Source organism: Vicia villosa, unplaced genomic scaffold, assembly GCF_029867415.1.
Source record: "Vicia villosa cultivar HV-30 ecotype Madison, WI unplaced genomic scaffold, Vvil1.0 ctg.001359F_1_1, whole genome shotgun sequence".
NCBI classification, from domain to species: domain Eukaryota; kingdom Viridiplantae; phylum Streptophyta; class Magnoliopsida; order Fabales; family Fabaceae; genus Vicia; species Vicia villosa.
In genome coordinates this window covers 2,118-146,296 of record NW_026705589.1, presented here as the reverse complement: position 1 = coordinate 146,296, position 144,179 = coordinate 2,118, and the positions used below count along the sequence as shown (strand labels likewise).

The window sequence follows — 144,179 nt, the reverse complement described above, 5'->3', positions numbered from 1 at the left end:
CCTAAAAAAAAAGTAATGGTAACTTGTGCCTTTAGCGCATGAGTTGAAAATTAATTGAAGAAATTTTGTTTTGGAAAGTACATATTAATTTTAATGAAAATAAAAAATTAAATTTGTTATTGTTTTTTTAAAACAAAATTTCTACAAGTGAATTTTTTAACATGTATCTTTGCCCAAAAAGAAATTACTCCCTCCGCCCCAAAATAAATGTCATAGTTGACACTTTCACACAGATTAAGAAAATGTAATAAATGAAAGAGAGAATGACAATTTTACCAAATTATCCTTATTTGTTATTGGTGTATTATTATCATCATTAATGTAATGTGAGAAAAATAGTAAATGAAGAGTATTAATTAGAGGGTACAATTGGAAGATAAAAACTAAAATTGTATTGGGAACTAAAAGTGACACTTATTTTGGAACAAATAATTTTTACAAATGTGACATTTATTTTGGGACTGAGAAAGTACAATTTTAAGTTTTCAACTAAAGGTTACCGGTAACATTATTAAAATAGATTTGGCCTAAATTATAAATAATAATTACAATTAATGATATTAATTTGAGAAATAATAATAAATGATATTAATATTATATTAAAATTGTAAATTATTTATAATTTAGGCCAAATATATTTTAATAATAATTACAGTTTTAAGTTTTCACCCCATTTTACAGCACTCCTGAATACAAATCTCCAAACTCGAAACCAAGAACCCGCCTAAAACCGCTCAAACACCCAACCACGCAAAGTCCTCTTTCCAAACCAACTAAGAAAATGAACACTTCAGAAACAGGTGATCACTAGATTCTACCTCTTCCAAACAAAAAACACAGAGAAGATCATTGGATCGAGAGATAATACCTCTACGATTCAACAATTCCCTCGAAGGCAAACGAATATGCACACTTCTCCAACTAAAAGCTTTTACTCTAAAAGGCACGGGAGCTTTCCAAAATACTTCAAAGCTAAAAGAAATTGAGACGTTCAGATATGCTCCCATAACGGAAGGGGAGTAACACGTTATACCTGCTCTTAGTCAAATACACTGCTTCCGCATCCGGTTGCCACACGAAAACATCCAACTTAGCAGCGTTCAGACTGGAAAAATCCAAAAGCCAATGAAGAGCCTGCATTACTAACAGTAACTCAAGCATCGAAGGATTAACCCCAAAGCTACCCCAATTCCAAGTGGTTGCAAACCACCATCTCACACTGCCAACATTACCTTCCTTCTTCGAGCTAGCCTGAAACAATTTGGGAAACAACTCAAGCAGTATTCCTTCTGCCTTCCAACACCCACTCCAGAACAGGATTTTCGTTCCAAATCCCAACAAGAACAGACAGTTTCGAGACAATACAAGATAATCAAATTTTGATTCCAATGCCACCAAATTAGTCCACCAAACAAACTTCGGTTTTCGAACATCCAAGCTACCTCCCAGCAAAATCTGATGCCTCGAGTTCTCATATCTAGTCATAAGAATGTTCAACCAAAGAGACTTTGTGCCTTGCAAAATCTTCCAATGCCACTTAAGCAATAATGCAGAATTGAACTTTTTGAAGCTCTTAAAACCCAACCCCCCTTTCTTAAACGGTAAACAGAGGGACTCCCACCGAAACCAATTAATCTTCCTTTTCTCCACACTACTACCCCATAAAAAAATATTTTGAATTTTCTCAATATCTTTATAAACCTTCACCGGCGCTTTGAAGGAAGATAACTGAAAGATTGACAAACTAGATAGAACCGATCTGATCAAAGTAATTCTTCCTCCCAAGGAAAGGAATTTTCTTTCCACGAAGCAGGGCGATCCTTACTTTTTGATAACAACGAATAATTTATGATCGACAGAGTATTTGATTAACAAAGTCAGAAAATCTAAACCTATACTTTTTATGTAAATATTTTTTATTGTAGTTTTTTTATTATTTATTACATAAATATCTTAGGTCTACAATGAAAAAGTAGAAGAATATCTAAAATATTGAATTTAAGTTGAGTGGTGAAATTGATAAGACTTAAATATTATGTTGAAGAAGAACATCATTTGATATTGTTTTGTAGATGAGATACACAGTTGGCATGTTTTTTTTAAACAAAGAAATTAATTATATATTTCTAAAAAAAGACTTTGTTAAATTTTTGTTAGGTTTAGTAAGCCTAATGTGGTTTTTTTTCTTACATAATGGCCTTTTGGGCCTAACTATGAGCATGCTCATTAACCTTTCAGATGTGTTCAATAGATCCATTAGCCAAGTTATATAGGGTTTTACGGATACTTTTCATTTGTTTGGATATGGGTGTAACAGTTCAGTTTGGATTGATTTCGATGAAATTTAGGTTCATTCAGTTTGATTTAATTTGGTTGATTCGATTTGAATGAAATATTTCTTTTTTCAAAAATGCATTCATTTGATAACAATTCTATTTAGTGTTATCATTTTTTTCAAACAAATTATTCCACACTTTCAATTTTCCAAACAACTTTAAATTAAATTAAATAAGTTCATACAATATACTCAAAAGTTAATAAATTTATACAACATACTCAAAATGATTATAATTTACCATCAAATACAAATACATTAATTCTGAAATTAAATAAATTCATATAACATATTGAAAATATTGATAGTTTACAGGGAGGAAGAGCTTCAACAAAGTATCATGTGCATCTTTGACCACTTGAAATGATTTTTTGTCTTTAAAGTCAAGTTTCATCTCTATGAGTTGTTATTAAAGTCAGGTTGATCTTTACAAGTTTTCATTAAGAATGAGTTGTCATCATCAAAACCATGATAAACATGACTTGCTTAGCTTTGATTATAATTGATTAAACTTGCAAGCACATATTTCCACGAGATCCACATAGTATATTCAGGTTAATCTTAGGTGTGTAGGCTTTGTCTTGAACAAAAAGTCTTTTAGTAAGCTTAGACAAATATTTTTGTAGAGGTTAGAGAAATTAAAGAATGATGCATTCAAATAGGAAGATTTGAAAATGTTTTGTTCTGGAACTAGAAATGAGAGGAGGAACGACAATGATGGCAGATGGCTCCTTCTGATGCAGTGAAGTGAGGGGATCTGCAAGGTTAGTATTCCAACACTCAATTCAGTGTGTGAAGAAGAAGTGGGAGATGAAATTGAATTTGAAACCTATTACCTCAATTTGGCGTCTTCTCTCTCTCTCTCTCTCTCTCTCTCTCTCTCTCTCTATATATATATATATATATATATATATATATATATATATATATATATATATATATATATATATATATATATATATATATAAGGGAAAGGGAGAATTATGATTAAGAACTATTTTGTACGAGATTATTTTGTCGGTTTCTGCGTTAAAATACTGAATTCAGCCGTAATGATCAGACTCTATTATGGATTTTTGATTACATTCTCCATAGGACCGTCTTATCTCTTCCTTATTTGAACCTGGGTTTTGGAGGAGGGTTACGAGACGAAAATATCAGCAACAACTGGGTTTATTACGGGACAGCTCATGATGTTCATCTCTCTCTCTATGTATGTATATATATATATATAGAGAGAGAGAGAGAAGGGGAAATAGTGAACTAGCTACTTGTTAGTCGTGAAATTTGGAGAACCGTTGGATGCACTTGCAGTTGAGATCTCTAGTGATCATTCGGATGATAATCATCATGTACTAAGAAGATTCTGGAAAGAGTAAGACCCCTTTCTGGCGGTTGGTCGGTGTTGTGTGGCTAACCCAAAACAATCCCCCCCAAGCCCTTGCTGATATATAGGTAGGCAAGTGCTTGATAAATTAACCACATATATCAACTATCCCTTTATCACCTTATGACAGGTGAAGGAGGAGCGTGTCAGTTTCTTTAGATAATGATGCATTTAATGCACCATACTTTAACGTATTTTCGGAGTTATCATCATTACAACTCTTGGGAATTGAAAATCTTAAGTGTTGTGTGCGATTAATTAGATGTGTTTGGTAAAGCCTATTTGTATGCTAGAATATAGTATCTTCTAGAAGGATAAGTGTCATTTTCTTCTAAGTCATTCTTTTCAAGTCTAGCAGATACATTCTTCTTTAGCATTTCATTTTCCTGCAACTGTAAAGTTAGTGCAATATGAGCAATAAATCACATAAAAGTGTTCATAAGTTCCAAAAGGATGCTCCATCTTCATGGTGGGACCCTGTATATTCTTCCACTATTTCTACTTTTGCTAAAGCAAGCGATCTTGACGACACTTTTACGGAAGTTAGTCCATCTTTTGATTAGGGAATCTTAAGTCCTTCTCAAGATGAAAAAATACGAGACAAGTATAGTGCTTGCGTCATTCATTTGTATGAACGAGATTTTTTTTACTATGGGCCTCCGTTTTCCCTTCCCTTTTTGAGATAGAGGTTATGAAACATTTAAATATGGATCATTCGCAACTACAACATACATGCTAGGCATACATGAAAGTTTACTAGTATTGGTGTGCACATTTGAACGGAGATCCTTCTGAGCTCCTCTTCTTCCATCTATTTAGGTTCTGCCGCTACCCGGATGAGGGTTAGTGGACTAATCTACCAAGAACCAACTATTTATGGCTTTGGGCCTCTTCCGAAGCTCCGGTCCTTTGAGGACCAGTTCTTTTTTATAACCCCCTTCAGCCCTAAGCTCATGTTACAGTTTCCAACATCGCTGACAGAGCGGATGATAGATGTGACAATTTGTTCTTCAAGTATTGGATTGAGGGTCACTTTCTACTAGGGAATTGTCTTTACGTATATAGGGAAAAGGATCTTCCTAATGAGGCTCGATATCAGAAAGGTCTGTTATTGAATTTTATCAACTATATGGGATATACCAGAGGAGGTGTTCCTGTAGAGGCGATCAAACAGAAATGCTTAAAATGCCAAAATAATGTCTGATTGTTAATAAGAGCCCGCTCTCAGGAAGAGAGAAAAAAATCATCTTTTATAAGATCTGGGACCTTTGGGGCTTACGACTTTTTTGATCTATATATCTTTGATGTATTTACTTTAAAAATAATTGTATACATAATAGGGTTAAATGGCTTCCACCCCCCTGTAATAGTAGCGAGATTTGGTTTTCCCCCCTATTAAAATTTTTTTTTGTCCTGGCCCCTTAACAAACAAAGATTCCAAAATGAAAAACCTTATGGAGCCAGATTCTCTCAATTTAGCATACGTGGACAGAATGTTCATGTTGATGTGGCATGGGGTGACACGCTGGCACTTTGCATTTTATAATTAGGGCCAATTGCAAATCCCCCCTTAGAAAGTTAGGGTTTTCCATTCTGAAAAAATTGCAATGGGGAAGAAGAAGCGTGCTTCTAAGAAGGTGCCGCCACCGTCAAAGCCGTCGGAGAAGTTGTCAAAGACGAAGCTAGGGAGGAAAACGAAGAAGGAGAAGGATGCAGAGAAGCAAACAGAAGATGGAACATCCGTTCACATTGTTTAGGTATGTTTAGTTAGGTTATGGTACCTCCCCTGATGATTAGGTTTAAAGACTTGGTTTTTAATGTGTTTTCATATGATTTCAGTCAAATGATATGTTCAATGATGTATTCCAATATGGTGGTGAGTTTGTGCTTCTGAACAACGGTGATACGATTTACAGAGGGGGTGTGTCGTCGTTAGTTTCTGAACTCCGTTTAGAAGAGTTTACAATGGATAGTGTACATAGGTAGGTGAAGGACAGGTTGAAGGGCAAGCTGAAGGACAGGTTGAAGGGCAGGCTGAAGGGCAGGTTGAAGGGCAGGCTGAAGGGCAGGTACAGGCTAAACCACAAACTGAACATGTACAAGACACTGCAGATAATGGCTCAACACAAGTCAACACTGGTTTTTTTGGAGACATCACTGATGAACTGCTATCAAGCCTTCCAGAGATTAACTCTACCCAATGTTCTTCTGTGAATGGCAATGCACAAAGGAAAGGTAAGGCAAAGATGTCACCTAAGAAGCATATCAAAAGGAGGACAAGTGAGAGACAGAAATTGTTCTGGTTTAAGAAACCAATCATAGGGCCAGGTGCTAATCCAGATCAGCCAATGACTATAACTGATGAAGACAACAACGATGATGACTCAAAGCGTGGAAAGAAGAAATTAAAGAAGAAGTGTTAAGTTTTTAGATGCTGATATGTCCTAGTTATGTAATTAGCTAGTGAACATTTGTTTTTTACTTATGTTTTGTGTTGGTACAATGGTTATGTTTTATGTTGGTACAATGATTAAGTTTTTTGGATGTACTGAATTATGAATTTGGTTGATGTTGGAACAATGGTTATTTTGATATGTAAGACCTGTTAAACTAAATCTTGTTAACAAATTTCTGTTATTTTGGAACAATGGAACAATGATTATGTCTCCTATGTTATACTGAAATATGGCAGACACATTTTAAACAAAACTTTTCACCAAAATATAAGACCTTTTATCATTGATTGAGCAAACACATCAGTACACATCATTACAAATCATTACAAATCATTACACATAATTTGGAACAACACACATTACATTACATATAAGTGTACAGTACACCCATTACAATCCAAGACATAACCAACATCACTTTCAGTTGGGAAATTCTTCTCTTCAAATGAGCCTGCTTCACCTTGGATTTTTCCAGCATTGCTTCTACTAACTCATTCTTCATTTTTGCCAACTCACAATGTTTGCATACTTGTTCTGAAGGTGTGATTTCATCATCCCAAACAAAAAGGTCACAACTATTGTCCATCTGCAACGACAATACAATACGATTACGACTTAAATAACAAAAAAATTCTTCTCTCCAGCTTACGACTTAAACCCAGCAAATACAATACATACGATTTATACATTACGACTTACCCCTGCATTTCTGCACTTCCAGAATTTCCGGTTGCGATTTTTGACGGTGTTAGCTACCCACATCTTCATAGGACGACTACATCCACATGTGGGAACATTCGAATGGTAGGAGTTGCAGCTAACGACACTTTTGCTAGAAGACATTTGGTACGAAGAAGATGATGCAATGGGGGAAGAAGTTTGAAGAAGATGATGCAACAGATGCAGAAGCGTGAAGAAGATGGTGATATGGAGGTACAAATCTGGAAGAATCGTGATTTGGGGATATGGTGATATGGAGGTAGCTTATGAAGAAGACGGTGATTTGAGGATTTGCTGCAATTGGCCCTAATTATAAAATGCAAAGTGCCAGCGTATCACCCCATGCCACATCAACATGAACATTCTGTCCACGTATGCTAAATTGAGAGAATCTGGCTCCATAAGGTTTTTCATTTTGGAATCTTTGTTTGTTAAGGGGCCAGGACAAAAAAAAATTTTAATAGGGGGGAAAACCAAATCTCGCTACTATTACAGGGGGTGGAAGCCATTTAACCCTACATAATATATGGATAATTAAGTGCAGTTTCACCTTCTAAGGTGGAGAATACAGCGAATCACGAGTGACGTTGTTGTGGAGGCCTTATTGGCTTTATTGAAGGTCCTAGGTATCGCGCCGCAAAAAATACCTGAGTCTAAGGAATGTTCGAAATAAATACTGAGTCGTTACCAAACTTTATTTATTCCAAAGAAAAGAGAAAATATTGATAATTCACGTGTGACGCTATTCCATATGTTTACTTTACGTGTGTGTTACGATTTGTTTGCTTTCTTAATATGATTACGATGAATGCGTCATATGTGTGCTAGTTGTTATTATTGGGTATGCATGTTGACTTTCTTCCTAGCGGTTATTGCGTGTTTGTCTACCGATTTTCGTTACAATTCGTACATTGCCTTACGTTTCGATATTGTTGCACCATTGTTGAAGCGGTAAAGCGGCAAGCAACAAAAGTTTTGGAAGTATTTAGCCGGGATTTATCGTGTCCGTAGAGGTTGGTGAGAAAAACTGCCGTTCGACTATCTCGCGTTCTAAGTTTCATGATTGGGTTACGGAAAGTAAATGCGGGAAAAGTAAATAAAAACAAATAAACAATCTTAATAGTCTAAGAGAAATAGTTATGGAATTGCATTTCCTTCTACCCGTCGAATACTTAAACCTGAAAATCTTATCGCAACACACTCACAATACGCATCAAAATCACCAGGCATCAATCGAGACGCCACATCAATGTCCATGTCTGAAACACCGACAAAAGCTCAACCGTACTATTCACATCAGCGATGTCTCAATCGACACAAACAACACAGAGGCATTAAATTCGATACCCATTATGGTTATTAGCCCTAAATCCATTTCTGAAATCTAGAAACTAACAGCTATCATTCCTAATCAAGATCTATGATGTCTATTTTTAAAACAACACAAATCCAGAGCATTTAAGCAAAAAGATCAAGAATAACAACAACGATGATTTATAAAGAAAATATATAAAAACGATCCCAAGATCAACAAATGTACATACAATAAGAGTAGAAATATACATACAAAACCCACCATTGGAATGAAACATAGGGAAGAAAGGAGATGAACCGAAAACTCTCACCGTATCAAGGAAATCGAGACAAATCCATAGCCAATCCACATGATGTAGCACCCAATGGTGTTTCTTAAACCTCTAAACCATCAAGAAAGGATCAGAGCTCAACTTGTCAAAGAAGAGATGATAAAACCTAACAAAATTTGATTTTACAACATATATACAATTCTGAACTCGCAGACCTCACTAAGCCACACAGATCTCGCTAAGGAGCTTCCACTAATCCGTACACTATTTACAGATATTTTACACTAAACGACAAAAATTGATCTGGCTAAGCGAGCTATTTCTGGCTAAGCGAGTTTATCTGGCTAAGCGAGAAAAAGCTGGCTAAGCGAACTTGCAAAGCAAAAGTTACTGCCAGAGGAACACAAAAAGGGCCATAACACGCTAGAATTTGCACTTAGCGAGTTTGACAGAACTTTGGCTCTTTATTTCTTCAAAACGCGCATCCGGAGTCGTGCCTTCGACACTTTATTACTCGAGACTCCAAACATGCAAGAATACCTACAAAAAGACATTAAAACTATCAAACGGTACACAATTACAATAAAATACAATAATCCCTAAAGTAAACGTATTTACAACAAAACGACGTTTATTCAAACGATATTGTCAAAAAGAATAGATAAGTGCAACAAAACCTATACACAAAAACAGATACAATTTGCACTTATCAAACTCTCACCAACTTATTTCGTTGTTTGTCCTCAAACAATGGTCACTCAAACAATGAAGAAACAAAACAAAAATTAAAGAATCATGAATCAACAAGTTTTGAAAACAATTGTACGGATCAAAATTGAGAAACGTACCAGTCGAAGAATTTACTTACCACTATCCTACAACGATAACATAATCACAAAACAAAGACTAAATACAAAAATTATGCCAAACATTCTAAAACAACACAAGTTCACCCATGAATCACACCTAGCAAAACAATCATCGGTAGATGAAAAACACACAAAATAAGGTACTTTCACTCACACACAATCTTGTAAACAAAAGATAAAATTATGCATTCATCCAAAAATCATGTTGAAAACACAAAGGCAAGAATCAGAAGGACTTTGAGGGTTGTAATGTGGCTTGGTTAACAAACAAGGGATAAGTTCTAAAGCTAATCGAAACAAAAACTTGCCTAAACCTAAGGGAGTAATTACTTCCACAAAGTTTGAAACAATGAAATTTCAATCAAACTTCTTCATCAACCCAAAATTTCTCAAACCAATCACATAACTTATTAGCACAACATTATTCCATGCTTCTTTTTGTTTCCTTTCTCAAGGATTTTATTTTTCTATTTTTTTCTTTTCTTTTCTTTTTCTTTTTCAAATTTCTTTTCTTCTTTTCTTTTCTTTTTCTTAGCCTCAACCTCGTAACAATCAAACAGATAAGTGCACAACCATTCTCTCCCCAACTTGAATTCAACCACATCATAATATGAATACTCCCTACTTTCTAAGGCAAGGTAAAAATTCATACAACAACACAAAGTTGAGGGTTCAAGAAAAAAGAAATCAACATCCATACAAAAAGAAAAACCAAACACTCATAGACAAGCATTAAGTTCAAAAATAACATGGATGTGGACAAAAAGATCAAAGGGGTTAACAAATGCTCACACACTCACAGGGTAAATTGAACTATTTGGCCAAGGTAGTTGTGCTCAAAATGAAATAAAATTGCCTTGATCACTTTCATACATTTATACAATCAACACAAACAAAAGATTAAACATAATAAAATCCAGTTAAAACAAGAATTGTGGTCTCCAGCATATGTAAACAATGGAAAGCTACCTCACAAAAAATGGTAGGAACTAAAGTGATTCACAAATGAACAGGTATACAAAAGAATGAACGACCTAAAATTTATAAAAAGCCTAAGTTTCGTGGACATGTCACGCGATAAACTCATACCTCGACAATGCACAAAACTCTCAATTAATCATTACCGTACAAATGCATGTTGAAACACTCATCTCCAAAATTTCTCCATGCTTCCTCAACTTGAAGCAAACCACAACATGATCACAAACAACAAACAAAAGTACTACACATATACAAAAGAATAAGTATAAAAGAATAGGAACAAAAGAATTGGGCAAGAATGGCTTGGAGAGAGAAGGAAGAATTCTGGTGCAGGCAACCTCGCTAAGCGAGCTCTGCTACCGCTTAGCAAGACAGCTTCAACAACAATTCTTCCAGCAAGAAACAGATGAAATCCAAGCCTCCCTCACCACTTATTGACCTATAAAACAGCAAAACAAAAAGTAAAAATGTAGGGGTGCCTCCCTCAAGCGCTTGTTTTACGTCGTTAGCTCGACGCCTATAATGGTTTCGTGAATGGCAAGTAACTTCCTCGCGACACGCCAATGCTTCCGCCTCAACGCAAACTAAAGAAATCGCCCTGACCAAACACTTAACAAACGAATCAAAAGAAAAAGTATATACACGTATGCGTAAAAACACAAATATACATAAAACACAATATTTTACAAAATCCTTAAATGGCTAAATAAATTGAAAAGTGAAGATTTAACGAGTTCAATTCGTTTAGCCAACTTCACCTTGCTAAATAGAAAAAGTAAAGAGGAACAAAATCAAACACACAAAATGTACAAGTATGAAAACATAAACATGTATAAATATACAAAAATGCACAAGTATAAGAATATGCACAAAATATACGATATGAACATATTTACGAAACTTAAAAAACGAAACAATCACAATGCGATTAATCTCAAAACCAATTCCCGGCAACGGCGCCATTTTGTTGAATCGGTAAAGCGGCAAGCAACAAAAGTTTTGGAAGTATTTATCCGGGATTTATCGTGTCCACAGAGATTGGAGAGAAAAACAGTCGTTCGACTATCTCGTGTTCTAAGTTTCATGATTGGGTTACGTAAAGTAAATGCGGGAAAAGTAAATAAAAAAACAAATAAACAATCTTAATAGTCTAAGAGAAATAGTTATGGAATTACATTTTGTTCTACCCGTCGAATACTTAAACCTGAAGATCTTATCGCAACTCACTCACAATACGCATCAAAATCACCAGGCATCAATTGAGACGCCACATAAGTGTCCATGTCTGAAACACAGACGAAAGCTCAACCGTACTATTCACATCAGCGATGTCTCAACCGACACAAACAACATAGAGGCATTAAATTCGATACCCATTACGGTTATTAGCCCTAAATCCATTTCTGAAATCTAGAAACTAACAGCTATCATTCCTAATAAAGATCTATGATGTCTATTTCTAAAACAACACAAATCCGGAGCATTTAAGCAAAAAGATCAAGAACAACAACAATGATGATTTATAAAGCAAATATATAAAAACGATCCCAAGATCAACAAATGTACATACAATAAGAGTAGAAATATACATACAAAACCCACCAATGGAATGAAACATAGGGAAGAAAGGAGATGAACCGGAAAGTTTCACCGTATCAAGGCAGTCGAGACAAATCCATAGCCAATCCACATGACGTAGCACCCAATGGTGTTTCCTAAACCTCTAAACCATCAAGAAAGGATCAGAGCTCAACTTGTCAAAGAAGAGATGATAAAACCTAACAAAATCTGATTTTACAACATATATACAATTCTGAACTCTCAGACCTCGCTAAGCCACACAGATCTCGCTAAGCGAGCTTCCATTAATCCGTACACTATTTACAGATATTTTACACTAAACGACAAAAATTGATCTGGCTAAGCGAGCTATTTCTAGCTAAGCGAGCTTATCTGGCTAAGCGAGAAAAAGCTGGCTAAGCGAGCTTGCGAAGCAAAAGTCACTGCCAGTGGAACACAAAAAGGGCCATGGCGCACTAGAATTTGCGCTTAGCGAGTTTGACAGAACTTTGGCTCTTTATTTCTTCAAAACACGCATCCGGAGCCGTGCCTTCGACACTTTATTACTCGAGACTCCAAACATGCAAGAATACCTACAAAAAGACATTAAAACTATCAAACGGTACACAATTACAATAAAATACAATAATCCGTAAAGTAAACGTATTTACAACTAAACGACGTTTATTCAAACGATATTGTCAAAATTAATAGATAAGTGCAACAAAACTTATACACAAAAACAGATACAATTTACACTTATCAACCATTTCATCAAGTTTACTTCCATGATTAAAATAGGCCTTTCTTAAGCAGATTAAAACTAACATTTTTCTAATTTAAAACCCTTGATCAACATCAAATACATTTTTAAAAACATACCTAAACCTTTGTAAATAAAGTTAATATTCAACATACATTCACCTTCGCGAATAAAATCAATCTTTGATTCAAATTTTTTTTATTTAATCTAAATCATGCACAAATCAAATACTTAGTCAACACCAATTTCTTTTCCCTTTTAATCAAAAGCATCAATATATTTTCATAATAAATCGCATGAAAAAGGGAGTGATTGGGCGTATGCCTCTTCCTTCTCTGAGAACTTGGATATTGCTGTAGAGCTCACTATTCAAGTACTCTTCTTCCAAAACAAAAACACAATAACTAACCAAGTTTAATTCATTCTTTCGCGGATGAAAAATGATTGATTGGGCGTAGGCCTCTTCCTTCCTTGAGTATTTGGATATTGCTACAGAGCTCACTATTTGAATACTAGTTTTTCGCTAAAGAATCGTGACTCTACTTACCTCGCATACTTTTCAATAAAATTGGGTGAGAGAATGATTGATTGGGCGTAGGCCTCTTCTTTTCTCGAGTATTTAGATACTAGTTGTAGAGATTAATGTTCGAATATTCGTCATTTACATAAAATAATCTAACCAATCAAACTATATTTTTCGCCTTAGCACAACTTCGAAAACCTTTTTATAAACAAGTAAGTTTTATCCATTTGACGCAAAACAAACAAACGCTTCAGCCTCCAAGCGCGAGCAACAAGCAATATTTAACCGCTCAATGCGACCTAATCATCACTCCCTAAAATCAATCAACATATATGTGGTTTTTCTACTAAGAACTACATAGTCTTGAGTTTCCCATCGCACCTGGGAATATGTAGGAGCAAGATTCAACGTCTCGTCAGACACCATAATAAAACTCTTTCGTAAAACTAACTAAATTGGTCCCATTGAGTACAACATATGTGAGAGGTACTAATATCTTCCCCTTGCATAATGGACTTCCAAACCCGCTTTTTGTTGCGACAACTTTTTCTTTTTAGGGTTTTATCGATATTTTTCCTTTTCTTTTGGAATAAATAAAGTTCAGTGATGACTCTGTGTTGTATTTCAAGCGTTCTTACGCTTGGCTATTTTTTGCGTCGCGACAATACTATGCCTCTATGTAAATGACTTGTTGATCACAAGTAGCTGTTGCAAGAAAGAATTAGAGATTTTAAATTGAACCCGATGAAGGAATTTGAGAAGACTGGTCTTGGCAACATCTCATATTTCCTTGGTATTGAGTTGTACAAATATGGTAGAGGATTGATGATGCACCAAAGAAGATATGCTAGTGAGATACTCAAGAGATTTGAGATGGAACATCGTAATTCTGCATCAACGCCAATTGAACCAAGGCTGTAATTGACAAAGAACTCAAATGAGGGTGACATTGATCCAACTCAATATAGAAGACTCATTGGATCACTGAGGTACCTTTGTCACACAAGGTCTGATCTTGCATATAGTGTAGGAATGGTGAGTAGGTTCATACAAAAACCAAAATTGTCACATATTGCAGCCGCCACAAAGAGGATAGACTAAGGTATCTTAGAGGCACATTGGACTATGGAATTTTATTTCCAACGGTAGATAAAGGAATGGAGTGAAGGCTTATTGGATACACTAATTCTAGTTGGTGAGGTGATGCTGATGATCAAAAATCTATAACAGGATATGTGTTTATGCTAGGTCGTGTACCAGTTGCTTAAAACTCAAGAAAGTAACACGTGGGTGCTTTATCATCATGTAAAGTAGAGTGCTTTGCAGCCTCACTTTGTGCTCGTCAAGTTGTATGGTTGGTGAACTTTATTGATGAAATTGAAGACAAGGACCATGGAGCTATGACTATAAAGATTGATAATATATCAGCCATCAATTTAGTCAAAAATCATGTTGCACATGGAAGGAGTAAGTACATGGAGATGAGGTTTCACTACCTTAGGTAGCAAGTAAGCAATGGAAGGCTATGTTTGTAACACAATAGAACTAAAGATCAAATAGCTGATATCGTGACCAAAGTAGTGCAGGTTAAATTGTTCAAGAAGTTTAGGAGCATGATGGATGTAGAAAACTTAAACACAATGAATTAGGTGGTGTGCTAAAGATGTATAATTCCTAGTGTTAGGAGGTTACTTAGTAGAAGTTGTTTTGTGAGAAAATTCTATCTCCATCTTCTCTCAGTTCTCTTAAGTGCAAAGTGTGTGAGTGAAAGAACAAAGCTTGAACAAATATGTTTGTGTATCACTAGAGTGAAGAGTGATTGTGTTTTTGCTCTTATTCAAGAGAACACCTAAAAATAAAGAACTAAGCTTAATGAGACGTCATTTAAAGATAATCAAAGAAAAATCCTCATAATTGATAAAAATATCTTTTATTAATGATCAAAATATATCATTATGTCCTTGCCAAAAAAAAAAAAAAAAACCATTATGTCTAATATGATTGACAGCTTAAAGCAGAGTCAAAATTCAATTCCATCCCAAATAAAAATATATAATAGATTCTGATCAGTTGTATGATGCTTCCCATCTCAAACTGCTTTTGGGAATCCACCGGAAACAATGTCAAACAGGCTTCATGAGCAATAGATCTGCAATTGATTCTGATCCATACCTCTTAACTAGCTCTTCCTGCTCCACCATCAAATCACAATCAAATTAGTAGTAATCTTTGAAAATAGAGCATTGAGAAGCACAATAATGAAAACTAACTTCTTTATAAACCAACATCAAAAGCTTTGAATAAATACTAGTCATTTAAGAAAATGAACATGAACATATTCGGCTTAGGTAACTTCCTTAGACAATTGTTGCACTAGCTTGGTTAGAAGGATCAGTGGTTATAAGGAATAGGAAGGAGAGATTAAAGAGGCTTTTTTTTTGTGTTTTAGAAAAGAACTTAGAATGGGATAAATCCAGTAATAATGCAAAGAGTTTTCTATCAATTAAAACAATTTTTTCTGTATTTAGAATCAATTTGTATTGATTGCGCTCCCGTGGTTAATGAACTCCACTTAAGAACAAATTGTTTGGGAGAACCCGAGTTCGAATTCGGGCGAAACAAATTTTGGCCGGATTTTATCGCAAAATTTAGTGGCAATGGGTGGAAAAAGAAAAGTTGCATAGAAAAACAAGAGAATTAAAATGACGGACCTCAATGGAATTGTTTTCATTGGTGAGCTCCAGACATTCCTCAGAAAGTGTAACGAGCCTTTGCGTAAGGACGGAATTTTCATCCTTAAGAGTGTCTATCTTTTTACACAGCTCTTCACATTCTTGCTGCCAAGGCATAAACAATGAGAACATCAAAAGAAATACAAATTTCAAGAAAATTATAAAGGTTTATATAGAGGAAACTGTGTCTAACTCAGAAGAGATGTAAAACAAAGTCAATGAGAAGAACAAGTAAAATTTGCTACTTCCACAATGGTAATCAAAGAGACTGTTAAGCTTTTTGGCAAGGCAAGATCCTATGATGATACACCATTAATAACAACAAATTTTTCTTCCTTTTCCATTAGGTGGGTTCATTTACATGGATCAATCGATGTCATAAAGGCCACCATGTTTAATCATAACCACATACGTACAATCATGTTCCGAAGAAAGGGAAAGGTTGTCGAGAATGCGCCATAAGTTCATAATAAGGAAACTTGTAGCTTACGTCTTTTATAAATTAGATTATTAATATAAGCATGTCTATGAGACTGGTCATCAATGAAGGAGATGTATCCTTTTGATCAACCTAGCTGGCCATGTGGCATAACCAACCAAGTTAAAACACTGTTTCTTTGATATTTAGAAATCTAGCTCTCAATAATTACCAGAATATATATCTTTAGTGTCTAAAATGCAGCTTAGCTGGCAGAGTTCTGTCATGGCTTTAATAAATAAGTGGTTATAAAATTCCAAATTAGTCCAAGTATCTTGGGTAAGCATGTGGTTCGTTTTGTAATTGTCGCTGCCATTTGAATGCATGTTTAGGACATCAGGTCACAGGAAACAGCAAAGGAAAATAGAAACAAGAAAGTAATAAAATGCAAAGTAGAAAAAATTGGACAGCATTGACTAACTAATTGTTTTATGTTCTCAGAACTATTTAATTAGATCACTACTTCATAATTTATTAAATAAAAAAGTAGAATAAGGACTTGAAAAAACATTTGGACTAAAAGATGAGATGCAAAATTGGAAACGAACCCAAAACATTTTTTACATTGTGAATCATATCCAACCATTATCGATTTCATAGATATTTTAATATTTTCTGTAATTATAAGGATACATATTTATATCGGAAAAAAAAACCCGGCTGCATTGCACCAGTCATGGTCTAGTGTGTACCTGTTTTCGCATCCTTGATCTCTTAGCTGATTCCCTGTTTGACTGTCTTTTCCTTTCTTTTCTTACATCATCATCACCTTCCTGTCAAAAGAAATGCGGAAAAATATTTAAGAACCAAATTTGGCCACCTTAAGAAGGAGTTTACTTTCTGAAATATATTCAACCGACAGGAATGTGATGGTAGCATTTCACATGAAAGGCTCATAAATGACAGGAATAAAATGTAGAAAGAAAAAAAATGCAAACTAGAGAAATTTTTTAGACATGTTAAAAATGCAACTTCTTACAAGATCAGTGGCCTGCAAAAAAAAAAATACTATAACTATTGCCAATTCGACATGGCAATGACCATATTGATTTCTTATAGGACTAGGAAGACAGAGAAACTATGGCAGCCAACAAACTTAAGCATAACTAACAAGATTCGAGATAGAAAACCAACAATTTAAATATCAATACATACAACGTGTCAATGGGGCATCTAATGTTTGTAACTTAATAGCTTATGCTTTTTTGAGGAGAATCAAGCCTTGATAGAAAATTTCACAAAAAAGTAGAGTTTTTTTTTTACAGCCTTGTCTTCCTAAATCTATGTTACACTGACACTATAGACCGAAGGCTTGTCCGAGTGTCCGACATTTATCAGAGTCCAACACCCATACAAAACAGATATGTGAATTTACATTTAATCACGATCCCTTTCATTTTCTCATATTATTATATATCTCTAGTCTCTACATGTCAGTGATGTGTTCATATCCATATCAGGTTTCATAGTTTTAAATAAAGTTATGTTCTACCAAATAGTTTGAACTTATTGGAAAAGATCCAAGCCCTATATTGACTACAATTAGGGCGTAATAAGTGCTTATACACCTTAGACATTCCTCACTTTATGAAGTTAATTCCAATATCTAAGAGAACCTGTATGCATAGCCCATACTTCAAGCCAAAAAGGGCTCTTGTATGAGGGAACATGTTAAAGAGGGAGAATGAGCTATAGACCATAAAACACATGTTATAACCAACACATGTTATAACCAACACCATTAAAAAAAATCTTATGTTATAATCAACATTGCAATATTTTTTTCCTATGTATTTTTTTCCATGGTAATTATAAATGGCTTTATGTAGATTGCAGAGAGAAGGTACTTTTAAGGAATTTATAAGATATATCTAAAGATATATAAAGGAGGAGCTAGTCAATGTCATCTCTTGTTTCTTTAGGTTGCTTTCGTACTATATTTCAACATTGACTATGCAGTTGATTATTAGCATTAAATGCTGTAAAATTTAAGATACAAAAGTCCAAACTTACAGCGACATCGAATGTGTGTTTATCACAAAGATTCAAAAGAGATTTTATGAGTTATCTTAGTAAAAATTAATTGTTCTTATATTTTAGCTAACACAAAAATTTACGGCTTTAGGTTGCAGGTATGAAAAGGTTTTAGTACCAGAATTTTCAGTTGAGTATCAGCATTTTCATCAGCATCAGATTCCTTGACCAAAGTCTCTAAATTCTGAGTCAGCCCAGATGGATTTTCTACAAGGAAAGAAGCAAGACTGTTAGTTGCAAGAACTGCAATACAATTTCTGTTACTTGTCGCCATCTGATCATTCAAATTTTAAATAATAAAACATGAATTTACATTACTCAGTTGATCAAAAGATAAATTCATAATCTTACCATCCCCAATAATCATGTTAGGTTTCAGTGTCATGCTTAAAGGTAAAACCTGCCACAAAAAGGATACAGTTAGACTTTTATGCAGAAGATTTTAAGCATATGACCTGTACTAAAGAATAAGTTTAAGCATCTATAAAAATCTAATTTCTAAAATGTTCTAACTTCTAAATATAACAGTGACAGAACGTGTATTAAATTCATGAACCACATATTTATATAAAAATTTAATAGATCAACATACATTGTTAGTGCCCTCTTGTTCTTCGCCTGGTGATCTCTTGCTTCCAGTTGGTACACTGTGAACAGTTTTTTAGTCAGGCCAGGAAAAATGTTATCAACATGCTTACCAAAATAACAAGAACAAAATGTACCTCATTGAGGTTCCATCCCTATCATTTTTCGGTGCTGAAGATGGGTTTCCATATTCTCTTGAATCCCCAGTTATTAAACTTAGTGAGTTTCCGATGAATAATTTGTTGAAGTCCGAGTTTCCTTCTCCGACATTCCTTCGAGCCGTTCCTGAAAAGGCCAGTGCAGGATCCTGACCAAAATGCAGAAACATTTGTATATGAATATACAAACTCGTACATAATTAATTATGGAAGTTTCTCTAGGATGAACAAACATTCATTGAATCCATCCACTAGTAATTACTAAACCCAACCCCGCCCCTAAAGAAATACGAAAATTCTACTAAATATATACTAACTATAAAATGAATTCTATAGCAATTATGCGAGAATAAAATACATTAATGAAGTGCAACAAATACATTTATTGAAAGGTTAGGTTCACCTTAGCTACGTGAGGTTTATTGGAGAGCCTTGCAGGATCATTTAGGGCATCACGATGAAATAGTGCATTGTTTGCCTGCACCAAACAATAAAGAATTTGAAAATGCAGCAGGTGGCTTCTCTAAGAAAGAAATTGTCATACGATGCAGTAATATGTATATCATTACCTGATTTTGCCACATGTACTGCTGATACATGTAAGGGCTAGCTGCAAGTGGATTATAAAAGGGATTTGAAGTAGACCCAGAATTGTAATAAGCCTATTTAAAATTTAAAAGAAGATAAATGAGTCAGTTTTCTCCCTTTCCGTACGAGACGCAGGTTACATGGCCAAAATACGATCACAAATTAGATCAGAACAGAAAATGTTTTACACCTGCATATTTGTAGACCAATGAGGGGGCATAGACTGGTTTGGAGTTTGCTGTTAGAAAGAAATATCAAAATAATATAAAGCATATCAGCTATAACCATAAGCAGACTGTACATTCAGAAAATTAGTTAAGATAGCCATAACACGATTTACTAACATCTTGAGGCGCAATAAAATTGTAAGGTCTCCCAAATGGATTGAAATCTTCTTTCCCCATCAAGCTCGAGAAACTTGCGAATCCAGCAGCTTCCTAAATAAATAATTGCTTATAAATCAAAACACATTATGATAACGTAAATAATGTCAAAAAACAATCCTAGACCCTTCAAGTGTTTTTTCACAGAAGGATAGTTGCGTAAGACGTTCATCGACTACTTGACCAAACATTCAAGATATAGTTGATCAGGTCTGATAGGATCAAACCTTGAAGAAACAGGGAGATTATATATATGTACCTTATAAATAAAAGCGAACTATTTATGTTCAATCAATACAGAATTGAAAAATCTTGACCCCGATTTTATTTCCTTCAATTGAATACTAGCCAATGTGGTCAATCCCAGATCGCAAAAGATAGCGGTGTATTCAAGGTCTGCTATGCAACCTGTTATAGTGCCACTATTTGACAATATTTTGTACTGAATAGCGTTTTGCGGAATAATAGGTACTAAATAGCTTTTCGCGGAATAATAGGTGCTAAATAGCGTTTCGCGGAATAATGGAAAATTTGTTCAAATGCTGCTATAGCCTTTATTTAACAACACTAATAGTGACAGTCATTAATCTCATAGTCTGTTTGGTCCAAAGAGGTGAGTGATTTTAATGTAGGAGAGAGAAAAACTTAATGACAATTTGATTGTATGGAGAGAAATGGAAAATAACACTTTTCTTACTTGAATCACAAGTAAAGTAGAAGATATTAATGGAGAGATAATGCTAATTTATTTTTTTACACCCATAAAATTTAGAGAAAAATTTACACTGATAACCAATCAACGACTTATATTCTTCAAAATCACGCATATATATTAAAATTATTTTGATGACATGGCAGACAAATGATTCTTTATTACAAGCAACTGCATCTCCATTAAATTATAAAATTTACTGTCATAATATTTCATGTAAAAATATTTCAGTAATTAATACATCTGAAATCTAAAACTTTAGTCCTCTCGGTTCAAATCCACCAATATTGGAAAACAATCAAAATCAAATAGACACCTAAAAATTATCTCTCTACTATCCTTTCCTTCATCTTCCATCAAACACACAATCCATATATTCAGTTACAAAATCCACCATCAAGAAAACCTAAAAAAAAATCATAATCCTACACCAATCAAAACAGACATTTTTTAAATTAAAAAAAAAAAACACTTAGTAATTACTGCATTGTCAGAAATTCAAAAATAAAATAAAATAATCGCATCGAATCTTATTCCTTTTACGTATTAAACATCGATTCGCCGCAAATTCTTCGCGAAAAGGACACAATTCAATAGAGTAAAGTCTAATTAAGAATTATTTCGATAAAACAGTAAACAAAATCCAACGAATAATTGTTCAAGTCCGAAATCAAACTACACTTAACAAAATTGAAGATAAAAATAAACGAGAATAAACATGATTGAATCACTAAACTAACACTAACAAAAACAAAAATTAACAACAAAAATATTTAAAAAGATAACAATTGAAAACGAGAGAATAAAAAAAATAAAAAAAGGTTCAAATTTTACCAGAAACTGAAACCGAAGTTTCAACGAAACGGTGATGAATGTTAATGGAGAAGAGAAGAGAAATCGTTGTGGCGCGAAAGACAAGTTTGTGTAATGTTATGAAAGATGAAAGACACTGTTTTATTTATTTATCTTCAAACTTGAAAATTTGGAATTTTTTTCTACAGTCGCACTTTTTGATCTGGTGAATCTTGATCGTTAGATTGATTTTGCCTTTGTTAAAGCGTTTATATCAACGGTTGAAAGTTCTTCACTGTGTCTAGTTTTATGCAGGAGATTTTGGTCCTGTGTATGTTACTCTTTCTTTATAAATTTGGATAGTTATTAATTACTTGGATATTATTTTTCCGAATAAAGAAGATTTTTATTACTTTCGTTTTATGCAATAAAATATTTCTTGTAAGAAAAAATTTTCGAACGTTATCAAACTGATACTTTATTTGACTTGTTTTCAAAAAGAAAAATACATTATTTGACGTGTGTAGTTCTTTCTTTCAATTTTTTATTTTTTGTTTAATATTTTTATTTATTATTTTCTATTTTTAATTTATCTAGATGAATAAATTTAATTTTAAAGTTCGAATTGAATTGATTTGAATGGTTAGGTTAATGTACACAAATCAAATCCAAATTATATATCACTATATATAAATGGAATACCAAGTTTAGATATATGTTTTTCTTTTAATTTTACCTTTCATTGAATAAATTTAATTCATAGTCTTACTTTATTCTTTAAATAATTGAATAATTGAAGTTTATCTTAATTTAAAATAATTTAATTCTAATTTAAATATTTAAATAAATTTTAATATAGAACCCTTAAATCAAATCAAACAAATTAGATCTAAATTCATAACAACTTTGAATTAAAAATTAATAATAAAAATAACATAACTAAATGGTATAATTTTTGTTATTATAGAAGAAAAAAGGAAGGAATTAGAAGTTATAATACTTCAAAGTATCGCAAGTCAACTATAAATAGCGAGCCCGATCAAAATATCGCTTTTCGTGCGCAAGACGTTAACTATAAATAGCGAGCTCGATCAAAATATCGTTTTTCGTGCGCAAGACGTCAAGTTGAACCCCTGAAATTACCTTACTTTTATTTCCAATTTTGTGTATGTTCCATGATCTATGGTTTTAGCCAATTTATACTTTTGATTCATAATTCATACTTTTCAATTTTCAATTTATATCTTTTTAATTTTTTTTTTTAGTGTTAGAGATCTTGCCAAATGATTTTTTTTTGTAAGCAATTTTATATTCAACTCGGAGTACTAGGGGTACTCAAACCCGAATACAAAAAAAAACATACAATCAAAAAACAACCGCCTACTCAAATATAATTCAGAGGATATTTAGACCACTCATAGAAATTACAATTAAGATTCTTTGCTTCTATTTGAGTCCACCACCATGAATACATCTTGATCTTGAAAATAGTTTCATCCACATCCCCAATCTCATTATTGAATATCATGCCATTTCTAGCTTTCCATAAGCACCAAGTTACAGCAGGCCAAATTGATGCCTCCCTCCCCTTGGCTACATTCCCCTTCAAGTTATGATAGACGTCCCACAAATGTACATGGCTATCCATCAAAGAGTCAAGGTTTCCCTGCAAATTAAGCCATAAATAAACAGCCTGCCTCACTTTCTTAGTAAACTCACAGTTAAACATCAAATGCGGTATATCATCAAGACTACTAGTCGAACTGCACAGGTTGCATTGTTTTTCGCTAGCAGAAAATTCTATGCCACGCCTTGCAAGTTGTATTTTGGTTGGGAGCCGATTATGAAGCAAACGCCAAGCAAAAACTTTTACTTTATGCGGGACTTTCGCCATCCATACAATCTTCAGAGATGATGCAATGCTCTCATTTACAACATCCTCATCATTAAGTAGCAACAACCGGTCATAGAAAGATTTAACAGAAAAACCATTCCCACCACCAAATGGCCAAATCATGACATCTTCTTCTAACCGAACCAGACTAACCTCGATAAGAATTTATGCCAGTAACGTAGCTTCTGCGACCAATTCAACATTATACGGATCCCAATTCCACTCTATATTCCAATTCCATCTCTCACCAATCCAACAACCATTATCCTCTACCGACGCATTCCTTCTTGTAACAATGGCGTACAGGTTTGGACACACGCTCCTCAGTGTAGTCCCCAACTATCCATTTCGAATTCCAAAATGGGATAGCACCCCCACCACCAAGCCTCCAAGTCACCCATTGAGTGAACCCAGGTTTGAGGATCGATCCCTTAATTGACATAAGGTCTCTCCACCATAGCGAATCTTTAGAGTTTAGTAAGTTCTCATCATCCCTCCGCAGCCTATTAAAAACATTTCCATACCTTTGGTGTAGAAGTTTCATCCAAAATTGCATTACGGTCCGCTCCAAATCTCCACAACCATTTGTTGAGCAACGCCTTATTGAATGGAGATACATCTGTAATGCCAAGACCACCATCAGCTTTAGATCTACATAAGGACTTCCAACTTTGCCACACAATTCCTGTTATGTCAACCGACCTTGCCATAGGAAGTTTCGTTGAATGCAGACGATTTCCTTAACAACCTTGGACGAAACTTTAAAGAAGGACAGATAACATTCGATAACATTCGACCCTTCCATTTTGATAATTTTGCCCGCAAGCTGCTATTTATCGGTTTCCAGAACTCAACTCTTCTATGGTTTCCTCCTACCATTATTCCAAGGAACTTGAATGGTATGGAATCAATTTTACATGATAAAAATTACGTCGCAGCCACCAAAAAAAACTGATCCACACTAACACCGTATAATTTTCTTTTAGACATGTTAATTCTCAATCCATAAACCATTTCGAATTCGCGCAGTATTGCCTTCTGACTCCAGATATTCTTCCACGAAGCCTCTCCCACAATAATCGTGTCGTCAGCAAATTGCAAGAAACTATAAGCATCAGTATCATTAATCTTAAACTCCTAGAACAACCCCCTACTCACAGCTTGATTTACAATTCTTGTCAATCCCTCCGCCGCAATTGCGAATAAGAATGGTGATAACGGATCCCCCTGCCTCAGCCCTCTCATGACTGAGAATTCATCTGTAGGGCTTCTGTTAACCAACACTGACATCCTACTTGAAAAAATTCCAGCTTCCAACCAACTCAACCATTTTTGACCAAACCGCATTTTGTTCATGATTCCACACAAATATTTCCAATCGACACAGTCATATGCTTGAGCAAAGTCAACTTTAAACATTATACAATTCCTTCTTTCCCTTCTAGCAAAATCAATCAGCTCATTAGTTGCCAAGACACCATCGAGAATTTGCCTGCCTGGGATGAAAGCAGTTTGATTTTCAGATATAATCTTCCCAATCACATGCCTAAGTCTTGCTGCCAGAATCTTTGAGACGACTTTATACATACTCCCTATCAAGCATATGGGACGATACTCGTCTAACCCTTGAGGGTTCTCCACCTTAGGAATCAACGCAAAAAAAGAAGAGGTCATTGCCTTTGGCAACTTTGATAACCTATGAAACTCTTGGATGAATTCAATTATATCTCTTCCCAAAATTCTCCAACACTTCTTAATAAATTTCATGTTAAATCCATCAGGTCCAGAACTTTTATCCCCATCACATTCAAAGATAACATCTTCAATCTCTTCTTTAGAAAAGTAAGCCTCAAATATCATGGTTTATAAATTTAGTTGGTTGAATTCTTTCTTCTCAAGTAAGTTGTTATTCCATGTTTCACCAATTGGTTTATAAATTAATTTAAGATTATAATTATAATCCTATATATTTCTTTAGTATAGTTATTTTCTCATATTGTAGTGGCCTACTATTTATGTAAAAAATCCACCTTGCAAAAAACCTTTAACCTTTATTAAAGATGAAAACAATTTCAGTTGAATTATGTGTATATTGATAAATTGTAACAAATAGAGAATATCTTATTTCTCATGTTTTTTAAGTTTTCTATCAAAGAAATAATCTATTTAGACAATTTCTTTATAGACCCCCTGTGGGGATAATCCTTGCTGAAAACCCCAAAATACCCCTGTGGTGGTCGTTTTCTTTACCTCCCCGTTTCACTTGGGAGGACGGCACGCTAAACCCTTCACGCGAAATTTGGAAGGAGAATGCGCCCGTGGTGGGATGAATTTTATTTCAGTTCTTCCTACGATATCACACGAACTTTCTTATTTGTCCTACGAGTAGGAAAGGGGAAAAAAGATCTCAACTAAACCCTAGGAGTTTGCTAAGTGTGGGGATTTACACCTAGACTAGAAATTCTGGAGTCCGGGAGGTCGGTTATACATAGGGAAGTGTTTAAACACCCTACATATCTGTAGTACTCTACAGGAACCTTCTCTGTGTCATTGTGTTTGTGTTTATTGCTAATGATTGGGAAAGTTTCTCCTTTGTATTAGGAGAGAGAATTGAATTGATTTTAAAAGACAGACAGACAGACAAACTGACTATTTTTGGTATTTTATTAGCTCGCTGAGATTCCTTGTGAACCTCATGCCTACATATCCCTAGTGGAAGTCAGAGCTTAATGTAGTTCGGGGAACTAACTAGGGAAATTAATTGTTTTTGGTGCCTTGCTTGAAGCTCAAGGTTGAAGCTTGGAATTAAATCTCTGTTTACAGTAAGGAGACATGAAATTATCTCTACAGAGAGGTATTTGTACTATTCTACCACAAACATTTAAAGGAGTGACAGAATAACTGAATTCATTTCATTCAAGAGGGGGACCTTACTTGTGTATGTGCAAGTATACCAGTCAAATGCCTCTTAAATGAAAGAAAGATGCTCATCCAAATTAGGGAAAGTTACCACATGTCTGGGTTTTACTGCCAGCTCATGCCTTTCAAAATCCTAAATGGGAGACTTGATTGAAATTGAAATTGAAATTGAAATGTTTGTTTGTTTGAATGTGGTAGAGTAGTAAAAATATCTCTCTATAGAGATAAGCTATGTCTATCTACTGTATAAAAGATTTGACTTTAGCTGGCTTGTATGAGGCCCAAGCTTGAGGCTTTTTTTGATTGATTAATTAATATTATTGACTCTGGGAGATGACTCCACTGGGGATTAATTACAGGGTATTTTTGTGTTCTGTACAAAGCCCAGAATTGAGGCTGACTCTACTTAGGGAGACTCTATTTGTGTGCCTTGTACAAAGCCCAAGGTTGTGGCTGACTGTTGCTAGGGAAAACATTATTTTCTGCCTTGTACAGAGCCCAAGGTTGTGGCGGACTCTTAAATGAATTAAGTATGGATGACTGTACGGGGAAAGATCCTAAGTGTTAGAAATCTTTGACACATGAAAGATATGGTTTATCTGCCTTGTACAAAGCCCAAGGTTGTGGCTACTGAGTGATGAAGAACTCACTGGGGAGACTCTATTATCTGCCTTGTACAATGCCTAAGGTTGAGGCGGACTCTTGACAGGGGAGTTTTATTGTTTGGGTGCCTTGTATGAAGCCCAAGGTTGAGGCTAACTGTTTTTGTTGGTTTTGACTCTACTGAGGAGGTTTTATCTATTAAAAGACTATTTTTCTTTGGAAGCTAACCCTTTCCAGGGATTTTGACTCAGCTGGTGAATTTGTCTGTTAAAAGACTGACTTTATCATGTTTTTTGGAGGCTGACCCTTTCCAGGGATTTTGACTCTTTTGGGGAAATTATCTCCTAAGAGAAATGAATCTATTTATTAATTAATTTTGGAGGCTAACCCTTTCCAGGGGTTTTTATTAAAATGAAGGAATGTGTGGAAGCTAACCCTTTCCAGGGATTTTGACATTTTAGACAAATGTTGGAGGCTAACCCTTTCCAGGGGTTTTTATTAAAATGAAGGAATGTGTGGAAGCTAACCCTTTCCAGGGATTTTGACATTTTAGACAAATGTTGGAGGCTAACCCTTTCCAGGGGTTTAAAATGAAGGAATGTGTGGAAGCTATCCCTTTCCAGGGATTTTGACATTTTTTATTAATTGACTTTGGAGGCTAACCCTTTCCAGGGGTTTTTATTAAAATGAATGGCAGAAAGATTATCTAATGGAGACTTCTTGTTTAAAGCCCAAGATGAAGGCTGACTCAATGCTGAGGATGACCAAACATGGATCCTAGACTCTGCTAAGGAAGATTGATGGAGATAAGGGTGACAGAGACTGTCCATGTCTCTCATTCCAAAAATGTACTCAATGTGAAATTGAGACAAACTTAGCTTGTTTAAAGTCTGGTTTAAATTAGAAGAAACTCACCAGGGTAGGCTAAAAGGTGACTAAAGACCTGTTCCTATGTTTATAAGAAACCTGATGGGTCCTTGTATACAAGCTCAAGAGGAAGCTGGAAATGCTTTTAAGAAGCCTGTGGGTCCTTGTACAAAGCCCAAGAGGAGGCTAATCGAGGGTCCTTGTTATAGCACAAGAGAAAGCTATGTAGTTTTGAACTTATTTTGGCTCTAAGCAAATGGGTAAGAGGTTTCACCGGGAATAATTCCTCTTTGGGTGGATGTGTCCTATTATTTGGATTCTAAGGTTTTTGCCAAGATGTTTCACCGGGAATAATTCATCTTGGGGGTTTGAACTACAGATCTCTAATTAGGAAAGAGCCTTCACCGGGAAGACATTCTCAATCCTAGGCCATATTCCTATAATATATATATAGTTTAACTGTCCTAAGGTTTACACTCAGACGTAGTTCTAAACAAATATATGCACAGTTTATATTTGACAGTAATTTAAACAAAGACTGTAAATTGAAAGCTTGTAAAGCCTAACCTGGATGGAGTGGAGGCCATTGAAGAAGTATGTACAGAGCCTCAACAGTATTTTTGTTGTTTTGTTGATAACAGTTGAATATATATGATAAATAGTTAATGGTTTTTGAAAATAGAAGAAGTGAAGATGGACAAAGGTCACATAGGTATCTGAAGAGTTTCACCGGGAATAATGCCCTTCAAATACCAGAAGAATGTTTTGAAAACAGAAAGAAGATTTTGAAAATACAGTTTTGAAAACAAGCTAAGAAGAGAAGGTTTTTGGGACTTACACTCTATTAGAGGCCCAGTACTTTGCAGTACTGGTGATAAAAACAGTTGGAAATGATTTGAAATGATATAAGGTTTTGTTGTTTGAAAACCTTAATCATTTGATTTAATCAGAGATTGAAAACAGTTTTGAGAATTGACAAAAGTCAACTTAATTAAAGTAAAAATAAAGATTTTTTACTTAATTAAGACCTAAACAATTAGGGTTTTATCATAAACTTATTTACAAAGTGATTAGATTAAAATAAAGTGATAATATATATTTAAAGTATTTAAGAAAACACTTAAAAACACACTATTTTAAACCTAATTAAAATACATGAAATAAATAATATTTTTATGATTTTTTTTGACTATTCACAAAATAGATATATTAAATAATAGGTGTATGAAAAATGAAGTGAAAATGATTTATTTTAATAGGTTAAATAAATATGTGAAGTTGTGAAGAGAAATGAAAGAAATTAGTGTTAAAAAATAAGTTTTGGCCCTTGGAGGGTTTGAACCCACGCCCTTGAGGTCACCAGCCCAAAACAACACCACTGAGCCAACGCGCGCTCAATGTTAGTGACTTGCCTTCATTTAGTTATGTTTCAAAACAAGTTGTAAATCTTTGAAAAATAAAAGAACCAAAAAGTCTGGGGCGAGGAGGATTCGAACCCCAGACCTTGGGCATGAGGAGACTAAGAGCGCATGTGTGGCCACTAGGGCAAGTTATTCAGTCGTTAATAAAACGCACACCATTCAAAATAAAATAAACTCTCCCCTGAGAATTCAAATTTGCGCGCCACCACCATCTTCATCTTCAACCTCAAGCTCTCCATTTTTGAATTTCTGAACTTACTCGTTTCTCAACCATTTGCAACGATGTAAACATGAAACTTGCTCTAAATTCACTCACGATTCTAAATATGTAACTAACATGAACTATCATTAACTACATCTAACTAATTTACCAGAAATCGTGAAGAACCCTAAAATTTCAAAATTAAATTAAATGACTATACTGAAAGATAAATGGATGATGATAGAGGGTTTTTAATCCTCTGATGATGCTGAACAAGATAGAATCGAGCTATTTCACAAAGAGTACTTAAATTAAAGAGAGGGAGTTCAGAAACTTACCTCTGAAAATGGAGATCGTGAGGATGATAGAGAGCAACTGGGCTTGTATGAATGATCCCAAAAGCTTCCTTGTGGCTCAGTGATGCTAACTGAATGCTTGTAATGATCTCAAACCTCCTGAATTGTTCTATGGACCTCCCTCGATTTCAGCTTCAAGTGAACATGGAGGGTGTTGATTCTTGAGTTACAGATGAGCTGCAGCCATCTGGTTAGCTTCACTATGACCTGAGGAGTGTGTCTAGATGATTGGCTTGCCTTGAAACCTTCTGAATCACTCCATGGACCTCCAACTGCAGATGCTCCAAAGTGAGAGCAACAATGGTGTTCCTCCACCTACAGAAGTGATCCAGGTGCTTGGATCACCTCAAATGACCTCCCTTGAGATGTTAGAATGCTCACTTCCCAAAGATAAGCTCTGGTTTGAAGAAATCGATTCTTCTTGCCAAAGAACTTTGAAAAACAATGAACAAGAGAAGAGAAAGAGAAAGCAAGTAATATGGTTGCTTTGGTGTGTTTTTCTACTGAATTGTGCTCTCCTATTTATAGGCAAATGTCTCAGTACTGAATGAGAGAGTGAGCTTGCTTAGTGAAGCAAGTTTGGTTTCTTAGCCATGAAGAAATTTCAAAGAATATCCAAGTGTGATCATTGCATTTTCGAGCCACCTCCCCTATCCATTGATTCTATCTGATCTTAGGGGACAATTCAGATGCAAAGTGAGCTCTAATTGGTTGATGAGAAGATTCCTTGGGTGATTCATCAATTTGCCATAAATTCTCAAATGTAATCATTACATAATCACATGTTCTTGTTTTAGGAATCTTCTTCAATTATCATGGCATGGTGAAAATGAATGCATGGCATGTTTGCAGATGTATTATGGGTCATGTAGCATCTGTATTTGAGGTCATGTGCACAAAACTTCAAAGTTCCAAAATGATGCATGACCTATAATTTTACTTCATGAGGCCAACTTTGAACAAGCATAACTCTTAGCTCAAATTGAATTTGGAGAAGGTTGAACACAATTTGGAAAGCCCTAAACATCTACTTCAAATCATTAGTTTATGTCTTCTTCAGAATCCTTTGGGAAATTTGTGAAAAATGAGGCCAAAGTTGGAAGAAAACTAGGTTAAAACACTTAGAAAAATTTCTAAGTGTTTATGACCTAAACTTCAAAATTTCCAAAACTTCATAAATGGTTGATCTTTTGAAAAAAGTTCCCTTGTAAGATGTTGTTTTATTTGGCAAGATCTACAACTTTCATGTTGGAAGTTTTTTGAGTTGTGTAGGTGAAATTTTGAGATCTCACCATGCCTTAAAAAACCCTAATTCCCGACTTTTCGCTCCTTGATGAATTTCTTTGAATTTCTTTGGCCAAATGACTTTGACATCCATATATTGATGATATTGATCTTTGAAAGTCATTTTTTGACCAAAAACCTTAAAAGTCAATGATGATCCTTCACAGTTGACTTTTTCCTGACAAAGTGAATTTTTGGGCTTTTGTGTAGAAATAAGATCTTCTCCCCAAATGGATGATATAAATGGATTATATGGAGGTAGTAGAGATCCTTGAATCATGTCTTGAGTTTTGGATTCATGCCCTGATCAGAAGTCAACTATCTTGGTGAATTAGGTCAAAACCCTAATTTGTCGACCATGTGAAAATAATGACTGTAGACTTTGAATTGAAGTGTGATGTCCAGTAGATCTTGTAATATGAGTTATTTGAAAATGATTGATGTCTTTGAATGACCCTCTGAGGTTTTTTAGGGTTTCCCAAATGTGATCCCTGATTTCAGTCCTTGATAGGCTCAAAACCCTAGTCTGGTGACCTGAGTAAACCTGTACTCATATGACTGGATGTCTAATCAATCATAGATGAGAAAAGTGAAGTTTTTGAGCCCCATGATTGTATTAGAGACTAGTCTTTGTATTGATTGATCCTTTGCCTGAGCTTTCTTGTCTTTGAGCATCCTCGATTAGGTACCAGATGGAGAAATGACTGCTCTGGGTACTTGTCTTGACCTGATGAAAAATCCTGAAGATATGTCATCTCAGGGGGGTCAAAAATTAGGGTATGACAACCCCTGCTTTGGAGATGCATCTCCGAAGTATTTTTTTCTTCAGAGTTTCCCATATTTCGGAGATGCATCTCCGAAAACATCTATTTTGTGGTGTTTTCGGAGATCCGTCTCCGAAAGCACTTAAATTTCAAATTGAACGTTGGATTTTAACTGTTAGGTGTTTTTTCGAAGATGCATTTCCGAAAAAAGTTGTTCCTAAAATTTTCCCTCCTTCACTATTTCATCATTTTCATCCAAACCAAAACATAAACCCTCTCCAAAACCTCCATCATTCTCAATCAATTTTTCGTCTCCAAATCAAGTTTCAAGCGGTTGATCATACTTAGGGTTGTGCAAAATATCCGGTTGTGATGCCCAAATTCATAACCAAATCTAAACTATTTGTAAATATTCGGATATAATTGAATGGTTATTAACCGGTTTAGTTATTAATGATTTGGTTATCCATTCATATAATCCGGGTATTATTAAATGGTTATTAACCAGTTAAATTATTTTTGATTCTGTTATAATCCGGTTATTATCCGAATCCAAATATTTTAATTGTCAAAATAAATAAAAAATTGAAGAAGAAAATTTCGGAAAAAAATATTTTTAAAACTAGATTTTTTAAAAAAACCGGTTATATAATCATAACCAAATTTATAACCGGTTATATTACCAATTTTGATTAAAATTTGGTTATGGTTATAAATCCAAACCATTTAAATGGTTTTAAAATGATTATGGTTTGGTTTTTAAAAATAACCAACCATGCACACCCCTAATCATACTAAATGGAGCATAGAAAGCTACAAATTGAGGTAAATTCGGAAGTACATTTCCGAAAATTTAATGCTTCAGGGATGTTTTCGGAAGTGCATTTCTGAAACATCCACTGAAAGCGAGATAAGGTTTTTTGGGTCATTATTACTCCAATAAGTCTATAAATAATACACCATACATTTTCATCAACATAAACCCACAAACATCAATGACACAAACCTACCTCCACCTAGCTTTTGTCTACTTCAGCAGTGGTTACCCGATGTCGTTTCAATTTCGCTTCTCGCGCGACACGCCATTCGCAGAATTGATAATGTCGCTCAACTCTCTCTTGCAGTACCCGAAAAATCAGAAGGTTGTCAAGCTTGAGTACCGATCGCCTTCGCTTAACGACGAGGGAGACGTTCAGCTCACCCCATTTGAAGTCGAGAACGACAAAGATTTAGCGGTTTTGTGGACAACTTTTGACCATTTTCTTCAAAGGGTCCGATCGAGTTGGATGCAAAACTTCAAAGATCGGGAGCCGACGTTATCAAAATGTTGACTCATCCTCAACTACCCGTGTTTAACAATATGTAACTTTAATATCATGTTCTGTGATGTTTGTAATTTTGATGCTTTATGATAAATCGAAGCTTGGTTCGTTTGTTTTTTGTATTCTGTATCAGACAAGATTTCGGAAGTGCATCTCCGAAATATTCCAAGGGGGTGAATTCGGAAGTGCATCTCCGAAGTCACTTTTTTTCTGGAAAAAAACTATATTTCGGAAATACATCTCCGAAATAACCTTTTTTTCAAAAAAAAAGGTGTTTTCGGAAGTGCACATCCAAAACCATTTTTTTTTCATAAAAAAGTGACTTCGGAGATGCATTTCTGAAATATAGGGGCATTTTGGGAATTTTGCCGCGGATGTCCAAGAAGGTTGGGAGGTCCATAAAGAAAGTGTCCTTATTTATTGATTGATATTGTTTGGCCCTACGCTAATACGGGCTTTGTTACAGAGTTGGTCTTTTTCCTTCGCAATTTGGGCCTTTACATGATCCGGTATGTTTTCAAGTCAAACTTGTCCTTGTTACTAGAAGCATCTCAAGTAATTTGGTGCGTTGCTTCATTGTTTGTTCTACTAACATGTTGAACCCAAAGTCTTTCAAAAAAAGTTCCTCTTTCTTTTCATCTGATTGCAAATCAAACCCCAACTCATTCTAGACATATCTTCAGAATTCATAGTTTCAACAATGTTATTGTTATTAAGTTCAAAGATGACGTCAAGAAAGCAACACTTAATCGCTAAGGTTAAAGTCTGCTTCATATCTGTAACTTCGGCCATAATTGGATCCTCACCCCCATCTATGGATCAAGCACTAAAAGAAAGAATATCTCCATTTTCATCTCTAAAAATTGCTTCATAGCAGCAGTTTTGCATTTGATCCACCCTTTATCATGTTTAATGTCCTTGTTGTTCCAATTATTTTTATTTGTTCTTTGATTTGAATTGTCACTATTCATTTTTTGCATGTTGATGTTTTCGTGATGATCGCCCCTCTACAGGTCCGTTTTGGAGTGATTTTGGTGATTATTCAATTTATAGTTACCACAATCCCCTTTTAGGTTAGGATTCGGGTATTGAATTCTCTTCTTGTTATTATTCATGTATTTGTTGTGACAGATGCTTATGTTGTATAACATGTGGCTCTCAATGTTGGTATTGTTGTATCTCCATAACCTCTAATTATGATAATGGCTATTCGTGCTCTTTAGCTCCCTTTAATTCACGTTTGTTACATTTTCTTTCCCTTTTCATTCACTTTGGTTCTGAATCCTCTCTTTTAACTTGTTTAACCTAGAATTTTTCTTTTGTATGATTTGGTAGTTCTCCTTGAGGTTGTGGTTATTACTGATGTTGCTCATGCTATCAAAGCTCTTCTTATTGATATCCTCATCGTTATGCTTGGATGTATCTTCTCTTCTTTTGTCTTTCTTGCTTTCTAAGTTTTTATTCATATTCCTCCTCTCCTTGTTTTTATTGATGCAATCCTCATCTAGTTCCCTTTCGATTTTGCTTAGTTTTAGAAGAAAGGTGTTTGTTAGTGTTGTTATCAATGGCCTCAGATGAGGTGATGGTATCCGTACTCATGTCAAACTTGTTAATCTTCAATTGATGATCTTGATTACTTCTTACTTTCTCTTCTTTGCTTTTGGTATGACCGAGGTTGTTCGCCATATGCTAATTGTGGACATTCTACCTGGCTTGGTCAAGGGCATCAGTGGATGTGATCCATTTTTCGTCATACAATAAGGTATTCCGAGAAAACCACATATAGTATATGTTGTTGATAATAATTACATTTGTGTAGTCATCCATTGTAGTTAAGTTGTCTCTAATTTAATATGTAAATTGAATGTTTTTGTTGTGTTTTATATTGAGTTGCGACCCAAACTAGACTTTCTTAGTCTAAAAGTAGTTTTAGAAGCAGTGGTTGATGGAATTAATACTTGAGTTACATATAGTGTAAAGGGGTTGCATTGAATTCTTCTATTAGTGGGATTTTCCTTAACGGATATAGCATTGTTGAGAATTCTACATATGAGGAATAATTGTCTAGGAGTTGCTTGGCTTTTCCAAATTTTCTTCCAGAAGGGTTTGTCTTTCTCTCTGATGGACCCTTGAGGTTTTTTTTCTTTCTTCCAGTTTGAAATGCATTGGTAACCAGCTTTAACACTGTAATCTCCATTTGGGGTTGCTATCCAGCTGAGAATGTCTTTTACTTTAGTTTTGTAGAGGAGATTTCAATTTTGGCTTTTTTTGTCTATATGTATGTAAGTATATTCTATGATGTCATGGATCAAATCATTGTTTCCCTTCTCAATCAGGTCTCTAACTCCAACTACCCTTGTATTCAAGGGTTTTTGTGTTAGGACTTTAAACCCTCCTTGATTGGGTATTAATTTTCTTCCCATATGTTAACCTTTTTCACCATTTCCTAATATCGAACGAGTGCCTTTCTTGATTATCCATTTGCTTTGATGGATTCTTCTCCATGTTTGACTAGGGTTTTTGCCAAGGTTAGCTTAAAGGAAAGTTTGATTAGATTAGTACTTGGCTGCATGAGTTTTAACCACAAGAGAATTAGGATTAGTAATGAATCTCCAGCCTTGCTTAGCTAGCAAGGCATAATTGAAGTCCTTGATTTGTCTGAAACCTAAACCACTTTCACTTTTAGAGTTGCAAAGTTGATTCCACTTCCTCCAATAAATCTTCCTTTTCTCTTGTTGTTTCCCCACCAAAAAATTTTCACCATCCTTTCTATTTCCTTGCATATGGCCTTTGGGAGCTTAAAAGAACTCATTATGTATGTATGAATCAATTATCAAACCTTATTTAGTAATTGAATCAATAAATATTATTATTGGTAACTAGAGACTAAACTATGAAAGTAGTACTATTATTAAGGTGTTGCATGTTATATATTTTTCTAAATATGAAAATTATTTAATGTAAGAATTGTATGTATGAAATCAACATGTGTTATAAAAATTACATTGAATCCTCTAATTATTAAATTTGTATCAATATGTGTGCATGTGGTTAAATTATGGTATGCGAAATTCCTTATGTAAATTATACAAAATTCTTTTATGTGAATTAAGTGAAATTCCCCTATGTGATAAATGCAAAATCTCTTAATGTGAAATCTTTATATGAGAATTATGTGAATAAGTGTCATAAAATCTTTATGTGTGAATTATGTATATAAATATTCTGAAAATTGTATTGTAAAAAATGTTAGTCTAATCTCTAGCCAATGCAGTATTCTATTAAGGTGAGTTACTTAGACCTAATGGGGGCTTGTTTTAAGGCCTTTAGACTAAGCGGAGTGTTTCATTTGTGATCACGATATAGGAATGGTCTAACAAACTTATATGTTGGACAAAACATACTAGTTTTGTCTGCTAATGGGATTTACGGGGACTCATCAAGGGGGAATTCAAAAAGTGAATTAGTGGATAATTTTCTAATGTTGAAAATTACCATATAACTTTCGGTGTTTTTGCATGTCATTTAAATGGATTACGGTTGAGTTGAGTGAGTATAAACTTGAATATGAATGTCTCTTAAGTGAGTATATTACGACATTCACTGACATGTGTTTGGAGTTAAACTCATGCAAGAACACATTCATATGGAACTTATATTTTATTTGGTACCATATAGCTCATAATACTTTGTTAGAAATGTAATAATATGTTCACTCACGAGGATAACACATTATAATTCTCATATACTCATTCAGCTTGGGCCAAGATCTAATGTATGTAACTAGTCAAAGTAAATTAGGATTACATTATAGATCTCGACATCATAATTTATACACTAAACCACTTAGGAATTCTCTCCTAAAATTCTTTGTGATCCAACTAGTAGACATTTTCCATCAGGCTCGATACAATAATGTTCTCCCAACACTTAGGTTTGTTAAACTCTTTATATTATGAGCATATTACAACACTCTACTTAACTATAAGTCTTAACACATATTTTTCTCCTCTTGTAGGCCAAGGTACCTACTCATAACAAAGTATTATTATTAATTAACACTATAACAAATAATGTTTTTAACCTCAGATGTGAAATGCATTTTACTTCGGCTAAAGTAGCGTGATAACGAAGGGCATCAAGAAAAGTTTCCACTTAACACATCGATGATTAACAAAACTGAGGAACATAGTTATATGCACATGGGTTCGAATCCCAGCAACTGCAATTTTATTATTTTCAAAAGTAGCGTATCTTTTATCTCGATTTATTTAAAAAATCGAGGGTTATGATTTTTTTTAAGTTATTAGATTGTTTACCCAGAATATTACACTGTTTACCCAATATTACATTGTTTACACAGAATATTAAAATTAAAATAAAAGTCAAATTCCCTAGAGTTCAATATAAAATCAAATTTCCTAGGGATCTAGATAAAAATCAAGTCCCTCAAAATTTAGACTTTAGATCTTCGAATTATTAAATCTTGGGGAAGATCTTCTGTTGGATCTTACATGCAATTTTTTTGATGAAAAAAAAAGGGTAAGATAATTAATTTAAAAAATTAAATCATTTTCGGTTCGAATAAATATTTAAGAAAATAAACCTTGAACCTAGAAAATTTTCTGCTCTTGCAATCCATCATAGAGAACTTTTCCAAGCGTCCTTAGGTTTCAAGCGCTTCATATGTTTCATTTAGGCTTGATTTTCAATATTCAACATGCTTTTATAATAGATGTCCCTTAGGTTTCACACATATCACTAATGGCAGCATCTTGAACATTGATAATCATTAAATGGACGACAAAGATTTGTTAAGGTCGGTGTATATAGTAGAGAAAAAAACACTTAATTATCACATCAGTCATGACAAATCACCGAGGTGAATGCGCATTTTATTTTATTTTTAATTACATTGCTTTTACAGAATATTAAAAATACATTGTATGCAACAAATCTTCAATGATATCAAGATTTAAATGCTAGAGGTCTCATGCAAGATGCTAGAAAACTGTTTCCAGGGCCAATGAGAATTTTTATTTTTTGCACTTGCAATCCTTCCCGGAGATATGTTGTAGCGGTGGTATATGTTTCCTCTCTTTGGGGTGGCTTCATATTATTAAGGATTAGGGTAAAATCTGTTTAACGAGTGTTTTTATAGTAAAACATGACTAGTATACCCCTCGGTTTAACTATAAAAGAGAGGTAAATTTTCACCTCCTTTAAACTATCACCTCGGTTTTAGATTAAAACCGAGGTGGATAATTTTTTTAAAATATTACATTGTTTACCTAGAATATTAAGATAAATTATTTACAAAAAAATCTTTCTAAGGTTAAGCTTCCTTGTTTGTGTAAGTTAAAGCTTCCTTCTCTGTTTAAGTTCCAACTTCTAAAAGAATGATGTTTGAATGTCATAACTTTGCATTTAAGTTCACCATTTTTTAACAGTCTGTTTGTTTGAAGAGAAAAGAGTACACAAGAAATGTCATATACTATTTCCTTTTTTTGGGAAATATACAACAAATATTTGAAGCAAAATTTATTTTCTACACTTGCAATATATCAAATGAACAAAAATACAACATCAACACCATTATGTGAGATAGATTACAAGGTCATAAAAAATGTTTTGTTCTAGATAGAAAAACAATGAAAAAAAATGTTGTCTTGTAATCCATCCCAAAGAATGATGCATGCGAGTTTGGGGCGGCATCATGTAAGTAAGGATTAGGTTACAATCTGTTTGACGAGTGCTTTTATAGTGAAATATGATTATTTGATCCCTCGGTTATATCAAAAAACTAAGGATTAATTCATTTAGTTTACACTTATAATAAACAAATAAACATGATGCGCCTAGGCGTAATACCTCTTTTTTTTTTTGCTGAGGTGAAAGTTTCGTCGTGAAATGTATTATTTATAGTAGTGTAGGGATTAGTCTATCATAATTCACATATTGACACAAAGTATTCGACATGTTTCACACTCATTCACAACACATGTAACATGTTCTCTTTATTCATTTTGCACAAAGTTGCACATAACTCACATAACATGTATAAGTTACACTTGTATATCATAATTAGCACAATCTGTCAAGTGTAACACTTAGCAACAAATCACACAGAGAGTGGGGTAATTTTATAATATTCAACATCATTCCATTTATCAAACATCACATAAATTATAGCACGTATTTTAATATTAAAACACACAATACCTTAAAAAGGTTTCTAACCTTTATTTTGTCATCTCTTACAAATTATCACATTTAACTCATAAAACTCACTAATTAAGGTTTAGAATTTGACCAGCCCCATACAATGTGGGAAGTTATGCATTATGTTGTCATATTCATTATCAAACACATAACACACAAAATAATATCACTATTACCTTAAACTAGTAACAAACCCGTGCATACGCACGGGTTCTGGTCTGATACGTACATTTATTTACATAATATATTTATTTTAAATAGAATATTTAAAATGAAAAAATATTAAGATCAATAATAAAGTTTTCGTATATCAAAATATTTAGATCAATAATAATTTTTTTTCTCTTATATCATTCTTGGATCATAACTATTTGAATCATAAATATCATCTTTCTTATATATAAATATGTAGACAAGAATATATTTTTTCCCGTATTCAAATATTATTTATATTTAGGTATCATTTACAAAAATATTTAGATAAATTGTAAATTTTTGTATATAAAAATATTTAGATTAATAATAGATTTTTTCTCATATACCATTTTTGAATAAATTTTTTTATGGATCTAAATACCATTTTTCGTATATACAAATATTTAGATCAATAATAATTTTTTTCCATATACAATATTATTTTTGTTTAGGTATCATTTATAAAAATATTTGAATGAATAGTAAATTTACGTATAAAAAAATATTTAGATCAATAATAGATTTTTTCCCGTATATCATTTTTGAATAAATATTTTTTGGATCATAAATTCCATTTTTCGTATATAAAAATATTTAGATCAATAATAGATTTTTTCCGTATTTAAATATTATTTATGTTCAGTATCATTTACAAAAATATAGTAAATTTTTTTATATAAAAATATTTAAATCAATAATAGACTTTTTCCCGTATACCCTTTTTGAATTAAAATTTTTGGATCATAAGTACCATTTTTCATATAGAAAAATATTTAGATCAATAAAATTTTTTTTCCCGTAGACAAATATTATTTATGTTTAGGTATCGTTTACTAAAATATCTGAATCAATAGTAAATTTTTGTATATAAAAATATTTAGATCATTAATAGATTTTTTCCCGTATACCATTTTTGAATTAAATTTTTTTGGATCATAAATACTATTTTTCATATAGAAAAATATTTAGGTCAATTATAGATTTTTTCCCGTATACAATATTATTTATGTTTAGGTATCGTTTATAAATATATCTGGATCAATAGTAAATTTTTGTATATAAAAATATTTAGATCATTAATAGATTTTTTCCCGTATACAATTTTTGAATTAAATTTTTTTGGATCATAAATACTATTTTTCATATAGAAAAATATTTAGGTCAATTATAGATTTTTTCCCGTATACAATATTATTTATGTTTAGGTATCGTTTATAAATATATCTGGATCAATAGTAAATGTTCGTATATAAAAATATTTAGATCAATAATAAATTTTTTCCCGCATATCATTTTTGAATTAAACTTTTTGGGATCATAAACACTATTTTTCATATAGAAAAATATTTAGATCAATTATAGATTTTTCCCGTTTACAAATATTATTTATGTTTAGGTAATGTTTACAAAAATATCTATATCAATAGTAAATTTTCGTATATAAAAATATTTAGAACAATAATAGATTTTTTTCCCGTATACCATTTTTGAATAAAATTTTTTGGATCATAAATATCTTTTTCCGTATATAAAAATATTTAGATCAATTATAAATTTTTTCTGTATACAAATATTATTTTTGTTTAGATATCATTTATAAAAATATTTGAGTGAAAAGTAAATTTTCGGATAAAAAATATTTAGATCAATAATAGATTTTTTTCTGTATACCATTTTTGAATAAATTTTTATTAATCATAAATAATATTTTTTTTATATAAAAATATTTAGATCAATAATAGATTTTCTGATACAAATAATATTTATGTTTAGGTATCATTTACAAAAAATATATGAATGAATAGTAAATTTTTGTATACAAAAATATTTAGATCAATAATAATTTTTTCCCTTATATTATTTTTTATTAAAATTTTGTGGATCATAAATACCATTTTTTTTAAAGAGTAAATGGAGTATATAGAGATTAGGCTAGAAAACTAAAAAGGTGAAGAGAGAGAAAGAATGGTGAAAATAAGTTATAATATAGTTGAATAAAATATTAAGATATAATGGACAATTGTGTGGATAGACCAAAAAACCAACAATTTTAATAGGTGTACAAAAAGTAAGGATGGGTAATTTTGTAAAAACCAGAGCCACTTATTTTCTTATATTATAGATTTGAGATTTATCACTAAGTGAATTTTTAACATATAATCAATAATTCTAATGAGACGATCAATGATATTCAACTAAATGATAAATAAGGTCAGGGATAAACTATAAGGTGTTGTTTCTTTTGATTGGTTGCATTAGGTAAAACGAAATATTGCAAGATTATTTTGTATAGAGGCAACTTGTGGAACAAGATGTTCCAACATGTATTCCAGCATCTGGCCTCAGTCTGCAGACCAAGATTTATGAGTGAATTTGTGTGCTTTGATGTTTGATTCCTGGAAGATTGGTTGATGTATATTTTAATTAGATATGGATTAATTAAAAAATTTGGAGTTGGTTTAAATAAGAAGATTTAATTGGATTTGAATTGAAGAAAAGATTTAATTGAATATGCTTTGGAGATAGATTTGGTTTAGTTGTATCCAAGATTGTGCTGAAAATTTAATTAAACAAATATTCCATGAAGAGATTTAATGGAATTTATTTTAATCACAAGATATAGATTTGCACTTAATAAGAAGATCTTCAATCTAATATGTAGAAGTATGGTTCAGTTTTAGCAAGATATTTATTATGAATCCTTTACTTGAGAAGTTGAAATTGTGATTTATATAAAGTAAAGATTGTATTTGATTCGTTTAAGATTTAGAATTTTGTCACAAGGACACATGTGTGACACGATGTTTCAGCATGTGTGCGACATCTGGCCTTTGATAGTAGACCATGATTATTGTTATTCTGAATGTAATTTCTGGTTGAGCTTCAATCAAATTTGTTGCAGATTTGTTGCTATCTTTTAGCAATAAATTCATATAGATTTGTTTGATTAGATTAGACATGATTAAATCAATTTAAATGGAGATTTAAATTTGAATCAAATCAAATCTTTTTAGAGGTTGTTAAGAAATAAATCAAAACAAAATCTCATATATCCTTGGACGAGATCAAAGCTGCTTATGCCAATTGGAAAAAGCCCAAAAGAAGGATTGATATTTAAGGAGACTCAAACCTAACGTTTGAAGTGTGCATGTATTAAAGATTTGTGTGTCGGGGTTTATACTTTGAGTCTTTGTTTTTGTTGTTGTTTATGCACCACTCAAGCGCTTTCATTCATATCTTAAAGCATAAAGTTTGGTTTGTTAGTTGAATTGTAAGTCCATATTCTTTAAGTTGTTTATTTAAGTTGATCACTTGGGATTAGTGATTGAGATAAAGTGAGAGGGGTTCTCATATTTAGGGAGATACCTAAATAGAAAGTTACTAGGATTAGGAAGAGGCATTGAACAACATGAGGTTGTTTTTCCTGTAAGAATAATTGTACTAATTCGAAATAGCGGATTTCCTTTCTTAGGTTAGAAGCCCCCAGATGTAGGTGAGGTTGCATCGAACTGGGTTAACAATTCTTTGTGTTCTTGTATTGTTTTCATTGTTATTTGATATCTTCTTGTAAACTAATCTTTCGATAAATCATTTGTCCCCTAAATTTATCGTTTGTCATAAAATCGGTTGTACATGTTGTCTCATGCATCGGATCTCCTTAAGAATAAAATTTCATAAGGAATTATTTTATCATCTAATTTGCAAAGACTATGAAGAAAGAACTTATCCCACTTAAAGACAATTACTCAATATAGATATTTATTGGCAGCAATAATGTCTAACAATTAATAATCAAAATGCTTGATTTTGTATGAAATGATGAAAGAGTGATTTAGATATTGAGAAAGGGAATTTTAAAAGAAGTTTAAACCCCTCTCCAAAAATGAAATCAAGATAAAAGATAAAAAATCTCATTTTTTTTAATTTTAGACCTAAATATTGCATTGTTCTATGACACGCGGCATACCAGACCTACATTGAAAATCAAACATCCTAAGGGTCTTATGCACGTTATCCGAAATATTTTACCTTCATTCACCTGCCGTGCCAAGCATCCATATGACCAAGTTTCTAATCCTATCACATCTCGGGATCAAATATATGTATGTCGTACTTTTACTAGAGAAAATAGTGGCACATACTAAAAGCAACAATTATGTTTGATTGTGAGTTCCCTGTAAGAGTCTCTCATAATATCATCACACTCTATATCATGTAGTCTTATGGATATATGTGTATTGTACACGTCATTAAGTTGGTTGAGTCATGCACAAGATCATTTTGTGTTATCACCCTCCAATTTTCTCTATTAGTGTCATATATAATCATATTCACCAATAATATATCAATCGAGATATGGTCAAACATATGTCCAGTGTTAGGCAAATGTAGAAGACAGTATACATCATACAATGTTATAGTCTTCTCGCCAACCAGGAAATGAAAGTTTATGTAACCGGTAGTGGTGATTTATGCCTATCTAGAGTCACAAAGGGCATCTGAGAACCACCTTTTGTTTGGAATGAGTAGCTTGGTGGTTTGTGGTTTCAAAAACCTCGTATAATCAATCAAATTTATTTCAATGGTCTAAAATTGAGATAACAAAAGTTCATGTTTTATAGAGAAAATTGGTGTATAAAAAATTGGGATTTAAAAGAAAATGTTGAATTTGACACAAATAATATCAAAAACTTAGTTTTCGTTGCTTTATGCAATTTCTTGACTTTTCACATATGAAATTACGTTATGTAGGTTCTTGAGACACCGAAACTTTATGTGTGCAATCTAAAACAATAATCTTTCACGCACATAAATAAGAACACAAAATTTGTGTCCACGCAAGGACCCAATTTAGAGATGCAAGGGTTAGTAAATAAAATCTCTCCAAGTTTAGGATACATTATGATCTCTAAACCTTCCAATTACCAATCATAAGACTCTCAATGGCCAATCTACACACTTAAAGTCTACTCCTCCTTTATGTTATTCCTAAGAAACCATGAATTAATTTTGGGGTACTACATTTGTTCCCTCTGATAGATGCAAGTGTGTGATTTATATTGAGAAGTAAAAATATTGGTACATATGGGCTTATTACGAATAGAGGTTCTTTTTATATTTTGATTATCTAAAAGAAATTATTTAGTTGATAGATTATTTTCTTTGGTTATTTTAACTTTGCACAAAACAAGTATTGGGATTATTATTCATTACCGTTTATAGTGAGTGTAAATCTCATTCTCCTTTATGTTATAAAAATCAAACTCTTATAGATATAACAGACACGATAACTTATATACTGGTCAAGAAGTACAAGTCTATGTGGTATCCCTACAAGGGTAGCAGATACTCAGAGGCCTTAGTAGTTTTATAATAGTTAGGATGGTTAGGGCTTCCCATAGTGACAAGATGCCTTGTATGGTGGTATTTATGGTGGTAAGAGAGGTCAACTCACCTGAGATGAAAGGATCTATGATATACATATTTCCGATGAGGATACGATCCACTTTCCTCCTATTATGGGAGGGGATACATAAAGGCTCTTGGGCATAAGGTTTAGTAAACCCTAGGAAGTGGTAACTGATCCCTCTTGGTTGGGGAGACTGTTGAACACTTATTTTCAAGGGAGTTATGGTATAACTCGTTCTTGTATGACTAGGGGAGAGATAACATTATCATACATGTCATTTGTCTTAAAGGAGAGACCTCCTACTTCGTAAAGGAAGAGCCCGAGTGATGCCTTACTAGGCGAGGACCCTGATGTCGCCCTTATTGGAGGTTCTCACATATATAACATTACACAGTCCCTTAAGCACGAGATCTTGTAAAAGGGAAAGGTGTTTTAAGGCATACTTCAGATTATGTCCCATGGTATGAAGTAAGTATTTTAATAGGAGATATGTCCCTTATCTTCGGGAGCAGCCCTTTCGATTGGGGGGTTAGTTCCTCAGCTTAGGGTGAGTCTATCATGCTCGAGATAGTGTGTCCTTGTACTCCAATTTTGACATATTCAACAAATTTCACTGTGGCATTAGGTTTTCCAGTATAGGACATGAGGAGGATATGATATTGGAACCATGTTTTGAAACAAAGAGTGCCAATATGGACACTTCCGACAAGCCGTATGCTCCTTATTACTTCTTTGAAGGTAGATTTCCTAACGACTCTTAATATTTCACCATCCTAGGTTACCTCCAACATATGGAGTATGCTTAGGGCATTCTAGATAATTTGTTGTAACATGGGCGTCCCTATCACTATTTTGGTGTTCCTATTTTTCTTTAGCACATAAATTCTTTCTAACAACGATTGGGTAATGTTAAGTTCCTCGACAGGAAAATGCTTGTTAAAACCCTATGCAAACACTTATAAGAATTGGAAGGATAGGTTTGTGCACGTGAGACGGCAAGGTGATGCATCTCTAGTGACTATAAGGACGAGGGGAACCCCATCTTCCTCTATCGTGGACGCCAAATTCTTGGCTTAACAAAGGAGTAGATACAAGCGTTCTTTCCCCCTGTTTGATTGAGATTTTAAAATGCTTCTAGACTCTAAACTCGTTGATTTTAATCACCCGGGACCATGAAGACGGTGATGGGGTAGAGGAATACTTGGGTACGCTTTATGGAAAGAAAGATCACCTTTTGATTTGATCTCATGCTTATTATCTTATATGTGTTAATAGTGTTACCTTGTTTGTAGTTGATATGGATGAAACTTTTTTCGATAAGATGCGAGAGAGTTTGGTTCAAATGCAAGCTACACAACGGCGGACGGGGTTTCCCCCACCCTTCACTAAGAGTTTGACTGTTGACAGAGGGAAGCCATTGTGTGAAACATCCCGGGATGGTGAGTCTCACCCTCAAGTTTCCGAGGCAGGAGAAAGGTTTTTTTGGACCATCAGGATACCAATGGATAGCACAAGAAGGCAAGAAACCGAGTAGTGGTTCTGCCCCCCCTGAACCTTTTTTGGAGAATGCTACCACCTTTAACATGGTAGAGTTCTCCAATCGCCACCTCTCTCTTTCCTAGAGATTTCCTGGTGACTACCAGTCACTTCTTAGCACATCTACTACTAGTTTATCAAACTTACTAGAGGTCTAACTTTTGTGGTGCCTTCTAGTAGGGAAGTCTTAAAGGGAGAAATACTCCCATAACCTCTGAGAATTATAGTCCATAATGAACCACAGTATTAGAATCGTTCAAGAAGCTCAAGAGGCGGTAACAACTTTGAGAGAAAAGCGGGATACTTTGAAGGCGTGTACTAAGGAAGTAGCTACCGCGACTCTTTCCTAGTGTGAAGAGGTGAAGCGTCTAGAGCAATTGCTATAGGAAACTCTTAGTACCATGGATAGTTTGGAGAGAAATCCTTGTTACTCAAGGATGACGTTCTAGCTACCTTTGCCCAACATTTTGAAAGGGTGAAAAGACAAGCAACCTTCTTTTATCCGAACTTGGACTTATGCTAGATGGATCCGTTTCAGGTGGTTCCAGATGGTCGGTTCGTGGATTACTACAAATTATACAACTAAGGTCGACTACCTATTACTTGAAATGCAACAAAGGAAGTTGTTTGGATCAAGAAGTTCATTAGTGCATGCACTTGGCCGTTATGGATCCCATAGACCTTTATTAGGATTATAATGATGCCATTGCACAAGCTAAGAAGCTCATATCTCACCAATGATTCAAACAAATACTTAGGCGCTATCACCTTATTTGAGAGATACTAGACATAGGATATGTAATGATATGTTGAGTGCTAACACTTGACAATGTCGTTGACCCACTGAAAAAGCTTTTTTTCCAGTAGAAACATGATGGTCATACTAGATATATAAGTATTAGTTGTTCCCTAATTAACGCTGATGTTAATGAGAGATTGTTCTAAGCCCTAGAGGTCAATAGTTTTATTTTAATTTGGTACTTGTATCAAATTATCTATTAATATTAATAAGATATTTTTTATTATGTTGTTTTTTGAAGTAATAAATTCTATAGAAAAGCCTGTCCATTTGATGAAACATTAAGGATGACTTAATCTTTAGACCCTATTAAACATAAGGACATTACTTTTAAAGTAACTTTAGTCAAGATTTATCGTGAAGTATGATAACATTAAAGCATGAAGACTATTATATGGAAAGACTAAAATGTTATCAAGTCTTCACATATGTATAAAATATACGAGTAATATTTATATAGGATTGAATCGCCATGAATACTTCATAGAATATTATGTAAGTGTCATTAGTTAATCTCATGGTGATACTAGTGAATATCACGCTAAGACATGAATCTAATAATAACTCTAGATGTGTAGTCAAGTACTTTATTACTGTTCAAATATTGTCCATAAAGGATAATTGTAAAGATGATTAATGGATACCCCATAAATCTTGTTAAGAGACATGAGTAACCTAGACGGAAAACATTTATCGTATATAATAGGATAAATGTCTAAGGCTCAAATATTGAACAGGATAAGGGTGACACAATATATGCATTGTGTTCAACATAGATTTGATGACAGAAGGTCAATTCTACACATGAACGTTATCACGAAAAGTTTTTCGTCAGATCACCTAACATTTTCATCACCTTGGTATCAGTGATATGTTGCTAGATATCGCTCAGTGTTTATTATTTTAAATGTGTGCTTTAATATAATTGCAAATGTTACTAAAACCTAAATGATCATGTACATGAGAATTAATTGCTAAGATTATATAAATAATGAAACTTACTCAGTGGTGCAGTCTTGCAATGCACTATTGTTAATTTGAGAATTGTGGTACACTATAAGTTACAATACATTTAAGTGCAATATGATACATCGTAAGGTACAATATGCTTAAATGAGATTGTTCAGCTTTCAGCAGACATTATATTTCTCTCTAACTGTTCATTCGAATCAATTATCAATGTGAATGAAGATATTTTGTTCATGTTGATTGAGTTAATGTGTTGTCATAATTATTTCTATAAAATTTTAAAAGAATAACTTTATTAATTAATTTTAATATTCAACTTATCATATAGTATTAAATGTTTATTAAATACATAAAATGTTAAAATTGTATTATTATTTTTCTTATATTGTTTTCTTCAAATATATAATAGAATAGTCTAAAAAAATAAAATTAAAATACTTCATTTATATAAACAATAATTTTTAGAAATGGGTGTGACATATTCTTACTTCTGAGAATGTGAAATTCTTTTTTTGGATGTCTTTACACAAGTCTTTCCTTACGAGATCAATATTGTGTCATTATGGTATGCTCCAGACAAATCTCTGTCATAAATGCAATCAGGACGTTGAGACAACTCTACACTTCTTGAGAGACTGGATTTGCTACTTGCTTTTGGAAATCTAATGACTTCTTTGATCCATTATTCTTCCAAGGGGATAGTTTATAAGATTGGATTAGACATGGTATTGAAGGTGGTTCAATTTTTTTGACTGCTTGCTGGTGATTGTGGCATTCCAGGAACAAACTGTGTCTTGCGAATGAAGCGATATCTTCCTATATTCTGAAACTCATCACAGTGTATTATGTTAATCTGTTAGCTAAATATTTTCTCAAGTATAATATGTAGAATCCAACGAGAATGATCATGTGAAATGCATACAAAGGTAGTAATATAATTTTAAATGTTGATGGTAGTAGCCTCGGTAATTCTGACATCTCAGGTTATGCGCGATTAATTCAAGATGTTAATGGTGTTTGGGGTCATAATTTTGCGGGTAATATTGATTATTTCAACATCATTTATGTTGAGTTGATGCGCTATATCATGGTTTGAGTATGGCCTGGGAACTTGACATCAAAGACCGGGTGTGTTATTCTGACTCCAACTCTACTATCAAGTTTATCTCAGTGTCTGTTAATGCTTGACATCACCATGCCACAATTCTTCACAATATTAAAGAGATTCTCTATAAGAAATGACGAGTTCAAATATTTCATACTCTTAGGGAAGAGAATGATTATGCTGACTATCTAATAAAATATGGTGAAGTAGGAAGGCTTTTTAAGCCATCCGGGTTTCTTTTCTTTTTTTGTATTTAAACACCTTTGGTGTGGCATTCAAGGTTATCTTCGGTCTTAATAAAATTTAGTATTTTTTTTATTTGGTGAATTTCAGAGCTTATCAGATAGGTTTTGCGCTTGCAATCCTGTGTTTTTATTCTAGGTTTAGCACTTACTAATCCCTAAGTTTTCCAACTGTGTCAGGTGGCATTAGAGCAGGTTTCTCCTATTTCTTTTGGTAGCTAGATCATCCATGGAAGATCAACTGGTCAGAGAAAATCTTAAGGAAATTACAACAGCTTTTACCGGGACTCTAACTGCTTTGATTGAAGAGATGGCGAATTTAACAAATCATGTGAACAATGCCAACAACAATGAGAATTGGTGAAGAGACAGGGGAGGTGAACATGTTAGGATTCTGAGGGTTGAAACAACAATTATGTTGTTATTGTTGAAAAATCGTGTTTTGAAGAAGATCTCTATGAAGAAGACGTAGTTGATCACATATATCAACATATTGATAAATATTGAAAAACAAATATCATATTCAATTGATAAATATTGTAAAATAAATATCATATGTAATGTATCTATATTAATATATTCTTGCTTAAAAAAATATGAATTGAAAAAAAAATTATTTGATTACTTAAATATAATTTTCTTACTATCATTTCATATAATAAAGCAAAAGGAGTACTTTGGCAAGTTTGCCAAGTGTCACTCCTCATGCATTCTAACAATTTCTTTCCGTTCTATTTATAGTAAATTTTATTATTTTTTATTTATTTATTTAATCATTTCATACAATAAAGCAAAATGAGTACTTTGGCAAGTTTGCCAGGTGTCACTCCTCATGCATTCTAACCATTTCTTTCCGTTCTATTTATAGTAAATTTTATTATTTTTTATTTATTTATTTAATTATTTGGTTATATTTATTTAATTATTTATATAAAAAAAATTGTTTGAAACACGTGAAGATGTTATTATTAGTTTCACTATTGAAAATCTCAATAATCCCTTATGAATGATATTTTGTTTACGTGAAATAAGGAGTAGGTGGACCATTGGGAAGATCAAACATTAGACCATTTAGAAGATCAAACATCGCTCATTCTGTTTTGATTCTCACGTTTGGAATTTATTGGATAAAAAATTAATCAATGCAAAGCTGTCAAAATTCACTCATTCCTTATGCTATAAAACTATACCTTCACTTTCTTGAAGTCATCTACCATTCTCAGGATAAACCTCTGACAAAATCCTCCATCAACCAATCCAAGTCCGCCCAACCATTCACCATAAACCCTCTTTTTGTAAGAAACCTAACCACAACACCTTCAATCTCTTCAGCACAACAACTGTAAAATCACAAACACAAATCCTAAACCTCACCATAACACCTTCAATCGCATCCGCACAACAATTGTACAATCACAAAAACACCATCAAGAAGATGGAGAAATTAGGAAGACGTACCTAAATTTTTTACTTTTTGTTTCCTTCCATTTTGTTGTCTTATTTTAATTTTTCATCTGCATTAATAAGCCATGTAACTGTAACAGTAAAATTATATAATTGATTAGGGTTTGGGTTTATTTGGGTTGAGGATATTTTACTTGATGTTTTGATTGTTAAGTCGTAGAGAGAAAAGGCAGAGAATTAGAGGAATTGGGGTTCGAAACGTTACAAACAGAGAGGTTTTTTTTATAATTGGTAAATTAATATTTATTTTTATTATATTCCAATTAATGTAATTTAACAATTATTTTTATGGGAAATTATACATTATCAACTTAATAGATTTCCCTTTAATTTTTATCAAACAAACAAACCCATTTTCCATGTATCTTTTGGCATACTATGAATTATGACAATATTTAAATATTAATGGTTTGTTATTTAAAATAAGTTATAAAAACTAAAAGAATAATAAATAAAATAAGGGTAATATAACAAAAAGAAGTTCTCTTTCTTCTTTTTGTCACATTCTGATTTTAAATTTAAATTCGTGATTTTAAATTTAAATCTCATTAATAAGGAAACATTTAATAAAAAAATGAATGGGTTGAAAAATATCTATAATTTTTCGCTTTTAAGAACAATAATGAACGACAAAATAAGAAAAATTGGAATTTAGAGAGTCATAAAATAAAATAATATTAGGCTATAAATTGAAATCAAATAGGTTATAATTAATATTTAGAGTTGATGCATTTGCATCACTCACAAAGTTTTTGCTATGGTAATAGAAGAAATAAACTTTTTTTTATTAACTGTTTTTCATGTAAAAGTCATAATTATTTGTCGGGTAATATAAAAAAAAATGTTTGAGACAGTAATAATGATGAAGTCAATTTTATTTAATTTAAATAGTAGATAATAGTAAAATAAAAAACATTAAAATAAATCTATATAAATTAAAAACAAATAATGCACTTATTTAAGAAAATATAGTATTAATTTTAACGTTAATGTTGTATTAAATTTGACAATAGTAATTTTATAATTAGTATTAAATAAAAAATTATATTGATTAATAGAATAAAAAATATATGATACAAGAAGAGCTCATTTTATTTAATACAAACTAAATAATTTTTTTTACGATTGTTAATATACACAAAAAAATAACTAAAAAGATATTAATAATTATTTTATTAGCCTAATTGAGAAATTTTTTAAAAGAAAGTTTACCAGTTATATTTAAAAAGATTTGAATTTAATTGTGTTACACTGATAGATTAGCCCATAGATTTAATAAAATAAATATGATTGTAATAGTAAATTCCTTTAATGGCTATTCTACTCTCACGGTTAGGGGTGGAAATAGGTCAGGCCGATAACAGGGGCCTACAGGCTAGCCTATATAGGCTCAGGCCACACATTATTTTTAAATAGAAAAGGCCTAGGCTTTTTTATAAGCATATTTAGTTAAAAAGGCTAGGCTTCAGGCCTTAAAAAAAAGCCTTTTAAACCTACTAGGCTGGCCTATTTAAATAAATATGAATACTTTTTTTATTATCATTATATTATGTTTTGTACTTTGAATTAAAATACAATAATAAAACTTGGTTATCTTGAAGAACTTGTGAAAATAATATGAAAACACCTGATGAACATTGTTCTCATAAGTTCTTTTAGTTAGTTAGTCTATTCAAACATTATTTTAATTGTTTATTTACATATGTCTAAAACAAATAGACTTTTATGTAGGCTAACAGGCTAACCAGGCCTTCGAAAAGGCCAGACTCATGCCTTAAAAATAAGCCTACGACAGGCTTCAGGCCAGGCTTTGGGTTCAATTTTTTTGACAGGTCAGGCTTAGGCTTGGCAAAGCCTAGCTCGGCCCAGCCTATTTTCACCCCTACTCACAGTACATGTATTTTCTGTTTTTTTTGTAGTGAATGAAATAATATATTTTTATCCATAAATTATTATTAGAATAAAATATAGTTAAAAAATCAAATGTAAGGGGAAAAGATTTTAAAAATAACGTGAGATTCTATGGTGCATGGGTTCTCTAAAATGGTAACATTTATACTAAAAGTTGATATAATATTTGTTTTAACAAAAAATGTAAGATAATATGATGTATAGAAATCACAACTTTCTTATGAAAAAACAAATGAATATTATATATTTAATTTATTTTATTATGTATTAAATATTTATAAGAAAGATGAATAAATGTAAATGTATAATATATGAATTTTATATTCATATGATATTTTTGTTAATGTAAATTCATACTATATATCTTTGTAAAAAAACAATTCTTAACTTTAAAACTTAAGTCAATAAATAAAAATTATTTTTAATATTTGAAAAATTCTATCTCAAAAGTTAATATTTTCAGAAAATAAATGAATTATTAAATATTTTTTGTTGAATGTTTGAGATGAGAGAAAATATTTTTATTACGCATAAAATTTTATTGAATCTTTTTATCTCGTGCCTCGTACGAAGACGATCTAAGGCCGTGAGTATATTAATCATTATATGGTTATTTTGAATTTCATTATAGTCATAGAGATCGAAATCAATCATACTAAATTTAAACCTGTGTCTCGCATAGGTGATAGGTATACACAATAGTAAATTAGGAACATAGATTGATTATAATAGATAGAAACAGTAGAAAAGAAGAATCAATAGTATACGGCACAGATACTCCCATTAAACAAAACCAAATTTCCAAAACCAACTCATCAACCTCTTTTCCTTTCTGATACAAACAATGGCATGGTTTCAACTTTAAACCTTTACTTTTCACCAAAACATGTCAATGTATTTGAAAGATGGTTGTTCCTTATTATTAAAACTTCGTAAATCTCCAATCCCATTCGTTCTAACCACAAACCCAATTTCAAACCCTGACAACCCCTCTCCAATTCCCGAATCCCAAGTTTTACAAGTATTAAAAAATGAACCTGACATTGTTTCATCACTTGAATACTTCAAATCCTTAGCAAATTCAGGAGCTTTCAAACACACCCAATTAACATACCAAACCATGATTGAAAAGCTTGGACGAAACAACGAAATGGACGCTGTTCAGTATCTTTTGCAACAGATGAAGCTGGAAAGTGTACCTTGTTCTGAAGAGTTGTTCATCTGTGTGATGAATTGTTATAGGAGAGCAAAGTTAGGTGAACAGGGTTTGAAGATGTTTTATAGGATTAGGGAATTTGGGTGTAAGCCTAGTGTTAAGATATATAATCATCTTTTGGATTGTTTACTTGGTGAAAACATGTTTAAGATGATTAGTCCTCTTTATAATAACATGAAAGGTGAAGGATTGGAACCGAATGTGTTTACGTATAATATTCTTCTTAAGGCGCTTTGTAAAAATGGGAAGGTTGATGGTGCATGCAAGCTGCTTGAGGAAATGTCTAATAAGGGTTGTCCTCCTGATGATATTAGCTACACTACTATAGTTTCGTCTATGTGTAAATCGGGTGAAGTGGATAAAGCGAAAGAGATAGCTTTGAGATTTGAGCCTGTGGTGCCGGTTTATAATGCTTTGATTCATGGAATGTGTAAGGGATATAGGATTAAGGAGGCGTTTGATTTGATGAATGAGATGGTGGGTAAAGGGGTTGACCCGAATGTTGTTAGTTACTCGACGGTTATTAGTTGTCTTTCTGATATGGGGAATATTGAGTTGTCGCTTGCAGTTTTTGCGCAAATGTTTGTGAGAGGATGTAGCGCTAATGTTCATACATTTACTTCTTTGATAAAAGGTTATTTTATGCGAGGGAGACTCGGTGATGCTCTTGGTTTGTGGAATCTCATGATTCGAGAGGGAGTTAAGCCAAATGTAGTTTCGTACAACACTCTTATACACGGTCTTTGCTCCAATGGGAGGATGGACGAGGTAGTATATGTATGGAATCAGATGGAGAAGGATTTTGTTCGTCCAAATGTGACCATGTATAGCACTATCATACACGGCTTTGCAAAATCGGGGGATTTGATTAGCGCCTGTGAAATATGGAACAAGATGATAAATTGTGGTTGTCGTCCAAATGTTGTGGCGTATACCTGCATGGTGGATATCCTTTGTCGGATGTCTATGTTTGATCAAGCTTTTGATCTTATTGATAATATGATTTCTGATGGTTGTCCTCCAACTGTTGTTACATTCAACAACTTTATCAAGGGCTTATGTCGTGGCGGAAGAGTAGAATGGGCGATGAATGTGCTTGATCAGATGGAGAAATATGAATGCTTACCTAATATCAGAACATATAATGAGTTATTGGATGGTCTCTTTAAGGCGAACGCATTCAGAGAGGCTTGTGGACTTATAAGAGAGTTGGAAGAAAGGAATGTGGAGTTGAATTGCATCACTTACAACACTATCATGTATGGTTTATCTTTTCAAGGAATGCATCAACAAGTTTTGCAGCTTTTGGGGAAAATGTTGGTAAATGGAGTAAAGCCAGATGACATTACGGATAATATAACTATCAATGCATATTGTAAGTTGGGTAAGGTTAGAACAGCTATCAAGGTTTTGGATAATATCACTGCTGAAAAGGAATTTTGTGCAGACATAATAACACATACTATTATTTTATGGGGTATCTGTAATTGGTTAGGCATTGAGGAGGCTATTGTGTATCTTCATGAAATGTTGAATAAAGGAATATTTCCCAATATTGCCACTTGGAATGTGTTGGTTCGAGGCTTCTTTAGTAACTTAGGTCATTTGGGACCAATCCGCATTTTGGATGATATATTGGGAACTCGATAATATGGTATGCAATTTTCAGAAATTGATTCCCAGCCGTCAAAAAGTGAATTTAGAGTGGGGAGATCATGACCATGGATAATAATCTAATGTTTAAAACCAGATTGTCTTATTTATGATACAGGTTGTTCAATCTTTTACAAATGATAGTCATTCTCCCAACTGCTTGACTGCAGTGGACTGCGAGTCGCAACTGCGGGCAATCCAGGTCCATAATTTCCAGCTTCATGACCTTCCGTTGTGACAATAACAGTATGTAACAGATTACCACATGAAAGACCCTAGCTGGGAGCAGTGAAAATGTGGAGAATGAATATGGTAGGGAGTGGAATCTCTGGTAGAATTACAGAATTCAATTTTGGCTCTCTCCAAATGTGACATGCTGAGTATCTCATGTAATTTTTTAAATATAAGTGTACCTTAATTTTCTAAATCGTCAAATAAGCTTTATGATCGATCTTCAGGCAGCATCAATATGATTAGTACAAGGGACTTCTTTTTTCTGATGAAGTTCAATTCTAAAAACAAAGCATGCTGCAAACAGTGTGAACAGAAAGTGGCAGCTGTGTATGTAGTTGATAATGCCAAGTGCAACATAAAACAGGTTGTAGATACATATTTACAACTGTATTTTAATATTGTATAATGTATTAAATCGAAATCTGACCAATTTAAGTTGCAATTATATGCTTAACTCAGTTTTCTTTGGACAAACTGAACAGAAGAGTTGCAGAATTTTTTATTCAATCCTCTTAAATTTGTTTTGTTTTCATCTTCATAGCTTTTTTCTCCAAACTGTCATGCTATATTTTATTTGTTCATTACCAAACTATGCTATGTTGATCATAAGCATGTGGTTGTTTATTTACTAGTTAAACTGTGGCTTGATAGATAAGTTATGTCTTCGTTTTTATGAATTTTCAATTACTTTCTCCATTCTGATTTATTTTCACTGAATTTTTTTCTTCTGATTTATCAATTGAGGTGTAGTTTGAAAGTTCCATTTGAAAGAGCAACAAGAGAATATTGAGTTTGTATTTCTATTTATAATTTATAGTTTTATACTATTCTGTCACATACGTAGTTTCCTTTTTTTAGGACTATGTAATGGAAATCAGTGTGGATGATTTCATTTTATTTATTGAACTAATTACATCTCACTTAATATAGTGAGTAGACAGGCAAACTCCCAACTACCTCTAACAAATACTAACCAAGTGATTGTTGTTTTATATCTATTATTCTCCCACAAGATCAAGATGGATTTAAACAAATCACTTCAAGTTTGGTAAGCAAATTTTGAAAAGTTGTTGTGTTCAAAGACTTTTTGTTTTATATCTATTATTCTCCCACAAGATCAAGATGGATTTAAACAAATCACTTCAAGTTTGGTAAGCAAATTTTGAAAAGTTGTCGTGTTCAAAGACTTTGTGAGTGTGACACTGGTTTGCGCAGAGGCAGGAACATGTTTGACTAACATTTTCTTCGAAACAAATGTCCAACTAGATGTGTTTTGTCGTGCACAAAGAACTGGGTTATGTCAGAGCAAAACTGGAGCATGTTTGACTAACATTTTCTTCGAAACAAATATCCAACTAGATGTGTTTTGTCATGCACGAAGAACTGGGTTATGTCAGAGCAAAACTGTCACAAAAAACTGTGGGATGAAGAAAACGATTCAAAGATTTAAAGACTATAGGATGAAGAAAACAATTTAAAGACTCTGGCTTGCTCCGTACTTTTCCATGAGATCATCAAAAATCAAGAAACATGCATCGACCGGTTACAGATCGTCAAGTGTCAGGACACCCGACCTAATCAGTATCATTATAAGCAATTAATATAGGAGTTGTCTCAGCAGTAAAGAATAAGTTCCGCGGAGAGGAACCTTTCAAGTAGTGAATTATACGACGAACTGCTGCTAAGTGAAGATTGCGAGAATAGTGCATGAACTGACTTACCTGTTAAACAACAAATGATATGTCAGGACAAATAGTTGTCCAGTAATTAAGACTACCAATGAGTTACTGATACAATAAATGACCGGTCAAAAGGTCATCCTCATCACAATGGTATTTGACATTAACTTCAAGAGGAGTATCTCTCAGATTAGTTTATTGGAGAAATATATCCTTGGAAGTAGAATGAACTTCAAGACCAAAAAAATAATGCAAATTACTAAGGTTTTTCATATAAAAAAGGTTTGCAATTGCTATTTAAGTTCTTGTATGAATGTCAGATCAGAACCAGTAATAATCATATCATCAACGTAAATAAGGAGAAGAACAATGGTTGATGAACAAAGATGGTTCATTTTAACTATGAGTAAAGGAGAATCCAAGTATAGTAGAACGAAACTTCTCATAAAAAGCTCTAGGCGTTTTGTCTCAACCCATATAAAGAGCGTTTGAGTTTACACACGACACACCTTTAAAGGAAGAGAATAGACCTTGAGAGGAAGTTATATAAATATCTTCAATCAAATTGTCATGAAAAAAAATACATTTTTCACATCCATTTGATGAAGACCGCCCATTAGAAACTGCTATAGAAAATCAGAGTGCGAACAATTGTCATTTAGGCAACTAGTGCAAATGTCTCATCATAGTCAATTACATGTTCTTGATTGTTTCCTAAGACAACCAATCGAGCCTTGTAATTGTTGAGAGAACCGTCAAATTCATTTCCCACGATACACATATTTGCAACTTATGGGTTGTTTTGACTAAATTACAGTTTTAGTTTAACAGAATCTGCATATGTGGCAAGCCACATGGAAATTCGTATTTTTTTTTTTTTAATTTTTCCATGAGTTAAGATCCACGTAGGTTGAGACTCCCACCAAGTGAGCTACATGTTTTGGTTGAAATTTAATTGCTTCAACCCTAATTAATATAAAAACATATAGTTGCACCATTTTAAAACTGAACAATATAATTAGTTACATATACTTTGTATATATAATTAAATAATTATATATACATAGTTACATGGTTGTTTTTTAATTACAATGTAATTATACAGTATATATTACACATAGTTATAATTAGTTAATACATTAATTGCAATTTATATAATTTAAAAAATAACATTTATATATTATTTAATAAAATATAATTAGTTAATACATTAATTGCAATTTATATAATTTAAAAAATAACATTTATATATTATTTAATAAAATATAATGTAATAACGTTAATATATTAATTGTGTTTTTAATAAGTTTGTTAAATAAAATTAATATTAAATAGAAAAATTTATTAACTATTAGTATTATTTCATATTCAAATATATTTATAAAATAAATAATTTATAAAATAGCAGTAAACAAATAAATATTTTAAATAATAGCAGTAAACAAATAAATAATTTATGAAATAATACATATGTAAAAATAACAGTAAACAAATAAAATATTATAAGATAGTTTATGAAATATAGAATGCAATATATAATTTATACTTTCGATTCAAAAACTAAACAACAAAAATTGTTTGATCCAATGGTAGCATCTCTTCTCTTTAATGTAGGGGACATTTTAATGCTTGAATCAAATATTATTCAATGCTATGTCCGAACAATTCTTTTGGTAGGTCGATATGTTTACTAAAAGTGATTCAGCACTTTGGAAATAAAGCTTATATGGCACCATCATTCGCACTAAAACATTGAAAAAGCACAAGATTGAATCATTGTAACTTGTAATTATTTTTCCTTCCCAATATTCTTAAACTATTTTTTTATTCCTACCTTTAGAAAAAAACACACAACCACTATCCATGGTTTTTAACATACTTAGTTTTCATCACTAGTATTAGAATACTAGTATAGTAGTATTATTATGGATAAAACTTCATTAAAGAAAACCATGTTCAATAAGAAACACTTAAATAATCTATGATGATCTAAGCAAAAATAAACAACGGCTTGTATGATAAAAAATTAAAAATACAACTCATGCACACAAAATGTCAAAAACTGTCAATTGCAACTTAACAAATCACTCAGTTATTATATTATAGGAACAGAAGAAGGAACCAAAACTTTGAATAAAATAAATCTCATACAATCTCCCTGTTGACATGACAAGCACCATCTAGTCATTTATTTTTCTCAATCATAAACTACTTCCACTGCTATAAAATCAAAAATGTTATGCCGGAAATTCTTGATAAAGAATACAACTTTAGCAACGGACGTTTAAAAAAGGGATGCCGTGTGGCCGGAAGATGATGACATTGCGGTTAGAACTTCGGTAACAGATCCCATGACGCTCAAAGCCGCTTTCAGAACCTCTTGAGGACACCCTGGCTTTACAATGGTTCGGACCTAGCAACAAAGAAAAAATCGCATGAGATGCATTGATATGATTGAATTGCGGAGTAAGAGTGTATGCAAGAGTTAATTGTCAAGACCTGTTCAAGATACTCCTGAAGTTTCTTGATGCGACCCATGTAGTCTTGGTCTTCGACATTAAGAGTTATAGGCTTTGCATCTGCACCAGGACCATCATACTGAAGAGGACCTGGATTTCTGTAAATATCATCCACAAGGAAGCTTGTCGCTTTGCTACGCAACAGCCTGCAATTAAGAACATGCATTAGTGACTTGACTAGCAAGAAATATAGATTCAGAGGCATATACATAAAATATGACTAGTCGTCTTACTCGTATGCTTTGCCTCTCAGATCCACAGTAGCTGGATGGATAGCAGGTTTTCCGATTGATGTAGCTCCGGGATTTGGGGACCAACGTTTCACCGTCATCATAGACTGAATTTCATTGCAAACACACAAAACTATAAACACTCTATCTATAACATGGACAGCATTGATATATACTATAAAAAACAAGGATGAAAAATCACTAAACACGGGAGGGAGGTAAGCGGAAAAAAACATACTGAAATTGGAGCGGCACCACATTTCCACTTGTTTACCGGATTCTTCAAGTTAGTTACAGTTGCCATGTATCCATTCAAACCAGCAGCCAGTATGTGGTAGCAGATGTGTCCAAGAACCTGCAATATTGTCAATCAACGAGTATATTAATCAAACGCTGATGCCGTTTAACTAGATGGACTAATAAAAGGCAACTAAATCAACATACATATGCATAATCACTGTCAAACTTCGATGGAAGGGATCCTCGAGCTTGATATCCAAAAAAGTGGCAAATGGCGTTGAATTTCTTTCCCTTGTATGTGCCTTCTTTCTGACGCTTGTTTATCTCTACTTCCACAAGGTACGCTAGAAGTTTCTCAGTCTCAATCTATAAGGTGTCGAAAAGTAAGGACAACAAGGACATGAAGGAGCTGAAAGTATAGCAAATAACATAAACAGCAAAGCATCTGGTGATTATTATTTACCTGAGACAACTGTGCTGAGTCATCAGATTCAGGGTAAAGGAGCAGCTGCAACAATGAAAGTTCACAGTTAGAAAATAGTTGGATTGTTGATAAAGTTCAGCAAAATAATTACTTGTTTACCTGTCTCCTGATAAATGGTGGTAGAAACTCAAATAAAGCAGAAGCCCATGGTGAAAGCTGAACAGATATCTTGTCGGCAGCAACACCTTGTCGGAGTAACCCGTGAATTTCCTGAAATACAAAAGGGGTTTTCCAAGAATGGATTAAGATTACATTCTTTATCATATGCATAAGAATAAGATAAGCACGGAGTTGAGTTGTTTATCCAAATAGAGACAAATTGTGTTTTCTGAAGCTTCAACAGACTCAAATGGCTTTAAGAAACACACAGATGTATGAATACTTTAATGGACGAGAGATTCAAATGTTCACTATTTGGCTGAGGTTTACCTTTAAGAGTGCATACACTTCAGGAATGCTCTCAATCAGACCTTCTGGAAGGAGGATTACTCCGTGATATTTGTCTGAGAAAAGCATAGGAATATGATCTCAGAACTCAAAAGATCGAAAGAAAAAAAAAAAGACTAGGTGGAAATAATTTAGATAATTCAAACCTTGCTCTGCTCTAGCCTGAATTGCGTCAGAAATCTTTCGTGAAATTTCAAAAAGGGTAAGCTTTGATTGAGCAACCTCCTCACCAAGAATTACCTGAATAGAGTAATAGTAAAGTATAGTTTGTCAGCATCAGACAATTGCGCAATCGGTCAAAAGTGAAATGATATAGGACATTAGAACATACCATGTTTGGATGGGACTGAAGAGTGCATTCCAAAGCAACATGCGATGCCTTGCGTCCCATCAGACGAATGAAATAATAATACTAGCAAGGAAAACTCAGTCAGAAAGGTACTTCAAATGAAAAGGTGTTTGTATGTTTTCACAAGGAAATTAGAGTCCTTACCTTCTCTGCAGAGAGAGCATCGGTGCAGACATTGCTAATGAGCTGAGAATTCACCTGAATGAAAAAAGAAAATATTCACATATAATTAATTTGTTCGTTATTTCTTAGCTTTCATTTTCAATTTAAAGTATAAAGTAAATCAAATATATTGAATTCAATTTCATGTTAATGCTGAAACATGTTTAAACAAGAGTTCTCGCCCTGATAGGAAAATACCTTGCAAATTGTATCAAAACCAACATTTGTTTCCACAAACTGGTTTTTAAGATCTCCATTTGAAGTCACGGGAACACCAACCACCTGCAGAATCAAAACAACCATGATGATCAGCAAAATTAGTTACTGAAATTGTACACTGAAATATAATATTCGGTTAAACAGATCAAGTAATTGAACAAATACTAGTTATAACGGATTCAAGAATGACCGGATCATATACCTTTGTGGGGCATTTCGCAACAGCAAATGTCTCTGCAAGCTGAGCAGCATCCGTGTTGGATGTCACACCTGAAATAAAACCAAGGTCATGATTTAGAAACACCCTTTAAAGATGTGATGCGACCGTAACCATACAGGAAGATCAATGAAGAAGTATACCTCCAATGATAACAAGACCATCAAGTTTCAAATTGTTGCATGCAGCAAGTGCGGCATTGACTTGTTCAGTGGTCTTAATTTGATCTTTTGTACGCCCAAGCAAATCATAACCACCTAATAAAGAAACAACCATAATCCAATAGTAAAGGTCAAAAAAATTTATGACAATTGGTTGGCTAATCTAATCAGAACAACTGCTTCTTTTTCCAAAACCAACCTTGATTTTTGTATGTGGCGAGAACACTATCAGTTATCTCCAAAGTTTTCTGGGCAAATAGACCTTCTGAACCCCCTGAAAAAAGGAGAAAAAAATATGCAGACCTAGTTACTCAGTTTTCTAACAAATGTATCTATTTCATGGTCAACAAGGTTTCAAATATCAGTCATGATTGCGTAAAGGCTTTCGCGATTTTAGTCGATACAGATGTTGGGACGCTGATTGCAGTCGTCATAGTGTGAATTAACCACAATTTGTTCCTTATCACAAGTATCGGTATTGGCACCTTACAATACGATTTTAAAACTTTATGATAAATAAGTAGTTATCCAATTACAATATATTGTATATATGTGATAAAACAGCTGTGTATAAACTGTGAAGCAATGACACAACACGTAAAACCAACACAAATTCAATCAGAGGTAATCGAAAAATGAAGATCAGTGCAAATTACCAAGAAATCCGAGCAAAACATTCTTAGGGTTGTGAATATTGAGAGCAGAGTGAAGACCCCAAATAACATTGTGTCCACCAGGAGATTGTCTACCACAAAAAACAATTCCAACCCTGCACCACCACACCAACAACAACATCAGAATTTGTTTGATTCAAATCACACAAAACAAATCAAACACATTCACAACAATGCATAGAAAACATCATTAACAAAAACAACAAATGTATAGAAACTAACCTAATAGGAGGGTGTTCAGTTATGATCTGAGCATCAGCTACTTTAGCAGAAGCCCTAAGAAAATGAGCCAAAGGTTGTCCATAGGTATTAGGGAAAGATCTACTTATAGAAGGTTCATCAGCCGGGTCAGCAGTCGTTGTTGCATCACCAAATTCAACCCTAACCGTTGTTCCCTGCACCAATAATAGCAACAAATCAACCCCATTCCATTCAAATCAACCCCATCTCCAAAACAAAACAAAAAACAAATCTTTCCAAATTCAAACCACCAAAAACAAAAACAAATCAACCCCATTCCATTCAAATCCAAAACCCAAATCAAAAACAAAACAAAAATCAAAACTTTGCAAATCCTATTAAAACCCAAGATCCAAATCAAGACCAAATCACACCAAAAAAAAAAATTGTTAAACAAATACTCACTTGTAGACAAGGAGGAAGTTCTGGTTGGTATAAAGATCTAAGCTTTTGAAGATCTGAGAGTTCTCTTGGAATACCATAATCAGAATCCATGGTAGTGAGAGAAAATGTAAAACAGAATACAAGGTTGTTGGTTTTGGCGACAGATACTAAGCTACTAAGGAGAGTGAGTGAGTAACAACGTTAATGTTATGTTTGAGTGTTGGGCACCCTTTTATTTATGTTGTTGTACCTAAAAAACCATCTTCAAAATCTACCTAATTTTTTTCCATGTATTTTCAAAATCAATGACCCTTATTCTTTTTTTAATTAATAATTAACTTTTTTCTTTGTATTTTCAAAATCAATGACCCCCTTAATCTTTTTTTATTAATAACAAACCTACTAAGCCCATAGATTTAGGGTCCTTTTATCTTTATTCGCATATTCTTCCTTTTGAAAAATAACTACACTTTTCAAATCTTATTTTTATTCCTCCTTTGTCGCCACTTTTTATCTTTTCTTCTATTTTACTGGTGAGAATAAAAAGTAGGATAAAAGAATTCAAATTCTGTTCTTTTAGTAAAGATGATAATGATAATATATGAATATAATAGGAATTTTGGTTTTTGTAGAGTAACGTTGGATTGAGAATAATGAGGGCTCAAAAAATTTGGTGTTGAGTTATATTTGACTGGAGTACTGGACCATAGTTATAAGGTATCACATGCCACACCAATAAATTGATAGGTAGTGGTAGGTTTAATAAAAAAAATAGTGAATAAGAGTTTATTGCTATTAGCTAATTAATTACTAATTAAGTAAATAATGATTATATCAGGTCGGACAGATTTTTTATTTTTAAGGTTTCTATGAATTTATAATCACAAGACAAGAACTAATTTAAAAAGAAAAAAAAAAAAGTGCCTAACATAGGTAAGAAAAAAAGTGATGATTTGATAAGTTGTCGTTTTGGAAAAAAAAATTATATTTTAATATAAGTCACTTTACAATTTTAATGAATAATTAATGCTATTTTTCCTATTATATCCTTAAATATTTATTATTCTCTCTCCTTTCAATTATATAAATTTATCTTCCACATGTCATTAATGAAGGATAATTTTGTAAAAACCTTCATAATTTCTCATTTTCATACAACAATTATTATTTTTCTTAATCTGTGTGAAAAGTCTAAAACGACTTATAATAAAAAACGGAGGGAGTATGTATTATATGTTGTATTAATAAAGAAAAATATATGTTGACTTTAATCCTTTGAAATTTCTGTTGTGTCTAGATCGATGACACTTGTACTAATCTCTCGATGCATTCAGCGTTCAGCGTTTATGCAATCTGTCAAGTTATCACCATGTAATCCGTTAGGAGTTAGGGCTAAGAGGCAACGAGTTAAGAGATGCCAAAGTGCGGAATCGGATGTCGTTTCGATGATCCGCAACATTAAATTATATATATTTCTTGTGGCATTAATGTAACGTTTTTTTTAATTAATAGTAGTATTTTTTAGTTTTGTTAATTATTTATTTTCTACTATTTAAAGAAGAAGAAAAAACAATGACACATATACGCAATCCAGGTGGCATGTACATCTCATTAATACACATAGGTGCCACCTAGATTGGTATATGTATACTTTTTGATACACATAGACGATATTTGGGGTGACTTCACTTTTTTTTTTCAAACGTGATTATTTGAATAAATAATTTAAAATTTTGGTTTTTTAAATAATTAATTTGAAAATTTTGGTTATTCCATAAATTTTTCCACCATTTGTGTGTATGCAATTTTTTTAAGATTAGACTTTAATAAAAAAATATTAATATTTATCTTTTATATAAATAATTAAAATAATAAAGTGAGTAGAAAACATAATTATTTTTCACATATATATATATATATATATATATATATATATATATATTAATTATTCTGTACTAGAAGAAATGTGTAGAGATTTAATGAATTTGAGTTTTTATAGTGGAGGTAAATCTGCAAGGTTAAAATTTCACACAAATGTGAGTCAATGGATAAGTAAGAAGTTAGAATGTGTGAACAAGAGAATTCATAAAATGATCTGTGCTGACTTTATATAGTGTATGAGGTTAGAGTCGTCTGATTATTATGATGTGGATAATCCTTTGAAGGCAGTGATCAGGTGTAGGTCTCATGGTTGTGAGCAATATAACACCTGAGGTCAAAGAGGGCGAGGAATGGTCATCGAATTTAAATTGAAATGAGATGGTTCCTGAGGTTGTGCAAGTATAGGACTCCATGATTGAAGAAAATGCTTATAAGAATTGATTGGTCCTACCTATACTGTTGTACCCCAAAATTTGCCTTCACATCTTTGAGACAAATTAATTCAAGAGGTATCCTCACACTTATAGGAGTCTCAAAAGCCCAAAGATACTCAAGGATTGATTAAGACGAGTTCTCCTCCTAAACAATCAACCCACAACTAGGGTTCTGTTTTTCTCAAAGAAGATTGAGCTTCCAATGCCTCAGATGGACTTCATAGGTCTCTATATGCTCTAGGGTATCCTCATGACAAGTTTCAAGTCTTACTTCACAAGTTTTCTCAGTCAATTATTTAAATGATCAACAGTCAACTATGTTGGACCAAAAGTCAAAAAAAGCACACATTTTGTCAAAAATGCTTACAAAATGAAAAATGCTTCAAATGAAATGATGATCAACAAGGAAGTTGTAGGAGACATCTTGAGCTTTCCAAAAAGTCCAAGATCACCTTCATATGACAAAACTTGAGAGATTTATGATTAATACAAGTTGGGCAAAATGAAGAAAATGGCATGAAAACTTCATTGAAAATTTTGAAGCATTGGTAAAAGAAACCTATCTTTCTAAATTGAGACATATCTAAAAGCATCCAAAAAGACCTCTATTGCCTTTTTAGGTTTATTTCCATTTTTATTTAATTTATTTGGGTTTTCCACAAAATACAAATGTTAAATAAAAATTAAATAAAATCAAATCAAGCCAAAGGATAGGATCAAGGGTGGCGCCTAGTCACATGCTTCTAGAAGAGTATCTTGCACATCCAAGACCACTTAACCACCTTCAAATTCGTGATCTCTCCCTATGGCAACTTTTCAAAATCATAAGGAAAGAATCAAGTGATCTTATGGCCTTTAAAACTTGGTTTTTTTCCTTTCCTATCATTCCTGTCAATTCTATAAATTCAAGAGCCCCCTCTCTGTACCACACACGAATCCACATACAAAAGAAATCACAACAAACTCTCTCTAAAGAAATCGGGAAAAAAATCTCCAAGAGCTTGATTGTTCCAAGTCCAGAGGTCCTGCAATCCAACATCTATAGTGGTAAGGTTTTAAAAAATCCAAATCGATTATTTCATGCATCATTAACATGTTTATGGTTGTGTTCAGGATGATACATAGAACAGGTACAATCCAAAAGGCGTAGGGATTTGATTTAGTCAGACAGGACACCTTGAATCTATTAAAGTTAACTCTTTTTTTTTTTAGATTTTTCAGCCGTGCCGATCGTCCCACATCTATGTGCCGATTTTTGTTTTCTCTCTTTCACTGAATTAATCTTCTATTTTATTTTGTAAATAAATTTAGCTTTAGGTCTTTATTATTTCTAATGTTAAGATAAATTAGAACTTAGTTTTTTTTTTTTTTTACATCTAATCCATTTTCTAAAGAAAAATACCAAAAATAATATAAAAAAATAGTTTTAAGTTTTCTGTGATCTAATTAATTTAGACTTAGGTTTATTTTATTAAAATCAATTGATAATTAATTTAGACATTAAAATTCTTTTTTTTTTATTTTATACCTAAGATTAAACCAAAAAATAATAAGATTTAGGCTTTTATTTCATGAATTTAATTTCGAAATTTTAATTGTAATTAGACTTAGTTTATTCAATTATTTTTTGTTATTAACTTAGAATTTATTTAAATAATTTTTACTAACATAAAAAAATATATCCTTTTGACACATGGAATTCTAAGACATCAAACCAAACTCTTCTCTAACCTTTCATTTTATTTGCTATTTATTTTCATTAGATAGTATGTATAGGACATGTATAAAAACAATGTAATAGTATAGATTTAAATTTCTCGCACAATAGTACTATAAAACTGCCTTAAAGCCATGTAATAGTCTAGATCTTAATTCCCGCCTAATTTGCTATACTTATGTATCTACCCCGAAGCCTTGTAATAGTGTAGGTGTTTAAGTTTCTGCATTTACTTTTATGCTTGTATATATACATATAACTGCTAGTAACATAGGCGTGTATGGTAAGACGAATAAAATTAAACCAGTAGATCGCTAATCAAAGACAAATAACTAAACATAACACACTTGTGCACACACCACCTCTAGGGTAGCCTATCTCAGTTGCCTTATAAGAACAATGGTCATGCCCCTCGAAATAGGGATACTTTAGCAAAGATTCTCTATTCAATCATCACTGTCCCTTCAATAAAAAGATCACAGTCCCTTAATGATCCTTCGAGTTGCCTACAAAAAGAGTGATCTTGACCCTCGATGACCCTACGGTAAATATGATGATAGTCCCTTCAAAATTTTTAAGGTATCCTTATAGTTGTCTTCTATGACCATACGGTGACCATAAGATGTCCCTAATGTAGCACCCCAAATCTAACCAACAATTTATAAAGGAAAATCAGAGTTCAAAATCTCAAAATCAACATACTTGAGACGCCACATTTATCAACTTAAAACATATACGCATACAAGCTTATTATTAAAGATACATAACACATATCAACGAGAGGAATCATAATCCAATAGTCACTCAAACTCAACAATTTCAAACATCGCAGTGGAATTCATAAAACTTATAAACTTCAAGTCATAACATTTTTGTCAACATGGCAACAACTAAACAAAATGTCTCCATACAACGATATCAAAATCCAACTAAAACATAACAACATAAGGTAAGGCAAACGATAATCCCCCCGAGTGCTACGTATTAGAGCAATGGACACCGACTTGAGCTACTAAATGTAACGGCTACTCCTCGTCGTTACCTGCACGTTACCAACAAAGGGTAACATTCAAACAAAAGGGGTGAGATATCAATGAGTAAAAAGGAATGTATGATAATACTTATAGGAGAGTAAAGATCATACATCGTTCACCACTTCTCATCTCAAAACAACTTTCATCACAATAACATATATAATTTCACAACTATGTCATCCACACATCATAACATTCACTTCGTAATCACAACAATTCAAAATGCGACTCAATATGCGACTTAACATTATGCACATGCATGTGGTACCATTTGGAGTAAAACTCTCGTCTTAAACATTGCCACTTAGGGCATCGTCGTTGCCATTTTCAGGCTAATAGTCGTTGCCATTTTCAGGCTAATAGTCGTTGCCATTTTCAGGCTAATAGTCGTTTCCATTTTCAGGTTAATAGTCGTTGCCATTTTCAGGCTAATAGACACTTATGCAATGGATGCGACTCAATGATGCAAATCCACAAAAGACACATTGACAACACACAACAACATCGTCTCATCAACATCAACTCAATGCTAAAGTTCTACGGCAACAACATCATTACCATTATAGTAATATATCACGTCTCAATCACTTCTTTATGGTATACAAGCATACACAACCATTCAACTTAAGCAAAACATCATTAAATTAGAAAATACAATTCAAGAAGGTTTTTAAAGAGTCATTCCAATCATATTCATTAGTTAGACATTGATGTCAGTGTTACGGAGGTTCAAACAACGCTTAAAAAGGAGTTACGAATCGAAAGATACGTCAATTAGAAGTTTCAAAAAGTTTTCAACAACAAGGTTCGCTTAGCGGGTCTAAAAATAGAACACTACTAGAAAACTTCATTTTAGCTTTGGATTTAGCCTCGGCCACCGACACCGAGGCTAAGTAGCCTCGGTCAAACCCAGGTTACCAAGAAGCTAAAAAGGTATTTCAAAGTTACATTTGAAATTTATTTTTATTTAATTCATTAGACACGGTTGATGTCGAGGCTAAGTATTAATTATTATTGTCATTATTATGTAGACACGGTTTCCCGAGGCTAACTTTATATTTTTTAATAGACACGAATGATTATTTGTATTAATAAGTAGACACCTTGCTGAGAATTTACAAAAATTAAAATATTGTCCCCATGAGGTTTCGATCCCAGGACATGTTGAATTGGAATTAACATTTTAACCATTTCATCTATCAAAGTTATTTTATTACTATCTTCAGTGATTTGATTTATTCATTCTATGGTTCTAATAATACCCAAAATTCATTTTCCCTCTCTTCTCTTTTTCATTTCCCTCTTCGTTTTCCCATTTCTTTTTTTCATTCTCTTACTTTTGCGTAAAAACCCTAAAACCAGCCCAGATATCAATAACCTGAAATCAAACAAAAAATCAAAATCCTAAAATCCTAATTGATTCTCCTAATTTTCATCTCTTCGTACGATAGTTGAGAGATGGGGTGAACCAACTGGAAGATCATCCATTCTATTTGATTAAAGTTCATCAGGTATTTTTTTCCCCTTTCCCTCTACCTCTTCCCTCTGCTTTTCATCTCTAATTTTCTTTCATCTCTTAAGAAACAAAAACCCTAAGCATCGTCGGATGAATCATCGGGTTCAACGAGCAAAACCCTAAGCATCGTCGAAGGAATAAACTTCTCCAATTTATCACTATTGCTATGCACTTCTTCTTCGTGTATAGTAGTGTATGCTTCTTAGCTCCATAATTTTAATTGTTTCAACTTACTAACTGCAGTGACTTCTGGTTTTTCTCGCTTTAATACAAATTGAATCTTTATTAAGAGTCTTTCTGCCATTTGTGATTTATAAAAATCATTTCTGAAAATAAAATGAAAGAATCACTTTTTTAAAGCCCACACAAACTAGCCCTTAGTTGGAAGAATTTCTTACAAATTGATTTTTCTGTCACTATATTCTATTTAATAGAGAGTGTTTAATACAACATCATTATCTCTTAGTTCTTGCTGGACACTTTCATTTTAATTATATCACTAACACATACGCGTCTCTAAGTAATTTGTTTGATCTGATTGCTTTCTAGTTTAAAATATGTATGCCATCTGTTACTGTTATTTCCTTTTTTTTCCTTTGGTTGCATAACTTGAAATAGACACATTGACGTGTAATTTCTGATTCTGAATATTTCCAGCTTGGACATCATTCACTCATTCAAGCATAAGTTGACTTGTACATTGACCTTTGGTTCTGCTTCTTGATTCAAATTTTGAAACCAGGTAATCTCTCTCTCTCTCTCTCTCTCACTTATTATTCCGCCATAATGGTAAATATAGGTTGATATTCGGTGTTTTCTGCCACAATATACTAATGTGTAGAAGTCAATATAAATATAATATATGTATTTTTAACTATCACAAATTTCTGCTAAGAAACTATCACAAATTTTCCTTTTTCAATATCGCATGATCAAATGAAGTTTCTAATCTATTTCTCTACCTCTTTTGAATGTAAATTTGAAAGTTATAAATGAGTCACACTTCTAACCAACTTGTTTGCATTTTATTTTGTCAGCAAAGTCTTGTAAATAACTGACTTTGAGTTAACCTTTGAAATGAAAAGCTATAGGTCAATGAAAGGAGTGGTGCCAATAGATAAGCTTAAAATTTCAAGAATTAACTATTTCCTTCTACATGGAATGGAACCAGTTTGGACTAAAAATACTAATATTTCTTTACATATTTCTCTAGATGCAATAAATTTTAACTCAGTGGAAAGAGATTATTTTTTAATTCATTGGTCGATGAATGTATAATGAATCTAAGTTTAATATAAATTAGATACATTGCTTGATAATGAATGCTTAGGTAAAGTTTGGTTAACTTATGAAACAAACAAACAGTAGATGTATGTTGGTTATGCAGGAATGGCAACAGAACAATATCAAGCGTCTAATGAGTTTGTTAAGAAGATGGAGTCTGAAGTGAATGCTTTGAAGGCATTTATAATGCAAAATCTTGCTACTTCAAATGGTCAATCTGCTAGTGCTGTCATTCGACCATCAAATCCTCACTATGATGATGATTTAGATGACCAATCATTAAGTGAACATTGATCATGTCGTCTTAGTAAAAGTAGTCTCGGATGTATATTTTTTTGGACATGATCTTCAATGTATTCCGAGTTTTTGGGTCTGTTTTTTGTTGTAGCTATGACTACTTTTTTGTTGTTGTTTCAACCTATGTAATATTTGGATAATTGTAACTTCAAATGTGCTATGTTAAAGCTTTATGTCTTTTTGCTTCTGAATTTTATGTGTCATTTGCTTATTATCTATATTTTGTTGCATGTGCTTTTATTCTTTGGTTGTTTTTTTAAGGGAAAAGATATGACATGGTTTGTGATCTTGATAAAATTGATTTAAGGATACACATGATCTTCATTAAATTGATTGAAGAAGATAGCACATGACATGATTTTGAAGGAGAAGACATTACATGCTTTTGTTCTTACAAGGCTGCACAGGTTATTGTCTTTTGTTTTGGTTAATTTTTTAGTGTTTGGAAGATTGTTTAATTAATTACTGTTAATTGTTTAATGTTTTGTCTTGAAGGATATTGTTAATGTTGATCTTCCAACTATTCATCCTATAAGATTGGGTTTGGCTCTCAATTTCTCTATCTTCTATTATGAAATTCTCAACCAGTCAAACAAAGCTTCTGCCATGTCCAAACAGGTTTGTGTTAATGGGTTTTTTTTATTGGTTTACGATAGTTTTATCATATTTGTTCCCTAGGGTGTTTGTCTTTGTGTATCTTATGAAAGTATCTGTAAGCACAAGTGATGTTGACCTTGCTGTGGCAAGCAAAGCTATTATTTTTGGATTTAATGTCAAAGCACCAGGTTTTGTAAAAATCTATGCCGTGGAAATTTTGATATGGTGCTTAATTTAGTTAGTGAATATAGTTTTGATTGATCTTAAATCAAATATGGTTCAAAAGCTAATTATTATGTTGCTTCAGGAGCTTGACCATAGCCTCGAATAAACCCAGGGTAATTAATTTTATTGACTTTTCAAATTTGACTTTAGACTCGGCTGGACCGAAGCTAATATTTTTGTTGACTTTCGGAAATTGACCTTAGCCTCGACAAATCCCTTGCTAATTAATTTTGTGGAGTCTTATACTTTAACTTTAGCCTTGGATAGGTCGAGGCTAAATTTTGGGTTGTCCTTCAAAAGTTGCTTTTAGCCTCGGCCTGGCCCTTGCTATTAGTAGCGTTGGCTTTAGGCGAGCCTTGATTTAGACTCGGCCTAGCCGAGGCTATAGTAGACACGGCTCATTTTGGCCGAAGCTAAATGTTAGCTTCGACTGTTTTAGACTGTCCCGACACCGAGGCTACGCCGAGGCTAACTGTCAAGTAGCGTCGATTTTTTGCCTTATAGCCACGAACAACGGCCGAGGCTAAAAACTGGGTTTCAAGTAGTGGAAGCAGGCACTTTTTCGCAGCTCCGCTTAGCGGGCCAAGCTTGCTTAGCGGACTCGTGAATTTCAAAATTTTGTTCCCAAACTTCGCTTAGCGGGCCAGTGGTCGCTTAGCGGATCAGGGGTTGCTTAGCGGACGCGCGATTATGTAGAAAAATAACAGAGATATCAGACCTGCGAAACCACACTTCCACCATCCAAAATCCTTCTCAAACAGCAATTTAAGGCACATATAACCAGTATTGAACATCCATTAACAACAATCATCATCAAAAACATGTTTAGAACACAATTTTATGGAAATCTATCATAAACTCTTAACAATTTCAATTCACACATTCATGGATACTCAACATATAATTAAAACTCCAACATAATTACTATCATACAATCCCTTATCATGAAATAATCTCACCCTCACCTTAGGTTTGGATTGAAGACAACTCTAATCTTCAATCTTGGGATTTGACCTAGCTTTGTCCTCTTCTCTTCTCTCTTTCTCTTCTTTCACCAAATGAGCTTCTAATTTCTATTTTCCCCAATTTCCTTGTTTTTGTTAAACCTTACTAAATTTCTCATAATGCTAATGGACTCTAATTAGCACCTCTCAATTACTAACTCTAACTTAGGCCCAATTACTAATAGTCTCACTAAATCATATTATTACTAATAACTCCCAATAAAATAACATAATGTCAATTAAGCACATAATTAACACATAATTCATATAACTATCAATTAATTCACATAACACACAATAACATAAAAGATTAAAATAAAATGGTCGCTACATCTAACATCCAATGAAAGGACTTCCTACTAATTAATGGTATGGATAGTTTCTTTCCCTTAAACTGGAAGGAAAAAGAATAGGAAAGACAAATGTTTAGGGGGTAATAACTCATAACTCGCCTGCTCTTAAAAAGCTCTTTCCATTCCATTTTATACTTTGTAAACAAAAATAATTTCAAAATACTTTGCCTTACATTGGCATACCGAATCAAACATCTTTTCAAAAACACTTTGCAAACTCCCTCAAGGACAGAAACAAGAGAGATTGCAAAGTTTGCCTCACATTGGCATCTTCACAAAAACCTTTTCAAACAAAACACACTCACACACAAAATAAAGCAAAGTGAGCAAGCGAATTAAGAGCTCATGGATAACCATGGATACAAAGGGTGCTAACATCTTCCCTTTGTAAAAATAACCCTTGAACTCAAAAATATTTTAAAGATCTTTCCTGTTCTTTTATGTCTTTTCTAATAAAATTGGATAAAATAAAAGTCAGTGGCGACTCTTGCTAACCACAACATGTTTTGCGAAAAAAAAACTAAAAAAAAAAATCAGTTCATCCACCGTGGTTATATAAACCAACAAGATGCATCTTCATTTGGGTAGCCTAACAGATAAGAACTCCACAGTTAAGGAGACTTGACTTGGAGCAGTATTTGAATGGATGGTCTACTGGAAAGTTTCTCGAAAAGCGTGTGAGTGAGGACAGAGCATGCCGAAAAAATCCGTGTTGGTTTCTTGGATCAGTCAATAATCCTAAAAGCAGTCTGAGACATTACACATTGGTTTTTTCTTCACCCACCTCCTAACCTTCTTGCCCACCCCTGGTGAATTTACAACATTACCCCTTGTTTCGGAAGTTCATTTCCGAAACGGTACTTTTTTTTGAAAAAAAGGTGTTTTCGGAAATGAACTTCCGAAAACGTGTTTTTTTTAATATAAAATATTGGTTTCGGAGATGCATCTCCGAAATAAAGTTACATTTTCAGAAAATGTGGTGTTTCGGAAGTTCATCTCCGAACGCACCCCCCTTGGAGAATTCGGAAATGAACCTCCGAAAATATGTCTGGACAGAATAAAATGAAAAACAACAACAATTCGCTTTATTTAATCGGGTGAAGATTACAACGATAATAATACATAAAATTAAAGTTACATATTGTTGAACACGGGTAGGTGGGGATGAGAGAGTGGTGGGGAGAAAAAAAGGCTTCCGAATTTCAAAAGGTGTACTACTGTAAGTAACAAATGACGGAGGAGGTGTAACCGGGGCCGGAACATATGACGGAGGAGGTGGATGTCCGAAGGAAGAAGAACCGGAGGTACGTCCACCGCGAGACAAAGGAGCCAATCAATGTAAGCTATAATTTATCATTATCATCAGGGGACGTCATTACAAAAAATTGGGAAAAAAATCTTATTATTTTTAATCTTGATTTTTTAGAAATGACGTCCCCAGATGATAATGATAAACTATAGCTTACAATGATTGGCTCCTTTGTCTCGCGGTGGACGTACCTCCGGTTCTTCTTCCTCCGGACATCCACCTCCTCCGTCATATGTTCCGGCCCCGGTTACACCTCCTCCGTCATTTGTTACTTACAGTAGTACGTATTTTTATTAACATGATAAATCCAATACAAAAACACTGTGCGATACAATCCGAAATCCGAACAAAACAAAACAAAACACGTCAAACAAAACAAAAACATGTTATTCTGCCCGACGAGCGTTACAAAATACACATCAAACAAAATAAAAACACGTTATTCTTCTCGACGAGCGAACTCCTCCGAATGAAGATAATTATACCAATCTTCATCCCACTCAGTATCAGAACCATCAGCGTTGATCACGCCTGAAGGCTGAGCCTGCGCGTCCGAGCCATGGACTCCCAGGGGACGAGAAGCAGAACCAGTCAAAAGCTTCTTCTTCTCCTTCACCACCTTCACCTCCTTCACCTCCTTCACCTCTTTCACCTCCTTCTTTGAAGAACCCTTTCTTCCCTTAGCGCCCTCTTTAGAAGACGCAGTCCTGCGTGCTTGTTGGTTGCCTGACATGTTCCTGTAAACAGTTGAAATCGATTAATATGCGAGACAAAATAAAAAACAAAAAAATTTGAACTTCTGATACAATTCGGAAGTTCATTTCCGAAAACTGGGAGGGAGGTGTTTTCGGAAATGAACTTCCGAAACACCCCTGCGATGGACTTTTCTGCAACTTCCATGGCAGACCCCTAAACCAAACTTCAAACCAAATCAAAATGCTTCTAAACAACCTAAATACTACTAACAACCTAACCATATATCATTTATGCAATTAAAACCCTAAATAACATGCATTTGAATAATAGATCTAAAAATTTCAAAACTTACAAAGTGTTAGGATTGAGGGCTTTTGAATGTTGTTTAGCAGTGTGATTGGAGCCTTGATGCAGCTTTGGAATTCTGTTTGCACAAATTTTCGCCTTTGCCACTTTTTGTTTTGATTTAGGGTAAATGATTGGGGGAGGGGGAGTGTTTTGATAAATCTGCAGAAATCGCAGTATTTCGGAAGTTCACTTCCGAAACCCCTGCTTCGGAAATGAACTTCCGAAATAAGTCAATTTTTTCAAAAAAAAAAGCGCTTCGGAAGTTCATTTCCGAAGCACGGGTATTTTGGTATTTTCGCTGGGGGTGACCCCCATAGGGAGGTGGCCAAAGAAATTTTCTACACATTTAGTCATAAATGTCTTAATACACACGTTTTTGAATTGGGTATCACTATGATTTGGGTTTTATTGCCCTTGAACATGTGATCGGCCCGAAACAGTAACAAATATTTATCACGTGTTCTTTTTTTTATCACCTGTTCATAAATGTTTTATATTTATTTCTTATATTTATCCATAATAAATATTTTTTTTATTAATATCAAATATTTGTCTCTTATTTTTTAACGTATCAATGGGAAATATATGTCTTGTATTTTTTTATCCCATTGATAAATAGTTGTTATGTATCTTTTTTTACTAGTCACACATATCAAGTGTTATATTTTATAAGTTTAATTGCACTTTTGATTTCTTTATTTATGTGTTTATAACTTTTTAATTAATTTTTTTTATTTTGAAACTCAACTTTTTTATCCCTCAAATTTTCTTGTCTTAAGATTTTGTTGGTCTTTCTCCATTTTTGTAAATATTGCAATGATGATTAGGATAAATTATTTATCTTTTTATGAGATGAAAATGATGACTAGGATAAAAAATTTTAAAAAAAAATCAATTAATATTTTTAACAATATTATAAATGATTTTATTTATAAAAAAATTTAAATTTAAATTTAAATATTTTACAAATATTTATATATTATCAAATTCTTTTACAGAATAAGTTTGAATTTAATATTTTTATGAGATTAATTGGAATACACTGTCAGTGTAAAACAACTTTACACCATCATCCAATTAGAATGAAGTATTTTAACACATGGGAAGAGAGAATTATGGAAAAAGTGGTTATTAAAATAATTTAATTATAATTTATATATTTATATTTTTAATTCCATACTTATTTGTCAAAATCATTGATTCTAATTGGATGATGGTGTAATGTTGTTTTACACTGACAGTGTATTCCAATTAATCTCTATTTTTATATAACAAATTATTTAATAATTTTAATTTAGTTTTTTAAGAAATTAATTAATCAAAAGTTTTCATAGTGGTATATTTTTAATTTAGTTTTTTAAGAAATTAATTAATAACAAATTATATCACTATTGCAACATTTTTTTTTTAGAATTTAATATAACTAAACACTTGTCTAATTAAGAAACTTAGCAAGTCATAGTCATTAGCTAAAGTCATGCATGTGTAACAAACTGTAACTTAAACTGAATGAATCTTATGACAATAAAGTTTCAACCGAAGAGGTTTTCCAAAAATTCAAACTGGCCAATTACAATTTTGAAGACAACATTCAAAATTTAAAATTAAAATTCCCTAAAAGATTAACAATAATTGACGAGAGACGTATAGCCAATTTTTTCTACCATAGCACTTCATCATCTCAGTGGCAGAAAATGTCCTCTCATTGCTGATACTTTTCCTTCCCTCATTGTACAAGTCATAATTCACAAATAAGATGATGCTGAATAAAGTAATTGCGAAAACTATAGTAGGTTATATCTATGTGAAAACCACATGGATTGATACAGAGTTAGTGTTTTGAAATTTGAAACTCAATCGGGTTTTTACCAATAACAATATTGTAGGGAAAATTATGTGAAAAGATGCAAACATGTGGAGAAAATATAATTGTTAAAATTAATGTGTTGTAACCACCACTGGTTTTAGGAAGAATTATGAGAGAATTGCAATTGCAACCATCAAATTCTAATTATTGTCTTTATTTAGAGTTATGTTAGAGTTGTAACATTAAGATTGAGAGAACCAAGAGTCCTCATCTTAATTATCATCTTATTGTATTCTATGTCAGTTTTGATTCAAGCCTATATAAAGGCTTTGTAATGTTAAGAAAGATATAGTAGTTGGTGGTGAATTCAATAAAATAGCAGTTTTAAAGCACATCTTCCACCAGTGGAAGTATAGTGAGAAAAGTGTCATGTGCAGTTTTAAAGCATATCTTCCACCAGTGGAAGTATAGTGCAAAAAGTGACTAAATCTAGTTTTCCTCTGCAGAATACTGCAACACCATAATTTATCACATACCACCTCTAGAATACCACCAATAGAGTGGTATCAAAGCTGCAGATCCTTGCAGCTGCAGCAAAAACAACAAAAGTTATGGCTTTTACAAACAACTCTTCCGCAACTTACAGCAATGTCAAAGTTCCTCTATTTGAAGGAGAGAACTGTGATTTTTAGGCTGTTAAAATGGAGACTCTATTCACATCTTTGGATGTTCTAGAGTATGTCAAAACCGGATATGAAGAACCGGCACCAACGGAGGCTAAAAAATCAAAAGAAAAAGCTGAAGAATCAAGCCAACGGCTTGAAGAGTTGAAGAAGAAGAAGATCACAGATGCTGGAGTTCTCGGGATGATTCAAAGAGGAGTCTCTCTATCCATCTTCCCAAGGATTATGAGAGCTAAAACATCGAAAGAAGCCTGGAGTATCCTACAACAAGAGTTCGAAGGAGACTCAAAGGTGCGAACGGTGAAGCTTCAATCTCTTAAGAGAGATTATGAAAATGAAAGGATGAAGGAGAACGAGAGCCTGAATGAGTATTTCAACAGACTCTCCGAGTTGGTGAATTAGATGAAGTCGCATGGTGATACGATAGAAGATCGCAGAATTATTGACAAAATTCTGATTAGTTTGACAGCAAGATTTGACCCAATGGTGGGTGTGATAGAAGAAACCAAGGATCTATCAACCTTGACTGTTCAAGGGTTGATGGGGTCTTTGAGATCCTACGAGCAAAGGATGTTACGACATTCTGAAAAATCAATTGAGAGTGCCTTTCAATCTAAACTCAACATTCAGCCCAACAATGGTGAAAATAAGCCCCAAATACAAACTAGAGGTGAGTCTTCTAGAGGTGGCAGATTTGGAAGAGGCAGAGGTCGAAACTCACGTGGCAGATCTGGAAGAGGCGCAAATGGCGAAAGATGGAATGAAGCATCAAACAAATGATGCAAAATTTGTAACAGCGGCACTCATGACGAGAAGGACTGTTGGAACAAAGACAAACCGCAATGTCACAATTGCAAGAGATTCGGGCACCTTCAAAAGGATTTCCGTCTTGCAAATCAGCAACATGCTTCGTACGCAGAAGGAGAATCTGATGAAGGAAATTTGTTTTTTGCTTGTCAAAAATCATTGCATGAAGAAGGTAAAAATGTTTGGTATTTGGACAGCGGTTGTAGCAACCATATGACTGGACAGAAGGAAGCATTTATAAACATTGATTCTTCATTTGGCTCAAAAGTTAAATTGGGCAATGGAGAACATGTCGAAGTGAAAGGGAAAGGAAGCATTGGAGTAACCACGAAGCAAGGAAGCAAAGTCATACATGACACGCTTTATGTGCCAGAATTAGACGAAAATTTGCTTAGCATTGGACAACTTCTGGAGCACGGCTATTCTCTAAACTTTGAGAATAGAGAATGCAGAATTTTTGACTCAGAAAGAAGAAGTGTTGTCGTTGTGAAGATGACTAGCAACAGGAGCTTTCCACTATCTTTCAACTATGAGAAAAATGTAAGCATGATGGCCAGAGAAGAGAATGACTCGTGTTTATGGCACAGGAGACTTGGACATTTGAATTACGAAAGTCTCAAGTTACTCTATCAAAAGAAGATGGTGTATGGGCTGCCAAGAATCGAAGAAAAATCTGGTGTGTGTGAAGGATGTGTCCTTGACAAACACCATCGGCAACCATTTCCAAAGGAAAATGCATGGAGAGCCAAACAAGTGTTGGAACTTGTACACACAGATGTGTGTGGTCCTATGAATACTTTGTCTCATGGCAAAAACAGGTACTTTATCTTGTTTATTGACGACTTTACCCGCATGACTTGGGTATATTTCATGAGACAAAAATCTGAAGCGTTTGTAATCTTTAAGAAATTTAAAGCATTAGTTGAAAAACAAAGTGGCAGATTTATAAAGATGCTGAGAAGTGATCGAGGGAAGGAGTACACCTCAAATGAATTTCACAAATTTTGTGAAGATGAAGGTGTTGAAAGACAGCTCACTGTTGGCTATACACCTCAGCAAAAATGGTGTATCTGAAAGAAAGAACCAAACTGTGATGGAGATGGCGAAATCTATGCTACTTGAGAAAGGTTTACCTAAAACCTTTTGGCCCGAGGCCGTTAACACTGCTATGTATTTGATGAACAGGTGTCCAACAAAGGCCGTATGAAAAAAGACTCCATTTGAAGCCTAAAGTGGAAGAACACCGTCGGTGAACCATCTTAAATTTTTTGGATGTGTTTGCTATGCTCAAATTGCAAAACAAAAGAGGACAAAGCTAGAAGAAACAAGTGAAAGATGTGTCTTTATTGGCTATAGTTCCATGTCAAAGGGCTATAGACTTTACAACTTGAAGACAAACAAGGTGATCATTAGTCGGGATGCTGTATTTGATGAGAATGCTTCTTGGAATTGGGAAGAAGACATAATGAAGGAGAAAATAGTCCCTGCAATCATATTACAACAACAAAATTCAGCAGCTGAGAATGAGCAACCAGCTCCATGTACACCAAGTTCCCCATCCTCTCCAAGTTCACCAAGTTCAAGTTCATCATCTCCCAGCTCAACTCCAATAAAATTGAAGGATTTAAGTGATATTTATGCAAGATGCAACTATTGTGTTGTGGAACCAGAAAATTTTGATGAAGCAATCAAAGAAGATGTTTGGAGGAATGCGATGCAAGAAGAGATAAATGCCATTGAGAAAAACAAAACATGGCAGCTAGTTGAAAAACCAAATGACAAAGAAGCTATTGGAGTAAAGTGGGTGTACAAATTAAAGTATAATCCAGATGAGTCAATTCAAAGAGCCAAGGCTAGATTGGTAGTAAAAGGATATGCACAACATCCTGGAATTGACTATAGTGAAACTTTTTCCCCAGTTGCAAGATTGGATACTGTATGTGAACAGTTATTGCATTAGCAGCTCAGAAAGGGTGGAACCTGTACCAACTTGATGTGAAGTCAGCTTTCCTGAATGGAGAATTAAAAGAAGAGGTATATGTGCAGCAACCTCAAGGCTTTGTGACTAAAGGCCAAGAAGAAAAAGTTTACAAGTTGAAGAAAGCTCTCTATGGATTGAAACAAGCCCCTAGAGCGTGGTATAGTGAAATTGACAGCTACTTCATTCAACAAGGATTTCAAAGAAGTCAGAGTGAGCATACCATGTATGTGAAGCATCAAGGTAAAGATGATATCCTTCTTGTTGCCCTTTAAGTTGATGATTTGGTGTATACGGGTAACAACAAGAAAATGGATGAAAATTTTAAAATAGAAATGATGAAAAAATATGAGATGAGTGATCTTGGATTGCTGCATCATTTTCTTGGTATTGAGGTTTACCAAGATGAATATGGGGTTTTTATTTGTCAAAGGAGATATGCTGAAAATATTTTGAAAAAGTTTGGCATGAGTGGCTGCAAACCTGTTGATATTCCTTTAGTGGTGAATGAAAAATTAAAGAAGGAAGATGGTGGAAGATTAGTAGATGCAAGCATGTATAGAAGTTTGGTTGGAAGTTTGTTTTATCTAACAGCTACACGACCCGACTTAATGTTCGCTGCTAGTTTACTCTCAAGGTTCACGAGTAAACCAAGTCATTTACATCTTGGAGCAGCAAAACGAGTTCTAAGGTATGTCATGGGAACCATGGAACATGGAATCAGGTTTGAAAAGAATTCTAAACTCGAAATTAAAGGCTATTGTGACAGTGATTGGGCTGGAAGTGTTGATGACATGAAAAGCACTTCTGGTTATGTGTTCAGCCTAGGTTCAGGAGTAATTTCTTGGTGTTCGAAGAAACAAGACACTGTAGCGAAATCTTCAGCTGAAGCATAATATTTGACAGTTGGTTTGGCTACACAACAATCATTGTGGTTGAGAAGAATACTTGAAGATATCGGAGAAAAGCAAGAAGAAAGTCTGCTGCTTCACTGTGACAATAAATCAGAAATAGCCATGGCGAAGAATCCTGTTTTCCACAGTCGAACAAGACATATTAATATAAAGCACCACTTCATTCGAAGTGTGATCGAAGATGGCGATGTGCAGTTAGTGTTCTGCAGTTCACAAGAGCAGCTTGCAGACATTTTTACTAAAGCACTACCAAGAGAAAGATTTCAACAACTTAGAGAAGCAATGAGAGTTAAAGAGCAACACATTAAGGGGGAGTGTTAAAATTAATGTGTTGTAACCACCACTATCTTTAGTAAGAATTATGAGAGAATTGCAACCATCAAATTCTAATTATTGTCTTTATTTAGAGTTATGTTAGAGTTGTAACATTAAGATTGAGAGAACCAAGAGTCCTCATCTTAATTATCATCTTATTGTATTCTATGTCAGTTTTGATTCAAGCCTATATAAAGGCTTTGTAATGCTAAGAGAGATATAGCAGTTGGTGGTGAATTCAATAAAATAGCAGTTTTAAAGCACATCTTCCACCAGTGGAAGTATAATGAGAAAAGTGTCCTGTGCAGTTTTAAAGCATATCTTCCACCAATGGAAGTATGATGCAAAAAGTGACTAAATCCAGTTTTCCTCTGCAGAATACTGCAACACCATAATTTATCACATACCACATCTAGAATATCACCAACAATAATACTTGATGATTCCTTTGGTCTTAAAGATTCTCCTTCCGAAAAGGATAGCCCATCTTTCCATGCTATTTATCAAGTCCCAACCAAGCTTGAGATTTATGCAGTCTCTATCTCATCTCATACCGATAATTTCACGGTTTCACAATTATTCAACAAAACAATTGGCTTCATTTTCAGTGGTTGCCCTGCTCTCCGAGCCGCGGTGGCTGTAAGTAACTCTCACCTCAAATCTCAACAACCACCGGACGTGTTTTCTCCGTTCACTTAATCTAAAAAGCATCTCTATTTTGATGACCTTGAAACCTTGCTCGAGGAAGACATGCTTTCTTTCAATCTAGAGATTCAGGGTGGTACTAGCGTAGGTCTCTATTTTCTGAATCTCTTTTTAAACTATTTCTGTCCTCAAATAATTGCTTTAGCTAATTATTTCTTCCTCAAATCAAGGATTGAAACTTCAATTCTACTTGTTTCACAATTTTTTTTCATTATTCATTTCACACACATGGACCATGCACCTAAAAAGGCAAGTGTTAGCCGAGTGATTTGCATAGTTGCATTGAATATATTGATTATATGGTTGATGAATATTTTTAAATTTTACATTTATGGTTGGTATGGGGCTCTATCTTAAGAATTTGTATTAGCCAGGCACATAATGACCATGTTATTTTCGGGTATATAGAACCAAATTTAAGTTTTCAAAAGGAAAAAGAAAAGGGCATTCAGGAGAAAGAAGATACATTTGCACCAAAAACAATTGGTTCCTTGTGCATTTACCTTGTAATTATCCTCTATGTTCAACTATTACAGCAGTAATTATTCATTTACCTTGTGAATTGATTTTGTTTTACAATTGGTTCCCCATTTTTATTTCAAAAGCCAACATGAAATAACAAATTCAAGGTTATACTTATAGGCTATAGCTTTTGCTTGTATGGTTTAGCTTACAACAGAAGGAAGAGGAGAAGTGGGTATCAAGTACAAGTCATGTTTTCTTTTGATGCTAGCTCCAAATTGCTCAGTCATGTCCAAATCCTCACCTTTCATTCCATTGGGAAGCTTCCATTCAAAGTGATACAGCAACAATGCAAGGGCTAGCTCAACATTTATCAGACCGAATGTGATGCCCGGGCACATTCTTCTTCCAGCACCAAAAGGAATGTACTCAAAATTACTCCCTTTATAATCAATAGGGCTACCGATGAATCTTTCTGGATAGAACCTCTCTGGTTCAATCCAGTACTTAGGATCTCTTCCGATTGCCCATGCATTGACTATTACTTTGGTTTTGATTGGTATATGATACCCATCTATCTCACATGCTTGTCCACATTCTCTTGGAAGCAAAAGAGGAGCTGGAGGGTGTAATCTTAATGTCTCTTTCACAATAGACTTCAAATATTCTAGTTCATTTATATAGTTTTCACCAATATTTCCTCTCATGTTGAAGATTTCTCTCACTTCATCTTGTGCTTTCTTCATCACTCTTTGATCCTTTATCAACTCTGACATTGCCCAAACTATGGTAGAAGCTGATGTATCGCCTCCAGCACCAAAAATGTCCTGAAATGTAAAATGCAAGGATATCATAGACCATTGAAATATTTATGTAGAAAAATCATGCTTTAACATGGCTAATAATAATATTGCTCTATTTCAAAGAGATCATTGGGTAACTATCAAATACTCATTTAAGTTCTACTTCAAGGGGCTTATTATCCTTACCAGGATTATAGCTTTGATATTGTTGTCAGTTAAGCATATATCTTCGTCACTATCATTACCACCTTGAAACTTTAGAAGAACATCGACTAGATCTTCGTCTACTTCACCTTGGCCTTCTTTTGCTTTTGACTTTGCTTCTTTATGTTCAATGATGACCTTTTCTAGTAACTCGTCAATTTGTCTATGCAACCTCTCAATTTTTGACCTCAAACCAGAAACAAGTTGAAGCCATTTAGCAGACGGAAACAGTTCACCTATGTCAAAACCTCCTCCAACCGATTCTCCATTTCCCAAAGACGCAAGCTCTTCTTGAACTCTGCATTCCTTGCCAAATGCAGCCTTTGTAATGATAGCAAATGTCGACGAAACCACAAGCTGAGTGATGTTGATGGCTGACCCTTGCTGTGAATCAATCCTTTTGATGAGATTTGTAAGCACTTCTTCCCTTATTGGCCTAAACGAACCAACACGTTTTGCGGTTAAAAGCTCCATTTTGCATATTTTTCGCAACTGTCTCCAATAATTTCCATAAGGTGAAAATGCAATATCTGTGCATCCATATGATATTATGTCCATAGATACAATCTTAGGCCTAGATGCAAATACAACATCATGTGTTTTAAGTACCTCCCTAGCATAATCTGGCGAGGAAACAACAACTGCAAAGATCTCTCCAAGCTGTAGTTGCATCAAGGGTCCATGAACTTTGGCCAAGTCTCTTAATTTTCTATGTGGTGTAGAGGTCACTAGATGGTGTATGTGTCCTATAATAGGTAACTTCCATGGTCCTGGGGGTAGATTTGGAAGAGATGAGCCTTTTTTCTTGAGATTCCTCCCAGTTTTCAGTGCCACAAGAATGAAGAGTAAAAGGGAGACAAGTGCTAATAAGTCAAAATTTTGAGAATCCATGGAGAATAAAGTAGCTAGTAGGTTGGTTTATGACAAAGTGGTAGCTATGAGCAAGGTTTTATAGTAATGGTTTTCAACCGTAGCTGACAAGCGGCAACATAGTTTTTGAGATTTCTTAAATGGAACCGCAAATGCATTTATAGTGGCATCAATTTTATTTGAAGGGTGTCTTTCGGGTCTGGTTTGATTCATTATCTACTTAGTTGGAGTGTTCTGGAGTAGAAAATTTTGAAAAAAGTTTAGTTTATATTCTCTTCTTCATCCGTAGAAAAACTTTCTTCCTCTTTTCTTTTATAAAAATTAGTAAAATACCGTACGTATCAATTTGTTTTGTCATAATATAAGGTCGTATGACATGTAATATCACTTCAATATAATCAAAATGGAGTTTATATAAATAATATAGTTGTAGTTGATGTGGAATAAAGTGTCATAAAAAATTAGAAATACTCATATATGAGCAAAATGCCAATAAATCTCAAAAAGTACATTTAAAATAAGTTGTAATAATGTAAGAGCAAAATGTCATCAGAATTAAAACAGAAAATTTCTTCACCCACCTCCTAACCTTCTTGGCCACCTCTGGTGAATTTACCACAATATCCCTAGTTTCGGAAGTTCATTTTCAAAAACGTACTTTTTAAAAAAAAAAATGTGTTTTCGAAAATGTATCTCCGAAAAAGTGTTTTTTTTAATATAAAATATTGATTTCGGAGATGCATCTCCGAAATAAAATTTTTCAGAAAATGTGGTGTTTTCGGAAGTTCATCTCCGAATTCACCCCCTTGGAGGAATTCGGAAATGTACTTCCGAAATATTGTCTGGACAGAAGAAAGATGAAAAACAAGAACGATTCGCTTTATTTAATCGGGTGAAGATTACATTGATCACATTACATAAGATTAAAGTTACATATTGTTAAACACGGGTAGGTGGGGATGAGTCAACATTTTGATAACGTCGTCCGCCGATCTTTGAAGTTTCGCGTCCAACTCGATCGGGCCCTTCGAAGAAAATCGGTCGAACGTTGTCCACAAAACTGCTAAATCTTCGTCGTTCTTGATCTCAAAAGGTGTGAACTTAATGTGTCCCTCGTCGTTAAGCGATGCCGAGCGGTACTCGAGCCTGACAACCTTTCGATTCTCGGGATAGTGCAAAAGCGTGTTGAGCGACGTTATCAACTCCGCAAACGGCGTGTCGCGCGAGAAGCGAAATTGGAACGACATCGAGTAGCCAGTTTCAAAGTAGACGAATGCTAGGTGGGGGTAGGTTTGTGTCATTTGTGTTTTGTGGTGTGAAGAGGATGAAGAAGAGTGTGTTGTATTTATAGACTTATTGGAGCAATGATGGCCCAACAAACCTTATCCTGCCTCAAGGGACTTTTCGGAAATGAACTTCCGAAAATTGGAGGCAGACTAGCATATTTCGGAAGTTCATTTCCGAATTATGCAGAAACAGAACAAAATTTTGCATTTTGTTGATTGCTTGGTGTGTTGTGTAAATTGAACAAATGGAATTCACAATAAACATAAATTAGACAAAGATGACATAAAACATACTTATATTATATATGTATTGAATCGGTCTGATTTTACATGATAAACAACAATACATACAAAAATGGTCATTACAAACAAAAAACGATCCGGAACAAACTAAAATTCACCGAACCAATCGGTGGATCCTAAGTCCAAAATAGGTATGTTCTTCGACCGCTCTCTATTTTGCTCGCGCTCTTGGCTCATCATTTCTTCAAACTCCGTCATTCTTGAAACGAAAGGATCCGGCCAAGTCTCCGCCTCATTTGAACGATGTGTCGTCCATTGACAAGAAGTAGCCGGTATAGGACACCCCGGTTTCAAAAACACTTGGACGAAGTGCCGCGATCGTAGATACTCGATGCATATGATCCGGCCCGACGCGTCCAATGGCGGTCGACTATGAAGTGGAAAGAAAGTCTCACTTAGTCCAAACCTCGTCAAGTCGACGCATACAATATCATATGCACTTGCTATTAGATGACCCATATCGGGGAATGACATCCACTTCGAAACCGGAGCGATACCGGTAAGTGATGGAACAAGTGAATCATGAATTTTCGCAAAGTTTTCTTGATTTTCATATAGTCGGCCGTAGATGTCCCGATACGAAGTCAACTCCGCAATAAGTTCCCGTCGGACTAAAGTGTGATTATTTTCCCCTTTACCGAGAAAACCCGCAACGGCCCGATATCCACAATTGCCGTCGCCTCCAACATCAACGATGTTATCGATATATTTGTGCATAAAAAGTGGCATCTCATCAATGTAGACAATGGGTGATTTTTTTATCGGCGGTGTGCGAGGTGGCTTCGAAATACGGGCACATTTGTTACCACTACACTTTGACTTCGGTGTCGGTGAAACCGGGAACGATGCATCAACATGTTCAAATTAGGAAGGAGATCGTTTTGTTGACGTGTCATCTTGTGTAATTTTGGACTTTTTCGGTGCACCTTTCGTCTTAACCGGTTGAGATGGCGATTTCAAATCGGTGGTCTCCGGAAATGCGATTTTTCGTAATTGTTCTTTTATATGCATTTTCGTTGTGTCATCCGCTTTAGCAAACTTCTCCATTATCACTTCCAACTCGTCGGAGATGGTGATTTTGGAGTCATTTTCTTTCGGCGGGTCAAAATCATCAAAACGAAGCTTCTTCCAATGGTCGGCTACCTCATCCATGCGTATTGGTGAATTCAACATCTTCTTTTTTGCAAGTATACAAGCACATGGAAGGCCGTATGTCTTTCTAATGATGCACCCACATAATGAACTATCCGGCCCAGTGGTCTCCGACCGCTTAGCTTCATGAAACAAAAAATTCAAACCCGTTCGGGATATGTTGTAAATCAATTGGGAGAATAGAATTTGGCCCTTATACCAGTGTTCCATAACCGTCTTGCTCCGACCGAACGATGTTTGAATTTCATTGTGTTGATTTTGGAGCATTTGGTTGACGGTGTCCCATCCCCGACACAAATCTCCCTTGCTATCACCCAACCACCTCTTGAAGACCGCATGTGCGGATTCAACTCGGTTAGTCGTGGTGCAACCAAGATGTCTAACTCGATTTGTCCAAGCGCACACGACTTTTTCTCTAACTTTGTCAAGAATGGTGGATTTGACGTAATGACAAAATGTCTTAATGGAACCACACAAAGACCTAAAGTGTACCAATTTCTCGGTATACACCTCTTCGGAGTATGCATCCAAAATTTCCCTCCATGCCGCCATTATCCTATCAACCACAACACCAGATTTGATAACTTTACCATTTTCATCCGGCCTATCTTTTGTCCCAACCGCGGGTTTCAACTTGCTTCTCACGTTGCAAGTTATGTGATACCGGCAAAGTAACGCGGTAGATGTCGGGAAGACGGTATCGGCCGCATTCATCAAAGCATTGTCCCGGTTGGTGACAATGACGTTTGGCATAACCTCTTGATCAACTAACAAAGACTTGCAAATTCCCAAGGCCCATGTAAAGTTGTCTTCTTTTTCACACTCCAAAAAAGCAAACCTGACCGAATAAGTCTTGTCCGTCGAGGTCACACCGACTATCTCTAGAAGAGGAAGCCTATATTTGTTTGTCTTGTACGTCGAATCCATGACTAGAACGGTTGGAAATGTGTTGAATAATTTGATACTTTCGGGATGAGTCCAAAAAATATCATGCACCGTAACTTTGTCCTTGGAGGTTCGGAAGCTTGAAACATATTTGTTATCGCCTAGTAGTTTCAAAAGTTGTTGCATTTCCGACCGAGGGCCCATATTCAAAACTTTGAGATTGTGTCGTTCATTGTAAACTTGTTTGATATTTGAAACGCTATCCAGTTTCTTACGCTTCAAATCGGCAAGTATGTAGCGAGGCGCCACTTTGACTATCGTTAAGTCCGATATCACATTCCTCTCTTCGCGGGACAAACGACACGCCATTGGATGTCCGTGTAACTTGACATCCAAGGCATGATTATGAATTCCACAAATTACGGTTAACCGCCATAAATCATCAACCCTCCGAGTAGCACGCAACTTAAAAGGACACCCGCACTTTCTCGATCCCGTGTCGTCGTGTTTTAGCACCCGGTTTGATTGTACATAACTCTCACCTCGTTTGCAATTCAAAACAACGAAAGCTTTCCGCCTACTATTTCCGTTGTCCGACCTTAAAATAACAATTCCAAATCCAAGTTTACTAGCTTCGTTCCGAACACACTCAATCAATTGTTCGCGACTACTGAAGCTCCGATCATTTGTAAATTCTTGCCGAACATCAACCGCATTGATCATAGGATTAACGTCGATAACCGGATCGTTATTAACGCTGACAACTACTGAAACTACTGCGTCATCGTCTTGCACAATGTTGTCCGGATGCACCATACCTAACAAATGAAAAAATTAGCAAAAGTTGGCCAAAACAGTTTTTTTTTACTGCCAGGGCATATTTCGGAAGTTCATTTCCGAATTTTGTTAGGTAATATATTTCGGAAATGAACTTCCGAACCATATCAGTTTCAGCATAAAATTCATCAATCAATGTAGTGAAATAGGGGAATAAATGAGTGATGTTTACTTGAAATTGTAGCTTTCTATGCTCCCTTTAACGTGATCAACGGTTTGAAACTTGATTTTAGGACGATAAATGGATGGAGATTGATTGGGTTTGGGGAAGTTTTGGAGAAAAATGATGAAATAGTGAAGGAGGGAAATTTGTATATGCAGCAATATTTTCGGAAATGAACTTCCGAAAATATTCACGGTTTTGAATTTTTTTGATTTCGGAAATGTATCTCCGAAAACACCACTTTTTTGGTGTTTTCGGAGATGCATTTCCGAAGTCAAAAAAAATTCAAAAAAAAAAATAACTTCTGAGATGCATCTCCGAAGCAGGGGCAGTTTTGGGTTTTCGCTGGGGGTGACCCCCATAGGGAGGTGGGTAAAGAAATTTTCTTAAAACAACTTCATGATAGTGTATGAGTATAATTCACGTCCTGTAAAAAGAAATTTAAAAAAATTAGAAAAATGATATTTCTATCTAAAATTGGAATTGCAACATATTAGGAATTAAAAAGGAAAATTTATCTATCATATGTGGTGAAAATTTTCTTTAAATATTTTTTTTTTATAAATGGTATGATTATGGATGTCCATCAATTAATAGATTTCAGGTTGATTTTTCATTTATCACATAGGTCCTATAAATAAGATTCATATTGTATCAGAATCTCACACACTCTGAATATGAATAATAGAATATATTCTCTTTCTCTCTTCTATTATTTTATTCAGTTTCATAACATGTTATCAGCACGAAGATAGGTTTTTTTTTACATGTAGTGGTACAACTATTTCATGAAGATCGGTGAAACAAACAATAGCAACAACTTCATCTAATCATGCAGAACTTTTAGCACTATATGGGACAAGTTGAGAATGTGTTTGGTTGAGATCCTAAATTCAACCCACATAAATGGCTTGTGGAAAAAGAAATACAATAACCATATATGACTATAATACTACATGCATTACTCAATTGAAAGATGGTTACATTAAAGGAGATCGAACAAAACACATTTTCCAAAATTCTTTTTCACTCATGATCTTAAGAAAAGTGGTGATATAAGTTCCAACAAATTTGTTCATGTAATAATCTTGTAGATCTTTCAGTACAAAAAGATCGGTTTTCATCATCAAAGAAATATTCGTTCAACTGAGGGGAGAAATGAATTCGTTCAGCTGAGGGGGAGAAATGAATTTTTCTTAAAAGGATAGTGTACTCTTTTTCCTTCACTAGATTTTTTTTTTCACTGTGTTTTTTCGAGTAAAGTTTTAACGAGGCATATCCTAAACAAACATCCAAGGAGGACCATTATAAATAATGGATGATTATCTCCCTATAATTTTTTTCTTACTTTTAATAATATGTATTGATTAGTAACGAGGTAGTTCCTTCACAAAGAATGTTGTACTCTTTTTTCTTCATTAGAATTTTTTCCACTGAGCTTATTTCTAGTAATATTTTAACGAGGCATATTCTTTATGGACATCCAAAGGGGAGTGTTATAAATGATATGATTATGAATGTTCCTCAATTAGTAAATTTCAGGTTTATTTTCCATTTATTACATATGTCCTATAAATAGGACTCATATTGTATCTGAATTTCACACACTCAAAATATGAATAATAGAATATACTCTCTCTTTTCTTTCTCTCTTCTATTATTTTATTAAATTTCATAACATATTTGTTGTTACTGTCAAACTTTGCTTTTGTTTCTCATGAATCAATATTTTCAATCTTTCTTTAATGTTGATTCTAAAACTTAGACATTTATTTTCTCCCCCTATAGAAAAACTAGAACATGTTGAGCATATGTCTAAAGGATTTATAATAAAACTGTTATGTAAGTATTATATAAAAAAAAGGCATAAAGTACCTGATATAAGTTCAATGACATAATCATTGATACCATCTATATAACTTCAATGGTGAAAATCAAGATTGCTCTACTTTAAAAATAATTTGAGTCTTTGTAGTTATTAATCAAATTAGAATAAGCATTTTCAACAAAGCCTTCAATTTGGTAATTAAAATTAGATATTAAGAACTAATTTGAAATTGTAATATCAGCATAACTATCATTTGGCTCTGAAGCACCAATTTTAGGTATCCAATATGATTTTTTTCTATTTCATCGCTTGATGATGATGTTGAACCAATTTGTAAGCGCATTTTCCTAATATGTTTGAAGACTTTGCAATGACATCTATTAAGAATCTGGTAGCAATCAATTAGTCTTAATTATAATTATGATATTTTCTATTATGTACACTCACATTTACATATAAATATACAACATGTGTTATCATATTTGACGCACATAAACACAATTATAACATGTTACAAGAGCCTCGTTTAAGATCTAGAGGCCCACCTACTATCAGGTTTTCGCTACTGGGCCTCCCATAATTTATTTTCACGTTCCGATTGTCTAGTCTTGGGAGTGAAGGAGTGTGTTAAGAGTCTCACATCGAACAATATATGGATTGAGCATATCTTAATAAGTGGGGACAATCCTCACTCTAAAAGCCGATTTTGTAGGATTGAGTTAGGCCTAACCACGTTTCTTAACATGGTATCTCCGCTGGTGGCATGTGTTTCTATTGCTTCTCAAGGCCTTACACATCAACATTTGGGTTACTCTAGCCTTAATAAAATGCGTCTTTTATTTTTAGTTTTTCTAAGCTTCCGTCATTTGGTTTCAGTCGTGTCAATTAGGAAAACATACCCGTCACTCCTATTGTCAACGAGTAAATAAAAGTGTTGCATCACCTTTTGCTTTAGTTCATTCTAATATTTGGGGTCCTAGTCGTGTCATGTCAACTTTAGGTATTATTACTTTGTTGTGGAACCCTGTTGTCATACCCCAAAATTTGCCCACCATATTTTCATGCAAGACTCATCTAAGTATCAAAAGCTCAAGACTCAACTAAGTACACACTCTCCTAATCAAAGGCTCCTAAAACTAGGGTTTTGAATTTCTTGATGAAAAAGGATAAGTCAAGGTCTCCAATGGACTTCATATGACTCCTTATGCTTCTAAGTATTATCATGCCAATTTTCAAGCCCTGATTCACAAGATTGCCCAATCAACTACTCAAATGGTCGACAGTCGATCAGTTTGACCTAAAAGTCAACTATGGTCAAATTATAGTCAAAACTCTTGATTTTTGGTCAACATCCTTATTTTAAAGTAACATTCTTCATTTTATAAAGGGTTGATCATGACTCATCAAGGAAAGCTTCAAAATCATCAAAAGTCCAAGTTTCTAATTTAGGGTTTTAACCTAAAAGTCAATCCAACTTTGACTGATCATATCTCTTTCATACTTTATCAAAAATTCCCCAACCAAAGGCTATTCTTAAGGAAATTACATTCTATACAACTTTGAAGTTGGGCCCAAAGCCAAGAAATGCACCATTTAAGAGATATGGGCCAAAATATTACAGGTCCTTCTAGAAGATCGCAAAAAGTTGTTTTTTGTCAGGAGCAATATCATCAGGATAAAATATCCAAATGAAAAATATGTTCCAAAGTGGCTTGTAGAGGATCTCTTGAGCTTTCCAAAAATTTCTAGAACTCTTACATATCTTAAAAATGGAGGAAGATATGTCTTGTCAAAGTTGGATTATTTTAGATGAAAATTGTGAAACAAATGAGGTTCAAATGGATTTTTCTTTACTAATGGGCCTAAGATTTTGATTCCAAACATGCTTATGGCCTAAAAAAATGACCTTTAAGACCATCCTCATATTTTTATTATTTATATTTATATTTATTTGAATTTTATTCAATTAAAAAGCAAATAAATTAAGTAAAATATAAAAGTAATTGAAATAATTCATATGGTCTTGATTTTGATCATTCAAAAGCCTAAGTAACACTCCAAGAAAAGTCCAATTTCGTTTGGCTTGGTTATAAAGAAAGATTGATCCAAAAGAGGAAATAATATGTGATTTTTTTGATCAAATTTGATCTTTCTCAATCACATGATTTGTTTCTTAAATCATTGACCTACTACCATCACTATAAAGACCACAACGTGCCCAACATAAGGATTCACGTTTTGGAGCCCTAAAACACTTTAACCAAACTTCAAATGTTTAAAGAAAAGGGAGGAGTCGATTTGGAGGTGGCAGCCATTTTCAATCATTCCCAATGATCAAACGCGCTTACTGGATATCCTAGGAGATCTACCCTACGCTTTTAGAAGTTTGAAACGCTCCCAATCATGCCCTTCGAAGTTACGGTTTGCACACCAAACTTTTTAATTCAAACTCGTCGTACACACATTATAAATAAGCTTGGCATACTTATTGATGATCATGATGTTATTTAGAATTGTTTTGAACCATTAATCACGAGTTTTGATGCAGAATGGAGGTTTCACCATTGTTAGGGCAAGAGAGGTGTGATCTTTCGTTTCTATGGCTACATGAACTTTTAGACCCAAACGACACCTCCAATGAGTCCAGGGCATCGTGTTCATAATAACTGGGCACTTAGTTTAAAACTCTAACGTCATTTTTTTAGTTTTTAAAGGTTTCAGAAAGTTGCAGCAAAAATCGCAGGAGAAGACGCAGCAAAATCCGCAGGAAACCATGTCGAAGACGATGAACAAAGCCCTTTTAATTTGCAGCGTGGCTGTTTTGGATCATTCCATTGGTTCGTCAGCGAAGCCCCACTCCTCTCTCCAAATATCATTCGCCAGTCAGCGCCACGTGTGATCTATGTTTGACCGTCCCTAATAAGTGTTTGTTTTTATATTTATGTTTTGTTGACTAATCAATTATAACGTTGAAAACGCAGCCTAGTTGGTTACAAGTAAAATCCACAATCCCCAAGGTCACAAGCTCGATCCATAGGGGTCACCTATTCTTTTTTCATTTATTTGAATGTTGTATTTCACAGATCCAATGCAACAGTTAGCACATCCTTACGACGCACCTTCAAGCGTCAATCACTAGATCTCCAACGAACTCAAATCAGAAGGATCAGGGATGCAGCTCCACGGTACACCTTCTGGACGCATGTACACTGGATCCAACGCCCATCAGCACCTTTTGGTTTTTTTGTTTTTATTTCTTTATTTTAGTTTAAATTAATTGCTTTTTTTTAGATTTAGGACTTTTAATTAACCTACTAATTAGGATTAGGATAATTTTTCTTTTAGCTTTATTTTAAATAGGACTTTTAGTTAATTTATCACTTAATTAAACACACCATCATTAGAATTTAGGGTTTTTACTATAATATTAATTTCATGATCTTTTTTAATTAATTAACTTAGGAATTTAGGTTTTAATTAAAATAAATTACTAATTTGTACATTAATTAATTTAATTAGGTAGTTAATTTAGAATTAGGATAATTTAGGTTTTAATTAATTTAATTAATTAGATTTAGATTCTCACTTAAAATCTCAACTTTCCTAACTATAATTTTCTCTCGATTCTCTTCTCATCTCAAACTCCAGTGATTGACGCATGGTTGTTTAATTTCCGTCTTTTATTTAATTATTCATTTACTTTTAAATATTAGAAGGTGTATATGTCGCAATTATTCATTCTTTTGATGTAATAGTAATTAGGAGCTTTTATTTTCCGCAATTTACTTTCCGCATCCCCCGACAGGTTTTTATTGTAATCCCCAATCCCGAAGCCATGTAATAGCGTAGGACCTTTACTTTCCGCACTTTAAATTTCTGAATGATATTAACTGCATGGTTAGTAAATAGGGAGTGGCAAGATCAATTGAACATAGCTCACCTAATTCAAGATAATATAACTGAATTCAACACGTGATTGGTGCACACACACACTTTTAGGGTAATCCTTCTTGTTGTCTGTTGCCTGTTGCCTTCGAAATACGGTCTTGTCCCTCGAACGTGGGGATACCTTTTAGCAAGTTGCCTACATTCATAACAAATCATCAAGTTGCCTTCGATGTTGCCTACAATTAAATAATGATAACCCCTTCGAATGCTAGGTATCCCTACGAGTTTCCTTTAATGACCGTATGATGACCCTTCGATGTCCCGCTTACATCCAATGAAAGGACTTCCTACCCTGAATGGTATGGATAATCTCTTTCCCTTAAGACTAAAAGAACAAGAAGACTATATTTTTAGGGTAGTTGCTCCTAATTGCTTGCTCTAAAAAAACAAATGCTTTTCACATCTCCTTTCAAAACAAAGTCAAAGGCTACGCTTTCTTTTCAAGCTAAAGTCCTTTCTTTTTCAAAGCAAACAAACAAATCAAAGTGAGCTAAGCAATTAAGAGCCCATGGAGAACCATGGATACAAATGGTGCTCATACCTCCCCTTTGTATAACTTACCCCCTCCCCCGAACTCAAAGTCTTTTAAAGGGTCTTTTTCTATTCTTTTAGCCTTTACAAATTGGATAAAATAAAAGTCGGTGGCGACTCTTGCTATCCGCAACATTTTCAAAAAGTTAGTTCTCCCACCGTATTACACCTATTTTGCAGGTGATAGACCTTTAATCAAGACATCAACTTTTGATGATGACAACTAAAAGGATAACAGATGATAAGTCAAGCACAATACTTAAGTGGTTAAAAATGCAAACCCAAGTGTTATGGTTTGATGAACTTGACTATCCGAAGAAGGAAAACAAAGTGGAAATAATTTAAAGTCTCAAGTGATCTCAAGTAGTGTACAAGTTTTATATATATATATATATATATATATATATATATATATATATATATATATATATATATATATATATATATATATATATATATATATATATATATATATATATATATAGGGGACGACTCAAGTGAGAACACTTGGTTATTATGAGAAATGAGAACAATGAATCACGACCATTAAATTTGATTTTAATGGACTGGATTGATTTCTCTTTCTAAGATCCTTAATATTTAATGGACTGGATCTTAGAAAGAGAAACTAATCCAATCCATTAAAATCAAATTTAATGGTCGTGATTCATTGTTCTCATTTCTCATAATAACCAAGTGTTCTCACTTGAGTCGTCCCCTATATATATATATATATATATATATATATATATATATATATATATATATATATATATATATATATATATATATATATATATATATATATATATATATATAATGTGTACAATTTTAATATTAATCTACGATTTTATCTAAGAAAAGCGTGTCGAGGTAAATATTTGATTTTAACAACCTTGCAAAAAACCACTCTTTAATTAATTATGCAGCTAACTCACTCACTAATCGATTCAAAACCCTCTAAGTATGTGTTTGGTTGAGCGTTTGGCCAAATAAACGTGCATCTGCAACACTTTCTAAGGCAAAATAACGTGAAAAAGCAGAAGCTCCAAATTGAAGTGTTAAAGAAATGCACGTTTAATGGCATTGTAAACGTAGAAGCAAACATGTGCTAAATCGATTAGAATCCAAATCTAGTTGTTTTCTTTCCTAAATTGAAAGGTCTAATCAATTAGCGTCACATGTTAATTGATTGGAGAATGACTCGAATTAATTTTTTAATCTTTTTTTTGCCAATTTTTTTCTTATATAAGAAAAATCGTGTTCACTTATGTACAACACAAGAAATGAGATATTTTGCTCTTAGAAATGATTTTATACACTTTATATTATTTTTAGTGTTGAAATAACGAAATAATTAAGTAAGAGTTGTGTGATTGTTGCCTGAATCAGATTGTGCCATAATTGTAAATCAAGAGTATCATTCTATTGTAACATTGACATTGTTATAAAGATTGCAAATAGAATATGAATAAAAATTTGGTATAAGAAGGTTGTGGGTTGATTCCATGATAAAAGATCAAACTGATGGTGAAACTCTCAAAAGAAAATTCTTGGGTCATGGAGTAAGTCACATGGTTTAAGACCGAAAATAGTATAAATTTTGATATACACTTTCCAAACACTTCTCTTTTTATTTTCTTGTCATTTATCTTATACGTTTAAATCTCTTCAATTCTTCTTTTATGTCGTGTTTTTAAATTTGATTGTAGTAATTATAATTCCAATCATCTTTTCAATGCTTTTTTAAGTCTGATGGTAGTAATTATATTTTTAATCCTCTTTTCAAGATTTATTTTCTCTCATATTTTTAAATATTGTGTACTATGTTAGAATATTGTGAGATATTCTTCATTTTAAATTATACAAACACGTCTTTCATCTTTCCTTTATGTTATTTTATCTTTTTATGTCATTTTCTTTTATTCTTCCTTCACTTTTCAATCACCGCCTTCTTGATCTCTTTTTAATTTCTTTTCTCATCTTTTAAAAGTGTATTTTTTGAAAAAATTGAAGAAAAAAATAAGTAGTGTGTTTTCAATGTCTCAACTTTTTTAACATCTAAAAATTTTGAAAATCCAAAATTTTATTTTTCTTGGTGCCAAGTCTCAAACGGAATACCTCAAGGTTGAAGGATAAGTTTACAACCAAGCGACTTCTCATAAATGTTGGAGAAATTTTAATTTTAAAAATGTGGGAAAATATTTTTTACATTTTATGCAAAATATGAAGTAAAATTGTAATGTTAAGAGAATTGTGGGAGTATGGAGACTAACTTTAGAGATATGTATTCAATATATTTTTCCATTAATTTTAGCCTACTATTATGTACATGAACTTGAAGACTTTTCTATTATGTGTCTTGAATGTTTTTATACATTCATATAGAGTAAAAATATTTATGAAAATTCCAAAATACCTTCTGAATGTGTATATTCGAACGCATTTAAATTTTTAGTTTAGTTATTTTTGGATATGCATATCCAAAGTATCTTAATATTTTATTTTCAAGAATTTTCGAATATACATATCCGAATTAACCAATATTCCAATTTTTTTATTTTATTTTAAAAAAATATTTATTTATAATATAGTTTAAAATTTTGTAAACTTTTTTTCTTTCCAGGACCCAAGCGTTTCACCGCTAGATCACACACACTTCGTAAGGTTTTTTAAAACATTTCCTCTTCTTTTGCTTAATATTAGTTTAAGAAAAATAGGCTATATATTAATTATTATAGTGAAAAAAATTTAGTTTCATGTACCTAAAATTAAAGGGGTTGAATATATATATACATGAAATTAATTTTATAATATTATATATGTTTCATTTTATATATAGAATTATGTTTGAAAATTAAGGAAAAATTCTGGGAAAAAAATTTAATTAATAAAAATGTTGAAACTGTTTCCTTAAATCACTTTTCTCTTGAAATACAAAAATATAATCCTTCCATTTTTCAAACTTTAGAAATCTTTTATTTAAGGAAACAATTGTTTAAAAGTTTGACAGTTTCTTTTTTTTTAAAATATATTTCTTCTTTTGTTCCTATCCAATTTTAAAAGTGGATTAACTTATGTCTAATAAATTATTACAAAATTAAAATTTTAAAAATATTAATTTTTAATAAACATTAATTTTAAATAATATTATAAATTAAAATTTTATTTTGAAAAGATTTTTCCTTATTTTAATATATCTTTGACAAATAAATAAAAAATAATTTAAAAAAACATTAATTTTTAATGAAAATTTTAAAGAATAACTTAAATACCGACAATAATATAAATATATCATTAATTATATTATTAATACAATTGATTCCCCTCTGAAAAAACCAATAGAGTTATTTCAGAAATGTATGTCACTCTCCAATACCTCAAGCACTCAAAGTTCACTTGCATATTCCTTGGACTCCCCATTCACAATACAAGTATGAAATTGATTTCTTTCAATAAAACTTCAAGTATACAGTATAGTTTTAATATCACAATTGTTGAAAAAAACGTTAACAAAAAGTTGTCGGCATCAGTCAGCAATCCATTGAAATAACATACATGTTAGCATATACGGTGAAATCCAATGCTCCTACCTAAATTTATAACCTATCTGACTTTGATAGTGTCATACATATATCACTTCTCAGGAACATAAAATGATGCATCTTTGAACCAAGCATAAATCAACAACTGCTACAAAGCATCTATTGGAACAAGCATAAATTGATTGCAAAGATTATGTTGGTCTAGGAATCTAGAGAGCTTAAATAGCACAATAGCCCAACTAGTAGAAATCCTAAGACAATAACTAATATATAGTGTCAGCTCTTCTTAGTCGAGCCAGTATATTTTATACTACCTCCGTTCCTTTTTATAAGAGACAAGTCATTTTTTAGGTTCATTAAATAACTAATGTATTTGGTCTCTTTATAGACTATATACATTGATTATTCAATGACTCTAAAAAGTGAATTTTCTCTTATAAAAAGGAACGGAGGTAGTAATATTTAGCAATAGGACTCATCACAAATTTTCTTTAAACAGCACATAACTATACTTCTGCAAAAATGACAAAGAAAACGTGTTATAATATTCACAGGTGGATCTGCCCAAATTGATCTAATACGGAATGGATCCCAACCCCGCATGTGAACATTAAATGCAATTTGGACCAGAACACCAAGGTTTTGCTACCTCTGCTACCATAATGAAACTGTTATTGAAACCACATCCACCCTATAAGACATTGATTCTCAGCAGTAAGCAGCCGCAAGGCGACTACAATTTAGAGCCTCAAATAATAATAACTTATCATAGAGACATGCTGTTTTATAGGAAACAAATGAAACCCCAACCTCGTTAATCTTTAAAATTTGAATTGCAATTTCTACATCCGATGAACATCAGCTGCACAACCAATCCCCTAGCACCTAGCCTACACAATAGAACAAGCATTTAAAACCTTGACGCCGTAAGAGGGAATAAAAAAAGATAGTATTGAGAGAGCACGAGCGAAAGGAACTAGAACCAACTTCTAAAGACAGTTTTGTACATGAAACAACAAATTAAAAGAAGAAAAAAATCATTTAAAAAACAAAGAACCTGAGAATCGTGAAAGTATTAGTAGACATAAGTATAAGAACAGAGGAATCGAGAATAACAGCAGTAGAAAAGGGAGACACCAAAACTCACAGCATGATAGGAAAATCCCCATGTATCTGGCCTCTTACACATGGCAGGAAAATGAGGGAGAAAATAAAAACTACCAGCAACCAGTTCAGGAAGATATCAAAGCTGGCGAATGATTGCATTTTAAAAGAGAAGCAGAAAAATCAGCCATTATCACTTAGATTCATGCAGTAGAAAATTGGGAAATGTCATATATCAAAAAATCAATAGCGCCGCTATAGGATATTTAACAGGATTGCTCAGCACTCCAATTAATTAATCAAGACTAAATAAAAAAGGGTCATGCTAACATGTGCCCTAAGGGCACATGTTAAGGATTCTATAAATAGAAAAAGTTAAATATAATTAAATGCAATAAAGTTATATTTAAAGTTTCGATACACTAAATGCACGCGTTTCAAGAAAAAAATTCTATAAATATTTCATTAACTTGTGCCCTTGGGGCACATGTTAGCTTTTCCCAATAAAAAATGCCGGCCGTATAGCCATCCAAACTAGTAAAAGCAATTCATTGAAGCCCTTAACCAACAAAAGATATGATTCAGTTAGAGTTCATCAAAGCTATACTCATAGAATCAACAAAATTGACTTCACTAACCAATCTCCGCTCACAATATCAAGCAGAATATAATCCTCGACACCAGAAAATAACTTGTTATTTCCCATTCATGATTGGAATACCAGATAAGATAGCAAACTACTAAGTGCTTACAAATAAACTATTTCAATAACAAATGATAAAATAACGTCAAACTATTTTCATAAGATGTCCTAGAGAGCTCAGGGAAATAAGCTCTGAAACAACTTATGGACATGGCACAAGATGTTTTCAGAAGCTCTTAAATAGTCTTACATGTGTTTGTGCTGATTGATAAGCTCAAACAACAAACATATTAAACAAAATAGAAACATAGTGAACTTAAATTGTAATCAAGGCTCCTACTCAACCAATTCGATTACACAATCCTTACCATTCCCTTCTCTTCACCGATTCTTCCATAAACCTCACCGTCAGATATTCACCTTCATTTGAATTTCACCATACAGCACAAATCACAACCTCAACCTATGTCAAAACAGAAAATCAAAATAAAAATCAGCAAAAACATCAAGGCTTCTCCTCTCTTTCCCTGTTCCATTGTTCAATCCTCGCTCTTCTTTCCTCGCTCCCTTCCCTTCCTTCCCTCGCCGAACTACCATTTCTCCGCCTTCCACCTTCATCTCTACTATCTCTATTCCTCTCCCTATTCCCATCTCTATCCCTAATCCTATCCCTATCACTACTTCTTCTTCCACGAGACTCATAATCTCTATCTCTATCACGCGGCCTCTCTCGATCTCCACTTCTCCTTCTCCGGCGAGGACTATTACTCCGACTCCTGCTTCTGCTCCGGCTCCGTTGAGAAGAAAACAGTTTCCTCCTCAATTCCCTTCCAATTTTCTTAACATGCATAAAATTACAATAACCACCACGGTTACAACTATTCTCCTCATACTGCCGACACGTCGCCTCACGAAAATCCGTCACCGGAGAAAAATCCGCAAGAATAGGCCGACCGGAGTAAAATCTACCGTGCAACGAACCAAGCGCCGCCGCGGCATGATCTTCCTCACGAAACAAAACGTAAACATTCCCGATCATATGATCGGCGAGATTATCACAAACGTTTAGCGTTTCGATGTAACCGAATTTAGAAAGCTCGAGAAAGATATCTTCATAGAAATCTTCGAAGTGCTGCTGGATCTGGCGCGGATCGATCGGTTGACCGTTGGGATCGACGCCGGGAGTGATGATATCGGGACGTTGGTACATGTTGGAGAGAAGGAGAGTTGGGGAAATGGTGGGACGGTTGTGGAGACGCGAACAACGGTCGCCGTGTCTACACGCGCCGATCTTGAAGTAGAAGGGACAGTTAACTCGGTCTTTCTCTGTGCCGAATATTGAGGCTAGATGTTCCGCCATTGTTAAAGGGGGTTTGAGGATTTGGAGAATGGGGTGAATTGGATCTGAGATGGAGGTTTATTTGTGGCGGATTTGGAATGAATAACGACTTAACTGCGGTGAGTCGTGAGTGTTCGCAGCTTAATGTTTTAGCCCGTGTTGGGAAATAAACCTACCTGGTTTGGATTGGATGAATGTTGAACTTGGACCAAACTCCTTGTAAATTTTTGTTTTTTTTTGGTAAGTTTTTTTAATAAGAAAATGTACGAAGTTTTTCATCTAAATATAAATTTGCCTGTTTTTTTAAGTTTAAAGAAAGTGCAACTGCCGGTATAAAACCAATTTTATACATACAATCAAAATTCTTACACTTGCTATGTCATATTAGTTTTTTTAATTATAATTATATTTTAATTAGATACATGGTTGTGATAGATTGATAGTGTAAAAATATTTTACACTCTCAGTACATATTTTTTTTATCTTAACAAATGCTAAAATAAAATAAAATAAAATAACTGATATTTCCTTACTATAATTTATGATTTTTTGAAAATAGATTTTATATTTATTCATAACTTTTATTTTTACAAATATATGAGAGATTGTGCCCACATATGAATTGCAAAAAATATATGATTTTTTTTTGTGTAAATTAGTGAATGACATTTTTCATTATGGAATTGGAGTATGCTTAAAATTTATTGGATTAAAGTTAAAATATGATTTTCCTAATTTCATAACTAGAAACGAGGAGCAGAAGAATACTCATTCTCCTATAAATAATGAGTGAATGATTTTTCTCATTAAGTGGCGTTTATAAACATTTATTCTCAAACAACTCAAACTAGGGTGAATATTTCTCATTTGAGCGTTTGTTCGATATTACCATACTTAGTCCTGAGCGCCTCATTACATATATTCATTTTTATGCCCGATAAAATTATCCCAGTCCATAGTCTCTTAAGCACGAGGCCTTGGAAAGGGCAAATTGATTTAATCTACGCAGAAAGTAATTCAATTCAAGGCGAGAGCGAGACTTAATCGAGTCCCTCATGCGAAGATTAGATAGTCGAGTCCCTCTAGCAAAGATTAGATAGTCGAGTTCCTTAATAAAATATTCGATAGTCGAGCCCCTCAAGCGAAGATTAGATAGTCGAGTCTCTTAGGCAAAGACTAGAGTGTGAGTTCCTCAAGCATTGCTTGGAGAGCGTAAATTTTGTCTTTGTATCCTCTCCCTTTGCATCCTCGTTGGTAACCACGCCTTTTGGGGTTTATTAATAGACAATCAGATTTTATAGCGGTAAATTTTATGATATTTGAAATCCGTCGTAGTTTGCCCATTAACTTTGAAATTTATATTACTTTGGTTGCACAAATTTATTGTTTGAGGCGAGTCCCTCAAGCGTTGAGTAGAGGTATCCTTAGCAGGGATCTTTTAGTGGTGGTCAAACGTATAATTGCCTTATAAGTGGCAAGGATCCTTTGATGAAGGTCCATCATATAATTGTCTTATAGACGACATGGCCCTTTAATGATGGTCCAACGTATAATTGCCTTATAGGTAGCAAGAATCCTCCAATGAAGATCCAACCAATAATTGCCTTATATGCGGTAAGGATGCTTTGGTGAAGGTCTAGTGTATAATTTCCTGATATGCGACAAGGATTTTTAAATGAAGGTCGAGCAGATAACTTATCGTAACATTCGATAATTAAGAAGACATGTTCCCTCATTATTTATGATTTTTTGGTAAGTTTTTTTAATAAGTGAAAATATGAAAATTTTCATCTAAATATAAAATTGTTTTTTATTAATATATGGTAAAATAAAATTTTAAAAAAAGAAGAAGACCTGATATTTCCTTACCATAATTTATGATTTTTTGAAAATAGAGTTTATATTTATTCATATTTTTTATTTTTACAAATATATGAGAGAGTGTGCTCACATATGAATTGCAAAAAATATATGAATTTTTTTGTGTAATTAATGAATGGCATTTTCCATTATGGAATTGGAGTATGCTTAAAATTTATTGGATCTGGGCTAGAAAGTTAGAAAATTATTTTCCTAATTTCATGATTAGAAACTTGGAGCAGAGGAATACTCATTCTTCCATAAATAATGAGGGAACGATTTATCTCATTAAGTGGCGTTTATAAACTTTTATCCTCAAACAACTCATATTAGGGTGAATATTTCTTATTTGAGCGCTCACCTGATATTACCGTACTTAGTCATGGGAGCCCTATTACATATATTCATTTTTATGCCCGATAAAATCATCTCAGTCCATAGTCCCTCAAGCACGACGCCTTGGAAAGGGAAAATTAATTTAGTCCAGGCAGAAAGTAATTCAATTCAAGGTGAGACTTAATCGAGCTCATCATGAAAAAATTAGATAGTCGAGTCCCTCTAACAAAGATTAGATAGTCGAGTTCCTCAATAAAATATTTGATAGTCAAGCCCCTAAAGCAAAGATTAGATAGTCGAGTCTCTTAAGCAAAGACTAGAGTGTGAGTTCCTTGAGCATTGCTTGGAGAGGGTAAATTTTGTCTTTGTATCCTCGCCCTTTGTAGCCCCGTTGGTAACCACGCCTTTTGGGATTTATTGATAGACATTCAGATTCTATGGCGGTAAATTTTATGATATTTGAGATTCGTCGTAGTTTGCCCATTAACTTTGAAATTTATATTACCTTGGTTGCACAAATTTATTATTTGAGGCGAGTCCCTCAGGCGTTGAATAGAGATATCCTTAGCAGGGATCTTTTAGTGGTAGTTCAACATATAATTGCCTTATAAGTGGCAAGGATCCTTCGATGAAGATCCATCGTATAATTATCTTATAGACGATATGGTACTTTAATGATGGTCTAACGTATAATTGCCTTATAGGCAGCAAGAATCATTAAAGAAGATCCAACCAGTAATTGCCTTATATGCGACAACGATGCTTCAGTGAAGGTCCATCCAGTAAAGAATCCTTCAATGAAGATCCAGCCAATAATTTCCTTATAGGCGACAAGGATTCTTAAATGAAGGTCAAGCAGATAACTTGTCGTAACATCCATTAATTAAGAAGACATGGTGTCTCATTAAGAAACCCGCCCTTGCAGAGGAAAATAGTGTGACTTTACCTTTCATACTTTAAAATCAAATCTTTGAGACGATTCGCACATTGGAGGGCCAAGGCCTTTGCCTTATTTAGCAGGAAACATTAAATAATCAATTATAATAGTATCTCAAATTACTTGAGTTCCATGTTTTATGGATGAGTCTTTCGTCCAATTCACCGAGCTTATAGGCATTGTGTAGTAGCTTTTGGAATATTCAATATAGGCATTCCTAATTAAGTAGGAACTTTCCCAATTGAGTAAGTGCGACCACTTGTCTAAGTATGATATCTCCTTCTTGCGATTCACGTGGGACTATATTCGAATTGTATCTTCTTGTAACCCTTTGTTTTGCGGTGAATTCCAGGATATGGGCAATTCCATTAGTTTCATCGACCATGTCACTTGCTCACCAAAGTACCATCTTGTTTTCTTCTTCACTAAATTGTTTTCATTTCCAAGTGGGTGTGTCAATTTCAACGGACAACATGTCGTCAACGTTGTAGATCATGGGTATGTAAATTGAGTTTCCTTGATCGTGGATTATGGGTAGTGTAATATGACCTTAAATCCTCTTAAAGTTGTTCGACCCATAGGCCATTGGCAATGTCAAGTTTTTTCTTTATCACGCTTAGTATAATCTAATTTACAAACTCGGCATGTCTGTTGACCAACAGGTTAATGACTAAGATGAACTTCATTTGTATCCTTAGGTGATGGCAAAAATGCACCACTATCGAACTAGATAATTGTTGTACCTTTATGAGATATTTGATCAGTTAGACCTCTTTTGCATGATATTCTTCAGCGACCTAATTTGCAATCAACTATGAGTCAGTCCTGGCTCTAACACTCAAGGTTCCCATATATATAGAGAGGTTCATACCCGCAAGGAGGGATTCATACTCGGGTTGACTGTTGTTGGCTTTAAATTCGAACCATAGGGAATGCTCTAAGAGGAGGTTATTTGTGCCATCTAACATTATTTTAGCGCCAATCCCCTGAAGGATAGAAAAACACTTAGAAAGGGGGGGTTTGAATAAGTGTAGCTTTAAAAACTTGACAGATAAAAATAAATTGCACAGTTATTTTTATCCTGGTTCGTTGTTAACTAAACTACTCCAGTCCACCCCCGCAGAGATGATTTACCTCAACTGAGGATTTAATCCACTAATCGCACGGATTACAATGGTTTTCCACTTAGTCAGCAACTAAGTCTTCCAGAGTCTTCTGATCACACACTGATCACTCCAGGAACAACTGCTTAGATACCCTCTAAGACTTTTCTAGAGTATACAGATCCACACGATCACTCTAGTTACAACTTGCTTAGATAACCTCTAAGACTTCCTAGAGTATTCTGATCCACACGATCACTCTAGTTCCTTACAACTTAATGTAATCAATTCTAAGAGTATTACAATTGCTTCTTAAAAGCTATAATCACAAACTGTGATATTTCTCTTAACGTTTAAGCTTAATCTCACTAATATATTACAACAGCAATGTAGTGAGCTTTGATGAAGATGAAGATTCTGAGCTTTGAGTTTGAACAGAGTTTCAGCAAGTTAATAGGCGTTGTTTTGTTCAGGATCGTTAACCTTGCTTCTCATCAGAACTTCATATTTATAGGCGTTGGAGAAGATGACCGTTGAGTGCATTTAATGCTTTGCGTGTTCCGTACAGCATCGCATTTAATGTTATACGCTTTTGTCAACTACCTCGAGCCTTGTTCACGCTGTGTCTACTGACGTAGCCTATAATAGCTTTTAACGTTCCTTTTGTCAGTCAGCGTAGCTTGCCACTTGTACTTCCTTCTGATCTGATGTTTATGAATACAACGTTTGAATATCATCAGAGTCAAACAGCTTGGTGCAAAGCATCTTCTGATCTTTTGACCTTGAAGTGCTTCTGAGCGTGATACCATCAGAACTTCAGTGCTTCTGTTCTCTTGTTCTTCTGATGCTTCCATAGACCCATGTTCTGATTCTGCTTCGACCATCTTCTGATGTCTTGCCAGACCATGTTCTGATGTTGCATACTGAACCCTTTGAGACAAAGCTTCTGAGCGCTGAATTATGCGTACTCTTTATATATTTCCTGAAAAGGAAATTGCATTGGATTAGAGTACCATATAATCTTAAGCAAAATTCATATTATTGTTATCATCAAAACTAAGATAATTGATCAGAACAAATCTTGTTCTAACAATCTCCCCCTTTTTGATGATGACAAAAACATATATAAATGATATGAATTTGCGATCAGAAAGAACAGACGGCAAAAGACAAATTACACAGCTATAGCATAAGCATATGAATATGTCTCCCCCTGAGATTAACAATCTCCCCCTGAGATAAATAATCTCCCCCTGAAATAAATACTCGAAGAACTTTAATAAAAGACTTCCCTGATTATTTCGGTAGAGACGATCATATAAGCTTCTGTCTTTAGAGAATTCATAGCTTCTGACTTCTGCTTCCATAGGACAGCTTCAGAACTAGAATTTCTTTAGATCCCTAGAACACTCACAGCTTCTGATTCCTGCTTCCATCTAGGACAGCTTCAGAACTTGAATTTCTTTGATCTTCTGAACATTCACAGCTTCTGATTTCTGCTTCCATCTAGGACAGCTTCAGAACTTGAATTTCTTTGATCTTCTGAACATTCACAGCTTCTGATTTCTGCTTCCATTTAGGACAGCTTCAGAACTTGAGTTTTCTGGATCTTTAGAACATTCACAGCTTCTGATTTCTGCTTCCCTCGGATAGCTTCAGAGCTTGAATTTCTACCAACCTCACTTCATGCTAGATTTGTATCAGAACATTGTTGAATGTACCAGAGCATCATCAGAGCATCTCTACATCCTGAAATGTTACAGAACAAAAACTAAACGACAAAAGTCAGCATGAACGAGTCAGAACATAAAATGTATATTCGAACACATTATATGTATCAGAGCCATATGGGCTAAAATAATGTATCAGAGCAAATAGAATTTTGTCAGAACAAATAGACAAATATGGAAATATGGATCAAATTCTATTATCAGTGCTTCTGATTCATTCTTCTTTCTTGCTTCTGATCTCTGAAGCTTGACAGCACTCAGCTTGCTTCAGTTTCCATGGTTTTGCTTCTTGTGTTTGCTTTGAAGATTCTCTTCACTTCTTTATACCTGCAAAACACTTAAACCATATAGAACTTGCAGTTCTTGTTAGTAAATGTGTGGGAGCTTTACCCAGCAACTGATAGATTAATCAAATCATTTATCATTTATCTTTCTCCCCCTTTTTGTCATATCATCAAAAAGCAAAAAAGATTCAGAGACAAACAAAACGAAGCACACGGAGGAAGAAGATGATTTCATTGAAGTTCAAACAGCAGGTACAGAAGTATATGAAGATAATTAAGATCAGATGCACAAAGACAGATGCAACGAAAAGAAAGAAACAACACAGACTCAATCTAAGATGGCCCTAGCCTTGACAAGATCTTGGCCAGCATCTCTTGAACCTCATTGTTGTGTCCTTCTTGCCTCACCATGAAAGCTCTATACTCATCATTGAGTAAGCTTTGCTCATCCTGTCTCCTCTGAATTTCTTCCAGAGTCCTTGCAAGACGAGAAGATTCATCAGAAGAAGCTTCACCGCTTTCAACCACAGGAATAGCAACTTGATCTGTAGCTTCCATGGATAGATCATTTGCAGGGATTTCCTCAACAGGATCTGATTCAGCAACATGATCTTCAGCATCTGCTTCTTGCATAGAAGCATCTCCATATTCTGCAGCAGGAATTTCCGAGTCTCCATTCTCAAGTGCCTGAAGAATGGCAGCTAGATTCCTGGGAGCAGAAGGACCTTCAACTACTGGTGGGTCAACAACTTCTGGAATGACCAAGCTTGGATCTTTCTCAGAAGGGTTTTCCCTCAGATAGTCAAAGAGAGTCTTGAAATCTCCGAGCAGAACAGGATAATCTGGAATCCAGATAACAATATCCCTGCATGGATTTGCTTCCATTTCAGCAGCCAATCTTAATTGTTCCATCTCATCCAAGAAGGGCTTCTCTTCCAACAGATGTCTTCCTTTGAGACTAGCAAACCAGAAGTCTTCATAATTCCTCAGAATTCCACGAGGCCGTGGGGCAGCAGCTACACAGGCTTCCTGAAGTTCTAAAAACAGAGCATCTGATTCTCTGCGAAAAATCCTCCAGAAGTTCCGCATAGCAACATCATTCAATCCAGAACTTTCAGCAATTCTGAGAGTACCAAAGGTACTTCTGAGATTCCTCTTTATGTTTTCAAAAACTACACCAATAGGATATACAGGGCGGAATTTTATTTGGGTTTTTGAAAAGGCAGGGTTGGAAGTGAAGTACGGATGAGGTTCTCTATCCAACCTATAAGAAGATTCTGCTTCAGTATCAGAATCTAACACTACCACTTCAGCTTCAGGACGAGGCTTGGGAGTGTAGTTGCAATCACGGAGCAGCTGCTCATGTGATGCAGAGGTTGGAAGAGGAGAATCACAAAGATTGTTTTGAGAGGTGGAGGGAGTATGTTCAAGGGTGGCATTGAGAGAAGGTTGAGATGGAAAGAGAGTTTGAAGGGGTGGTATATCCAGAACAGGATTTATGGTAGGTGGAGAGAAAAGAATGGTTATAGGAGAAGATGGAGGTGTAAGAACATGGACAAAAACAGGTGATTCTGATGTGGCTTTTTCTGGTTCAGGTGTAGGGACAACCTCTATTGGTGCAGCTTCTGAACAAACAGCAGGAACAGAATCAGGTTCAGAAATGCATATACCTTTGGAACCTCTCAGAAAAGCTTTGGCCACATCCTCAGTCTTCTTCTGCTTCTTACTCTTCGGCTCTTCAATAATCTTTGTTTTGCCGCTAGCGATTTCTTTCCTTCTGACATATGCCAGAACTTCTGGTTGATTCTCAGCCTCTTGAGAGATATTTTCTTCATCAGATTCTTGAAGAATCATCTTTCTTTTTCTGATTTTCTTCTTCTCAACAACTTCAACAATCTCAGCATTGTTATTTGACTTCTTCTTCTTTTTCTCAGCTTCCTTCTTTTTCTTCTCAAAATCAGCAGAGACAGCCTTAGCAACCTTTGCAATGACTTCTTCTGGGACCACTTCTTTCTTGGTGGTAGCAGCAGGATGATCAAACTTTCTTTTGGTCCTTTCTTCCTTCTTACGATTCACTTTAATAGGAGCACCTTTGTCTTGATCTTTAAGACTCTTATCCTCTTTTTGTGACTTCAGATACTTAGTTCTGACTTCAGGTACCTCACTATTGAAGAAGGTTTCAAAGTCAGCTAGTACTGGTTTTCTTCTGATTCTTGTTCCAGCTAGAGGTTGAGGAACTTTGAGGATAGTGTCAATTATTTTCATCTTCTTTAAAGAAAAAGCATTCAGACAGGCTCCAGAGGTGACAGCAAGGTTTTTGATAATACCTTCAGACTCCAGACTCTCAACAATCTTGGAATGCACCAGAAGGTTTGTAATAATTCTACCAAAAGGAATGATTGTTCCACCATTTTCTTTTCTGAAAGCGTTTCTGGAATCCTTTACTGCTTTCCACATATGGTTGAAGATAATGTAAATCGCATCAACCTTCTTCTGAGTGGCAATGCAATAAAGAATATACCTTTGATCATTACTGATGAAATCCGAGGCATGTGTTGCTTTCCTATGGTAGAAACACCCAAGAAGGATCTTTGTCCAGATTCTGTAGACGTCTCTCAAATCCTTGACGTGTTTTGTTTTCTTGACATTTGGATAGAGAGTGGATAGAACATCTCCCAAATCTGCCCTTTGATCAAACTCAAAAACCCCTTCAGGGTTTTTCAGATCAAACATCATTCTTAGGATGTTTTCAGTAATAACAACAAACTTTCCATGGACGAAAGAAAGTATAGATTTTGGAGCAACCACAGCATGTGCCCAGAACTCCTTGACAAGATCCGGATAAACTGGACCAACGAACTCAGCAAACAACGAGGTCCATCCTTGAAAGATGATGTCTTCTTTAAGATGAAATTGGTTTTCTTCAATGTTGTCAAAGTCAACCATGAGTTCACACAGAACTTCCAATTCATCTTTAGGAATGGAGCATGCAACAACAGGGGTGAGTTGCAAAGTTTCTTCTTGGAGATGATGAGGAACAGATGACTCAGCATTTTGGGATGAGAAGGCAGCCATGGATGCAGAATGAACAAAAACGAACAAGAAAAGCGAACTGGGTTTTCGATTAGGGTTTTTAGAAAACGGCTAAGAACTTTTCAAACGAGAGAATGCAAGAAGAGAGAGAGACAAGGGAGCGAAAAAGATGTAAGATATGATTTGAAAAGAATATATAGAGACGGATTTGAAAAAGAAAATAATAAGAAATATAAACTGAACAGATCCAGAATCAAAAGAAATCAATTTTATTAAATGATGAGTGACGTAAGGAGAGAGAACATGGTAAATGAAATGATTTAATACAGTTACCTAGGTCGGCGTCTTTTCAACTGCACGCTTTGTACTAACCATACAGACACGTGTTCACCATCAGATAATAGATGACAGCTGTAAATTTTAGAATAGACTTTACACCTTCAGATTCAGATCACTGCTTCTGATCTGATCAAGTTTCTCTTCTGGAAACACTCCTTCTGAAGTGTGCTGATATAAATCTGAATGATCTTCTGATCCATTACTTCTGATATACACAGCTTCTGGAGATTCACTTCTTTGTTCTGCAGCTTCTGATAAGACAAAACTGTATCTGCAGAAATTCTTAAGCTGCTTTGTTTCATCAGAAACAAGTTTATCATCAAACCAGATATTTATTGATTCGACCACAATCAATGTTTCAATATTGTATATTCTGTAGCATTTAGAGCATTCAGAATAATTAAGAACGAAACATTATTGCTTTAGAACAAACAAAACAGATGGTTCCAGGACTAATAAACTTTCTTTTCTGATCTCCTACGAACATAGTTTCTTCAACAGATTTAAGAACCAGAGCTTGGAAGACAGTCTTTCTTCCCTTCAAGTGTTGAGACCAACTTGAGTCCAGGAGACATGTCATGTTGACTTTTATCTTCTTTGTCACCAAGAGAATCTGCAAAATAAATAGTCTTTTTCTTTGGTACCCACATCTTCTTGGGTCCTTTCTTGTTAGATTTTCTCAAGTTCTGATTGAACTTGGGTTTAACATTGTAAGCAATAGGAGGAACAGCATGATAATTTTTAATGTGAGTTTCATGATATTTCCTAGGTTGTGTCACATGCTTTTTGGTGTGTGTTATGTGAAAACTTTGAGCATGTGAAGTGTGCCTAATATCATGGGAGTGGCCATACTTGAACTGATCATACAATGGCTTGTATGTGAATTTCATTTCATCAACAGGTTCAAGTTTGTATGGGGTTTCACCCTCAAAACCAATGCCGACTCTTTTGTTTCCAGACAAAGCATATATCATAGAAGCTAGCTGACTTCTGCCAATACTTCTAGATAAGAACTTCCTGAAACTTAAATCATATTCTTTCAGAATATGGTTTAGACTAGGAGTGGATTTTTCTGAATCAGAAGGAGATCCAACATTATTGGATAATTTTAAAAGTTTTTCTTTTAATTCAGAATTCTCCAACTCAAGCTTCTTTGTTTCAAATTCAAATAGCTTTTTCAGCTTTTTGTATTTGAGACTCATCTGAGACTTGAATTCCAGAAGTTCAGATAGACCGGAAACTAACTCATCTCTAGTAAGTTCAGAAAATACCTCTTCAGAATCTGATTCTGATGTAGATTCTGATCCGTCATCTTCTGTCGCCATCAGCGCACAGTTAGCCTGCTCATCTTCAGAGTCTGAATCATCTTCTGACTCATCCCAGGTTGCCATAAGACCTTTCTTCTTATGAAACTTCTTCTTGGGATTTTCCTTTTGAAGATTTGGACATTCATTCTTGAAGTGTCCAGGCTCATTGCATTCATAGCACATGACCTTCTTCTTGTCAAATCTTCTGTCATCAGAAGATTCTCCACGTTCAAATTTCTTTGAACTTCTGAAGCCTCTGAACTTCCTTTGCTTGGTCTTCCAGAGTTGATTTAGCCTTCTGGAGATCAAAGACAGTTCATCTTCTTCTTGAGATTCTGATTCTTCAGGATCTTCTTCTCTAGCCTGAAAAGCGTTAGTGCATTTCTTGATATTGGATTTTAATGCAATAGACTTACCTTTCTTTTGAGGCTCATTTGCGTCCAGCTCTATTTCATGACTTCTCAAGGCACTGATGAGCTCTTCCAGAGAAACTTCATTCAGATTCTTTGCAATCTTGAATGCAGTCACCATAGGACCCCATCTTCTGGGTAAGCTTCTGATGATCTTCTTTACGTGATCAGCCTTGGTGTATCCCTTGTCAAGAACTCTCAATCCAGCAGTAAGAGTTTGAAATCTTGAAAACATCTTTTCAATGTCTTCATCATCCTCCATCTTGAAGGCTTCATACTTCTGGATTAAAGCTAGAGCTTTAGTCTCCTTGACTTGAGCATTTCCTTCATGAGTCATTTTCAAAGACTCATATATGTCATAGGCCGTTTCCCTGTTAGATATCTTCTCATACTCATCATGAGAGATAGCATTCAGCAAAACAGTTCTACATTTATGATGATTCCTGAAAAGCTTTTTCTGATCATCATTCATTTCTTGCCTTGTCAGCTTTACGCCACTGGCATTTACTGGATGTTTGTAACCATCCATCAGAAGATCCCATAGATCACCATCTAGACCAAGAAAGTAACTTTCCAGTTTATCTTTCCAGTATTCAAAGTTTTCACCATCAAATACCGGCGGTCTAGCATAACCATTGTTACCGTTGTATTGCTCAGCAGAGCCAGATGTAGATGCAGGTGTAGACTTTTCACTTTCATCAACCATCTTTTACTGAAGCGTTTTTCTCTTCCTGAATCTTTTCTAAACACAGTTAAGTGCTTGCACCTTAGAACCGGCGCTCTGATGCCAATTGAAGGATAGAAAAACACTTAGAAAGGGGGGGTTTGAATAAGTGTAGCTTTAAAAACTTGACAGATAAAAATAAATTGCACAGTTATTTTTATCCTGGTTCGTTGATAACTAAACTACTCCAGTCCACCCCCGCAGAGATGATTTACCTCAACTGAGGATTTAATCCACTAATCGCACGGATTACAATGGTTTTCCACTTAGTCAGCAACTAAGTCTTCCAGAGTCTTCTGATCACACACTGATCACTCCAGGAACAACTGCTTAGATACCCTCTAAGACTTTTCTAGAGTATACAGATCCACACGATCACTCTAGTTACAACTTGCTTAGATAACCTCTAAGACTTCCTAGAGTATTCTGATCCACACGATCACTCTAGTTCCTTACAACTTAATGTAATCAATTCTAAGAGTATTACAATTGCTTCTTAAAAGCTATAATCACAAACTGTGATATTTCTCTTAACGTTTAAGCTTAATCTCACTAATATATTACAACAGCAATGTAGTGAGCTTTGATGAAGATGAAGATTCTGAGCTTTGAGTTTGAACAGAGTTTCAGCAAGTTAATAGGCGTTGTTTTGTTCAGGATCGTTAACCTTGCTTCTCATCAGAACTTCATATTTATAGGCGTTGGAGAAGATGACCGTTGAGTGCATTTAATGCTTTGCGTGTTCCGTACAGCATCGCATTTAATGTTATACGCTTTTGTCAACTACCTCGAGCCTTGTTCACGCTGTGTCTACTGACGTAGCCTATAATAGCTTTTAACGTTCCTTTTGTCAGTCAGCGTAGCTTGCCACTTGTACTTCCTTCTGATCTGATGTTTATGAATACAACGTTTGAATATCATCAGAGTCAAACAGCTTGGTGCAAAGCATCTTCTGATCTTTTGACCTTGAAGTGCTTCTGAGCGTGATACCATCAGAACTTCAGTGCTTCTGTTCTCTTGTTCTTCTGATGCTTCCATAGACCCATGTTCTGATTCTGCTTCGACCATCTTCTGATGTCTTGCCAGACCATGTTCTGATGTTGCATACTGAACCCTTTGAGACAAAGCTTCTGAGCGCTGAATTATGCGTACTCTTTATATATTTCCTGAAAAGGAAATTGCATTGGATTAGAGTACCATATAATCTTAAGCAAAATTCATATTATTGTTATCATCAAAACTAAGATAATTGATCAGAACAAATCTTGTTCTAACATCCCCTTCATATTCGAGGCACCATCCACTAATAATGTCCATATGTAAGGGACCTCCTCACCCATGGGTGAGCTAAACTCCTCTAAGAAATCCGCTAGTACTTGGTATTTGTTACTTCCTTTAGGAACGAAATGGATATCGTACTTTGATAGCAAATGAGGAGAAGTTTTGGTTTTGTTCTATTTACATATACGAAAATGAGAAAGGAGAGAAAAGGACATAAATACTTAAAGAGGCAAGTTCAGATTATTACTGTAACCCTAGAGACTAGGGATGGCAACGGGTCGGGCGTGGGTTTCACGCTATCCAAACCTGCACCCAAAATCACCAGCCGGGCCCGAACCTGAATCCAAAGGCTATACGGATGGCAAAATAACACCCACACCCGTTGTGTTTGGGGTTTTTCACCCGAACCCGAAGTAAAATAAATAAAATATACTTTTCCTACAATTTTCTTACTATATATATATATTATATTTATATTATATATAAATATCGGGTTTCGGGTGTGATTTCGGGTTTCAGACGCGGGTTTCACACTATCCAAACCCGCACTCAAAATATCGGGTGACACCCAAACCCAGTCACTCTCGGGTTTTCACCCGTTAACTCTTGTGCGGGTGCGGGTGGGCCCCGCGGGTTCGGGTCTGCTTGCCATCCCTACTAGAGACCAATAGTTTTGAGACTTGTATCAAATTATTTATTAATAAAAAAACATTTCTGTGTTATGTTTATTTTTCCAAAAAAATAAAGTCCATAGGATAACTAGTTTGTTTAATGAAACATTAAGTATGACTTAATCATGAAATCCCATAGTCAACTTTATTGTAAAGTGAGATAATATTATAGCATTGAGCTTATTATATGGATATACTGATAATCACATCTCATGGATACAGAGTTATCAAGTCTTCGCATAGGATGAATTATAGGAGTAATTTTTATAATAGATTGACCCGCCATGAGAATACTACATAGAATTTTATGTAAGTGTCATAAGTTATTTTCAAGGTGATAATGGTGTATAACATCCTTCGACTTGAAACCACTATGGGCCCTAGATATGGAGCTGGATAATTTATTTTCAACTAAAAGTTGTTTGTAACCTAGATGGAATTTGTCCATCCTCTGTAACAGGATATATGTCTAAGGGCTCAATAATGAACTGGACAAGGGTGACACGATTTATGCCTTGTATTCAATATAGACATGAGGGAAAAGGGGTAATTATACAGACAAACATTACCACGAAAAGGTTTTGTTAGATTAAATGACATTTTTGTGACTTAGGTAGTAGTGATGTGTTGCTAGAGACCGTTCACTATTTATTATATTAAATGTGTAATTTAGTATAATTGTCAACGTCACGAGAACCTACAGGGCGACACACATAAGAACAGATTGATGAGAGATATAAATGAAATAAGAACACTGTATGGTACGATGTACTTCTGAGAATTACAGAACACCATATTATACGTTGTGTTTAAGTGAGTTGTAGAACACCGTAAGGTACGATGCACTTAAGGGGAACATGAAATGCCATAAGGTACCAAACACTTAAGTGAAATACAAAACATCGTAAGGTAACAACAACTTCAAACCCAGATCTTCAACCTTCAAGAACATCTCTTCTACCAACCTAAAAAACTAAGCCCATCTTCATACCATAAACTTCACTTCAAACCTAGAAAAAATTCTCCTCGATGAACAAACCTCAAGAACATTCAAACATCTCCAGATCTCTTCCTCACAAACCCAACAATTTCAACACACTTCACGTTTTTCTTTATTCAAAACCAAGAAAACTACCCAGAAAATCCAGATCATGTTCATACCCATCTCTTCGCATTAAGCCCAGAATACCTAAAAATACTTCCATTGATCATCAAACCTTCAAGAACATTCAAACACCTACGTTAACTCTTCTTATCACCATCTTTCTGAAGGATAGAAAAACACTTAGAAAGGGGGGGTTTGAATAAGTGTAGCTTTAAAAACTTGACAGATAAAAATAAATTGCACAGTTATTTTTATCCTGGTTCGTTGTTAACTAAACTACTCCAGTCCACCCCCGCAGAGATGATTTACCTCAACTGAGGATTTAATCCACTAATCGCACGGATTACAATGGTTCTCCACTTAGTCAGCAACTAAGTCTTCCAGAGTCTTCTGATCACACACTGATCACTCCAGGAACAACTGCTTAGATACCCTCTAAGACTTTCTAGAGTATTCTGATCCACACGATCACTCTAGTTACAACCTGCTTAGATAACCTCTAAGACTTCCTAGAGTATTCTGATCCACACGATCACTCTAGTTCCTTACAACTTAATGTAATCAATTCTAAGAGTATTACAATTGCTTCTTAAAAGCTATAATCACAAACTGTGATATTTCTCTTAACGTTTAAGCTTAATCTCACTAATATATTACAACAGCAATGTAGTGAGCTTTGATGAAGATGAAGATTCTGAGCTTTGAATAGAACAGAGTTTCAGCAAGTTAATATGAGTTGTTTTGTTCAGGATCGTTAACCTTGCTTCTCATCAGAACTTCATATTTATAGGCGTTGGAGAAGATGACCGTTGAGTGCATTTAATGCTTTGCGTGTTCCGTACAGCATCGCATTTAATGTTATACGCTTTTGTCAACTACCTCGAGCCTTGTTCACGCTGTGTCTACTGACGTTGCCTTTAGTAGCTTTTAACGTTCCTTTTGTCAGTCAGCGTAGCTTGCCACTTGTACTTCCTTCTGATCTGATGTTTGTGAATACAACTTTTGAATATCATCAGAGTCAAACAGCTTGGTGCAAAGCATCTTCTGATCTTCTGACCTTGAAGTGCTTCTGTGCGTGATACCATCAGAACTTCAGTGCTTCTGATCTCATGTTCTTCTGATGCTTCCATAGACCCATGTTCTGATTCTGCTTCGACCATCTTCTGATGTCTTGCCAGACCATGTTCTGATGTTGCATGCTGAACCCTTTGAGACAAAGCTTCTGAGCGCTGAATTATGCGTACTCTTTATATATTTCCTGAAAAGGAAATTGCATTGGATTAGAGTACCATATTATCTTAAGAAAAATTCATATTATTGTTATCATCAAAACTAAGATAATTGATCAGAACAAATCTTGTTCTAACAATCTCCCCCTTTTTGATGATGACAAAAACATATATAAATGATATGAATTTGCGATCAGAAAGAGCAGACGGCAAAAGACAAATTACACAGCTATAGCATAAGCATATGAATATGTCTCCCCCTGAGATTAACAATCTCCCCCTGAGATAAATAATCTCCCCCTGAAATAAATACTCGAAGAACTTTAATAAAAGACTTCCCTGATTATTTCGGTAGAGACGATCACATAAGCTTCTGTCTTCAGAGAATTCATAGCTTCTGACTTCTGCTTCCATTGGACAGCTTCAGAACTAGAATTTCTTTAGATCCCTAGAACACTCACAGCTTCTGATTCCTGCTTCCATCTAGGACAGCTTCAGAACTTGAATTTCTTTGATCTTCAGAACATTCACAGCTTCTGATTTCTGCTTCCATTTAGGACAGCTTCAGAACTTGAATTTCTTTGATCTTCAGAACATTCACAGCTTCTGATTTCTGCTTCCATTTAGGACAGCTTCAGAACTTGAGTTTTCTGGATCTTTAGAACATTCACAGCTTCTGATTTCTGCTTCCCTCGGATAGCTTCAGAGCTTTGAATTTCTACCAACATCACTTCATGCTAGATTTGTATCAGAACATTGTTGAATGTACCAGAGCATCATCAGAGCATCTCTACATCCTGAAATGTTACAGAACAAAAACTAAACGACAAAAGTCAGCATGAACGAGTCAGAACATAAAATGTATATTTGAACACATGATATGTATCAGAGCCATATAGGCTAAAATAATGTATCAGAGCAAATAGAATTTTGTCAGAGCAAATAGACAAATATGGATCAAATTCTATTATCAGTGCTTCTGATTCATTCTTCTTTCTTGCTTCTGATTTCTGAAGCTTGACAGCACTCAGCTTGCTTCAGTTTCCATGAGCTTATTCTTTTTACAGAATAGCACTTCTTATGGTTTTGCTTCTTGTGTTTGCTTTGAAGATTCTCTTCACTTCTTTATACCTGCAAAACACTTAAACCATATAGAACTTGCAGTTCTTGTTAGAAAATGTGTGGGAGCTTTACCCAGCAACTGATAGATTAATCAAATCATTTATCATTTATCTTCTCCCCCTTTTTGTCATAACATCAAAAAGAATATTTCAAAAGATTCAGATGCAGAGCAATAGACAAATAACTTTCATTGATTTCAACAAGAAAGATTACAAAAGAGGAATGCAGGAAAACAGATGCAACAAGGAAAGAAAACTACACAGACCAAAGGACTAAGATCCTAGCCTACGCAAAATCCGCGCCAGAACATCATGAATCCCGTCAGTGCTTGTAGCTTGCCTTGCCATGAAAGAGCGAAACTCAGCATTGGCTACTTCTTGCGCGTCCAAACGAGAAGCCAGCATAGCTTGATTCTGATGAAGAGCTTCCAAGGTCTCCATCAGAGCTGAGGTTTCACCAGAAGAAGAGGCACCTGAATTTCTGCCAAAAGGGACAGCAATCTCAGCAGGGTGATCTTCTGGGAGATCTTCAGCTTGTGCATCTTCCATTTCCTCATCTGAGTCTGACTCAGAAGTAGCCTTAGCATATTCTGGTTCAGGCATCTCAGAAGTTCCATCTTCCAACGCTTGAAGAATAGCTGCTAGGTTTGTTGGAGGAGTAGGACCAGCAACTTCAGCAGGATAAACCACTACTGGAAAGACCATGTGAGGTGCTTTGTCAGAAGGGTTCATTCTGAACCAGTTAAACAACCACTGAAAATCTCCAGTCAGCACAGGAAACCATGGTTTCCACACCACGATGTCTCTGCAGAGATTTTCTTCTTCCAACTCATCTGCAGGTATCTTCTTCTCAAGAACACTTCTGTTCCTGATGAGATGGTGATAGCTGCTTTCACCAGCTTCCAACCTAAGACCACGAATACCAGGAGCTTCAGACATGATCCTTCTCTGAGTGTCTGTAGCCCTAACCAGAAAATCCTGACGAAAGGTATCCCAAAGGTTGCTTGTAGCATACTCATCCAGATGGTTAAGGTGAGCAGCACCCAGAATCTCCAACCAGCCATTTACATCAGAATGTAAAAGCTCCAGAAATGATTGAGTGGTAGGGGTTGGAGGGTTGACAGTGAACCTGGAGTCGGGAAAAACAACACTATAGGGATTAGGTGTTCTGGTGGGAAAAGGGTGTGAGAGAGATGACGAAATATCTGATGGATGGGTTGAAGGAGAGGAGATATCAGATGGTGAAGAAGGTGGTTCCGAGAGGATGAATGAGGAGGAAGAGGTGGTGGAGGTCTTTGAAGAGGGAGGTGATTGAGGGGTACCGTCAAGGGGTTGATACATACGTCTAGAGTAATTTCCAGACACCATAGCTTCAAACGGGTTCACTTTGAGAGGGTCATAGGTGATCCTTACTCTTTTTGGTTTGGTTTCTGGTTCAGCAGTTGCCTTTCTCTTTTGTTTCCGATCATTATCTTGATTCCCAGAGCTTGACGAAGGATTCATGATGAAGTTGCAGATATTGGAAACTTCTAGGGTTTATGATATGAATGTAAAGAGAGAGAACGAAAAAGAAACTGAATGCAAAGTGAGAGAAATATAAGAGGGAAAAGAAACGTTTGAAGAATATAAAAAGAAAACTGAAAGAGAGTAAATGATGAAAAGCATTTAATGTTACGTGACGTGAGGAGAGATAATAATGACAAAAGACGTGATTTGCACAGTTACCTAAGTAGACGTCCCCTCAACTGCACGCACGCTTGTCCAGGAATAGTGAACACGTGTTTACCATCTGGATAGCCAGTTACAGCTGTTTTGCTTTTAAAGAGATTCTGAATCAACTTAGACAATGAAACGTTAGTAATAACTGAATCACAATTCTAATTGATTTCAATCAGAACTTCTTAAAAAAAAAATTTCATTTCAGAAGATATCCATACATAAGAACTTCTCATCTTCTCATTCTGGGCTTGTTTCTGAAGACCCATTTTGTACCTATTATATTTAATCCATCTGGTCTAGGAACAAGATCCCAAACATCATTCCTTGTAAACTGATTCAGTTCTTCTTGCATAGCAATTATCCAGTCTGGATCTTCTAGAGCATGATCAACAGAAGTTGGCTCGATCAAAGATACAAGACCTAATTGACAGTCTGCATTGTTCTTAAGGAATGCTCTTGTTCTGATTGGATCATCCTTCTTTCCAAGAATGACATCTTCTGAATGACCAGAAATGAGTCTGGATGATCTTCTGACAGATGGTTCTTCAGAAATGCTTAGATTCTCCAGAGAAGCTGATACTTGATCTTCAGATTCTTTGCTTCTGAGAAGCTCTGCTTCTGATGCGTTGCTTCTTGGCTCAACAACTTCTGATATATCAATATCACAATCTGCAAAATTATCAAACTGCTTTGGTTTTTCAGAACCAAGCTTATCATCAAACCTGATATTGATTGATTCTTCCACAATCAAAGTTTCAGTGTTGTATACTCTGTAGCCTTTTGAGCGTTCAGAATATCCAAGAAGGAAACATTTTTGTGCTTTGGAATCAAACTTACCAAGATGATCTTTAGTGTTCAGAATAAAGCATACACATCCAAAAGGATGGAAATATGAAATGTTGGGCTTTTTATTCTTCCACAATTCATAAGGAGTCTTATTTAGAATAGGTCTGATAGAGATTCTATTCTGAATATAGCATGCAGTGTTTATTGCTTCTGCCCAGAAATGCTTAGCCATATTGGTTTCATTGATCATGGTTCTGGCCATTTCTTGCAGAGTCCTATTCTTTCGTTCTACAACTCCATTTTGCTGTGGAGTTCTAGGACAAGAGAAATCATGGGCAATACCATTTTCTTTGAAGAATTCTTCAAAGGATCTGTTCTCAAATTCACCACCATGATCACTTCTGACCTTTATGATTTTACACTCTTTTTTAGATTGAATCTGAATGCAGAAATCAAAGAACACTGAATGAGACTCATCCTTGTGTTTCAAGAATTTTACCCACGTCCAGCGGCTATAATCATCTACGATGACTAATCCATATTTCTTCCCTCTGACAGATGCTGTTTTGACTGGGCCAAACAGATCAATGTGCAGGAGTTCTAATGGCCTTGAGGTAGAAACAACATTCTTGGACTTGAATGCAGGTTTGGAGAACTTGCCCTTCTGACATGCTTCACAAAGAGCATCTGATTTGAATTTCAGATTAGGGAGTCCTCTGACAAGATCCAGTTTGTTAATCTGAGAAATCTTTCTCAAACTAGCATGACCTAATCTTCTGTGCCAGACCCACTGCTCTTCAGAAACAGACATAAGACAAGTCACCTTCTGACTCATAAGATCTTGCAGATCTGTCTTATAAATGTTGTTCTTCCTCTTGCCTGTAAATAGGATTGAGCTATCCTTCTGATTTACAGCCTTGCAAGACTTTTGATTAAAGATTATATCATAACCATTGTCACTCAATTGACTGATAGATAAGAGGTTATGTGTTAATCCTTCTACAAGAAGTACATTAGAAATGAAAGGAGAGTTACCAGACTTTATAGTTCCAGAGCCAATTATCTTGCCCTTCTGATCTCCTCCAAACTTGACTTCTCCTCCAGACTTAAGCACCAGGTCTTGGAACATAGACCTTCTTCCTGTCATGTGTCGTGAGCATCCAGAGTCCAGGTACCACGACATGTTGTGCTTTGTCCTTTTTGCAGCCAAGGATATCTGCAATAGGAATAATCTTATCCTTAGGTACCCACATCTTCATGGGTCCTTTCTTGTTAGATTTTCTCAAGTTCTGATTGAACTTGGGTTTAACATTGTAAGCAATAGGAGGAACAACATGATAATTTTTAATGTGAGTTTCATGATATTTCCTAGGTTGTGTCACATGCTTTTTGGTGTGTGTTATGTGAAAACTTTGAGCATGCGAAGTGTGCCTAATATCATGGGAGTGGCCATACTTGAACTGATCATACAATGGCTTGTATGTGAATTTCATTTCATCAACAGGTTCAAGTTTGTATGGGGTTTCACCCTCAAAACCAATGCCGACTCTTTTGTTTCCAGACACAGCATATATCATAGAAGCTAGCTGACTTCTGCCAATACTTCTAGATAAGAACTTCCTGAAACTTAAATCATATTCTTTCAGAATATGGTTTAGACTGGGAGTGGATTTTTCTGAATCAGAAGGAGATCCAACATTATTGGATAATTTTAAAAGTTTTTCTTTTAATTCAGAATTCTCCAACTCAAGCTTCTTTGTTTCAAATTCAAATAGCTTTTTCAGCTCTTTGTATTTGAGACTAATCTGAGACTTGAATTCCAGAAGTTCAGTTAGACCGGAAACTAACTCATCTCTAGTAAGTTCAGAAAATACCTCTTCAGAATCTGATTCTGATGTAGATTCTGATCCGTCATCTTCTGTCGCCATCAGCGCACAGTTAGCTTGCTCATCTTCAGAGTCTGAATCATCTTCTGACTCATCCCAGGTTGCCATAAGACCTTTCTTCTTATGAAATTTCTTCTTGGGATTTTCCTTCTGAAGTTTTGGACATTCATTCTTGAAGTGTCCAGGCTCATTGCATTCATAGCACATGACCTTCTTCTTGTCAAATCTTCTGTCATCAGAAGATTCTCCACGTTCAAATTTCTTTGAACTTCTGACGCCTCTGAACTTCCTTTGCTTGTTCTTCCAGAGTTGATTTAGCCTTCTGGAGATCAAGGACAGTTCATCTTCTTCTTCAGATTCTGATTCTTCAGGATCTTCTTCTCTAGCCTGAAAAGCGTTAGTGCATTTCTTGATATTGGATTTTAATGCAATAGACTTACCTTTCTTTTGAGGCTCATTTGCGTCCAGCTCTATTTCATGGCTTCTCAAGGCACTGATAAGCTCTTCCAGAGATACTTCATTCAGATTCTTTGCAATCTTGAATGCAGTCACCATAGGACCCCATCTTCTGGGTAAGCTTCTGATGATCTTCTTTACGTGATCAGCCTTGGTGTATCCCTTGTCAAGAACTCTCAATCCAGCAGTAAGAGTTTGAAATCTTGAAAACATCTTTTCAATGTCTTCATCATCCTCCATCTTGAAGGCTTCATACTTCTGGATTAAAGCGAGAGCTTTAGTCTCCTTGACTTGAGCATTTCCTTCATGAGTCATTTTCAAGGACTCATATATGTCATAGGCCGTTTCCCTATTAGATATCTTCTCATACTCAGCATGAGAGATAGCATTCAACAAAACAGTTCTGCATTTATGATGATTCCTGAAAAGCTTCTTCTGATCATCACTCATTTCTTGCCTTGTCAGCTTTACGCCACTGGCATTTACTGGATGTTTGTAACCATCCATCAGAAGATCCCATAGATAACCATCTAGACCAAGAAAGTAACTTTCCAGTTTATCTTTCCAGTATTCAAAGTTTTCACCATCAAATACCGGCGGTCTAGTATAACCATTGTTACCGTTGTGTTGCTCAGCAGAGCCAGATGTAGATGCAGGTGTAGACTTTGCAGTTTCATCAGCCATCTTTTACTGAAGCGTTTTTCTCTTCCTGAATCTTTTCTAAACACGGTTAAGTGCTTGCACCTTAGAACCGGCGCTCTGATGCCAATTGAAGGATAGAAAAACACTTAGAAAGGGGGGGTTTGAATAAGTGTAGCTTTAAAAACTTGACAGATAAAAATAAATTGCACAGTTATTTTTATCCTGGTTCGTTGTTAACTAAACTACTCCAGTCCACCCCCACAGAGATGATTTACCTCAACTGAGGATTTAATCCACTAATCGCACGGATTACAATGGTTCTCCACTTAGTCAGCAACTAAGTCTTCCAGAGTCTTCTGATCACACACTGATCACTCCAGGAACAACTGCTTAGATACCCTCTAAGACTTTCTAGAGTATTCTGATCCACACGATCACTCTAGTTACAACCTGCTTAGATAACCTCTAAGACTTCCTAGAGTATTCTGATCCACACGATCACTCTAGTTCCTTACAACTTAATGTAATCAATTCTAAGAGTATTACAATTGCTTCTTAAAAGCTATAATCACAAACTGTGATATTTCTCTTAACGTTTAAGCTTAATCTCACTAATATATTACAACAACAATGTAGTGAGCTTTGATGAAGATGAAGATTCTGAGCTTTGAATAGAACAGAGTTTCAGCAAGTTAATATGAGTTGTTTTGTTCAGGATCGTTAACCTTGCTTCTCATCAGAACTTCATATTTATAGGCGTTGGAGAAGATGACCGTTGAGTGCATTTAATGCTTTGCGTGTTCCGTACAGCATCGCATTTAATGTTATACGCTTTTGTCAACTACCTCGAGCCTTGTTCACGCTGTGTCTACTGACGTTGCCTTTAGTAGCTTTTAACGTTCCTTTTGTCAGTCAGCGTAGCTTGCCACTTGTACTTCCTTCTGATCTGATGTTTGTGAATACAACTTTTGAATATCATCAGAGTCAAACAGCTTGGTGCAAAGCATCTTCTGATCTTCTGACCTTGAAGTGCTTCTGTGCGTGATACCATCAGAACTTCAGTGCTTCTGATCTCATGTTCTTCTGATGCTTCCATAGACCCATGTTCTGATTCTGCTTCGACCATCTTCTGATGTCTTGCCAGACCATGTTCTGATGTTGCATGCTGAACCCTTTGAGACAAAGCTTCTGAGCGCTGAATTATGCGTACTCTTTATATATTTCCTGAAAAGGAAATTGCATTGGATTAGAGTACCATATTATCTTAAGCAAAATTCATATTATTGTTATCATCAAAACTAAGATAATTGATCAGAACAAATCTTGTTCTAACACTTTCTTCACCCTTTCTCATAATTCATTGTTAACCTTTACCCTAACTTTCTTTCCCAATCAGTCATGGTCACACTAACATATTCACACATTTCCACAAATTCTTCAAACCCTTACTATCTCGACCCCAGCGAAAACTCTTATCTTGTTCTTGTTACACCACTTCTTGATCATAATAACAACAAATCATGGTCTCACGCCATGAAATTAACTCTAATATCTGGAAATAAGCTTCAACTTGTTAATGTAATCTTCCTCCCTTCCATTGACAGAACCTTTTAACAGTTCTCAGTCAAGAGAGACATTCATCTACTCGTCATATTTTACATAATCCCAAGGCTATGCAACTCCAACCCGCCACCAATTATAGGGGAGCTCGTGGCGCAAACTCTTCACGTGGTTGCGATCGTTTCTTCATGGGTCACGGTACCTCTCCTCAACATGTTTGCACCATTATGGGAGCAAAAATCATATAGTGGAGACTTGCTTCACGAAACAAGGCTACCCCGACTATACTTACAAAATTTCCAAGGTATCTATCAATAATGCTTCCACTTTCACTCCATTTGAACCCATTTCTCCCTCGCAAGATTATCAGTAATCTCTATTCACTATTCAAGACTTGTACAGTAACATACTTCAACTCCTTCGTCATCAACAAGAATCCTCTTCCTCAAATTTTGTTTATAATCCTGTCCTCCCACATATCAACTTAATCTCTACCTCCTCTGATGGTAAGCCACATGTATATTGGGTAATTGACACAAGGGTTACTCACCACATAACTCCGAATTTACATAAGTTCATTTCTTATTCTTATGTATCGTTTATTAAAATGAAATTGCCCAATTTTTATGTTGTCTTAACACATAGTCACATATCACAGGTACTATTCACCTTTCCAATTCCTCAATCCTAACTCATGTTTACTACATCCCTACCTTCAATGTTAGTTTAATTTTTGCCACTAAATTTATAGATTCATCTTCTTGTCATCTAACCTTCACTAACACACAATGTCTTATTTTACAGAAAAATTCCACGATACTAATTGGGTTAGCTGACAAACATCGCAAACTCTATGTCCTTCAAGCACATACCATTTCTCCCCACCCCATTCCCCTTTTATTTGCAATTATGTACAACATGTTTCTTCCAATATTTGGCATTGACGATTAGGTAACCCATACCCTTTTATTCATAAAAAACTGTCTTCTATTTTTCCCAAAATTACTCATATTATTAATATAATATGTTGTGTCATTTATGTCACTTGGCTAAGCACAAACATCTTTCTTATTTTGATAGTGGTAACACCACCAATACCCATTTTGCTATATTACATGCTGACATTTGGGGTCCTTACTCAACCCCTCTATCACCAACCAAAGATATTTACTAACCCTTGCTGACGATTATACTACATTCACTTGGGTTATTTTCATGACCTACAAATGTGAAACTACGAAACACTTACTTAATTTTATTTATTTTATCACCACATAATTTTCTACTAAACTAAAATGTATTTGCATTGACAATGAGCATGAATTTTTAATGCATGATTTTTTATCAATCACAAGGTATCTTGCATCAAAGAGCCTATGTTGAATGCCCTTAACAAAATGGAATTGTAGAAAGGAGACATCAACACATTCTCAATGCTACAAGATCTGTGTTTCTTCAAGCTAATCTTCTTAAAAACTTTTGAAACTTATATATTTCCCATGTTGCGTATATTATTAACCGCTTACCTTTTCTTTTAATTAACAACACCCCTTATTTTTTGTTGTTTAACATCCTAACTAGCATACTTTTAAATGCTTTGGATGTCTCACTTTTGCTTCCACTCTCCAGCACAATCGTACTAAATTTGACCCTAGGTCCAAAAAATGTGTTTTCTTGGGATATAGAGAAGGCACCAAAGGTTTTATTTAATATGATTTGGTTACTAACAATTTTTTTTGTTTTCAGGAATGCCTACTTCTATGAATATTTCTACCCTTTTGTTACTAGCCATGATCACTACCTTCTCCCATCCAACCTCATTGTTCATGATCTCACTGACCTTGAATCCCTTCTTCACCTTGATCCTCTACCTCAACCCACATTTCTTTCAACCCTTCAACTTACCCCTCCTCTTCCTCTTCCCATTCTTGATCTTATTCATGCCCCTGCATCTCTCTTTACCCCTCATCCTTCCCAATATACACTTAGAAGATCTACTAGACAAATTCATAGACTCTTTTATCTCACAAATTATCACTGCAATCTCCTTTATATATCGCATTTTTCTTCTCCTGACCCTACCATCCCATCTTTTCCCCTTTCCTTCGCCCTTTCCTACAACAATTGCAAGCCTAACTAAAAAAATTATGCATTTCCCTTTCCTCCACTACTGAATCCACCACCTTCTCCCAAGCTAGTAAGCATGATTCTTGGATTTGAGCCAAGCAAACTCAGCTCCAAGCTTTTGAGCACACAAATACTTGAACTATTCTTGGCCTTCCTATGGACAAAACCTCAACAGGATGTAAATGGGTTTACGAAATTAAAAACCTTGTTAATGGTTTTATAGACAAATACTAAGCTAGACTTGTAGCTAAGGGCTACACTCAACTTGAAGGTGTTGAGTATTTCGACGCTTTCTCCCATGTTGCAAAATTAACCACTGTAAGGATCCTACTTGCCTTGGCTTCTATAATAAATTGGCATCTAGAACAATTAGATATCAATAATGTCTTTCTTCGTGGAAATCTAAATGAGGAAGTTTTTATGACTACCCCAAAATGATATCATCTTCCTCATTCTTCCTCAACCACCAAGGTTTGTAAGTTTAAGAAAAGTCGCTATGGCCTCAAGCAGGTCAGTTGACATTGGTACTCCAATGTATCATACATCCTGATCTTCCTTGGTTACAATCATTCGAATGTTGATTTCTCTTTAATTACTAAATATTCTGCTAAGAATTTTACTAGTCTTCTAGTTTATATCGTTGATTTAGTTTTAGTAGGTAACAACTTGACTGAAATTCCAAATGTCAAAACCATCATGCACAACACGTTTTATATAAAAGACTTGGGGCCCCCTTTTGTTACTTTTTGGGCCTTGAAGTGTCTCGGTCTTCGTCTGGTATTTTACTCAATAAATGCTATTATACATTAGGTTTACTAAATAAAATAGGTATGCTTGCATCAAAAGTCAAAACCCCCTCCTACTCTTATAATCTTTCTCTTAAGCTTCAGTGCAACACTTCTCTACTCTACCATGACTTTACCCAATATCGTAGACTCATTGATCAATTTATTTATTTAACCACAACTCATACTGATGTCTCTTTTGCGGTACAACAACTTAGTCAATTACTATCTAAACCATATGTCACTCATTATCAAGTTACCCTTCACATTTTACAATATATTTTTTTACTGATTTTACATATAGTGATTAGGCCACTTGCCCATGTTAGTCATCGGGTTTGTCATCTTTCTTATCAAATCTCTCATATCATGAAAGTCAAAGAAACAAACAATTATTTCACGTTCCAGTTTCGAAGCCGAATATCGCGCTCTCGCCACTTTCACATGTGAAGTGCAATGGTTGCACTACATTTTCCATGACTGTCACATTGATTTCCCAAGACATACTTTCGTTTATTGCGACAACAGGTATGTCGTCTATTTAGCACACAATCCAGCGTTTCACGAGCGCTCAAATCACATCAACATTGTTAGATAAAAGCTAGATGTTCTCATTAAGTCTCTCTCTGCGTCTGTTTGATGATGCTCTGGCTAAGCCTCCCTCTACACCAGCTTTTTCCTCCTTCTTGGACAAGCTTGGACTTGTCTCCATTCACAATTAACAGCTTGTAGGGGAGTGATATATAATACTTAATTAGGTGTTTATTATTTTCTATTAATTCGGTTAGCTATTTTAGTGCTTTGCACCTTTAGGATTGTTATATTCAAACTTTGAATGCGATAATAATATGGGGATCTAAATGACTCACTTTTTCCAATAGCATGCAAAAAATCTTCCAATTAAAAAGAATTAAAATCATTAAAAAAAAATTATTGAAGAATTATTATGCTTCCGATGCAAACTTCTCAAGACTATTCATACAAAGTACAGACAGCTTAATGGTGCAACAACCTAAACTTTCATCAAATCAAACAAACCCAGATTTCCAATACAAAACAAAAGATACATGCTGTGTGTGGTCAAGCTTTCTAGGGAAAAGCTACCCACATAAACTGTTACAGGAAAATATAGCATGGTCTGCAAAGGGCAACGACCTTTCAGAGGGATTTCAATTATCTGGGGAGGCTGGTATGTGGAAAGTTGCGTAATGGATTCTTCCGTAGTAACTCTGCTTCTCTGCAGAAAACAAACAATACATATGTATATCAGGTCACTGATTTCTGGTATCAGAGAAAAATTGTCAGGTGAATGACTAGGGATTACCTTTTCAACTCCTTGTCGTCTTCTTTCCTAATCTTCAAACTTGAGGACTTACCCTTACCCTCTGCTTTCATACTTGGTGAACTGTAAAAACATGTAATAGGTTCACCAATATAATTTAGAGAAAAATCCACATATTCAGACTGCAGTGTAAAACACATTGCAGCTTGCAAGTATTATATTCAAATAAAAATGGTTAAGCTCTCCAAAGGAGGATCATATTGATTGAAAAAACCCCATTTTAAAGGTGTTACATGTTAGCAAACTAAATTTGAAAGAGCAGACAGAGTAGGTGTGCAGTATGCCGTGGAGGTTGCAATTTGAGAAATAGGGATTTGGGACACATCTCCATGTTAAGTGATTATACTTACCCTTGACATTCTTCATCAACAAACACCGGAATGCAGGAGGCAGCACTTGCACTAGCCACTGCAGCTCTAGTCCCCGGGTGCTGTGGAACCTGAAAGCATTAAGAAACTTAGATATTTAGCAGTGTGGGATACAAAATTAGGCAAATAAGTAAAGTGGACTATATGAAAAATCAATACCTTGTAGGATTTCCATTTGGCAGGAATTGCATTGTTTTCCTTGTTTCGTTCAGCTCGAGCTCCAAGGTTGCGCCAAGAGTGTGACAGGTCTGGCTGACGTGGTGGGCAAGTCTCACCATTGGCATTTGAATCTTTATAAATGGAAAGTGGAGCTGCTCGAGTTCTACAAGATTTAATAATAAAAATGCCAAACAAATCGTGAGAAACCTTCATGAATTTAGAAGGTCAATTTACATTTTCCTAGAATCTCATAACTCATATTTTTCTACAAGACTATATATTGCAAAGTGCATAGTATGAGTAGGCGATTAGAAAAAGTAAAATAGTCGTCCCAACTAGATGAATGCAACGATACAGGACTATTTAGTGTTGTTACCTATCATTTTTAGCAGAATGGTCACTGTTCAAAGAGGCCAATCTGGTACCTACAGCACAGGAAAAATGTTCTGAATTCAAACAAATTGAGACAAAAAGTAATGTGAAGAGAGAGTTAAAGAAGTGGGGGACTCACTGTTTTCTCCTTTGGCAAGAAGAGTTCCAAAGCTACGCACAGGAGCCTGTTTTTCCATTGGTTCCTAAGTAACCAAAGAACTTAAGAGTCAGACAACAACAAACAACAAAGTACATAGATCATAAATCATTTTAACATCATAACAGTATCAAAGAGGTAGTAATTAGAACATTACATACATCTATAGCATTAGGCCTTGACATTGAGCGTACAATAAATTTTCTGTAAGCAGCTTTCAATTTTTCAATGGGTTGAGCATTCCTGCAAAAATGATTGTCAACAAAATGAATGATTTGAACAGAAAAGTTTAAAGTAAACTTTAATGAATGATTGATTTGCAACTTTGCTCAGACTTGGAACACGTAAAAGTTTAAAGTAAACTTTATAGAACGAGATCATAAAATACCATCAGAATACAAACACTTACTGGAGCCACAAATCCCAAAAGTCAAAGCAACAAAAGGGAGGGGAAAATGCACAAACGTAGTTCCCTTTCTAGATATGTATAAATGGAAACCACATAGACATGAACCTAGAACAAATTATATTATATGGTTCCAAACAGAAGGGCAGAAAATGAAAAGCATTTCCAGATTTGTATAAATGTAAACCATATAGATATGAACCTTTAACAATTATATTGTATGCTCCTAACAAAACTGCAAAAAATGAAAAGCAATGAACACTTTCTAAGTTAAACTTAGGATGATTCTTACTAGTAGAAGAACATGGAGTTATTCAACTGGTATATACAATACTTAACAATTCAACTGGTATATACAATACATAACAAATGAAAGAAGAAAATCAAAGTACCTAGATACGCCAAGTTCCAATGTCTGGTTGGCCACTTTAAACTTGTTCTTAGATTCCAAATGCAAAGCATATGAAATGTAGTAATCGGAATGAGTTTTTCCGATTCCATTTGCATCCAAAAATGCATATATAACCTCCTTGTCATAACAATTATCTGCCTGCAACAACAACAACTCTTATTAAACTCACCACTCAAAATCACAGCAACCAATTAAAAAAAGCAAAATTAAATTTAATAACCCTACATATTCAAGCCACACTTTGAGGTAGCGCAAATCATCTTTATACTGTTCCGAATGCCAAAACGCACGCAGACATTGCTCATAAATCACCACCAACCCTGAGCTATCTCCACCCGGAGGAAACGCTTCCTGAACCCACTTCATACACCTTCACCAATAAAATTCAAATTTTATTTTATTGCTTTAATTTGTGGAAACCTAAATATCCAATTCGGTCCTAAATTTCTAGAATCATGTCAATACAGTCTCTTAAATTAACAATATTCTAAAATGAACCCTAAAATTAAAAATTGTATGGAAAATTAAACTGCATTTAATAAAAGTGGAGGGATACTTACTGTATCCAAGGGAAAAGAGGATCTTCACCTTTGTAATCATCAATTGCTTCAATAAGTTTCCTGTTTGACGAAAAATTGACAAAGTGAGAACGAAGAAAATAAGCTATGAAAAAAATTGAGAAAGAGTTAGTTAGAGAAGGACCTCCGCTGGTGAAGAAGCGATTTCTTGAGGTGGTTATCGGTGTGAGACTTGAGAGCGTTGTTGAGAATGTTAACATTTCGGCCTCTTTTCAGGGGTCTGACGTTTTCTTTGAAGGTTTCCCATTCGTTACCGGTTTCTCTCTTTGATGATAGGAACTCTGTTTCTGGATCTACCTTCTGGATTTCACACTCCGCCATTGTTGCTGTTGTTGTTGCTGCAGCTTCGTCGTTTTCGTCTTCGTGTTCAAGGGAATATCTGAGAACCGTTGGTTTTGTTTTGATTCAAAATTTGAAATTGGGGTTTGTATAGGCTTAATACTAGCCGTTACTGCTATACTTTACACTTCACAATTGCATTATAGTATTATATTAATATAAATAAATTAATTATTATCCCACTAACAATACTTGAAAATAAATAGGAATTGGAATAATAATAATAAATGGTAATATGAGCTAAATATAATTCTTTTTTTGGTTACATGAGGTGAATATAATTTTTTCTGGCTACATAAGATGAAAATAATTCATATAAAATAATTAAATATAGTAATTACAAAGTTTTATCGTTAAAAAAATTAAGGATTTAATTTTTTTATTCCTGCAAATATTTTTTCTTCTAATTGCTGTAATTTGTTTTCCTTTTTATTCATGTTGTTTTTATTTAAAAAAAAATCCTATAAAATCTATTATCATTAAACTAATAGTTATAATATAATATTAATATTTATAGGTGTCTCGACTGGGCCAAGATTCAGCCCAGTCTACTTTCGACCCAATTAGACTTGGAGGCCCAAATCATCTCTAAGCCCACGAGGAGCGAACACGTACTCGGCTCCTCGGAGACCCAATGGCATTGGAGCACTGCAGTGCGTGCTCGGCATATGATGCTCCTCGACGAGCGTCCCATCTGACGAGGACTTCCCTCATCGTCCAGACTCAAGCTTACCAGGCACGCTCCCCGCGAGCGTCCTTTCCGCCGATGGCTCTCTTCCTCGCGGCCTTATGCCGAGGACCTTCCTCCTCGTATGGTTGCTTCACATCCAAACCTCCCGAATAATACAGAGTCCACGCAGTCCCTGAAAGATCGCGTCTCCCTTAAACTTCGGAGTGGTTGACCAGGACGGAGTTCGCGTACTGATCTCCGATATTTCCGCCTGGAATCCTGGCAGTCTCCTAACAGGGTGTAGGCATCCAGTCCAGTAGCGAGATCTTGGCCCAGCGCTGGGGCCTATAAATACCCTATTTCACTAAAGGGTCAGGTATTCACTTCTTCTATCTTTTACCTTATACTTGCGCTCTATTGCTCCTCTTCTTACTTTAGCATCGGAGTACCTTGCAGGTACACTCCCCAGTTCACAGAAGATCCAAATCCTTGCATGCCTTGAAGATCTATCTGATCAGGTAACATCAATAGGGTTTAATGGATATGCAGCGATTTACACTGTCATCCAATAGAATACAAGCAATATGCCATGTCATTAAAAAGATTTTAAAATAAGGTAAATTCTTATCTTCCCAATACAAAAAGTTGAATAGAGTTACCCTTAGTATAAAATATATTGAAAACAATCAAAAAGTGAATCATTTAATAAATAATTAAAAATAATAAATTAAATGGTGTTATCTAGGGGGTGTAAGCGAATTAGAAAAAACCAATTAAATCGATAATTCAAACCAAATCAAATCAAAATAAAATCTAATTCTTCTGATTCGGTTCTAAAACCGAACTGAACCAATGAAAACCGATATAGTTTGGTTCGGTTCTCGATTTTAGTTTATAGGAACCGCCAAACCAATAAACCGAACCAATGAATATAATTAAGCTTTAATCTTTAATTCCACCCACGATTAAGCACAAATTTTGAATCGGTTCAACCATTCGCCATCTTTGTTTACACTCCTTTCCTTTCAACAAAACACACATCTAGAACCAAACTCCAAAACATAGAAAGTAGAAACTATAAAATCACAATTTTTTTTCATTGAACTGTTGCTCTCGCTGGCTGCCACAACCGTTGCTCTCTCTACCGTCTTTCTTATATGTTATGGTCTCCTTTGGATGGATTTTCGGCAGAGAAGTTGGCGGCGGAGTTGGTTTGAATGGTTAGGAAGATGGTGGATTGTGGTTGTGTTGATGAAGCGATTCAGAGATGGGTACCTCTAATTTGGGGTTTCTGGTTCTTTCAGCTGATCCTCGTTTCTTACTATAATTTAATTTAATGTAGTTAAGTGGGTAGGACCACATGTATTTAATTTAATGTATATAAATGGAAATCTTACATTTAATGAGAAAAATGTGAACAGTCAATCGCAAAAAACACTTTGAGAGAATTAAGGTTTTGCATGTCTCAATTGAATACTGAGTACTAATAAAATGAGATTATTGAGTAATTAAATATTTTTTTTTCAATTTAATCATTTAATATTCTCATCACTATGCATTCTACAACTTAATAATGAATCAAGGAAATTCAAAGACACACATACATGGCAGTTAGCCACAAAATCTCACCTCAAAATATTCTATGATGAACATTCTTATAATATATAATGACTATGATATTACATTAAGCTTAAAAGTTCTTTTTATGTTTAAATTGGTATCATATTCATTTTTCTTTATCTTTATACATATTTTATCTCAACAATAGATAATAAATTAACAAGTATATAAATTTAATTTGTACTAGACAATTTTTTCTACATGTTTATTTATCTCATATATATATATATATATATATATATATATATATATATATATATATATATATATATATATATATATATATATATATATATATATATATATATATATATATATATATATATATATATATATATAACATAAAGTGACACGAAAATTAGAATTATTAGATTGGGTCTGGCCGTCTCGTCATAAGCCATTAAATTATGGAGAATGGAGATTGGAAAAATTCTAAGAATGAGAGAGTTCCTGGTTCTCGGTTTAAAAAAAAGAGAGTTCATGTCTATGTAAGTCGTGAATTTACATCAAAAAGATAAAAAGACATGTCCATGTAAGTCATGAATTCACATCTAATTTAGAAAAATATAGCTTTTAGTTTTGTCGCAAGGTGTTCGATAGAATGCTTTAATCAATTTCTTGCCTCTTTTCATTTCAATTCTTTCACTTCATGTTGTTGAATTATTGTTGTTGTTGTTGATTGTTATTGTTGCAAGTTGTGGTTTATGAATCAATATTGAAATGTTGTCGATGTGAATTTAGAGTCTTAAAATTTTTGCCAGGCTTCATAAATTTTCTGGCTCCGCCACTGAACACAGTAAAACTTTATAAATTGCTTTAAAAAAAACCAGAAAACCAATTTATAAGAATCATTCGTTGACTTAAAAGAGAAATCATAATTAGGTACATGTAATGTGAAGTCCCAACTAGACTTGTGCGATAGCACGAGTTTCCTACTAGTTGATTTAAAAATAAGAACAGAGGGAAGATTAACATGAGGGAGAGAAAGAAAGTTGAAAATTAAAATGATTTTAAATAAACCAGCCAATGAAATGAGAACACATGGCAGTAGAGAAGTGAGAAAGGTGAAATATTGTATTTATCAAAGGGCTTTATAGGTAGTTTGTAATGAAAAGGTGGTTTAATTAGTAGGTTACAAAATTGTCCTTTTTGTAGTGTAAATTTTTTTTGGATGAAATGATAAATTAGGTAGATTGGTCAATTGAATAGTAATAGATAGATAGTAGATTGTTTCAATATTATGTTATTATAAACGTGTAGCAAAAATATGATCCTATAAAATAATGTTGTTCTATTTTTTAAAATAATGTGTATTAGTATTTTTTCATCGTATTATGTATCAATAAAATTCTTAAAGGGTCTTAAGGGGAGACACTAGAATTTTTAGTCATTCGTTTATTTAGGGCAAGTCCTTTGAATTTGGGTGCCTTGGACGTGTCAAAAGAGTGGTGTCCCTATAATTTTTTTTAACAATAAATACATAAGGATAAAAGAAATAATTGGATAAAAAACACTTTTTATTTGATATTGTGCAAAAAGAATACAAGTATGGATCTTTGAATCAATCTTTATACTACATCAGAACATAAACCACTATAAATAGACTTATTCTTCTTCTTCTTGATCCGATTTTTTTCCTATAAAAAAATTGACCAAACTTTTAAAATTATCTAAATATTCATAATCAAGGTTTCTTCAAAAATTATTTTCAATTGAAATCAATGCAAGAATATTTAATCTATCTTGTGGCATAGTAGATCTCAAATAAGATTTTAATAAGTTTAATTTAGAAAAACCTCTTTCAGCAGATGTAACACTGATAGAAATAGTCAATATTATTCTACAAGTTATGCATATAATAGAAAAGCAATTAAAAGTCTTTAAAGAACTCAATATCATATAGCTTAATTTTAATTCAATTGTTAAAACTTCTATAATAACTTTCAATTCTTCAAACAAAAATTCACCATCAAGATCAAGAGAATCGTCATGTTTTAAACAAGTTTCAACATGTTTAATTCCAACATGCTTACAAGTCCCTATCAGATAATGATCTAAGCCTTTCAATACGAAACAAGAATTCAAAAATATTTTCATATGTGCTATACTGCTAAAATCTTCTATCAAGCGAGCCAATTATTTGATCTACAATATATAAGAAATAGTGATTTTGGAAAGACTCTTCAACACACTCTAGATTCAGTTGAGATGAATTTTTATCAGTGTTGTTTTCTACGAATTTGACGTTTTTGCTAAACACACATTCAATCTCCATTTCATTCTCAATCTTTTCAGCACTTGCTTTAACATTTATAAATCAAGATTCTCTTTTAATATATATAAATGTAACAAAAAAATTGGTGCTCTTAAATTATGAAGTCCTGGGCTCCCGTGCCATAATATGCCACCCTTTATTAAATGGTGTTCTTAATTACTATTTTTATCAAATAGTCGTGATTCCTAAACATGCAAGCACATGGACTCATGAAGCATGGGCTTAGTATTTGGGCTAAATTTGAGAAAAACAATATATCATTAAAAGTTTATTTTTTTACCAAAAAAGGGCACAGTGAGTTATTTAATATGAGGAAAACAATGTGTCAACAAATGACTTATTTAATATATTGTGTGTTGTTCACAGTGAGTCATAAAACAAATAAGTTTAGGCATAAATTGATAAATGACTATGTTGATTTTAATTTTGACTTTTGAGTAAGATATTGTTTTGAAAAAAAATCCCATGGCGAATTATTCAACTTTAATTTTTTTTCTTCTAGAAGGCACGATCCATGTTGGTACGTACTGTACTAGCTTATTCAATAAATCAATGTAAACCAGATAACATTAAAAATAAACCTAACAACTTGGTGAGTGTCGGTGAAAAATAAGCATTGAGTTTCTGGCATTAGTGTATAAAAATAAATATACAACTTTTAGTACAATTTTATATTTAATTCAATAAAAAGTGCTCTAAAGTATTAACATTTGTTTTGGGAAAAAATTATGAATGTGAGGGTATCTGATAGGATCATAGCCTCACAAGTATTGTCAGCAAATAGGAATAACAAGTACAACAACCATGTGTAGAAAAAAACAAGCTAAAGGTTTTGAGAAAATTTAGAAGGTCTAGTCTAAGAATATCTTTTGATGATTTTTTTCTTCTTCTTCTTCTTTGAGATGGTTATATATATGAATAAGGCACGTATATAGGGTATGTGGTGGAGGGTGTGATACATGTGATGCTAACTTAGAGGGTAAAATAATATTTTTGCAATAAATTTTACTACTTTTTACATTCTAAAATGATTGTGGTCCTATTTTTTTTTTACACATATTATGGTGGCCTTGCACATATGAAGTGACTTCTCTACTAAATATGGGTAGTAACAAATATGGGATGTTAATGTCACTTCTTAAGGAAGCTTTAATGATCTTTAAAATAAGTGTGAACCCTAACTCTATGTCATGTATAGTCTTCATTCCCAACCAAATCTCCTCCAAACACTAAATTTAATTTGAGAGGTTAAAGGGTGTGAAACACATATTCAATATTGAAGAAGAAAAAAAAGAGAGTAGCTAAGAATGCAAGGAGTTTAGGAGTTGTCATCTTCAATTTTTTCATAAAAAAATCCACATCCTTTTTATTTTGTTGTCGATCATCTCGTGAGAGTAGTCATTCAGTTAAGACGCCTTTATAACTCGTTAGTATTGATTGACCTATGTTTCGATGAAGGTTCTCGAATTTGTCTTGATTTATGGTCTTTGCACTTCAGAGTTTAACAATCTCATTGGAAACAGTGATTAATGATAGTCATTAGTGGTTCTAGTCCCTCAGTTTCACATTCACTCAGGCTACCTTAGAGTCAGTTATCTTGTTCTCTAAAACTGGCTCTAAGTGTCTCTAGGTGATCCAATAAACCTTTAGATTCATGGTAAACTAGTCATAGAGAATTTCATTAAAAAGTTGTAGGTCGGCCTGGGCTTTCAATTGAAAAACCTTCTTTAGTGACGTTGTAAGCTTCCAATTCCCATTCTTCATACTCCTTGTAAACTATGATGAGACTTGCATGATGTGAGTAAAACAACACTTCAAACATCTTAACCTTAGTTGAGAAACGATTTTTGTTGGCACTCATTGCAACCTAATTTCTAAGCAAAGAGTTTTTATTACCCAAGTTTCTTTTCGGCTTTCGCTCTTCTTAAGTTTGTTCACCTTGATGTCGAAGAAATCCAACTTCATCAAGTATCTTCAAAACTGTTTCTTTTTCATCTTTCTCTGCGTTTCAAGTTCGTTACTAGTGTCATTATGGTAGTCATTCGTGAGTGTGACGAGACGTGTAAGGTTATGGCTCCCACTACTATGTTGGAGCGGCATAAATTGTTGGATGAATATGTTAAGACCTTTAGATAAAAAATGGGAAGAATTGATTGGGGTTTTATAAATAGGGAGGTATACGGTGATTTCATCGATCTTATGCTCTCTAGTGACATTGACACGGTGTCTTCTTCCTCAGGTTCAGTGGAATTTTCCATGGAGCCCAACTGCGACTCCTTTCACTCATCTGTTATGAAGGTTGACTCGATTTGTTTAAGTGATCAATACATTCAAGTGTTTAGAAGAAGTCATTATATTTCAATCACTGGTAAAGAGAAAGATGTAATATTGGAGTCGTGCACCCCAGGAGAAAAATTCTGCATGTACCGTCCCACTGGCTCTCCTAATTAGTTCTATTATTTTTACGAGGACATCATGAGTCCTCTGAGTCGGGATTCTGTTTATTGTGTTTGAGGCGGAAATCTTGACTGCTATAAACATTGCTCCTTCTCAACTTCAACCCAATAGTTGGGGTTTTGTTAGGTCTTTTGAAATAGTGTGTGACGCCCTCAAAGTTAACCCTACCATATGTGTCTCTTTTTTCCTTTTATGAGTCCAAGGGCGTCGAGAGTGGCAGATGGGCTTCTCTGGCAGGCTTGCCTGTTCGCGGCCTATTTCAGGCATATTCTTCGAACTTCAAAAACTACAAAGACAAATTCATGCGAGTACGGGGCGGTGAGAATTGCCCTGAAGTGTTATACAACGATGATGAGTTGTAGCGCTTTCCCATCTGCTGGACCACGAACTCTACTGTTGACACAATAAAGCGGCAAACAAACAATTTGGAAGTATTACTCCAGGAATTATCGTGTCCACAGAGAATGGTTGGTTAGAATGTCATTCAAAAGTTTCTATGTTTTTGAGCTCGGGTTAAAATGGATTAAAAGTAAAAGCGGAAAATTAAACATATGAACAGAAAATAAATACATTCTTAGGAGAGAATAACTTATCAGGCATGCAAATACACTCACTCGTCACAAACTTAAACTCATCGACCAGTTATACTCAACCTACAATACTCATCAATGTCATCACGTATCAACCATAACACCCATTGTATCATCTCAGAGGCGATTTGTCCACCAACCTCAACAACAAAGAAGACAAACCTGTTACTCGCATCGACGATCTCTCAGCACAACACAACCAACACAAAGGCATTAAGCACAAATACCCAAGTGAATGTCAACTCTAAATCTATCTTTAGAATCCAGAAACTAACAGATAATCATCCTAAATAAGGATTCGAGAAGTATATGTCTATAGCAACCCAAACCCCAAGCACAGAGCAAAAAATCTAAGACAATAATCGACAAGTACTTGTAAAACAAATTAAATATAACACCATGGACGACTAATATACATGAGTTCAAACTAAATATACATACAAACCCAACTAAGAGAGAATACATAAAATGAATCAAAACTCAAGTATAAGAATATTTACACAAAAGTTGGGCTTTTATTATAAAAACGGAAAGAATAGAATCGATAAGTGCCACAAATATATACTCAAAATAACGATATTTTGGCACTTATCACCTACTCTAATTAGAGGTTTTGAACCCATCAAATTAAGCGAAGCGGAAAAATATGTGGTGGAGATTTTTGCCGCTTTTGGGGTCTTGATGATTCGTGATCTTTTGAGCTATGAGAAGGACCTTTTAAGTCTACGGAGTTTTTTAGGTAAAGGAGTCTTATTGTAGTTTTTATCGACTTGCTTCTTGTTGGTTTTACTTTTGATTATGCATTTCAATTTTTGCAGATAGAATGACGTCACTAAATTTGAAAGAAAGGATGAAGTTGTTGGCCAAAGCAAAAACGCTTCATGGAGAGACCGCCAATATAGAGAGGAGCGATCTGTTCAGGTCCTTCTTTGTGGTCAGAGAAAGAAACAGTCATGGAGGC

The 144,179-nt window shown here is 34.4% G+C and overlaps 6 protein-coding genes across 6 annotated transcripts; 1 reads left to right on the top strand and 5 right to left on the bottom strand.

Moving 5' to 3' along the window:
* Positions 1-15,094: 15,094 nt before the first annotated feature.
* LOC131634816 (G-box-binding factor 1-like) lies at positions 15,095-21,765 on the bottom strand. Its single transcript, XM_058905441.1, has 12 exons — positions 21,685-21,765; positions 20,100-20,192; positions 19,946-19,993; positions 19,737-19,829; positions 19,571-19,645; positions 19,147-19,316; positions 19,017-19,071; positions 18,776-18,824; positions 18,543-18,631; positions 17,083-17,163; positions 15,892-16,017; positions 15,095-15,369 (listed from the first exon to the last, which is right to left on the bottom strand). Exons 2-12 carry the CDS (start codon positions 20,157-20,159, stop codon positions 15,304-15,306), a joined length of 912 nt encoding a protein of 303 aa, XP_058761424.1. The 5' UTR covers positions 20,160-20,192; positions 21,685-21,765; the 3' UTR covers positions 15,095-15,303.
* A 32,145-nt stretch (positions 21,766-53,910) lies between these two features.
* On the top strand, positions 53,911-56,729 carry LOC131634807 (pentatricopeptide repeat-containing protein At3g48810-like). Its single transcript, XM_058905430.1, has one exon. The coding sequence runs from the start codon at positions 54,014-54,016 to the stop codon at positions 55,991-55,993; it is 1,980 nt and encodes a 659-aa protein (XP_058761413.1). The 5' UTR covers positions 53,911-54,013; the 3' UTR covers positions 55,994-56,729.
* A 3,249-nt stretch (positions 56,730-59,978) lies between these two features.
* Positions 59,979-64,483, bottom strand: LOC131634821 (pyrophosphate--fructose 6-phosphate 1-phosphotransferase subunit alpha). Its single transcript, XM_058905446.1, has 18 exons — positions 64,257-64,483; positions 63,834-64,006; positions 63,594-63,706; positions 63,137-63,211; positions 62,920-63,033; positions 62,762-62,829; positions 62,539-62,622; positions 62,323-62,376; positions 62,161-62,241; positions 61,976-62,069; positions 61,812-61,885; positions 61,482-61,592; positions 61,362-61,406; positions 61,103-61,264; positions 60,897-61,013; positions 60,662-60,765; positions 60,409-60,574; positions 59,979-60,322 (listed from the first exon to the last, which is right to left on the bottom strand). The coding sequence occupies exons 1-18, from the start codon at positions 64,344-64,346 to the stop codon at positions 60,194-60,196; spliced, it is 1,854 nt and encodes a 617-aa protein (XP_058761429.1). The 5' UTR covers positions 64,347-64,483; the 3' UTR covers positions 59,979-60,193.
* Positions 64,484-84,606: 20,123 nt separating this feature from the next.
* On the bottom strand, positions 84,607-86,665 carry LOC131634818 (cytochrome P450 71D11-like). The gene is made up of 2 exons (XM_058905443.1): positions 85,591-86,665; positions 84,607-85,428 (listed from the first exon to the last, which is right to left on the bottom strand). Exons 1-2 carry the CDS (start codon positions 86,497-86,499, stop codon positions 84,805-84,807), a joined length of 1,533 nt encoding a protein of 510 aa, XP_058761426.1. The 5' UTR covers positions 86,500-86,665; the 3' UTR covers positions 84,607-84,804.
* Positions 86,666-102,728: 16,063 nt separating this feature from the next.
* Positions 102,729-104,268, bottom strand: LOC131634804 (splicing factor U2af small subunit B-like). The gene has a single exon (XM_058905426.1). It carries the CDS (start codon positions 104,061-104,063, stop codon positions 103,209-103,211), a length of 855 nt encoding a protein of 284 aa, XP_058761409.1. The 5' UTR covers positions 104,064-104,268; the 3' UTR covers positions 102,729-103,208.
* A 28,233-nt stretch (positions 104,269-132,501) lies between these two features.
* LOC131634812 (mitotic spindle checkpoint protein BUBR1-like) lies at positions 132,502-135,679 on the bottom strand. The gene is made up of 11 exons (XM_058905435.1): positions 135,392-135,679; positions 135,250-135,309; positions 134,915-135,059; positions 134,670-134,827; positions 134,033-134,114; positions 133,854-133,917; positions 133,719-133,767; positions 133,343-133,505; positions 133,166-133,254; positions 132,798-132,878; positions 132,502-132,710 (listed from the first exon to the last, which is right to left on the bottom strand). The coding sequence occupies exons 1-11, from the start codon at positions 135,586-135,588 to the stop codon at positions 132,647-132,649; spliced, it is 1,152 nt and encodes a 383-aa protein (XP_058761418.1). The 5' UTR covers positions 135,589-135,679; the 3' UTR covers positions 132,502-132,646.
* Between the last annotated feature and the right edge of the window lie 8,500 nt (positions 135,680-144,179).

Bases quoted from the DNA above. Each gene is read 5' to 3' on its own strand.
- LOC131634816 (XM_058905441.1), bottom strand. From the start codon at position 20,159: ATGGGGAAAGAAGATTTCAATCCATTTGGGAGACCTTACAATTTTATT. The intron at 19,994-20,099 runs GTTAGTAAATCG...TCTTTCTAACAG, and splicing joins ATTTTATTGCGCCTCAAGAT to CAAACTCCAAACCAGTCTAT. The intron at 15,370-15,891 runs GTCCGTCATTTT...ATGGTGGAGCAG, and splicing joins ATGAAAACAATTCCATTGAG to GAAGAGCTAGTTAAGAGGTA.
- LOC131634818 (XM_058905443.1), bottom strand. From the start codon at position 86,499: ATGGATTCTCAAAATTTTGACTTATTAGCACTTGTCTCCCTTTTACTC. The intron at 85,429-85,590 runs GTAAGGATAATA...TTTACATTTCAG, and splicing joins ATATCAAAGCTATAATCCTG to GACATTTTTGGTGCTGGAGG.
- LOC131634807 (XM_058905430.1), top strand. From the start codon at position 54,014: ATGTCAATGTATTTGAAAGATGGTTGTTCCTTATTATTAAAACTTCGT.
- LOC131634812 (XM_058905435.1), bottom strand. From the start codon at position 135,588: ATGGCGGAGTGTGAAATCCAGAAGGTAGATCCAGAAACAGAGTTCCTA. The intron at 134,115-134,669 runs GTACTTTGATTT...TCATTTTTGCAG, and splicing joins TTGGAACTTGGCGTATCTAG to GAATGCTCAACCCATTGAAA. The intron at 132,711-132,797 runs GTAATCCCTAGT...TGTTTTCTGCAG, and splicing joins GACGACAAGGAGTTGAAAAG to AGAAGCAGAGTTACTACGGA.
- LOC131634821 (XM_058905446.1), bottom strand. From the start codon at position 64,346: ATGGATTCTGATTATGGTATTCCAAGAGAACTCTCAGATCTTCAAAAG. The intron at 61,265-61,361 runs GTAAATAATAAT...GACACCTTATAG, and splicing joins ACTCAGCACAGTTGTCTCAG to ATTGAGACTGAGAAACTTCT. The intron at 60,766-60,896 runs GTATGTTTTTTT...AATGAAATTCAG, and splicing joins GTGGTGCCGCTCCAATTTCA to TCTATGATGACGGTGAAACG.
- LOC131634804 (XM_058905426.1), bottom strand. From the start codon at position 104,063: ATGGCGGAACATCTAGCCTCAATATTCGGCACAGAGAAAGACCGAGTT.